This window comes from Protopterus annectens, chromosome 11.part0 (assembly GCF_019279795.1).
Source record: "Protopterus annectens isolate FY-2018-M chromosome 11.part0, PAN1.0, whole genome shotgun sequence".
Taxonomy (NCBI): domain Eukaryota; kingdom Metazoa; phylum Chordata; order Ceratodontiformes; family Protopteridae; genus Protopterus; species Protopterus annectens.
The window spans coordinates 1,219,420,040-1,219,564,218 of record NC_056745.1 but is presented as its reverse complement, the minus strand read 5'-3'; the positions used below and the strand labels follow the sequence as shown (position 1 = coordinate 1,219,564,218).

Below are 144,179 nucleotides of genomic sequence, written 5' to 3'. Positions count from 1 at the left end.
ATCTGCTACTGTCATTCACCTTAGAAGTACCATTGGACACCTATCACCCCTATAAGCTCTGTGCCACTGTGATAACTGTGTAACACTATAGTACAAATAACTAGGTATGTGTGTGTGTGTGTGTGTGTGTGTGTGTGTGTGTGTGTGTGTGTGTGTGTGTGTGTGTGTTTGTTAGGCCATTCCCACCCACGACACCTCCCAGTGCCCCACTTTAACAGTCCTGTTGATGTCATTCCCCTTATCAGCACCTTTGGCCAGTTGTCAGCCCAGCAAGCTCCATAGTGCATGCAATACCTGTGTAACACTATAGTACAACTTAGTAGATAGGCAGTGGTTCTACTCTCAGATCCAGCAAATGTGTGTGTGGGTGTATAATTGTGTGTGTGTGTGTATGCTTGTAAGAAAAAGTATTTTGATAAGTCTCCTACCCAGTGCCCTACTTTATCAGTCCTGCTGATGTCATTCCCATCATCAGCACCTTTGGCCAGTTTTAAGCTCCATAGCCCGTGTGATAACTGTGTAATACTATAGTACTAATCACTAGATAGGCAGGAGTTCTACTCTTAGATCCAGCAAATGTGTGTATGGATAAGTGTGTATGTTTGTAAGAAGTATTTTGATAAGTTTGCCACCCAGTGCCCTACTTTATCAGTCCTGCTGATGTCAGTCACCTTAGATTTACCTTGGAGCCAGGTGAATTCATATAAGCTCTGTGGTGCATCTGATAACTGTGTAACACTATAGTATAAATAACTAGATTGGTAGAGGTTCTAATCTCAATACTGGTAACTGTGTGTGTGTGTGTGTGTGTGTGTGTGTGTGTGTGTGTGTGTGTGTGTGTGTGTGTGTGTGTGTGTGTGTGTGTGTGTGTGTGTGTGTGTGTGTGTGTGTGTGTGTGTGTGTGTGTGTGTGTTTGGGTTGAGACTCATATCCTGTGTGGGTTATACAATTTTGAGTTGTGTACCACCCTGTACACTTCCCATCACCCAACTTTACAAGGCCTGCTGATGTCATCCACCTTAGAAGTACCTTGGGAGAAGGTGAATCCATAAAAGCTCTGTGGTGTGTCTGATAACTGCATAACACTATAATAGAAATAACTAGATCTAATCTCAATACTGGTAACTGTGTGTGTGTGTATGTTTGGGTTTAGACTCATATCCTGTCTGGGTTATACCATTTTGAGTTGTGTACCACCCTGTACACTTCCTATCACCCTACTTTACAAGGCCTGCTGGTGTCATTAACCTTAGAATACCTTGGGACAAGGTGAATTTGTATAAGCTCCATAGTGCATCTGATAACTGCGCAAAACTATAGTAGAAATAACTAGCTGGGTAGAGGTTCTAATCCCAATACTGGCAACTGTGTTTGTGAGAATCATATCTAGTGTGGGTTATACCAGTTTGATGTGTGTCCCATCCACGCCTGTTTACCACCTCTCAATGGCATTACTTTATATAGTGTGTTAATGACAACTGCCTCACATTCAGCATGTTAAACCATTGCATAGGCCATACCAATCATCTGTACAAATGTCTATGGAATATCAGGATCTTTGCAACCCATATGTGGTCTCTGGCCCCTAACAATGGCCATGTATGTGATATTGTTGTCAAATAGTTCACAGTGTACTGACACACATGCTAGCATCAGATATCATACCTGACTGAAACATCATGCTGATACAACATCTGTTACCCTATCACTTGTCCAGGCTTGTAGGAGCAACAGATGACTCCAGTTGCTAGTTCTGGTGGGTTATCTCATCATCCATGAAGGCATTCACAACATCACATCTAGTAAGAGGCAGTGGGTTATGTCCAATGCATATCATCTATGTGGGGCATGCCATGTGTATGTAGCAATATAAATGATGAAACACAAGCTAGAACCACCACAGCTCTGAAATCAAGGATAACATTTTTATTGATAAAAACAAACAGACAAGCGCTTTTGCATGAACACCTCACGCTTCATCAGATCTCACAGAAGAAAAAGCAGTTTAAATATCTGAACCACCCAATAATCAGGCACTTCAAATAAAATCATTAAATCACTTAACTATATAATTAACATTAAATTTACATTAAGAAAATACAAAGATACAAAAATACAAAGCAGTCATTTTAGGGATCGTGCCTCAAGTGCAGGTTTTATACTAATATGACTATTGAGTCCGGGGTGAATATGGGCACGTAGCCTCAAAATCCACTTCAATTCCACAGACTCCAAAGAATTATTATAATCACCCCCTCTCTCATTTCTACTCACAAGTTGTAACACCATAAAGCAAAAACTATGAGAATTAAAAACAGAAACATGCTTAGCCAAGGCATTTTGAAGATGCATATTTTTTATATCATAGAGGTGATTGTAAATCATATCTATCACAGGTGGTGGTGAACCTTGGAGAAAACTTAAAATCTAAAGCAGGGTGGTCTTGACTTGAGACACGATCCCTAAAATTACTGCTTTTTATTTTTGTATCTTTATATTTTCTTGATGTTAATTTAATGTTAATTATATAATTAAGTGATTTAATGATTTTATTTGAAGTGCCTGATTATTAAGTGGTTCAGATATTTAAACTGAGTGCTTTTTTTCTACTGTGAGATCTGATGAAGCGTGAGTTGTTCATGCAAAAACGCTTATCTGTTTGTTTTTATCAATAAAAATTTTATCCCGGATTTCAGAGCTGTGGTGGTTATAGCTTGTGTTTCATCATTTATCATTTCCAGCCTTCTTGGTGAGAACCTTTGGGCAGCAGTGTGCACATTGTTTTTTCCCTTCTATGTAGCACTATAGTACATTAAAGAGGATATGTATGTTTACAAATCTGTCTATTGTCAACTGTGTTTTTGTTACTGTATGCACATCCCCTGTGTCAAGCTTTACTGTGTGTATGCAAAGGATATATCATTTTCTCACCCTGTTCCACCCTGTGAACCCAGGAATACATACCACAAACCTGTTATACACAGTACCATGCATGCCCTCACTAACTGCATCAGGGTTGAGTATATGGGAAAGAAATGGCAGGGGCAACAGGTGATGACACTTGAATCTGTTCACGTCAATCTCATAGCTAGGCTTGTGAGGAAACTACTGACAGTAGTCCTGTAACCTGTTCCATATGTATGAGCCTGTGGTACTACACAACACTGAGGTCAAATGCTTGAAGGCTACCTGTCTGTGACAAGGGGTATGTACGCAAGGTCACACTGTCTGACAACAGTGTCCATCACACACTGTTGAATGCATACACACCTGGGAAACATACATATAAAGCTGTACCTTGGCTATGAAATGGTTGGTGTAGTTCCACTCTTCCATACTCCATGCTGGTAATGTCTGCAGGGCCACAGCCTGCAGACACACAGACACCTGGAACATAAACAGAATACAGCATGTCAGACTACAGTCAATCTATGCTAATAACAGCAATAATACATCATGGCTAAAAAGGTACATACACCTTTATGTGTACCCATAACAAATGCAAGCAGACAGCACCTTACACTGTATTACATAGCTACACTGTATTATATTCACCCTGTGCATCAGACCCATATTAACATTTCCCTGCATCGATAGTATGGATGACAGGGATATGGCACAGGTATCATCATATGCACAGGGTGTGTTGTGGGTTTCCCAGAGGCCTAGACTGGGCTATACGGTTGACATCCATATGCATGTGTTTGGAGGGGTATCCTATAGATGGGGTGTGCAGAGGTGCTGTGTGTGTCTGGAGGTGACCTGCTTGTGGCACAGATGTGTGTGTGTGTATATATGCACACAGTCACACCATGTGGCTACCCTACACAGTGGTATGTTGGACAGTTGTGGACCATACATGGCAGGGTGCCCAGTTTACCATCTCTGACCACGGACATGTGAACTGGTCCTACCAGAGGTCTCACTGTCACCACTAGCCCAATGCCAGATGCAGTACTGCTTCCTGATGGTGACTGCTGTCTGCTGGATCCGTATCCCTGATGGGACTGGAATAGAACCCTGTGCCCTTGGCCTGGTCTGTTGTGATATGGACAGTAACCCACTTTTGGTAGTGCTGGTGTCACTGCCAGTATGGGAGTGTGATGGTGCATGGCCCCGTAGACTCTCAGCTGATGTTGGTGCTGACCTACATCCATGTGGCTTATGCCCATCGCTCACCACATGCATTATCACAGACATGCCACGGTCGAGGAATGCCAAGGTCTCGCCCCACCATCTATTCATGACATCAGTATTTTGGTGTGTAGCCTCAACAAAGTCATGTATATTGCCATGTAAAGCAGGAACAGTTGCATCCACCAACCTGAGTATTTGTCTGGTGCATTCACTATGTGCCTGTGCATCCATGACAGCCTGAAACATGCCTCTGGTGACAACTGCTGTGGCACTTACAACAGCAGCTTAATGAGCAGCAGTCCTCCTGCGAGCACCCCTGTCCATCTGCCTATGTGGGACCTCACCTGCACTCTGGCTATGGACAGTGTTTGCACTCACACCTGCCATAGTCACCACACTAGCCTGTTCCATGCCACCACCTCCCAACTGTCCATCTGTGCCTGCTAGGGATGGGCCATGTGTGGGCATTGTGGCTGTGTGCGGGGACATTGTGGATGACTGTGGGATGCCAATTGATGGCACAGATTCAGCCCCTGACAAAACCACCTGTGCCTGAATATGACCATCATCATTTCCAGAGTCTGCATAGACAGTGACATCAGATACTGAGCAGGAGGGACCATGACCACCTGTGGGGGAAAGACAACATATGGAAATTAATACCTGCACTATACCATTTGCTGCTACACGTGCACACACATACAGGTGAGCTGGCAGACAGGCATTACCAGACCTCACAAAAGCCAGCTGGTGACATGCACAACACAGTCAGAACACTACATACACACCCTGGACAGGCCCTCAACATCATGCAGTGCAGTCCTTTTGACTTAATGGTACTACTTATATACACCTCTGTGATATGTGAGTAGTGTCTGTAGGTGATGGGCCTTCAAATAGCACACACTGCACCCATGTACACATAATTGCTGTTCACCTGTATAGCACAGCGGCAACTCCTACAAAACATACCTCTCAACTGTGCAGAGTGTTGCTGAACTATTTAATGACATATTTTGAGCCTCACACTTCAAAACCTGCAGTACAAGTATCTGAAAACAGAACCGGTTACACTAACAACCTCCTAAGCTTACAGCAGATCTTATGAGAGTAGACCCCCTTGTTAACATGCTAGGTTTGTCTGATATATAACATGAGACCACAGAAATCATGTGATAACATTTCCCACCTTTAATGTGATCTATAACCTGTGAAATCCAATTAAAGAACAAACACATTGGTTAGGGGTAACATGTAGAGGTTGAAATATGTACAATAGGCTGGTTGCATGATTGTGTACACCCATAAACTATTGCTTTGTTAAAGCACCTTTTAATTTCATAACAGCAGTCAGTCCTCTTGGGAAGGTGTGTATCAGCAGGGCACATCTTGACTTAGCAATATTTGTACACTCTCCCTTGCAGAAGCCCTCCAACTCTGTCAGATTGTTAAAGGCACCTCACAGATTCTCCATTGGATGTATGTGTGGACTGTGGCTGGGCCATTCCAAAGCATCAGCTGTCTTCTGGTGAATAGATTTTTTTATGGATTTTGATGTATGGTATGGGTCAGTGTTGTGTGGAGAGGTGTAAGTCCTCTCCATCCACAGCTTTCTAGCAGACACATGACGATTTTGGACCAAAAGGGACTGGTAATTTGAACTGTTTCTAATCCCCTCTATCTTGGCTACAGGCCCACTTCCAGCTTATGAACAGCAACCCCAACGCAGGACACTGCCACCACCATGTTTCACCATGGGGATGGTGTTCTTTTGGTGATGCACAATGTTGTCCTTGTGCCAAACAAACCCTTTGGTATTATGGCCAAAAGGTGCAACCTTGGTCTCATTACACCATAACACATTTCCCCACATGCTATTGGGGACCTGATGTATTTTTCTGGAGATATTCACCAGACCTAGATGCTGTTCCACCTTCCAAACCCACCCCATAGGCCAGACATGTGGAGAATACAGGAGATTGTTGTCACACGTAGTACACAAATGGTATTTGCCAGTGATTCCTGCAACCCCTGTAGTGTAGCTGTCACCTGGCAGTCTCTCTAACCTGTTTGGGTCTTGTCTTTTACACACATTTGGAAGGATGTCCAGTTCTTTGCAATGTCACTGTTGCCCCATATTTCCACCACCATTTCCACCACCATTTGATGACTATCTTCACTGTGTCCCATGGTATATGCAATACCATGGAAATGTGTGTGTACCCTTTTCTGGGCTGACATCTTTCACAAATCAGATCCCTTTGCTGCTTCATAAGCTGTATGTGAACTATGGCTGTTGCTGTAGCAGGCAACTGAGTAAATTTAGGATAATCCTGTAGGACAGCTGACCATTATTTGCAGTTAATAAAAGAGTCTCTGTAATTGATGGCAGGTGTGCACCCAAGAAGACGTAATGCTGTAATAATACAGAAAGCTGCTTCAACACAGTATTAGCTTCAGCCTATGCACATGTATGCATCTAGCATCTTGTAAGTTGTTTATGTGCCATAATTGTTCCCTAACAGATTTGTTTGTTTTACAATTGAATTGTACTGGTTATAGGTCACATAAAAGGTTGGAAGAGTTCAGAAATGTGTTATTGTGCTCTCATTTTTGTATTTCAGAAACACCTGGCATTCTAACAGGTGTGTGTACATCATTTATATGTATAACACTAATTTATAACACATGTCCCTAGTTTTGGGATTTTGTCCACCAATTTTGTCAGTCTTTATACAGATTTCTTGCAATGACAGGTTGTGGGGTATGCTATAGATATGTGACATCTCCTGCAAATAGGCCCCTGTGATGAGCACTGTGATGCAATGCAGTTAACCCCACCACAAGTGAACATGCAGATAATGCAAAATAGCTGAAAGTAATGGTTGTGGGCATGATCACATGCATGACCTTAACATGCCTGCAGTAGTGGTGAGCCACAACAGAAAAATCCCATACTCACCGGCTTCAGGCTACTGTCCCACATGCAGACCAGAGGGACCTACATAGTTGTGGGTGAGTGGTATTGTCAGCAGACTCACATTTGGCATTGGTACACGATGAATGCTATGTGTCTGCACAGGTACAGTACAAGCTATGATAGTACACAATTTGCTGTCCCTCACCAAAGATCTGCACCTGTGTGCAATACAAAACCCCACTCAGAAATGCAGTTTGAACTGACAAATGCATCTAGATACTCTATTGAAGACAGTATGACTGCTACATGATTAAATTTATGTGCATTGTGGCCTTACCTGGACACTCCTCGCCTGTTGCCTGGGTGCCACCCACCTCCACGACTGGTGTTTCATGTGTTGGCTGTTGTGTGGGGGCTGCCCCAAGGTTGGCAAGGAGCTCCTCTGTTGCTGTAAGTGGGGCCTGTGTGGCTGGACCCCCACCTGTATCAGTATGGTCCCTGGCCACGGCAATAGCCCTTTGCCATTCACAACATATCAGGTCAGTTGCCTGATGCCTGACCTGATCGTATGTGTGGCCATGGTGGCCCAAGGTGTTCACTCTGTGGACAAGGTCATCCCACAGGCAGTCCGCTCCTGCAGATTTTGGTTGCTCCAGCTGAACAGCACCACATGGTGCTGTATTATTGCTTCAGTAATAGCTGCAGTCTCTTCTGCAGTATATGTCGGCTGACACTGCATGGCACCTGGAAGACATAAACAGGGAAACACATCACAAGACCTCAGACATTGCCCAGAGTTATTTACAGAGCTATTTACAGAGCCAGCACATCAATATCGCCTATCATTAGCCACCACTTACAATCACATCATACCACTGTCCTCAATCTGCACAGTATGAACCTGCGTTGCACTCCTGGTCCTGATGTGTCATGTTTCCCCAATGAGGGCCAGTACATTGCATAAACCACCATTCATCATACTCTTTTGTGTAGGGGGATGACAGTGGCCATCTCCCTTGCAGATGGGATGTCAGAGGTGCTCAGGCTTTGCTCGTATACAGTGTGTAATGGAGTTGGAAGCATATGCCTGAGTTCATGTATAATGCAGACAGGAATGTTCTCATGTCCCATGGAGACTTGCTTTTGTTGACATTGATTAGGTAGTATGCACCTGCTCCCTGATGATGAAGGGAGGGGTGCAGGTGCTGTGCATATCCCCTACACTGATGGTGAGCTGGTGGGGGGTGATGTTTGCCCTAAACCTGTCTACAGCAGATTGGCTATAGCTATGGTGTGTGTGTATGTGGTGTGATTGACCACCATTACAGGGTGGGTTGGGTTGTTGCCTCTGAGATTGCAGACATATGTGAAGACAGCCTTGTGATTGCCCTTGGTGGATGTGTCCAATTTGTAGTCACAGTTAGCCTTACAGCAATCCACCTGTGACCTTATATGCTTGTTCAGATGTAGGTTGACTTGCTGCCAAGTTGGTGCCTGCTCCTACATTGGCCTGTATAGGCAATATAGTGACCAATAACATGGTTTGTGTATTGCTGCTGTGCAGCAAAGGGGATTACCCTACCTTGGTGGAGACATGTTTTGCAGGTAAGGTATTGCTGAGTCCATACAGATATGTCAGTGGTCATATAGCTGTTTGTAGTGGACATGGACACAAGATCATAACACAGTTGGACACCTCTCCAATTTCAACCTGATAATCATGCTTATTCTAGTACCCATGTGTGTGTCAGGGAAATGCAACAACCAGTAGCTGTAGAAATCTAACTCTGTTGGATGCACAGAAACTGAGATTGCACATGTGTACAACATGTACAGCTTATTTACTTGACATTTTGCATCCCATATATGTTGCTATGGGGCAGCCAGGTACAACTATTCATACATACATGTGCACAGGTAATACCTGATATACATTTCTGTTCTATGTCAGTATGACACACTGTATTTACACTCTCACTGCTCAGTCATTCCTGTCAACCTGTTAGAGCAGGACATCTGGAGGATGACACACATACATGGTGGGCGATGGGCCAAGACTAGTGACACTTTCTTAATATTGCTGTAACACACTTAAGCCATTTGATAGCACAGTAGCTTTTGCATTCACAGACATACCCTGGAGGATGTCTGATGCTGATATGGCAGGAAGAGAGGAGAAAGGATAGGAGTGTGGTAGTGAGGGTAGGAACTTTTCATGTTGGCAGTATGACTGGCATGGGGACAGAGCTAGCTGATATGATGGACAGAAGGAAGGTTGATATATTGTGTGTGCAAGACACCAGATGTAAGGGAGGTAAGGCTAGGTGTATTGGAATTGGGTCCAAATAGTTTTATCATGGTGTGGATGAGAGGGGAAATAGTGTAGGGATTATCCTGAAGGAACAGTATGCCAACAGTATTTTTGGAGGGGAAAAGAGTGTTGGATAGAGTGATGTTTATGAACTGATGGCATAATGATGACTGTTGTTAGTGCATATGCTCTGCTAGTTGTGTGTGCAATAGATGAGACAGACAACCTTGGAGTGAGTTGGATAACGTGGTGATGACTGTACCCAAGGGTGAGAGAGTGGTGATTGGAGCAGAATTCAATGGACATGTTGGTGAAGGGAAGAGAGGGAATGCAGAAGTGATGGGTAGGCATGGTGTTAAGCAATGGAATGCAGAAGGTGAGATGGTGGTGTAGTTTGCAAAAAGGATGGACATGGCTGTGGTGAATATGTATTCTACTGAGACAGAAGAGCATAGGGTGACATACAAGAGTGGAGGTAGATGCACACAGGTGGATTATCTCCATGCAGAAGGGCATGTTTGAAGAAGATTGGAGACTGTAAAGTGGTGACAGGGGAAAGTAGTTAGGCAGCATGGAATGTTGCTCTATGACATGATGTTGGTGATCAAGAATAGGAGGAGGAGTGTGATAGCAGCACCAAGGTTCAAATGGTGGAAACTGAAAAAGGGTGATTGTGAGGCTGAGTTCAGGGAAGAGTTAAGACAGGCAGTGGGTGGCAATGAAGAGTTACTAAATATCTGGATAACTATTGCAGTAGGAAGATGACTAGAAAGGTGCTTGGTATGACATCTGGACAGAGGAAGGAGGACAAGGAGACCTGGTGGTGGACTGAGGAAGTACAGGGGAGTATACAGAGAAAGAAGTTGGTGGAATTTGCTCAACATTTTCTGAAAGTCATAAATTCCAGTGCCTTGGATCAGCTTATCCACACCTCCACCAGGGGCAGCAATATCCTAGACCTGGTCATTACCAACATGGGCGACCAGTGTTCCACACCAGAGGTCAATTCCTCATTGGTCAGATCTGACCACATGCTAATCACCCTAGACATCCACATTACGCCACTACCCCCTTTAGGGAAACCACCATAAAAAAATTCTCCAAAGCCAACTTCACACTTCTTAAGACAGAAGTGGCAAACTTCAAGACACCCATGCAGATGGACAATAGAGGTATGACTGCTGAATCCTACACAAATGCAATTTATAAGCACTTACATGAGTGCATAGATCGTGCTATCCCTAAACAGAACCAAGATGCTATCCTCCAAAAAAAGGAAGCCAATCTGGTGGTCCCCTGCCATAAACAAACTCTACAACAGAAGAAAGAAACTGTTGCTAAAAAGATAAAATCCCATGATTGGAGGAACTCTCTGGTCAGCCTCAGTAAGAAGTTGAAATCCCTCATAAAATCCTCCAAAGCTAGTTACAAAAACAAAATCACCACTGATTCTAAAGGCAACCACAAAGCATTCTATAGCTATGTCAAGAATCTCAATGGCAACACTCAGATCTGCTCTGAGTTACAGCACCATGGCACTAAATATACAGAGCCAACTAATATTGCCAACATCCTGGCAGACAGGTTCAGTGCTAACTTTACCCTCCCTCTCACCACCTAAAGTGCCCATCTCTATACCGGAAGAATGCAAAGTTCCTGTAATCATGGCTGCCCAGATAAAAAAACACTCTCCAAAGCCAAGAACACAGCATCCATGGGACATGACAACATCCCAGGTTGCATTCTGCATGAACTACAAAATGAACTGGCACCCCACCTAAGTACCATGTTCAATCATAGCCTCACCTCAGGCTTTGTGCCGACTGAATGGTGCACAGTGACAGTTATCCCACTCCACAAAGGGGGAGCCTCCATGAACCCCGGGAACTATTGCCCCATTACCCTGATGAGCCTGGTCTGCAAGGCCATGGAATGTATCATCCTGGAACTTATAAACAAAGACATTGGCAATCCCCAAACTCTGGACCCCACCCAGTTTGGGTTTGCAAAAGGCAGATCATGTCTCCTAAACCTATAGACGTCTTTGAAGCAGTCACCATAGCCATAGATGAGGGCAAGGTGTTTCACACAGTCTATCTAGAGCTCGCCAAGGCTTTTGACACCATCCCCCACTCTGGAATTATAGATAAACTCACTAAACTAGGTATAAATCCCTATGTCACAAGATGGGTTGCCAACTGGCTCACTGACAGAACCCACACTGTGAAAGTAGCAGACTCCAAATCTGACTTCAGACCAGTGACAAGTGGAGTACTACAGGGTTCAGTCCTGGGCCCTCTCCTGTTTGGAATCTACTTTTCTGAAGTACAGGCTAACACAGAAGGTCTTTGGCTAACAAAGTTTGCAGATGACTGCAAACTAAGAGCTATAATCAAAACTCCTAATGAAGTGGACATCCTACAAAAAGGCCTCAATGAGACAGATGCCAGGTGTCAAAGCCATGGCCTCAAACTCAATGCCAAAAAGTGCATTGTCATCCCCTTTGGTAAAACCTCTGTACCCATGAGCTACCACATAGGTGGTAGTCTACTTAACACTGAAAGTGTGATAAGAAACCTTGGGACACAGGTGGACAGTAGTCTCTCCTTTGATAATCACATTGCCACAGTAGTCAGGAAATCCTTCTATGTGGCACACCTCATCACAAAAGGTTTCTCATCCAGGAAAAAAGAGGCCTTTGTTCCCCTCTGCTCATCGCTCATTAGACACATTATAGAGTACAATGACAATTTTTGGTATGTACCCCACAAGACATCTACAACAACTGGAAAGGCCGCAGAAATACTTCATAAAGAGGATTACTGGTCTCAAACGGATGCCCTACGCAGACTGTCTCAAAAACTTCTAGCTTTACTCCATTGCATATCACCTACTCAGAGGTGATCTCTGCCTAACATACAAAGATATGTCAAACCCAGAGCTGTTGGACATGCTCCACTTAAAGAAATCCAAATCCCTCTGAGCTACATGCTCTAGGGACCTAAACCTTGTCACCACAATAAACAGAACATGCTGGAAGGATAGATTCCTGTCCCAGAGACTCCCCATACTCTGGAACAAACTATCTATCTCTAGCAAACAAAGCTCCTCATTAGCACTCTTCAAGAAAAATCTTGATGATTGGATGGGAAATAGGAAATTCACCCTGGGGATCACCTCTGTGGCTCTGCTCGACAAGGGCACAAGAAAATAATTTTCTTGTGTAGTGAAAGCCAGGGTAACTTTTTGGATAGGCTTATATAGGCCCTGGGGCAAATAGCCTAGTACCTACCTATGAACCTAAGAAGAAGTGGGATTGTCAGAGAGATGAAGAAAGTAGGCAGGAGTATGAGGAGATGAGTTGCATGGCAAAGAGAGAGGTGGTGAAGGCTAAGGATGAGGTGTATGAATGGTTGTATGTAAGGTTGGACACTAAGGATGGAGAATAGGACGTGTACCAATTGGCTAGACAGAGGGACCAAGCTAGGAAGGATGTGCAGCAGATAAGGGTGATAAAGGATAATGAGGGAAACATACTCACAAGCGAGGAGAGTGTGTTGAGCAGAAGGAAAAAGTACTTTGAGGGGGTGTCGGATGAAGAGAATGAGAGAGAGAAGGTTGGATGATTTGGGTATGATGAATCAGGAAGTGCAATAGATTAGCAAGGAGGAAGTAAGGATAGGTATCAAGAGGATTAAGAATGGAAAGGCTGTTGGTCCAGATGACATACCTGTGGAAGCATGGAGGTGTTTAGGAGAAATGGCATTGGTCTTTTTAACCAGATTGCTTAATGTAATCTTGGAAACTGAGAGGATGCGTGAGGAGTGAAGAAAACATGTTTGGGTACCGATTATAAGACTAAGGGTGATGTGCAGAGCTGTAGTAACTACAGAGGGATCAGTCACAACATGGAGTTATGTAAAAGAGGAGTGGAAGCTAGGTTAAGAAGGGAGGTGAGGATTAGTGATCAGCTGTATGGTTTCATGGCAGGAAAGAGCTGTGATGTTTGCACTGAGAGTGTTGATGAGGAAGTATAGAGAAGGTCGGAAGTGGTTGCTTTGTGTCTTTGTGGACTTAGAGAAAGCATATGACAGGGCACCTAGAGAGGTGTTGTGGTATTGTATGAGGAAGTCAGGAGTGGCAGAGGAATCTGAAAGAGTGTTACAGGATGTGTACAAGGGTAATGTGACAGCAGTGAGTTCTGCAGTGGGAGTGACAGGTGTGTTTAAGGTGGAGGTGGGATTACATCAGGGATCAGCTCTGAGCCCTTTCTAATTTACAGTGGTGCTGGACAGGTTGACAGACAAGATTAGACAGGGGTCCCCATTGACTGTGATGTTTGCAGATGACATTATGATCTGTATTGAGAGCAGGAAACAGGTTGAGGAGACCCTAGAGAGGAATGATGGTCAGCAGGACTAAGACAGACTGTATATAAATGCATGGGAGGGAGGATAGAGGAATGGTGGGGATGAGTTTGCAAAGGTGGGTGAGTTTAAATACTTGGGATCAACAGCTCAGAGTAATGATGAGTATGAGGAAGAGGTGAAGAAGAGAGTAGAGGCAGGATGGGGAGGGTTTAGAAGAGTAGCACCTGGAGAACAGCAATCAATCCACGTTCTATTATGAAAGTAGAATGTCCACAAATTTGTAACAGTAAACCAGTCCACACTTTATTGTAAAAGTAGATAATCCACAAAGTTGTTGACCTAGGTTTTGTCCCCACAACGGGACTTCATCAGAACAGTTAAAAACTCACTTACATTCCTTTTTTATGTGTATCCACCCAGTACACCAATTAATTTCCCTCCAAATTATTTAAAGCAACATGACCATATTCTCTTAAAATGTACTAAAAATACATTCAACATATTATTTATATAAATAAAATTATTGATAAAATACTTTGAATATTTTGTTTTATATAAATATAAAATTCATAACACTATTATCATTTCATTTAACGCATGCATATGAAAATTGTAATTCTAAAGTAATAAATATGACAGCCCAAATAGAAATACTAACCTAAACTAATCCAGTATGTAAGGACAGGCTTGACAAGTTAACAAGCTTGACTATCAAAGACGCTTACAACAAAAGTTTGTATAACATGGTCATTAGTATGCCTTTGCGGCGGCCATATTAACTGACATCAACATTGGTTTGATTAGGACAAAAAATAAGTTTGACTGTAACTTTGAAACAATTAATCAGTGGGTTCTTAATGAGAATTCAGAACCTAATGTGTCGTAATGTTTGAGCGCTTAAATGTAATGAATTTATTAGTCATTGGAAGTAGTAGTAATTGTTTGTTAAATTATGATTCAAACAGTTCCATAATTTTAAATGAAAGTTTATTGGAGTTAAGTGTTTACTCAACATCTAAAATGTTTGAAGTGAGAAGTGAATAGTTGCGGAATGAAGTAATTTTGCCCAATATTGATTCAAGCAAAAATAGGGGTGGGGGTATTCAGTTAGATGAAGGAGTAGAGCCTTCATTATTCAACAGCACAATGTTTTTAACAACTACTGGGGTTGAAACAGAAAACAATTGTTTGGGTAATGATTCGATTTTGTCAAATATGGATCAAAACAGAAATGGGAGAGGGGCAGTCAATTTAACCACAAAGTAGAGTTTTTACAGGCACAAGATATGGTAGATCAGCCAAGTGGTTTACTTTTTGGGGGCACAAGCCCAGCATCTGAGAATATGATTAATATTGAAAGTGTGACATCAAATGAGATTTCTGAAGAAAATCAAGAAATGTTTAATTTTAATGTTTTGAAAAATCCAGAAATAATTACAAACACTTTCGGTGATTATAAAGTATACAATTATTCAAAGATGAAACTGAATACTGGGAATGCAAATTTGCTATCAAAAGGTTTCACATTTGTGCCATGTAGAAAGGGAACACTATCAACAATGCTAACTGATTTGAAACTATTTGCACGCAAAATGAATAATAGAATGTGGTTTCCAAACAAAGGGACCAATTATGAACAAAGTGTTTGGTCAGACCCAATAAATTTAATCCCCCAACCAATCAAATGGTTGGTCTATTTGAAAAAAACTTGTGAGTTAGATATAAGGGAATATTTTATCAAAAAATGATGGGTACACTAATTTGGCCTTGAATGAATACAAGTTATTAAGTGTGTTAGCTGACAACAAAGGGGGTGCATATAAGGAGACCTGATAAAGGTAATGGTGCTGTGGTGGCTGACAAAAATGATTATATGATACTATGATAAGTATGTTAATTGAAGACAATGATGAGGAAAGTAGCATTAAGAAAATTAATGTGACATATATGAAGGTTGATCTAATGATTGAAGATATGCTTTTTCAGGGCAAATAACTGAAATAGAATGTGATTTATTGAGGAATCCCAATCCAGTAGTAAGCAGGATATTTGGGATTCCCAAATTGCATAAAGGCATTGAAGATGTTAAATTCAGGCCTATAGTGGATGGCAAATGAAGCAAGACATGCTTCATGAGTTAGTATCTGGATTATTATATGCAAAAAGGTGTAGGTACCTTTGGATACATTACCAAGGATTCTTGGAATTTTTTAGGAAAATTAAATACAGTAACTATTACTGATAACTGATAACACCATGTTAGTTACAATTGACGTTTGTAATCTATTTTCAGTTATTCCACATGAAATTGGATTAAGTTGGTTAGAGTGTCAACTGATAAAGACGGGTCGGTATGATCAAGACCAAGTGAACGTATTTATAACCCTGATGGAAGCAGTATTATACAATAATTTCTTGTATTTCAAAGGGTATTTTTACAAACAAGTTACTGGTGTAGTGATGGGGGCTGCTTGTGCCCCATTTATGCCAATTACATAATGTCCTTTTGGGAAGAGGAATATGTATTTCAAAGTGCCCATAACAAGTACATTAAACAATACACACATTTCCTGGATGATATTTTTATCATCTGGGAAGGAAATTGTGAGCGGTTGAAGGCATTTTTGAACTACATTAATAGCACAGTGGACTTTTTAAATTTTACTTATCATTACAGTGCAGAAATAACATATTTAGATATCAAACTGACAATAGATAGGGAAATGAAATTTTGAAATCCAGCATCTATAGAAAAATCACCTTTTCCAATTCATATTTGGATTACAACAGCTGGAACCCTCACCATCAGAAAAGGTCCATTGTTAAGGGTCAGATGGTGAGGCAGCCAGGATGGTCAGTAATGACCAGGAGTTCTGTACAGAACTGGAATTTATGATCACTATGTTTAAAAGACGGGGCTATCCAGAGACCCTATGTATGGATGTTAGGGAATAAATCATTCGGAAAAGGAATAATGGTATGTATAAGGTGATCCTGGTAGAGGTTGTTGGGCAAGTTTCTAATCAATTGGCAGTCAATATTGATAAAGTAGAATTAAAAAATGAAGGTGAAGGTTTATTATTTATCACTATTTACAACCAGGATTCAGATTGGTTCAAGTGGATGGTAAAGAAAAACGGGGCCATCTTACAGTTAGACAAGAATGTAGAAAGTAAGATGGGTGGTGTCTCCAGGTTTGTGTTTCAGAAGGGCAAATCCTTCAAAGAGATCTTGGAGAAGGGGTCCCATCAACAGCCATCTAATGCTGGGATGATGATGTGTAACTTTAAATGTGGGAGATGCAGCACATGCAAACACATTATGGAGATGGGTAAAAACATCAAAGTGAATAATTATTTTATCTCCTTAATGGAGCATTATAACTGTTACACTCAAAATGTGGTGTATTTAACCAAATGTGAGGCATATCCTGCATTCTATGTGGGAAAAACTTCCAGACACTTTAGGGAAAGAATTAACGAACATGTCTTGGACATCAGGCATTTTAAATCCACCAATGCCCTTGCCAGACATATTGCTGAATATCCAGAGCATTATTTTAAATTTTGTGTAATTCAACAAATTAAAAATGATATTCAGGGTAAGGTATTAGATGTCCATCTAGATATATGCGAACTGAAATGGCAACTTAGGCTGGATGCCCAAAACTATCCAGGAATTAATGATAGTGTTAGCATTGCCCCTATACTGAAGTTAAAAAATATATTGGGAAGGTAGGTGGCTAAGCTAACACCAGATTAGTTTAGGTTAGTATGTCTATTTGGGCTGTCATATTTATTACTTTAGAATTATACTTTTCATATGCATGCGTTAAATTAAATGATAACAGTTATGAATTTTATATTTATATAAAAGCAAAATATTCAAAGTTTTTTATCAATAATTTTATTTATATAAATAATATGTTGAATGCATTTTTAGTAAGTTTAGAGAGAATATGGTCATGCTGTTTTAAAATAATTTGGAAGGAAATTAATTGGTGTAATGGGTGGATAGACATAAAAAAGGAATGTGAGTTTTAACTGTTCTGATGAAGTCCTGTTGTGGGGACGAAACCTAGGTCAACAACTTTGTGGATTATCAACTTTTACAATAAAGTGTGGACTGGTTTGCTGTTGCAAATTTGTGGACATTCTACTTTCATAATAGAACATGGATTGATTGCTGTTCTCCAGGTGCTTTTTTTCTCAGTATTTGTTGGTTTAGTTCCAGGGTGGAGAAGAGTGTCAGCAGTGAATTGTGACAGACAAGTACCATTAAGGGTGAGAGGCAAAGTCTACAATTGGTTAATGAGACTATGTTATATGGATTGGAGACAGTGGCACTGACAAAAAGGCATGAGTCAGAGCTGGATGCGACATAGTTACAGATGTTAGGATTTGCATTGGGTGTGATTAGGGTGGACAGGATTTGGAATATGTGTGTTAGAGGGTCAGCCCATGTTGGACGGTTTGGAGACAAAGCCAGAGAGTGGTGAGATTATGTTGGTTTGAACATGCACTGAGGAGGGATGCTGTGCATATTGTGAAAAGGATGGTAAGGATGAAACTGCCAGGTAAGAGGGAAAGAGGAAGGCCTACAATAATGTGTACAGATGTGTTGACAGAGGACATGCAGGTGGTGGATATGACAGAGCAAGATGCAGAGGACAGGAAGAAATGGAGACAGATGATGTAATTAGTGTTCCAGATACAGATTTGCTGTATCCAGGACTGTTAGTAAGCTTCTGAGCCCCCCAAGCCTTTCTGTGTTGGAGGGAAGCCTTCTAGCTTATCAGTGGGAGTGGTAAGCATTACGTAACCTGTCTACCACATAGGGAGTGGTTCTGGCCCAGAATTTATAGTTATTGGCCGTTTGGGCGGTCTTCCAACTCTCTCAACTTTCTAATTTCAAGGCCTGCATTTGCACTTGTTTCTGACCTGTAACTCCTGGGCCCATCTCATTTGCTCACTCAAAAAAAATAAATAAATAATAATTTTATCTGCTTCTACTGTATTTGTGTTTCTTCCTACTTTATTTTGTTTTTGCGTCATCTTAAAAGTACTCAATTGTATTTATTACTGCTTGGTATAACTCATTCTAAGCCTTTTAGTTTAAGCACTTGGGCTTCACAACAGTTGTTTTACATTAAGAAGGTTTGTGGTCTGCACTGTAGTGGCAGAACAGGTAGCTTACATCTTTCTAAGTTGGGAACTGCTGACTGAGGGCTCAGTGTCTGTTATTCTAAAAGTGCATTAATTCTGGTTTAAGCACTTGGGCTTCATGCCAGTTATTTTACATTAAGAAGGTTTGTGGTCTGCACTCTTGTGGGAGGAGAGGCTGGACTCTGCCCTTCTGAGCTGGGAATTTCTGGTTAAAGGCTTATAGTGCCTGCATATCTGAACTGCTTCTTACAGAAATTGGTACACCTTGTTTGCTGTAGCATAGACTAGATCCAGGCCTGCTGAATCTAGTTTTGTTTGTATAACTTGAGCACTAATCCAGGCATTCTTTAAAGTATTCAATTGTATTTATTACTGCTTGGTAGTAACTTGATTAAAGTGTAGCTATCATTCTAAATCTTTTGGATTAAGCACTTGGGCTTTAGACCAATTGTTTTACATTAGGAAGGTTTGTGGCCTGCACTGTGGTGGCAGGACAGATAGCTTACATCCTCCTAAGTTGGGAACTGCTGATTGAAAGCTCAGTGTCTGTTATTCTAAAAGTGTATTAGTTCTGGTTTAAGCACTTGGGCTTCAGGCCAGTTATTTTACATTAAGAAGGTTCGTGGTCTGCACTGTTGTGGGAGGAGAGGCTGGACACTGCCCTTCTGAGCTGGAAATTTCTGGTTAAAGGCTTATAGTGCCTGCATATTTGAACTGTTTCTTACTGAAATTGGTACACCTTGTTTGCTGTAGCATAGACTAGAACCAGGCCTGCTGAATCTAGCTTTGTTTGTATGCTTGTTGCTTGTTTGCTTGTTATTTCCCTGAAACGCTAATTCCACCTAAAACACAGCTTTTCAGCTCTTCTGTGGATCCCTAGTGATATCTGCATTGCCTACTGTACTTATTTCCTTGTTTCACTTGAAAGAAAGTTACTGTTTGTTGTTTTTGCATTTAAGTTACCTGTAACACATTGCATTTAATTTACCTTGCACTTGCTCACTAAAGCAATTATATAAGTCAGCACTAAAAAATTAAAAGCACTACACCCTCACAAACTCCCCTTGAGTACCTTGTTCCCCATTGGCCCTTTATTTTCAATTATAAAGGAATTCCCAATACTATTCTAGCATGTCCAAAGGTCAGTTGTCAGTCTCCTCTCTGGTCCAGCTGGTGAATCTGAGAATCTTGAGGCAATGTTACAACTGCCTCATGTACACAGACAACCCGCTCCTCCTCCCAACAAATTCCAACACATGTGAGAGATGCAACCATATAGCCAAACTGGAGGCCAGTGTGCGGAACAGTCACAGCCCTTAAGGCTAAACAACACACCTGATACACTTGTAATAGGTGACTCTATCGTCAGGCACACTGACGTCCCGCTCACCAGGCTGAACAAGGAGAAGGTCATGGTGAGCTGCCTGTTGGGCTCTAGGATCCGCCACATAACACAAGCACTCAGGTCACTCAAAGGCAAGTACAAATATGACTCAGTCATTGTCCATGCTGGTGTGAATGACCTGAGACGTACCTCCCTGGACTACATGAAAAGAGACATAGAGGAGCTCTCTGAGCATGTAGCCCAGGCCGGTATGACCCTGACCTTGAGTAGCATCTTACCCTCACCAAGAATGATGCCGCAATATGAAGACAAGATGATCAATTTCAACAATTGGCTTAAGTATTGGTGTCATTCAAAGGGGATCCAATGCCTGCCAGCCTGTGATGACATGCACGACAAGCCACGATGCTTCGCTAGGGACGGTTTGCACCTGTCACCCCTGGGCTTTCGGATATTGGCAAAGGCTCTTGCTACCCCCATAGTGCCTTTTTTAGGCAAGGCTCAAAAGACAAACCCACCTCCATAGGTATCACAAGGGATAAGAAACTAAGAGTAATGCTACTCAATGCCAGAAGTCTAAACCTCAAGATGCATGCACTAGAAACTCTACTTAGCATGGAGAACATCGATATCTGTGCAGTAACAGAAACAATGTTTAAGGCTTCCGAGAGCACCCCAGCACTACCAGGTTATACCTCATACCATGCTTTTTGGCCCCAAAAATTGGATCGAACCACAAAAGGAGGGGGAGTATCAATATTCGTCAAAGATACCCACACCTCCAGGTTGGTGGCACAGCACGAAGCATTAGAGACTATCCATGTGCAACTAACAGTGGGTAAAACTGCCTTCCAGTTTATAGCCTGCTACAGACCACCCTCCCAAACCCAGGGACCCCACTCAGCCTTCCTGAGAACACTGGAAAATATGAAGGTCTCTCCAAACACCATTATATTGGGCGACTTCAACTACCCAAACATAGACTGGGAGCATTACTCTAGCTCCAACACTCTAGCCCAAAGGTTCCTAGAATTTATAAACTCAAATGCTATGGAACAACTTGTTACCACTCCCACAAGAGGGGAAAACATACTGGACCTGATCATCACCAACATGCTCCAGACCAGACGTATATCCCTCACTGGTAAGATCAGACCATAAACTAATCTCACTGGATATTCACATCCCGACCCCACCCCCTGCCCAGAAAACTACAGTGAAAAACTTCTCTAAAGCAAATTTCACACTCCTCAAAACTGAGGTGGAATCCTTCAAAGCCCCTGGGCCTGTGGAAAATATGGCCCAGACCGCTGAATCCTTTATAAACGCATTCTATGAACATCTTCAGGAATGCATGGATCATGCAATCCCAAATAAAACCAAGACCCAATCCTCCAAAGGCAGATGTCCTGTCTGGTGGACCCCAGCCATAAACAAACTATACAACAGAAGGAGGAAGCTACTACATGATAGAGCAAAATCCCAAAAAGGGAAGGCATTTCTGATCAGTATTAGCAAAAAACTACGGGCACTCATAAAATCGTCTAAGGCCAGCTTTGAGAGAAATATTGCACAGGACACTAAGGATAATCACAAGGCTTTCTTTAGTTATGTTAGGAACCTGGGTGGGAATTCCCAGATATGCTCAGAATTAGTCCAAAATGACAAAAAATACACTGAATCCACAGACATTGCCAACATCCTAGCTGACAGGTTCAGCAAACTCTCCCCACCAAAAGGACAAATATCTATCCCAGCAGAGTGCTGCCCCCCCTGACATCTCAGATGCACAGGTAAGAGCCACTCTCTCCAAAGCAAAAAACACAGCATCAGTGGGACCAGACGGTGTCCCGGGCTGCGTCCTACATGAACTCCAAGAAGAGCTAAACCCAAACATAAAACTACTGTTCAATCTCAGCCTTACTACAGGATATGTACCAAAAGAGTGGCATACAGCAACAGTGGTACCTCTCCACAAAGGTGGTGCCTCAATGGATCCTGGAAACTAAGCCTGACTAGCTTGGTCTGCAAAGCTATGGAAAGGATCATCATGGACCTCATAAATAAAGATATTGGGGACCTACAGACACTGGATCCTACCCAGTTTGGCTTTGTTAAGGGCAGATCCTGCCTCTTAAACCTGGTCGATTTCTTTGAAACAGTCACCAACGCCATTGATGAGGGGAAGGCGGTCCACACAGCCTACCTGGACCTCGCAAAAGCCTTTGATACAATACCCCCCTCGGGCATTATAGATAAGCTCATCAGCTTAAATATAAACCCCTATGTCACTAGATGGGTTGCAAACTGGCTCAAGGACAGAACCAACATGGTTAGAATTGCTGGAGCCATGTCAGACTCCAAACCAGTTACAAGTGGCATCCCACAAGGCTCAGTCCTGGGACCTCTCATGTTCGGTATATATTTCTCGGAGGTACAGGCCAACACGGAAGGACTGTGGCTGACCAAGTTCGCAGATGACTGCAAACTGGGCGCAATAATCGACTCTCCAGCCGGCACAAGCATCCTCCAAAAGGGCCTCATAGAAACAGACAACTGGTGCCAGAGCCATGGTCTCAAGCTAAACGCCAAAAAGTGTATAGTCATCCCCTTTGGCAAAACAAATGCTCACAAATTACCACATAGGTGGTAATCCATTAAGTACAGAAGATGTAATTAGGGACCTGGGGACCCAAGTTGATAGCAATCTCTCATTTGACAACCACGTGGCCAAAGTGGTTAGAAAAACATTTTATATAGCCCACCTAATCATGAAGGGATTCACATCTAGATCAGGGGAGGTCATCTTGCCTCTTTACTCATCCCTCATCAGGCCCATAATTGAGTATAATGCTCCTTTTGGGATGTACCTTACCAGACACCTGCAGCAACTGGAAAGACCCCAAAAGTACCTCACAAAGAGGATCAAAGGGCTCAAACAGATGCCATATGCTGCCCGGTTAAAGAAACTCCAGCTCTACTCAGTGGCATACCACCTGCACAGAGGCGATCTGTGCCTGACGTGTAAAGCCATGTCCTGCCTGGAATTAATGGACATGCTGCACCTCAGAAAATCCAAATCCCATTGAGCTACGTGCTCAAGAGACTTGAACCTCAGCACTGAAATAAATAGGACATGCTGGAGGGACAGATTCATAACCCAGATGCTCTCTTCACTCTGGAATAAAATCCCAGTCCAGGTTAGGCAGAGTCCCTCACTGACTCTCTTCAAGAGGAATCTTGATGAGTGGATGGGAGATCATAGGTTTACCCCGGGTATCACTTCTGTGTCACTGTTAGACAGAGGCACAGTATACTAACATTGAAAAAGGGAATAGCAAAATTTATTTAAAATGGGTGGCGAAAGCCAACACACACTCTGGCTAGGCTTATAAATGCCCTAGGGCAGATAACCTAGTATGAACCTATGAACCTATGAACCTATGATTTGTTTTGGTGACCCCTAATGGGAACAGCCAAAAGAAAGAGAAGGGGATGTTGTAATGTCAGTCTACACATGTTGTCAATGATTTGTCAGACATAACACAACTCTATGAGTAAATGACTACAAATATGAGGCGCACATATGGTCAGTGTGCATAACACTGGACAGTTAAATGGTATGAGCTCAGTATATCACATGCAGTTCAACACACACATCTGCAACAGTAGTTTACTAAGCAAATACCCTGTATAGGTCTCTCACATTTCTGAGACAAACATGTATATTATAGTTGTATTCACAATTAACATATGGACAACTATGACATCCCAGTAGCTGGCCTAGCTGTGTCGCAGTTAGTATTGTTCAACACACACTCCAGTAGTAGTCATATGTGATCCATCCTTTCCTGAGGTGACTCAGGGGGATGATCTGTGATCTGTGTCACTGCAGACAGACCCAGATGCTATGGCCATAGGTTCTGATCAGCAATATATCAGTACAGCAAGTCTTGCTGAGACATATTTGTTGAACCTCCAATTTTCCATTATTACATACCCCCTACTGCATTCCACTACATGCATACTTATTTGACATACCTTTTTTTTCCAAGTATGGTTGGTTGGATTCTAATATGTGTAGTTTTGTGTGTTTCTCTGTCTGTTTGTCTGCCTTTCTCTCTCTCCCAGATGTAGGGTATAAATCTGTTTTGCATAGGCAGCAGCTTGCCTTTTATAGGTAATGCTCATGAGCGGCTGATGGCCTGTGCACCAATTAGTGTCCCCCACTTGCTAATTGCATGCAGAACAGCTGCGGAGTTATTTCTATAGCCAATGACATGGCAACACACTCCTATAATTGAGCACTTCATGTGGGTGTTGCCCCTTTTCCTTGCCTGTGAGGAGGACTTCATGGAGGTGTGTGAAGAACAGCATCACAGAGGGTAGTTGGAAATACCTCTTGCAACAAACACTGTGGAGACAGGCTAATAAACTGGAGGGGGATATTCCAGACATACTGAATGAATGTAAGTATTGTTGTTATAGAGTTGAATTAATGCTAGTTTAACAGGGTTTGTGTGGACATGCTTTTTTTGTGTGATTTTATATCTGACAGTTTTATGTGGTTGACATAACTCTCAACTGTAGGGCTATCCACAGAATGGCCAAATTTTGGACTCTTGTGTTTGTTGTGTTCCTCAGGCATATTTTGTCTTTGGAAAATCAGTACCATACTGTGGGGTTTGCAGACAGTAAATGGTATCATCCATTTCTGTTTCTGGCTTCATATCCCTCAGAATATATATGTTACAACAAACCCTGTTACACCAGAAACTGACTCAGTTTATAACAGCAATATTTCACATATGCCCCTGTTTTTGGGGCTCTAATCCCCAAGTATGTCAGGCTTTGTCCAGATGTCATGCAGTAAGAGGTTGATAGGTAGGGTATATCATTATTTAATGCCTTCATTCCTGATACCATCCCAGTGATGTATCAGAATGCCAGACATGTTATGTGTAGGAGGCCTTATATATGAGGACAAAGCCTGGACATTCTGTGGGACTCTGAACATTTTAGAGTTCTGTGTATTTCTGGAAATTGTTGACAGACTGTCAGGATTGTATAGCAGTGTAGTGTGTCAATGTTATTTGGCCTGTGTAAGGAGGGGGGTAGATGTTTGTGTAATAGCTCCTTTTCTATCGAACTTTGCATGCTGCTCCAGTTTCTGATGGTCTATTGGCTGTATATGTTTGTAGGGGCAGATTGAGACATGTCCCATACCACAGTCAGGCTTCATAGTATACTGTGAATTGGGCCAGTATATGTAGGGGTAGTGAGTGAGTGGCAAACATGATGAGATGTTTTGGTTCACACGGTCCTTATACTCTACTGTTAATTTAGCTTACCAGTATGTCAATGTGACTGTGGTGAAATTGGTTGTGGGTATGCACTTTCACACTGGTGTCTGTTTTTCAGTGCTGTTACATCCCTGTAGTGTCTGATATATTTGCAAATACATGTGTAATTCCCCATAGCGGATTTGCATTAGTGTTATGTCAGTCTGACTATTGTTTGGACGGTGTTTAATGACATGCTTACCGGGTGAGTGTAGTTTCCCTAATGTGATGTTATGTCCAGATATTTGTAGAATGTACTGTTGCCTGACCCAGATAAGTGTTGTATATTTCTGACACATCAGTGGGATGATGTGAGGATTTAAGTCACTAACTAGTGAGACGTAATTGAGTGTTGGACTTGTGCTATTTCAGTCAATATATGATAGGACAGATGGGAGGGTGTTACTGCAGCAACTGTGCCAGCTTATCTACTACAGTATTTCAGATATGCCCCTATTTTCATGTCTCTCTGCCCCGACTTTGTCAGGCTTGGTCCGGATTCTTTGCACTATGGGGTTCTGATCCTACCTCTCGACTGTCTGGATTGCTTCAGGATGTCTAGATTTATTGCTCATATTTCTGGTCTGTTCCACAGATTCATTAATTTTATTCCCCTGGAAAATCACTGTGATGATCTGCAGATTTCTGTCAGTAAATGATGACATACATTTCAGTCTCAGAACTCACATCCTTCAGAACATGTATGCTGAAACAAACCCTGTCACTCTGACAACATTCTACATTTATAAGAGCAATATTTAAAATATGTCCCTACCTTTGTCCCGTTGTCCCCCCATTTGGACGGCCATTTGGACTGATCTCCCGCACTAAGAGGTTGAGAGGTATGGTCCTGAGGTATGACTCTACTACATGTTATGAGCATATATATATATATATATATATATATATATATATATATATATATATATATATATATATGCATTCCTATTACAAGAACAAAAGTTCACGACTTCGAACTTGTAATAGGAAGCCTCACTTCTGCGAAAGTTCACTTTAATGAAAGTGAACTTTTGCATAAGTGCACTTCACCGAAAACACCATAGCACAGTGGAGGACATAAAAAACAAGCTATGTCCTCCACTATGGTGTGATAGTCACGGACCTTAGGGTTAGGGCACGGGTTAAGGTAAGGGGATAGTTAGTAAAGCTTTCCCCTTATCCTAACCCATACTCTAACCTTAAGGTTCGTGTCTATCGCACCATAGTGGAAGACATTGCTATGTCCTTCACTGCGCTGCAGTCATCACGGACCTTAGGGTTAGGGCACGGTTCATGGTAAGGGGATAGCCCGTAGGGCTATCCCCTTACTATGACCTGTGCCCTAACCTTAAGGTCTGTGAGTACTGCACAGAAGTTCAGTTCAACACCTGTTCATTGTACTGAACTTTGCGTAAGTGCACTTTCGATTAAGTGCACTTACGCTGCAGTGAGCATTCCATACACTATTTTGAATTAGTGAAAATTCGATCTAGTGTATGGAACCCATATATATATATATATATATATATATATATATATATATATATATATATATATATATAAAATATATATATATATATATATATATATATATATATATATATATATATATATATATATATATATATACACACACACACACACACACACACACACACACACATATATATATATATATATATATATATATATATATATATATACTTGTGTGTGTTTTATATGTATATCCCTATTTATATTATGTATATATGTTCCCATATATATGCCTCTCCATTACATATATACCTGACTAATTCTACAGAATCCTTTCTCTACTGTTGAATGACTCTACTGCATGATATGTTTGAAAAAGCATCAGCAATCCTTCCAGCTCAAATGGTGTAGTGGTACATTGCTCTGACTATGGTGTACAGTGCCCTGGGTTCAAGACTTGGCAGGGCTGGTTGCCTTGTTGCTAGGTAGAACAGTGGCTGATGGAAACAGCATGGTGTCCGTGGGTCTGCACAGTTTTGTGAGATGCTAAGCGATGCCAACACACGCTTAATCATATAGATGCTTAATCTGTGTTGGATTCACTTAGCATCACGCAAACATGCTTACTCCCACTTACGCTTACAACCACTTACTCATGCTTGCAGCCACACTAATTTATTTGAAGGAAAAGAAAAAGGGGTGATAGGAAAGTGGTGAAAAAGGGGCACGCAGAGAAAAGAACAACATGAAAGATAGCTAAGGATGTGCAGGATGGGTGTATGGAAGGTCCATAGCTGTCCATTTCTTATACAGCAACAGCTGTACATTTGTACAGAATTTGGACACTCAAACCCCAGAGACAGAGGTGAGGACAACAGAAATGTTTTGTGAAGCCAATTGGACCAGATTACATGTGTCCAGTGGGCATGTGTGCGACATGGACAGCTATGTGTGGGGCAATATTTTTTTTTTGGGACAGCTGCCCTTTTCTTTTTTTTAAGGTGAGAGTGGGATAATGGGAAGGATTGTAGGTGCATCTGGGGAGGTATGTTAAGTAGGGAGACAGACAAGACAGCAGACAGAGGTGGTATATGACATATTGGGGGGTAAACACATTTGACGGGGAGGCTGGTTGGGAATCCAAAGCCCATGGGCCCCCATATGATTACAGTGGGACTGAGATCCCTCCCCACCCATGGGCAGTCACCACTGCACCTTCATGGCCCCAAAGGTGGCTGTGCTGGTGGTGGGACAGGAGGGGAGGCATGACCCTCAAGTTGCACCAGACAGCCCTCAATCTGTCACAGCTGCTCTCCGAACTCAAATCCAAGAGTGCTGCACACCAAACCCTGGACCTGACTGTGGGTGACAGCCTCCTGTCTGCCCCCACTCCCAGGAGTTGGACGGGCCCCATCCCCTGTGGCAGCTCCACCCATAGGTGGTGCAGGAGCAGCAGATGAAGGAGATCTGGGTTGGGTCCCAGACATGCTGGGGCCCGGAGCCATGGCCAGATGAAGTGGGACAGGTGGATCTGCTGGGATCTGCCTCCCCAAACACGCTATGGTGTTGTGGTTTTAACAAATATGTTGGTTAGTCATAAACAACACATTTCAAGATTAGTTATAACAGCATGCATGGGTGTTCTCATTAACTCCATTAAACAGATTTGAAAAATCTGCATAGCAAACAGAACATATGCATAAATGGAACAACAGTATGCATTGTAACAGCATGCCAGGAACATTGATGGCAACAGGCCACCAACAATGGTATTTGAACAAGATATGTTAACATGCAAGCAATCAAACATATTAACAATAATAGAACACAAGTCCCAGCATTAGGGTGGGGCACAACATACATGTAGTATATGTGTAATAATTTTTGATGCAGATGGGGGGGAGAAAGAAAATCCATTACCAACTGTTTATGCTTCTATTTTCCACAACAGTACTGCTCAATACTCTATGGGTCTGCCCTCACTTTACATCTACCTATGGCTATAGCTTCTGTAGTACAAACATACCTATTAAACTGTCAGCCTGGAATGGTATGAGGCAAACTATGACAACTCTGGGTACATGTCTAGGGGGGAACTCGTACATGTCAGGGTTACATATCTGGCACAGGGGGGTACCTTGAACTGCTCTTATGTGAGTGTGCTACTGGTATACGTCAATTGGTTTCCTATCTGTATCCAGGATTATTTGCAGCAGTGACCGCTAGCCATGACAGCATGAAACATGAGAGACATGTATCAGAAATTTACCTCTTTACCTCTTGGAGTATGACATCTGAACAAAGTCATACATAGGAGTGGAATAAAGGCCCATAACTATGGACATGTTTGGATATTGCTCTTACAAACTTAGAAAGTTGATAAAATAACAGGTTTTGCATTTGCATGGCTTTTCTGATGGATATGACATCTGACACTTATGTCTATCATTATTTTATAACTTCAGTCTATAATGGTTAGCCACTGATTTACCATAACACCACTACTTTATGTAAAACGGACCAAAAATCTGGGACAAATATCTGGACATTCAGTGGATATCTGTACAGTTGAGAGGTATGATTCAGGAAGACTGCATATTGTATGTACCTACCCTGCTGTCATTTGCAGGCATGTGGTTGGACAATTGAACAGTTGTATGCAGTTTATTAGTATACCCTTAATACAGCTACTGGCAACATTTACTTACCTGTAAAACCTGTGGGGAAAATATCTATTAATACTACCTGACTGTATTTATATTTATTCCTGATTCCTTTTATGTAGATATGCACACATTAGTACCACTTTCTGGATTCGAACTATGTCTGGGTGTACAAAATTAACAACCAAACTATTTTTCATCACACTGAGCTACTAAGGAAATGCTGTTTTTTGTTTCAATGGTTTCTGCCTAATAGTCTCTTGGTTAGACAGTTTGAACTTGTACTTCTGTGATGCATGCATGACAGATAGTTATTGTACTGTGCATTACTCCCTTGGATTACTACAACCTGGAAAGCAAAGGTTAACACAAGGCAATGCTGCATGGTACACACATTAATGCTTATCATATTACTATTCAGGGTTCAGAGCTTAGTGCAGTATATATTTCACATTTAATTTATATATTGTTTTACAGCTACACCATCTACAGTTTCTCCTAACAGTTTGTTCACAGATGCACCTCAGATAATGTATGTTGTTACAGACATATTTGCTCTGAAGAACATGTATACATGCTATATATGTCTACAACAACATACCAGAATAAACACAACAGTTTTTTAAAGGTCTTTATTGTACTTCAATATTTGTCAGTCATACTTTTTTATTTATTCAGCTCACACAGTAGCAGTATACCTACTAGCAGTAAGCAATGTACTCCTTCTTAGCTATTTTAACAAAATACTACAAAATAGATTTGTACTCACCAGCCTGTCAGAGCAGCCTCAGCAGTCTGTCACCATGGGCTTCTACATTCACAGCTCTCTCTGCTACAGCTGTAGGGGAGGAAAGCACACATTACGCATATCTGTATATCACATTCTCAGGCTATTATTTGCTACAAACTACTTGATAGCGATACTTACACACTACTGGAGCATGCTGTGGCCATCCATCTTGGATCCACTCATCCAAGAGTGACCTCTTCCTATGCTTTAGGTCAACATAGTGGTGTTGTACCTGCTCACCAGTCTAGGGGATGCCAGTAGCACTGGTGAGGTCACGTGCAAGATGGTCCCAGGCCTCTGCTTTATATTGGGAGCCCTAGTACTGGCCCTGCAGTACTCTCTCCTCATGGTGTTTAACTAGGAGTCCAACCATGACCCTGGACTCTCAAATGTTCCAGCTTTGCACCCAAAAGTGCACTCCATCTCCTACACCAGCCATTGTGTCTGCACAGATGGACTATAACAGATTATGGCTGTATTCACACCTGCACCATTTAAATAATGTGATATTCCCACCCTTTGTTGTCATTGGACCATTTTGAAAAGGCTAAGCTCTGCTAAGCAGTGCATAAATCTGCTAAGCTCATTTTAACATTGCTTAAAGGTGAAGTTGTTGAGCACTGTTTAACAGTGGGGCAAATCCACTTAGCTGAGCTAACTGCTGATTAGCATTCACATCTTAGCAATTGTTACACTTGCTAAGCATAGCTGAGCATTGCTAACCATTGCTCACTTTTAATTTTTTAAATATATCAGAGGACTGACTTCATTTATTAAGTGTATATGATATACTTTACATGCCACCCCTCTATGTGCTTTCCTTACATTGGCAAGGGGTGTGACTATACTGTATGGGGCACTTGTGTGTACATGGGTGGTTTCACATGTTATATGCACTCACACTTACATTGTATACCAGCTTCACTACCCTGGTTGACAGAAAACAGTTGCTACATAATTTAATTTTACAAAAATAATATTTACAGTACTTTCCCATATGAAAACAAGTTGCCTGTCTTGGCACTCAAACCATGAGCACCTGCATTTAAAGCTGGGACTCTAACCACTACACTATCACAGCTTGCAAATTTTGCCTGTATATTTGTATTTATCTCCTGTGAGATGTTTAAGCTATGGTAAGTGGAGGGCCATAATACGCACACCCACTTAGCTACATTTAAACATTCCTTAGCCTTAAAAAATAATTATAATATTATTATTATATTATTATGTTATTTAATTGAGTATTGTGTTGTTCTGACAAGTCATTGAGGACTGCAACTGGGAAATAATGGCAGACATTTGTCTTTCAGGGGTTTACCAATAATTGTTAGAGAGTAGGTGGGGATCAGGAACACAGGGAGGGAAAAAATCCTTTGCAAAATTAAGAGTTTTTTTTCAAAATGTAAAAAATAAACACCAAACAGTTTATTGAAGTAAAGGAAAAAAGGAAAAAATGAAAAAATGTCTTTTCTGCTTTTCTTTCGATCGAAGGAAAGATAGTGCACATTGATGAGCATCATGGGGAAATCAAAACAGAAATTCCATTAGGGAGCTAAAAAAGAGGGGGGGTGAGCAGGAATATGTACAGTGGCCTTCTGTGGTCTTCTGTTATTAAAATTAATGAAATGAATGTTGTTGCTTGTTAAGCTAGTTACAAAGATTTGCTTGACTCCCTTGTGTGATCGAGGTGATCGCGTAGAATACATTTCTAGAAAAAAAAAATCCATTCAGGAAAACAGTTCAATTAATATTTATATTTATAGAAGAAATGAGAAAGAGTCTTTGGAGGTGCCCCAGTTTTAGCCCGGAAGAAAGAGCTACACTTAGTAGCAGTGGTGCTCACCTGGTGTAGTGCTTACTGCAAATGTCAAGTCAAGTGAAAACAGCAACAGTCAGGGGCTTGTACAGACTCACTTTTAAACTACAGGTCATCAGAGTTCTCCGCTAATATATCAATGACTTATCTCAATGTGCTCAGCTACTTCTTATCAAACACATACCTGTGTCTGGTCACCATATCTCCCCCATATATCTCTCTGCTAATATCTTAACTCATCACCATCTCAACTCTCATCTCTCTGTCCACGGTAATTCTTCTCTTCTTTATCCTATCCAAGGACCTCTTTGCATTACACATTATATCTCAAATTGCACTTTTGTTATGTATATATATATAAATATATATCTAGATAGATATCTCACTATTCTTGATATCTCTCCTATACTGTACTTCTATAAAAATTAAATATTAAAGTAAGTGAACACAGTTGTCTTAAAAAATGTATTGTTTAAATTTGTTTTGTAAATGTACATTTACTTATGCTACACTTTAACTAGTGCACACTCCAAAACTACATTTCCTTTACTGTTTCATGTATTTTTAGTACGGATTAACTAATTGCAATACTCTTGACATGCTATTGTTGTAACCTTTGAACCTTGTTGCTTAAATATTCTATTGCCATGTTAACTGCCCAAATATATGTCATTGTCTTTTGCAACTTTAACTCTTTAATTATCTCTCTGAATGCTTTTATTCTTTTATTTAATTTCCTTTTTAATTTTTTATTCCATTATTTAATTTTGATCTTTTAACTTCACATCTTGGTTGCAAATACACATCCTGGTTGCTTAATTATAGCTTGCTCATTATTAACTAGCTTTGCTCCTTTTATATTATGCAAATTAGAAAGTTGATTATTACCAGCAACATTTCCATTTTTATGCAGGTTCAAGTTGTCATTAATATTACATGTTTTCTTTTCCAGGATTTACATTTATTTTTCATTTTCAGCCAGTCTTAAATTGCTTTACCATTCAGCTGCCAGTCTTAAAAGCAGTTACACAGCAGTCTTAAAAGCAGTTACACTCTGCCTTCTTTTTACAGTTTCTGAATGAATATATTTATTTGCATCAGTAAAGTGAACTAGTTTTTTTTATTTGTCACTAAAATGCAGCAGCCATATTGCTGAACAAACACAGAAACTACAAAACACACACACACACACACACACACACACACACACACACACACACACACACACACACACACACACACACACACACACACACACACACACACACACACACACACACACACACACACACTGCCATGGCTAAAACTGGCCAGTTAAGTGAGAAACAAAACTAGTGAACTGACTCTCAACTCATTACTCAATTTAATACAACTAATACTCAAAAAAAAATAATTAAAAAAAAGAAAGAAAGAAAATCTAAAAATAAAATATTCAATACAAAACTTGTACAAAAAGATGCAGTTTACTGGGACAATAAAATAACTTTTAATTATACCAAGATTCATTGATATGATTCATTAAAAATTCTAACTTCTTGGGACAATAAAAATACTACTAACACCCAGCACAGCTATTAAAAAAGCTGACTCTAATATATTTCTTCTTCAAACTTCAGTTCTTCTTCTTCAGCTGCCTTCCACAGCACAGCTATTAATTAGCTTCAAGAAACATATTTGGCCAGTCAAAAAAAAAATAAAATCCAACAAAATGCAACTCAAATCATTCTCCTCTTTCCCCAGCACATAAAACACAAATTGCATTAACCCACAAGTTCCCATTAGAACTAAACTGGTGTAACTGCATTTGATTCACTCTTTCCTTCGAACCTAAAGCCTGGGAAGAGAGCCAACCACCAATCAGCAGCCATTTAGCCCAAGCACTTCATAATGCTGCAGCGCGAGCAGAAACAAATACTCTTCCAAATCCTTATTTGAGCCGCAAAAGCGGTGACTGCAGTTCGTACTGATGTACCTTCATTTGCTCACCGGCTCACAGCAGGCGGGAATAAAAAATAAAATCTTTCTTTGAAACCAGACGGTAAAAATCTGCTCGGCAAAAATGCATTTTTTCTTACAAGAAGGGTTGAGAACTTGCAGGACGCTGACTCGTGGAGTGAAGAGCTGACAGGCTCTATCCTTCAGAGATTCCTGCTACTACATATCCTGTTTTCTATCAACTTTCTAAGTGTGTGAAAGTAATTTTTCTGAGGTCTCCCTATTTTATTGCTTGTTCCCCCATAATTTGTGCCTTTGTCCATATGGACTTCTGTCAGGGAATATTGGCAGACATTTGCTTTCAGACCTCTATCCTTCAGTAATTTATGCTAATGCATGACTTGTTTTCTATCAATTTTCTATGTTTGTGAGGGCAATACTTGGGATTTGTCCCTTTTCAGGGTTTTATCCCCCATTATTTGTGCATTTAGTCACATTTCCTGCATTAGCAGGTTGCAGAGGTGTCATACGGCACCTTTACAATGCAGGGGGTGTATCACAGAACCTGTCACACACCCTCTGCATTGCCTTGGTGATGCTGTGTATATTTCAGTGTCCACAGACACTGAAATGATAATTTATTTTATTTCAGTGTCCGTTGACACTGAAATACTGGCATAATATTAGAGTACTTCTCTGATATTATGCCAGATCCTATTAGAAAGTGTCGTATGGCACTTTCTAAGTGCAGGGTGTGTGTTCAATGTCCATGCACTACTTGAACACGCCCCCCCCCCACAGTCATTTATGGTTCGTGTCCATGTAGGTTGAACAGCAGCGTGCCTTCATGAATATGCAAGGTGTGCTGCTGTAATATACAGACATGGACCACTTCGTGCAAGAATAGTGCTATTCTTGCAAGGAGTTTATTGAACCCAGGGGACTATCAGAATATCTGTAGTGTGTCAGAACTGCAAGAAGGAAAGTTTAAACTCTCCTTGTGGTCTGTGAGATCTTAGCCTCAGTGATACTTTTTCCCTGCCTATAAGTTAACTACCATGCTTTCTGTACAGTTGATTCAAGAATGGAGGGTCAAATACTTTTTCTGTTTGTTTTTATTAATTGCTCTGATGTAATAACTCGTTTCACATGGTCAGTTCTAATTTCTGATGACAAATGCATGATGTACATCCATTTTGTAACAGCTTAAAGTTTGAAGAATCCTGGAAGATGAGAACAGAATTCATTTTGTGAGAAATGTTTATTCATCTTTACTTTTACATCTCAGAGGTATTTTGATTTGAATTAGTTTCTGCATTTGACTATTATATCATCTACCTGGAATGAACCAGGAAGCAATATGATTTAATAAACTGTTGCCTTCTAAAATACAGAAGAACAATCCTCAAACTGGTTAGGTTGGTACCTTAAATCAAGTGTCTGTGCATTATCTCATTTTTGCATGTTTACTGCTTCTAGTATGTCATTTTAATAATGAGGGTGATTAAACTGGAGAAGTTGAGACTGTTTACTGTAAAATTCCACATTAGTTGTTCTGTTGACTATGAAGCCAGAAAATGCTATCAGCACAGTGTTAATGTTATTTGAATCATTCTCATAGGAGGAAGGAATACATGGTCTGGTTATAGATAAGAAAATTCCAAGCACTCCAAAAATAAATTTTCTGCCTGCATTTACTCTTTGAAAAGCACCAAATAGGGCAATGTTTTCATGGTACCTGACTTGAGCTGTGCTAAATCATAAGTTCACCGTAAAGTGCTGATAAATATGCCAAACTGTATTAACTTACTAAAACTTTATGCAGCTTTTCAATTTTTGCAGCATTATTTTACTTATTCTAAAATACATGTGTGTTCACACACACACACACACACACACACACACACACACACACACACACACACACACACACACACACACACACACATGTATATGTGCATGTTTGTGTGTGTATGTGTGTGTACGAGTGTGTGTGTTTGTGCCCTTGCATATATTCAAACTTGCTTTGAATTACATTAAAATGTTTAACAACAAAATAGCTTTTGGAAAATATTAGGCATTTGAAGCTATAAATTGTTCTATATCTAAAGCCAGACTGATATGTAATACATCTACTATAATTCTGGAATTAGTACCTTTAGAAAACCTGCTATAATGTGCAACACTGTGGTGGTGGTGCTGTGGTAGTGTTGTCACCTTACAATAAGACACTGTCAAGTTCGAATCTCAGCTAGAGCATCTTCTGTGTGGAGACATGTGTGAATGGGCATACCTTCATTGAAGGTCATGTGTCAGAGCTGGCAACTCGGTATGTAAAAATCAACTGCCAGTCATTAGTAGACTGGAGTTCTGCTGTGGCGACCCCTAACCGGGAAAAGCCAAAAGACACAACAAGATGATCAAATGTGCAGATGAAATTTGACTATTTCTGTTTGTATATTTTATATTCTTCAGCACTGTTGTTACATTGAGATTCTGTTGCTACAGATTTTACCATCCACTCCTATAAAAGCATAACCAAAACCATAATCCTATTTAAAATGTATTTATTTTATAAATCATGTTGGTATTCTAGTTACTATGCATTTATATGCCAGATTAAAATAGACTGGGTTAAGAATCGTGTAATTTCTAAAATAAAGGCCGTGTAGTGAATGTATGTTTTGCGTTATTTATTCCTCCTTAGAAAAAAATATTTACATCATTTGAAGTGCTTTTAGTATTGCAGTTAGATGACAAACTGCTCTTCTGCATGATTATCCTAATTTGTTCTTAGCTGCCTATGCTATTTTACACTGTTGCTCTAAAATCTCTTATATGGATTCAGTTTGTAGCTTTAGCAATCTCTCCTCTTCCATGGTTTCTCTTGAAGCACTGACTGTCCTCAATAACTTACCCTCAGATCCCTTCCTTCATCACTACTATGCATCAAGTTTAATTAATATCCTGACGTTTAAACAACTCTCTTAATACAGAAATTCATAACTTCTTGGAATGCACGTGCTGTTTCCAAAATATTTCCATGTTACTTATTTCCTGCCCTGATTACTTCCTTTCCCTTTATTTCAAAATCTACACCAGCTCTTTGCTCCTAGAATTACATTCCAAAAGTTTTTATCATCTCTTCAGAATCATAACTTATAGGGATGTGGTTCACCTGATGAACAACTATCTTACCAAAGCCTATTTATCAGGGCTGTCTGAGAAATTAAACTTTATAGACAAACTTAGCAAAATGTCTATTTATTCAGGTTCTCTTCAATCACTTTAATACATTATCTTGATGAAGAAAAAAAACACACTAAACACTTTATATTAAATAAAAATGTAAGCATATGGAGATGTCCTTGTCCTACAGCAACAGACTTTAGTGGTAACAGTTCACAGTGGGCAATGGGTAATATCACTCCTAAGCAATTCTAGATCAATCAGCCTAACCAGTATTTTATGTATACTCATATCATGGAAACATGTAGACAGTAATCATCATGGCGCTTATACAAAAGTATATAGAGAACTTGTTTCTGTTAGATGTGAAATTACAATACTTGGTTGAGGGAAAAGCTATCTGATTGGCTAGAGGGCTATTTGGTTTGCTTTGAGACTTCCTGTGTCTTTATAATTTTGGATCATTATCTCAGAGCTTCCATACACATGACAGCCATGCCATTGATTGCTGAGGTTTTCTGCTGAATCCTGATCTATCCACTGCTAAATAAATATTTTACAATGGTGAATTGCACTCTGTCTCAAAATATATAAAATCTGCTGTTATGTTTGTGCATTTTTGAGGAATTTGTGCATCTTAAACTGCATTTTAGTGCTGTTACTTAAACCACTGGATTTAGTTAATGAACTGAATCCAGACCCATACAGAGCTCAATATTTGCTCTGCATTGCTGTTTTGCACTTTATCCTGTAATATGCTAATGCTGCTTTTAAGTCTTTGTATTATTTGCAGTATTCTTGCACTCTGATCTATTTAGGTTAATAGATTCATAGGTGAATACTAATATAACTGCCCTGGCAGACCATTTTAAGCTTAGCCAATAACCCATGGTCAGTACATCCTAACCAAATATACCAACACACTTTTAAGGACTAGACTTACTCTTTCAGTACCTCTCACAGCATAGGCTCATAGGTGATCACTAGGCTAATGATCCTAAGGGGCCTTTTTTAAGCCTAGTCATGCTTCCTGAGATGAGAGTAAAACCCTGTACCTTGTGTCTGTAAGAGAAATGTCTTAACCATCATACCAACCTCCAACACATTTTTGCCTTTGGGTTTTGGCATATCTGTTCACTTTATTGTTTTAACATGTCAATTTACTGCACTCTGGGCGACCTCTTACATTGTGTTTACATAAGAAGGTTTTGATCTGCACTCTAGTGGCAGGAAAGAGGATCTAGGTGTCTTTTAAGCTGGGAATCACTGTTTGAAACTCCTAAGTATGTGTTCCTGAGTGGCCAGAAGGATAGTTTATTTGCTTTTTATTTACTTGTATAAAGTTGTCACACTTGAGGGATGCTTCTCATTATACAGCGAAGATTATCTGTGCCCTATATAGATGCAGCCATCTAGAATTGAAAATTTCCATATACAAACTACCACTGAAATTTCCTCAGTACTTAATTGCACAAACAATTTGTATATTGAGGAGTTCCCCCCATGAGTTTAGTCTTAGATAGTTTTGGTTTTAGTCAATACTCCAACAGCAACCAGGCTAACCAGCTTTAACCCCCTCTTGTACCATCCCCTTATAGATCATGTAATAAGGATTTGTTACAATGGATATGCACTGCCCTACAATCTCTATAGCCAGCTTGGTGGATATTGGTGTAAAAGGCAATGGACAATTGGCTCTTGTGCATTGACAACTGCCTAATTCTTAAACAAACTGATATGATACATGAAAGATGTAGTTACACAAAAGCAATGGAGGCAAGGTTCTTGCATACAAGCACATACAATACAAAGAGGTTATCAGAAACATGCATTCTACACCCACGACACATAGTATGAACCAGACACACAGACCCACATATGCTGTGGCTGATAAATGCAATCTTCCTAAGCCACAAAGCCCTCTCAGATGTTGCACTTACATTGTGCATCCTCAGCAACCTCAAAAACACTCTAACAAAACAACACCCACCAAGACACATACAGCCACATCTCATGGTGCAACAAATCTAAACCGATAAGGCATACCACCACACAACCTGACATTATAGTCATAGGAGACTTAATTGCGAGACATACAGATGTCCCACTCATCAGGCAGAGTAAACAGAGAGAGTCATGATCAGTTGCCTACCAGTAGCCAGAGGCTGCCAGGGCAAGAAAAAACTCAGGTTGTTTGACCAAAGTTCCAGTATGACACAGTAATAATCCACATTGGTGCAAAAGACCTGAGATATACCTCCCTTCACTACATGAAGACAAACACAATGGAGTTCTCATAATATGTGTTGAGATTAGCACTGAATAGTCCTCTACCTTTTCCAAGGTGATGCCACAAAATGAACAGAAAATACTTGACTTTAATAATAGGCTTAGATTTTGGTGCTATTTGAAGAGGTAAAATATTTTTCATCTTCCGAGGATATGGTTAGCAGACTACACTGCTCTGCCAGAAATGGTCTTCAGCTGTCCCCCTGGGCTTATGAATATTGGCTAAAACTTTATCCAACTCCACAGTGCCTTTTTAGGGTATTACCCAATTGTTAAACCTACATAGCAAAGACAACCCAATAAAATCTGAAGGTGTTACCTCTAAATGCCAGTAGTCAAACAGGAAGCCCCGCTCTCTGCAAACTGTCCTCAACCTGATAATGTAGATGTCTGTGCAGATACAGACAAATGGTTTAGGGATATCCCCATAGTGGGTGAGAGAAGCCTGGGGGACGACTCAGCAATGGAGGTATATTTATTTATATATACGTCTTGCCTCAATTTTCCAGCATCTCCAGCATAAGGTACTCACTTCCACCATTTCCTGTCTCACCATTCCAACACCTCCAGCATAAGCTAGTTGCTCCCACCATTCTCTGTCTCATCATCCCAACACTTCCAGAATACACTGCTCACTGCCATCATTCCCTGTCTCACTACACCAACAACGTCTCCAGAATAAGCTTACTCACTCCCAGCATTCTCTGTGTCACCATTCTTACACCTCCAGCATAAGCTACTCACTCCCACCATTCCGTATCTAACCATTCCAACATCTCCAAAATAAGCTACTTACTCCAACCATTCCCTGTCTCACTATTCCAACACCTCCAACATAAGCTACTTACTCCCACCATTCCATGTCTAACCATTCCAACACCTCCAACATAAGCTACTTACTCCCACCATTCCCTGTCTCACTATTCCAACACCTCCAGCATAAGCTACTCACTCCCACCATTCCATGTCTAACCATTCCAACACCTCCAAAATAAGCTACTTACTCCCACCATTCCCTGTCTCACTATTCCAACACCTCCAGCATAAGTTACTCACTCCCACTGTTCCATGTCTAACCATTCCAACACCTCCAACATAAGCTACTTACTCCCACCATTCCCTGTCTCACTATTCCAACACCTCCAACATAAGCTACTTACTCCCACCATTCCCTGTCTCACTATTCCAACACCTCCAAAATAAGCTACTTACTCCCACCATTCCCTGTCTCACTATTCCAACACCTCCAGCATAAGCTACTCACTCCCACCATTCCGTATCTCACTAATCCAACAACTCCAGCATAAGCTACTCACTCCCACCATTCTGTCTCACTATTCCAACACCTCCAGCATAAGCTACTCACTCCCACCATTCCATGTATAACCATTCCAACACCTCCAAAATAAGCTACTTACTCCCACCATTCCCTGTCTCACTATTCCAACACCTCCAGCATAAGTTACTCACTCCCACTGTTCCATGTCTAACCATTCCAACACCTCCAACATAAGCTACTTACTCCCACCATTCCCTGTCTTACTATTCCAACACCTCCAACATAAGCTACTTACTCCCACCATTCCCTGTCTCACTATTCCAACACCTCCAGCATAAGCTACTCACTCCCACCATTCCGTATCTCACTAATCCAACAACTCCAGCATAAGCTACTCACTCCCACCATTCCATGTCTAACCTATCCAACACCTCCAACATAACCTACTTACTCCCACCATTCCGTATCTCTCTAATCCAACAACTCCAGCATAAGCTACTCACTCCCACCATTCCATGTCTAACCTATCCAACACCTCCAACATAACCTACTTACTCCCACCATTCCGTATCTCTCTAATCCAACAACTCCAGCATAAGCTACTTACTCCCACCATTCCCTGTCTCACTATTCCAACACCTCCAGCATAAACTACTCACTCCCACCATTCCATGTCTAACCTATCCAACACCTAACATAAGCTACTTACTCCCACCATTCCCTGTCTCACTATTCCAACACCTCCAGCATAAGCTACTCACTCCCACCATTCCGTATCTCTCTAATCCAACAACTCCAGCATAAGCTACTCACTTCCACTATTCCTTGTCTCATCATTCCATCACCTCTAGCATAAGATACTCAGTCCCACAATTCCCTGTCTCACTGTTCCAACACCTAACATAAACTACTCACTCCCACCATTCCATGTCTAACCTATCCAACACCTCCAACATAAGCTACTTACTCCCACCATTCCCTGTCTCACTATTCCAACACCTCCAGCATAAGCTACTCACTCCCACCATTCCGTATCTCACTAATCCAACAACTCCAGCATAAGCTACTCACTTCCACTATTCCTTGTCTCACCATTCCATCACCTCTAGCGTAAGATACTCAGTCCCACAATTACTGGTCTCACTTTTCCAACACCTAACATAAACTACTCACTCCCACCTTTCCGTGTCTCACTAGTCCAACATCTCTAGCATAAGCTACTCACTTCCACCATTCCTTGTCTCACTATTCCAGAACCTGCAGCACAAGCTGCTCACTTCCACCATTCTGTGTCTCATTATTCCAGCACCTCCAGCATAAGCTAATCACTCCCACCATTCCGTGTCTCACTATCCCAACACCACCAGCATAACTGCTCACTCCCACCATTTAATGTCTCACTATTCCAATACCTCTGGCATAAACTATTTATTCCCAGCATTCCCTGTCTCAGTATTCCAACACCTAAGCTGCTATTTGAATGAAGGATGTATTGGTTTTAGTCAGAGATTTTTCATTCAACACGTCAGAGCCTGCTTAAAAGCAGGAAAAATTAACTTTAATTAGATATCTGGTTAAGTCACATAGCAATGTATTTATTTTTGATTATTTATGATTGCATATCTACTGATATATATTCCACTAATTATTAACATATCTTTATTTCCATGATGGAAGTGGAATTGTGTTTGCATTTATGGTATTCATGCTGGTACACCTTAAGCAGTTTATACTTTGTCTTCCTCTTGTGACCATGAATGCAATCATTTTTAGTGGGTCTTTTCATGTAATTTATTTATTAAATTACTTATAAGTTCATAGCTTCATAGGTTCAGAGGTGTTTACTAGCCTAGTGACCACAAGGTTCTTTTTAAGTCTAGCCATGCTTTGCAAATCTATGACAAGTTCTGGTTTCTTACTTACTTACAGTATATTTTCACCTGACTAGTTACTTTGAAAGAACTTATGTAATAATACAGCAAGGAACAACTAGTAAAAATACAGATGTAGACCTGTGGATACCCGTAGAAATCAATGCTCGTACTCGGGATGAAAGCAATAAACCTTTATTCCACAAAGAAGAATCCCATAAAATGCTGGTTAAGCGCTTTCAACTGGAAACCCAGTCTTCTTCAGAACAATTAACAAAAGCACTCTTGCAAGTCTATATGGTTTGCAGAAACAATTCAATTAGAAAAAAACGCCAAAATTATAAAAGGTATACTACCTATTTTTTCAGCTTAAAATCTTCACCTTAAGGAATGATGATATTTATAAAAATACATAAAATATATACAATGTATTGCTTGTTTTAAAAAGACAAAAGGAAGAAATCTAATAATTGCTGTAAATGTCTAAAAATTATAGACACTACCAATATGTATAAAAACTATACTACCTAATGCTACTTGTGAATGTGCATAAGTATTCTACCTCATCATCCACTACTAAATATAAACTCCTGTAGAATATACTGCTCTACAGATGCTGCAACTATGATAACATTTCCAATGTGTGTTGTAGTATAAAAGATATCTAATTTCTGGATGTTATGTAATGACCACTGTATAAAAAATAACTCTATAATGTGTATATACTGAAAAATACTAAGAAATACTGAAAAAACTAGCCAAAATCTATAAATCAAAAATCCAGATGTAGCTATGGTGGCAAAAGTACTTGTCAAAGAAATCATTCCTAGATTTGGCATCCCGGAAAGGATCTACAGTGACAATGGTACACACTTTGTAAATCAAACCATACAACAGTTAAGTAAGCATTTTGGTATTTCTTTAAAAAATCATTGTGCATACCATCCACAATCTGCAGGGCTAGTTGAAAGGCATAATGGTATATTAAAAAACAAATTGAGAAAATTGATAGCTGAGACAGGAAAAAACTGGTTATACTGTTTACCCCTGGCACTGTTGAGCATGAGAAATGTCCCTACAGCAAAAGGATTGACTCCTTTTGAAAAGTTATTTGGAAGGGCTTATTATACACCCCAGTGGAAACTTATCATGTCATCAGACCAGGAAGCTGATTTCACACTAGCTGAATACATGAGGAAATTAATGAATTCTAAACATCTGTTGCAGTTAAATTCTGTTTCATATAGAAAACAAACTGAGACATCAGAAGTGGCAGTGACACCTGGAAACTGGGTGTGGATAAAAGTTATAAAGAAGAAGAATTGGTCGTCGCCGAGGTGGGAAGGTCCCTACCAGGTGCTTCTTTCGATACCCACTGCAGTCAAGATAGCAGAGTGAGCTTCGTGGATCCACCTGACGCACTGCAAACTAGTTAAGAACTTTGAACTGGACAAAAATCTTACCTCTCCATCGGGGCCCTCAGCACAAAGTCTGGCTACAAAGGGGGATCAGATCAATAGGACTGATCTGTCTCAACCTCATTGAAGAAACCAAGTAAACCAAACCAACACCGGATGGAGATGGAATGCCAATAAATATCCAAAGTGCAGGAATACACGTAAAACACAGGTTTATTGATTCAAGTTAACGCAAGTAAAACACAATGACACCCGTTTTCGTTACCAAAGTAACTTCATCAGACAACATAGCCAGCTGAATTTCCTCATTATATATGGATGTCAATTGAAAGACTTGTTAAATAATTAAAACTTAAAAAAGACATAAAATCTATTTCAAGATAGGAAAACATGCATATACTAAAAAACTATGTATGGTGTTAAATATTCAAATCCAGAAATATACATGAATATGCAAAAAGTTTTATGTATATTAGAAATATAAAAATACAATTTTCTCTTAAAAAATTCCCGGATATAAAAATGTTAAAATACATCCTTCACAGCCTATATTTTAATGGCTTTCAGTTTTAATATTGGCTTGATGGAATATAGTCATTGAGTCCAGGTTCCTTGTTAGCCTCCAGCATGATTTGCCAAGTTGTCTCCCTCTGTTATAGTATAGTCTGCCACGGCCCACCCCTAGGATCCAGTTGAACACTATCCAAAACAAAAAATAGAAATTTTGCTTTAGGACATGTGTATGTATGTTTAAACAAGGCATTGGTAGTGTTCCCTTTTTGTAAATCATAGATATGTTCATATATTCTACGTTTCAGGGAGCGCTCGGTCTTACCCACATAGTATGCCGGGCATAAAGTGCACATAGCTAAATACACCACCCTTTGGCTGTTGCAATTATAAAATGCTTTAGCTCTAATAGTTCTATTTTTAGCTGCTAGAAACACTTCCTCAGAGTGCGCAATGTGTAAACATTGTGCACAAGACCCACATTTGAAAGTACCCTTTCGTGGTCTAGAGGAATACTGCCAAAAGGGCCCCTTTTCTAAAATATTTTTAATACTATTTCCCTTACGGAAGACCGACTTCATTTCCTTGCCTTGCAAATTGCCCAAGTCAGTGACCTCAGAAAAAGTTTCCCATTCTCTGCTAATAATATCTCTGATTTTACAAGAATTAGAACTGTATTGTGTTATAAAAGCCTTAATGTATTCTGACTGAGGTGTTTGCTGAGTCAGAATGTTGTCACTATGTTTTAATCCCAAAATAGGTCGAAATCTACCTTCTCTTTCTTTTTTGACTTGTTCACAAATGTTACATACAAAGTCCCTAGGATAGCCTCTATCTTGGAATAAAAGACTTAGATTCTCACACTCATCCAGAAACTCCTGTTCATTGGATGTCATTCTGGAGATTCTGACGAACTGGCCCTTGACGATCCCCCTCTTTTGTTGAATCGGATATAAACTATCATAATGTATGTAACTATTGGAGAACGTCGGCTTTCTATATACTGAAGATTTAAATTGATGGTCACAATCAGTACTAAGCATAACATCCAGATATTCCACCCTATCCACAGTCACTTTGTATGTGAATGTAAGAAAATTGGTAGTATTAGTCAGGTATTCCATAACATCTATAATGAGACTATCTGGTCCTATCCAAAAAATACAGATGTTGTCAAGGAACCTATAATATGCAACCCAGTGTTTACTAAAAGGACTGTTAAACACATACTTATTTTCCCAAATGGACAATATTATGTCCGCATAAGTCGGAGCACAGTTTGCTCCCATGGCCACTCCGGAAACCTGTTTGTAAAATTCCCCTGAAAAATAAATAAAATTGTTGTACAAAACCAGTTCCATGAGCTGCAAAATGACAAAATTGTCATTATTATTGGATGCAGGATTAGATATAAGAGCCTCTTCTAACCATGATAACCCTGTTACATGAGGTATAACAGAAAAAAGATCCACAATGTCTATAGTCAAGAACTTTAAGGTAGGACTCCAAAGTTCAGGAGTAGTCTGTCTGAGAAATTCCCATGAATCTTTCAGCATGTGAGTTGCTTTGGGCCATAACCTTTTGAGTTTGTAATCCAAATATTTGGAAAGCGGGGAAATTTTTGACCCATGTGCTGCCACTATTGGCCTCATAGGTGGATCTTGTGCATTCTTATGTACCTTGGGTACATCGAATATAGGAAGCACCTTAGGTTGGGGTTTGTCCAAAAAGATGTAAGTACCATAATCAATGGCTTCCTGGTCCAGTAAGTCTTTGATAGCCAGATCTATCCTCTGATAGGCTATATTGATTTCGTTGAGGGAAACCGGGCAATACCTGGCCTCATTCTTTAAAATGGTGTTCATCTTACCCTCATAAATAACCTGGTCCATGATCACTGTTCCTCCCCCTTTATCAGGTTCCATGACCCTGATGTTGGCATTTTGTTGTAAAGCATACAACAAATTGTGTTCAGAAACAGTGAGATTGGGAATGTGCCTAACCCGTTCACAATGACGCCTGACTTGTTGTTCCATCCTGTACTCAAGGTTTTTAAGTTGGGGATGCAAGGGGGGGTTGTATGAACTACTCCTATGTGGTTCAACACTCAAAGTAAATTCCCCGTTACCCATGAGGTGCTCAAGATTCAGTTTCCTGATAAAAAGTTTAATATCAATAATAACTTGAGTCATACAGCTACTCCTATTAGGTACATACTTAAAGCCTTTTGTAAAAAGTGCAAAATAAGTATCATTTATATTTAAAGAACTGTAGTTGTAAATGGTGTATCCTCCCTTCTGACATATAGGGTCTACATAGCTGTTGTCATTGGAAATAAGGCTAAGCTCAGTGTTGTCTATTCCCAAAACTGGACCTGTGTGGGGTGGTGATTCCCATTGTTCCTCTCCTTCTCTCTGTAATGGTGGCCCTGAGGGGAAAAAGACTGTTCATTATGTGTTTTACGCTGATTTCTAATTCTTTCTGATCTCCTGGGGAGCGGGTCTAGTCCCTGCATCTGACATATCTCCTGTTCATTGTTATAGGAAGTGTCCTCTGCATGATGCACTGGCTGTGATTTAATATGTCTTCTATCGGTACTGGAGTAAGGTATAGGATAAGGGCACCCTTCCCCATATTCCCTAATATCCCTTTGTAACTTCTTGTATTTTCTCTGTAAAATAACAGCACATTTATTGTCAACTTCCTTCCTAATTTGGTAATACTTTTTGTTTTCAAGTTCAACTTGAAACAACAGGTCAGAAATAACAATATCATTGTGCTTGATGATATCTTGATCTAAAATCGCTATTTCCGATTCATTTCTCTTGACTATGGCTCGTACAATATCTAAACCACACTTGTCAAAAGCTAAAATTAAGTCAGAGTGAAAGTCGCTACCAGCGACAACATTACTAGGATATTTACAGACCCGTAGGCCTTTAGGTAGAATGTTTTTGTTGAGACATTCATTGAGGTACATATTGTCCAGTTTCAAACTGCGGTACCTGTACAATGAAGTCTCAAGTGCAGCCATCGACTCCCGAAAGCATAAGCTGTTGTCAGTCCTGGTATTGGCCTGTCCTGGATGTTGAAAAGTGGGAATATCCTGATACCATTCCTGGAACGAAGAAGGTGGCGTGTTAGTTCGCCCAGCTGGTTCATCAGGACTCTCACTGCGGTCCTGTAGGATATGTGGAGTGTTGAAAAAATCAGTTGCCGTAGGAGGGCGACCTCTACCGTTGGAAAAAGGCATAACTGGACCCAAATTGTTGTTAGAATTGCTGGTGGAATGTCTGGTTTCATTGTTAAAAGCCTGGCAAGGTTTAGAAAGTAACTGTTGAATGCCTTGCCCTAAAGGCAAGAGAATGTCTAAAAGTTGGCTGAGTTGACCAGTCAACTTACGAATTTCCCCAACTTCAGACCGTAGACTGGGTTCCTGGATATCGGCAATTGCATTCTCCCCCGAAGCTTCCATATCAAAACCAACAACACAAATAGAAGCAAATGTTGGTAAAACAAAACTAAGTAAACCAAACCAACACCGGATGGAGATGGAATGCCAATAAATATCCAAAGTGCAGGAATACACGTAAAACACAGGTTTATTGATTCAAGTTAATGCAAGTAAAACACAATGACACCCATTTTCGTTACCAAAGTAACTTCATCAGACAACATAGCCAGCTGAATTTCCTCATTATATATGGATGTCAATTGAAAGACTTGTTAAATAATTAAAACTTAAAAAAGACATAGCTGGAAAATCTATTTCAAGATAGGAAAACATGCATATACTAAAAAACTATGTATGGTGTTAAATATTCAAATCCAGAAATATACATGAATATGCAAAAAGTTTTATGTATATTAGAAATATAAAAATACAATTTTCTCTTAAAAAATTCCCGGATATAAAAATGTTAAAATACATCCTTCACAGCCTATATTTTAATGGCTTTCAGTTTTAATATTGGCTTGATGGAAATATAGTCATTGAGTCCAGGTTCCTTGTTAGCCTCCAGCATAATTTGCCAAGTTGTCTCCCTCTGTTCTAGTATAGTCTGCCACGGCCCACCCCTAGGATCCAGTTGAACACTATCCAAAACAAAAAATAGAAATTTTGCTTTAGGACATGTGTATGTATGTTTAAACAATTCTCATTGAAGAAACCATCAGTGCTGAAGGTCCTATTAGGGCAGAGAGTAAGAACACGTGTCTGAAATAAAGATGACAGAATCCAGTAAGATCCAAATGCACCTATTCGGAAGAGTCGGAGAAAACATAAATGCAGAACAACCGTTTCCTCAGAAGTATTGCATAACCATCCTATTGACTGTACTAGTGACAATAATCTTTTTGTTGAGGCCATTCCTTTTCTTAGCCACACAAACTGGACTAAACAAGCGCGCAGAGTGGCACCCAAACTTCAACACTTACCAGGCAATCAAATATGTGTATGCTGAGACCTTTAATGTTTCGAATTGCTGGATTTGCACAGCTTTGCCAACAGCATATAGGGAGTTATTGTTAACTTCAGTCCCCCTAGGAGCCAACAAGACATGGGCAAACTTAGTCTATGATACATCAGATATCACATCACAAGATAAAGTAGCATTGCACTTGTCTGTTTGACAGAAGGGGACTGTGTGTTTTTACAAAAATTATACAGTTCAGGTGGGTTGGAGCAATTGCAATGTGACTGTTCCCTATAGATGCTACAATAAAACTGATAACACAGGATCCTATTGCAACACGAGCTATGATTCATTTGTTGAACTGATGCATAGGACAACTGATGAAGTAAAACATAATGCTGACCTTTATAAACAACTGTCTATGATAGACAAAAAAATGTTTCACCCAGAGCCAGGACATAGTAAAGTTACTACCAAAGCAGAAGACTGTTACTTTGTATGTGGTAGGAAAGCATATAAGTGGTGACCTGAGAATTGGTCCGGCAGTTGCTATTTGAGGTACCTGGTTCCGGCCATATGACACACAGCAGTTTTACCTCAAGGGAAAATTCAGAATGTTCAAAGAGAAATCAAGAAGCCTGTCAATCCAGTGGGGCAAATCAATGCGGGCTGGAAAAACCATCATGCTGTGGGCTTAGGGAAAAATGGACTGTCACATATGGACTTGAGTGATACCATCATCTCGTGGGCAGCAGTACTGCCAGCATATGGAGCAATGAAGTCAATCTGGGAACTGAGAAAATTGTCTAAACTTCTCGAAATAATAAGCAATGCAACCTTTTCTGCCCTAGAATTGGTGACTGATGAACTGACTGCCATGAGAACTGTAGTGCTTCAAAACCACATGGCTCTCAACTTCACCCTAGCGGCGAGAGGAGGTACATGCACTTTAATCCAGGAGAAGTGCTGTTTGTATATTCCTGACCACAAACACGAGATAGACAATCATCTTGAGGTAATTCATCAGGCGTCAGTACCAAATCCATTGACAGACTTTTTCCAGAGATTGTTTGGGGGCTGGGGCAGTATCTTGATGAACATCCTGATTGCCATATGTGTAGGAATGATCCTACTGGTGGTATGTGTGTGATGCTGCATCCCCTGTATGAAAAGACTGATTAAAAACTTTATAGACATGTCAGTTTCAGAAACCTTATACCAAGGTGCTGAACTCGAAGAATTGCTGAAAAATTAAAAATGCTTTCATAAGTTTAAACTGAATGACTCTCTAAACTGCAAATCCTGAGTAGGAAGAGGTTAGGGGAAGAAAAAACTGTTTATGCTTATCTTGAAAGTAGAATAAAAGTATTAAAAGGGGGGAAATGTTAGAAAAATATGTAATAGTAATATGCATGCTTAGTGCATTCGAGATTTAAAAGGGTTAATACATTTATTCTGTTCACACTGCATGAATCTGCACAGCTATTAGAAACTTAACAAGAAGCATTCTATTTCTGCTAATATCATGAAAATAATAAGACGCATTCTATTTCTGCTAATGTCATGAAAATAACAAGAGACAATTCATTTCTGCTAATGTCATGAAACTTAACAAAGGGATATTAATTTCTGCTTATGCCATGAAAAAACATGCAGCTGCTAGAAGCTATTGATAAAGAAAACAATAGATGCTTGAAAGTTTAAACCATAGTCAGCATTACCTGTACTAAAGCTAGAAATGTACCTTGAATCTAGACAAAATGTAACACATGTATTAGAACAGTACAATAGAAGAATTGAAAAGTTGAAATGGACTGAAATAAGCCCAAGGCCAGGTTGTTTTTCTCAAAATGTTTTGCAGAACAGCAGATAATTTAACTTGGTCAGCAATAAGTCTAGCAACATTTTCTGTAGAATATACAGAAAGCTGTATCTAACTATGTCAGCAATAGAATGGTAACATTTTCTGTGTGACAGGAAGAGAACTGTATAAGAATAACATACTAATCACCAATGATTCAGACAAATCTTGTGCCTGCATGCTTTGTCTCCTTGCTGCAAGTAATAAAGGGTGCCTTGCTTGAACCTAACGTGAATTGGTCTTTGAAGTTTTTTCCTTTGACACCAAAGTAATGGGGTAATAGGGTTACCAGCCAGAGGCAGCGGCGGGCAAATGGAACTGACCACCATCTTGGAACTCACTTGTCAACAAAGCTGTGCATCCTTATGCAACAACAAATTGCTGATGGTAATTGTAATTTCTTTTGTAGTCCTTCCTATACTTGTCAGAACATGTCTCACTTAAGCACATATACAGCTTTTTAGGATGATGCTGTTTGCTGTGATAAAATATGAAGGAACAGAAGTGACTAGCCAGTTTTAAGGGTGATAAAGAAGGACAGAGCGAAAATTTAAGCAAAATCGGGGATGGTTGAGCAGTATGATACCACCACACGTTCCGTTATTTGACATGACCCTGTATGACTGTGAGTCAATTTACCTGGCTGTGACAGCTGTCCTAATCGATCCTCCTGGGTCTAGGTCTGAGACTGGGAACTGAATTGCATTCTGAATCCTGGCTGGGAAACTTATTACAACTTCAAGTCAAGTTAGGCTACTTGGCAGCTTCCTTAACTTAAATGTTAATTTATTAAAACCTTTGACTGCTGCTACTGCTGCTGTCCATCCTGGCCTGTTAAAAAATTCCAAGTGGTAGTCCAGTCCCTCTCTAAACTGGTCTGGAAGGAAAAGGAAGTTTAGCTGCTGCTGCAGTGTGATATGCACACATGTTGCCGACCATAAAAACATAAACAAAGTACAGTAAAGTACAGTCAGTCAGTAGTTACATCCCTCGAGCCATCAGCTGAATTCAGACAGGCTGGCAGGCTGCTCACAAAGCTAACATCACCACACATGCCTCTGTGTGTGATGACATCAGCAAAAAAAATCACTGAAAAAAAAGAGAAAAAAAAAAGCCAGGAAATTCGGGAATAAAGGTGGCCACTCAAGAATTCTTGGCACCCAATTATTTGGACCTCAAATCCATTAAGTGCCAAGGAATTTGGATGGATGAGTGATATGGAAGGAACCAATCAATGAAAACTTCCTAATTTAGCAAGAAAAATTATTCAAGCAGTCTCAGTTCACTCTGTATATTAATCAATTATATTAAAGTTCACTTAGCTTGGTGTATAGCTTAAGGGGAGATACCTTTGCAAAATGATGCTTATTGACAACAGCCAGTAAACAAAGAGAGGGAGGGAATTGTGTTGCAAAATTAACATAAAACAACTGACACACTGGGTTTAAGAACACAACTAGAAGGGGGTGCATGGGAGAGAAAAACATTAAGCTCTTAGTTCTATAGCTGACAGACCTGGAACTGCCTTAATGCAAACACAAGTTCTGAACTAATCTGACACACACACATTCACCACATAAGAAACAAACTAGGATGAAATCTCAACAGTGACTCCACTTAAATGCAAAATGCAGTGCAACTATTTACTATAATTACTAAAAAGGCCTTAAATATCTTATTTACAACAACACAGACTGTTAAAATTAATGTAAAAATCTTCATTAATCTTGTTGCTTAATATATAGAGACTATCACAAACTAGGGGTTCTGGAGCAGGAGTAGACACCATCAGTCATGATCTAGAGAAGCAATGGGAATGGGGAAACCTTAACCGGGTTTGTGGAATGCTGTGAAGGTTGGTTAGAGGTGGAGAACACAGAAAATAGGGTCAGACTGGATAAGAGGGAAAAAGCTGCGTTATGTAGGAAACAATTTCAACTCAAGAGATTCAAGGATATTTATAGATTAAGAACTTACAGGACCACCACAATGTGATTATTTAATGGATATTAGAATTTATTCCAGGGAATGTAGTAAAAAAAAAAGAAAGAAAAAAGCAGGAGAGGAAAAGATATTAATGTCAGAAATAAAAAGAAAAGTCAGGAAAGTAACAGAATGGATTCATAGGTAGGTAATGGGTTAGCTGCTCTCTTGGCTCATTTTAATCTTAGCTAATTTCTCTTGATGAGAATCAAACCCTGGACCTCTTGTCTGGGAGGTATACACTTTAACCATTATCTCAACCCCTAACCCATTCATTTTTCCATGTGTGTGAGAGTCAGGGTTAGGGTCAGGGATATGTTAGGGGGATAGGTTTTGTGTATTTGTTTCCGTGTTTATTTATTTTAGGATTAGGATCAGGGTTAAGTAAGGGGAGAGATACAGGTGTTTGCACATGTTTGTGTGCCTGAGTGAGTAGTGGCAGTTTTATGGAAAGGTATTTATTAAGATAAGGAGTAGGTTTAGGGTCAGAGGAAAGGGCAGTGTTAGGGTTAGCACCCATTACTACGGTAGTGCAGTGGGCAGAGCTTATATATATATATATATATATATATATATATATATATATATATATATATATATATATATATGTGTGTGTGTGTGTGTGTGTGTGTGTGTGTGTGTGTGTGTGTGTGTGGATTCACTTCATAACACTGAAAGCTCAAAACACTGAAACTCAAACTACTGAAACCAAAACACTGAAACTTCAAAATTTTGAAAACTCAAAACACTGCAAACACATATCATACATATACTGAGTTTAAACAACATAAATCATAGCACTTTCCACCAAGTGTAAGCAGGTGGGCAAGCCTCCCTGCACCCCCATGGGGTCTATATTAGAACATAGAAGTGTCAGAACTTCGAATGCTCTAATATCGAACCCAATTCACCGAACGCTGACAACATCGAACATTCAGAACAGCAAATTTTTTCCTAGGGAAAAAATTTGCTGTTCTGAAGCACATGCACACAACACAAGCACACCAAACAAACAGCAATCCACACACATACACCTAAAATCTTATCTCTAACCCTACACTAAACTGTACATATACAACTAACTATCCACTTACCTTAACCCAAACCCTAACCCTAAGGTCTGTCACTATCGCACACTCACCTCACCCGTGCCCTAACCCTAACTCACCTACCCCGCCCTAACCATCACGTCCACACAATCGCACACTTACCTGAACCTGACCCGTAACATTCCACTACAGTGTTGAAAATAACGAAGCAACAGAACTGGACAACCAAATTCTTTCCCTGGGAAAAAATTTGGTTTTCCGCAGCTTCGCTATTTTCAGCGTTCGCTGAATAGGGTTCGATATTAGAACATTCGATATCCTGATACATCGATGTTCTAATATAGACTCCCACAGCCCACCACACCCCCTGCTACTTATATATATATCAATTCCAAGACTGCACTTCACCACACTTGGTGGAAAGTGCTATGATTTATGTTGTTTAAACTCAATATATGTACGATATGTGTTTTCAGTGTTTTGAGTTTTCAATGTTTTGAAGTTTCAGTGTTTTGGTCTTCTATATTATGAAGTTTTCTCATTTTCAGTGTTTGAGTTTTCAGTGTTATGAAGTGAATCATATAATATATATATATATATATATATATATATATATATATATATATATATATATTTATATATATATATATATATATGTATATATATATATATAGGTCCACTTCTAAATCTTGAAAGCTCATCATCTTGAAATTCAAAATACTGAGTCCAAAATCTTGAAAGTTCAAATTACTGAAAAATCTAAATATTGAATACTGGGGTGTGGGGGGCTGAGCAGCTTTAAGGTAAGTTTGTTTTTGTTTTTTGTGTTTTACTGGTATGGTCGACATTTCAAATGTCGATCATATGGTCTTGGCCATACGAATGTAGACATTTTGAAATTCAGACAGAAAAGGAACTGCTAGCCTCAGTGTATGGCAAGTATATTCACAGGAAAACAATGCCAGTGGAAAGTGACCACAAGTCAATATTGAGTGCATTTAAGAAGTTGTTGCACTAGATTTTGCCAAAGCTGCAAAACATGCTTTAATTACTAAACTATGATATACTTGCAAATGTAAGCTAGGAAGAGACATGCATGCAGGAAATATTCTGAGGTGTTTATGTTTTCCAAAGTAACAACATTTGGTCACTGATGACCTAGATGTGAATTGCATAATTCCACACTTTCCTGTAACTGAGAGGAACCTTAAAGCAGTTCATTAATGCACAGTCAAGAGATTCAGAAATAAAAATGCTTCATGAAGTAACTATGATACATCAGTGAAAACAGTTAATTACTGTTCAAAGTTTACAGAGATCATGAAACTAGCAGATATTGTGAAAAGATGTATTACCAGTGCACTGAAAGCTGTATTTTTAAGGTAAGGAATTCAAGACATGGCAATGTCATATAATGGTCCACAACATACATATATGGAGTTCAAATATTGTTTTGAGCAGCTGAAGTTTCGTTGTGTTACCACTATACTTAACCATGAGCAATCTGATTGTCTAGTGAAAGCACAAGGAAAATTAAGAAACTCTTAAGGATTTACAAGGATTCATACTTAGCATTGCTGTAACAGGAAACACTCTGCTATGAGGTATTGTTCTATCACCTGCTCAGTTAACTGATGACACATAGACTACTTTGCAGAATTCCTACATCTCCATTCTTACTCACTTCAAATATTCAAATTCAGGTAAACCTAAAACTGAAAAAAGAATCAGTAAGAGCAAAGGTTATTAGCACTGCTTGGCAGCGCATGTTATCTTTGAAAGATGGAGTCAGAGTGTCAGTTCAGCAGGGTTTCAGTCAGAGGTGATCAGAAAGTATTCTTATAGGTTCATAGGTTCATAAATACCAAAAAGGAGTGATCCAAGGACTGATTCCTGAGGGACTGCACTTGTTCATAGGTTCATACTAGGCTATCTGCCCTAGGGCATTTATAAGCCTAGCCAGAGTGTGTTTGGCTTTTGCCACCCATTTTAAATGAATTTTGCTATGCCCTTTTTCGAGGTTAGTATACTGTGCCACTGTCTAACAGTGACACAGAAGTGATACCCGGGGTAAACCTACGATCTCCCATCCACTCATCAAGATTCCTCTTGAAGAGAGTCAATGAGGGACTCTGCCTAATCTGGACTGGGATTTTATTCCAGAGTGAAGGGAGCCTCTGGGTTATGAATCTGTCCCTCCAGCATGTCCTCTTTATTTTAGTGCTGAGGTTCAAGTCTCTCGAGCACGTAGCTCGATGGGATTTGGATTTTCTGAGGTGCAGCATGTCCATTAATTCCGGGTTGGACATGGCTTTATACGTCAGGCACAGATTGCCTCTGAACAGGCGGTATGCCACTGAGTAGAGCTGGAGTTTCTTTAACCGGGCAGCAAATGGCATCTGTTTGAGCCCTTTGATCCTCTTGGTGAGGTACTTTTGGGGTCTTTTCAGTTGCTGCAAGTGTTTGATAAGGTACATCTCAAAAGGGGCATTGTACTCAATTATGGGCCTGATGAGGGATGAGTAAAGAGGCACGATGACCTCCCCTGATCTAGATGTGAATCCCTTCATGATTAGGTGGGCTATATAAAATGTTTTTCTAACCACTTTGGCCACGTGGTTGTCAAATGAGAGATTGCTATCAACTTGGGTCCCCAGGTCCCTAATTACTTCTTCCGTACTTAATGGATTACCACCTATGCGGTAATTTGTGGGCACTTTGTTTTTGCCAAAGGGGATGACTATACACCTTTTGGCATTTAGCTTGAGGCCATGGCTCTGGCACCAGTTGTCTGTTTCTATGAGGCCCTTTTGGAAGATGCTTGTGTCGGCTGGAAAGTCAATTATAGCGCCCAGTTTGCAGTCATCTGCGAACTTGGTCAGCCACAGTCCTTCCGTGTTGGTCTGTACCTCCGAGAAATATATACCGAACAGGAGAGGTCCCAGGACTGAGCCTTGTGGGATCTTTTGAAAGAATTTGTGCAGCTAATGTAATATTAATATTTGTTCTGAAGATGGCCAGCTGTTTAAAAGAAGCAGGTGCCAGAGGTTCAAACAAGTATGTTTCATAGTTTCTGTTTGGAATATAAAGGCCTTTTTAAACAGAGTTATTCAGGAAAGTACACAAACACACACACACGTGCACACACACACACACACACACACACACACACACACACACACACACACACACACACACACACAAATGCACACACAGGTCTATATTATTTCGGTGTAATGCGATTCCACTGAACACGTAATCATCGATCCTGTCCAGTGAAAATCACTTCTGTGATTCACTGAATTTACCAAGGGTAACTAAATACTTGCCATGCAGAACAACAGGAACCCACATCCCCCAACTATATATGCAAACTCCAAGATCGCACTACAGTGGAGAAAAGGGCAAAGTTGTGTAGTTGGCCAACTACTTCTTTGCCATTTGTTCAGTTCAGTGAATATAGACACACACACACACACACACACACACACACACACACACACACACACACACACTCACATATACCTCTATATACACACACACACACACACAAGCACCACATACTATAATATCAAATATATAGGACATAATACATATCTATTTCTAAAAACTTGCTCATGAAAAAAAGAAAGATGTATGTATATATCTTGAAATTCAAAACACTTTTAACCTCATTCTTTGTGTGATGTGTGCATCAGGTTTTCTTGTCTCCTATACAGTATTGCTCAGTTTCTAATAAGGATGATAAGCCTGAGAGGACTCACTTTCATCTCTCATCTTATTATTCATATTTCCTAATGCCAGATGTTACAGTCAGATTGATGGAATGGTCCTAAAGGTACATCAAATCTTTCCATAAGCAACTGAAATTAGTAATGCAATGAATATTATGCTGGCAGCCACAAATAAAGGTACAGATTAAGGAGTTTTTCCAAGAAACTTTGCAGGTCTGAAAAGTTAAAGAAAGTCAGAGGAAAATGCTACTTTTTCAAAACTTGAAAATTAAAAAACAAACAACTAATAAAAAACAGCCTCCAAAAGGTGAAACAAAATAAACAACACTGTTAAAATCACCAAAAAGAAGTACCACCAGGAATAATGTAGAAAAAGACTTAATCACCACAGGTTTAGTGCTTTTGACCTTACTAGTAATGTCAAAATTGCTAAACCTGTAATGATTAAAGTCTTTTTCTACATCATTCCTGGAGGTACATCTTTTTGGTGATTTTTAACAGTAAAACTTGAAAATTAGTTTAATTACTAGCCTCAAAAGCTATAAAGAACTATTATTAGAACAATCTCTGTGCTGCAAATGGGAATAGAACTTCTATGTATATACCTCCAAGTGAGAGAGTGCACATTTTCCCATTTCCTTATGAGTACCAGAAAATATAATATGTAATACTAAAGTGTTTCCAAACTCATAAGCACTTTTTGGAACTCTAATTTTACATGAATGTTTATATTTTTATTTGAATACTATGGATATTTCATACAGCTACTTATTGTTTTATTTATTATAACTATATGCCCGAGTTTCTCTTAGGTTCATAGGTTCATAGGTTCATACTAGGCTATCTGCCCAAGGGCATTTATAAGCCTAGCCCATAGTAATGTGGCTTTCGCCACCCCTTTAGTTTGAGTAAAAACTATGAGTAATGTGGCTTTCGCCACCCCTTTAGTTTGAGTAAAAACTATGCCTATAATTTTGCTGTGCCTCTGTCAAGCAGTGACACTGAAGTAATCCCTGGGGTATATCTGCGATCTCCCATCCATTGGTCAAGATTCCTCTTGAACAAGGCCAGCAAGGTGCTATGCCTCACATGTATCGGGATTTTGTTCCACAGCATAGGGAGTCTCTGGGTGATGAATCTGTCCCTCCAGCACGTTCTATTTATAACTGTGTCAAGGTTTAAGTCTCCCGCCCTTGTGGTTCTGAGGGATCTAGATTTTTTGAGGTGAAGCATATTCATCAAATCTGGGTTTGACATGGCCTTAGATGTCAGGCACAGGTCACCTCTGAGCAAGCGGTATGAGACTGAATAGAGCTGGAGTTCTTTCATTCGGGCAGCATAAGACATATTTTTGAGACCCTTTATCCTTTTGGTGAGGAACTTTTGGGGCCTTTCAAGCTGCAGCAGGTGTCGGGTCAGATACATTCCGAACGGGGCATTGTACTCAATCATAGGTCTAATGAGTGATGAGTACAGGGGGACGATGACCTCCCTTGATCTGGATGTGAATCCCTTCATGATCAGGTGGGCAATATAGGTTATCCTAACTATTTTAGCAACATGAGTGTCAAACGAATGGCTACTGTCAACCTGGGTCCCCAGATCCCTGATGACTTCTTCTGTGCTCAGTGGATTGCCACCTATATGGTAGCTAGGGGTAACCTTGTTTTTCCCGAAGGGTATGACTATGCATTTCTTGGCGTTTAACTTTAGGCCATGGCTCTGGCACCAGTTATCCGTTTCTGTGAAGCCCTTCTGAAGGATATCTGTGTCAGATGTGTTTTCGACTATGGCTCCCAGTTTGCAGTCATCTGCAAACTTTGTCAGCCATAACCCTCCTGTGTTTGCTTGTACTTCAGAAAAGTAGATGCCTAACAAGAGTGGACCTAGGACTGAGCCCTGTGGGACACCACTTGTGACAGGCTTTGAGTCTGACATGGCTCCAGCAACTCTGACCCTGTGGGTTCTGTCACTTAGCCAGTTTGCTACCCATCTTGTGATGTATGGGTTTACTTTCAAGCTGATGAGTTTTTCGATGATACCTGAGTGGGGTATTGTGTCGAAGGCCTTTGCCAGGTCGAGGTAGGCTGCATGGACTGCCTTTCCCTCATCAATGGCCTTGGTGACTGTCTCGAAAAAGTCAACCAAGTTTAAGAGGCAGGATCTGCCTTTGACAAAGCCAAACTGGGTTGGATCCAAAGTCTGCAAGTTCCCTATGTCTTTATTTATGAGTTCCATTATGATCCTCTCCATGGCTTTGCAGATAAGGCTTGTCAAGCTAATGGGGCGGTAATTTCCAGGGTCGGTGGAGGCACCGCCCTTATGAAGTTGGACCACAGTTGCTGTGCGCCACTCCTTGGGTACGTATCCTGAGGTGAGGCTAAGATTGAACAGCTGTCCTAACTGTGGGTTTAATTCCTCGTTGAGTTCATGAAGCACACAGCCGGGGACACCATCCAGTCCCATGGATGCTGTGTTTTTTGCCTTAGTGAGAGCAGTTCTCACCTGGGCGTTGGAGATGTTTGGGAGGCTACAATCCTCTGGTATAGATATCTCTCCTTTTGGGGGGGGGGAGAAGTTTGCACTGAACCTGTCAGCCAGTATGTTGGCAATGTGTGTAGGTTCAGTAATTTTCACATCATTTTGAACTAATTCTGAGCATATCTGGGAGTTTCCTCCTAGGTTTCTAACATAGCTAAAGAAGGCCTTATGATTGTCTTTTGAGTCCTTGGCGATTTTTCTCTCAAAATTTGCCTTGGATGATTTTATGAGGGCTCTTAGTTTTTTACTTATGATGATCAAAGGTGACTTACCCTTCAAGGATTTTGCTCTATCTTGTAGTAGCTTCCTCCTTTTGTTGTAGAGCTTGTTTATGGCTGGGGTCCACCAGACTGGACGCTTGCCTTTGGTACAGAGAGTCTTAGTTTTGTTTGGGATTGCCTGATCCATGTAGTCCTGTAGGTGCTGGTAGAAGGCATTTGTAAGTGATTCAGCGGTTTGAGTAATGTTTACCACTGGCTCAGGGGCCTTAAAGGAGACCACACTAGTTTTAGAAGTGTGAAGTCGGCTTTTGAGAAGTTTTTCACTGTGGTCTTTTTGTTTCAGGTGGGGGCGGATGAGGACCTCCAGCGAGATTAGTTTATGATCTGATCTCACCAGTGAGGGGTATACTTCCGGTGTTAAACATTTTGATCCCATGTTCGTGATGATGAGATCAAGTATGTTTTCTCCTCTTGTGGGGATGGTGACTAGTTGTTCCATGGCATTTGAGTTTATGAACTCTAGGAATCTTTGGGTTAGAGTGTTTGGGCTTGAGTAGTGTTCCCAGTCTATATTAGGGTAGTTGAAGTCACCTAGTATGATGGTGTTTGGAGATGCATTTATTACCTCCAATGTTTTCAGGAAGGCCATATGAGGTTCCTGAGTTTGAGAGGGTGGCCTGTAACATGCTACAAATTGCAGAGCAGTCTTGCCTATGGTTAATTGCACCTGGATGGTCTCCGATGCATCGTGCATTGCCACCAACCTTGAGGTGTGGGTGTCTTTTATGAATATGGACACCCCCCCTCCTTTCTTGGTGTTGTCCAGATTTTGGGGCCGGAACGCATGATATGAGGTGAAACCTGTTAGTGCTGGGGTGCTCTCAGGAGCCTTGAACCAGGTTTCTGTCACAGCACAGACATCGATGTTCTCCATATTGAGAAGGGCCTCGAGTGGGTGCATCTTGAGATTGAGACTTCTGGCATTGAGCAGCATTACCCTTAGTTTTTTTCCTTTTTGGTGTTCTAGGGTGGTAGGTTTAGAATTTGAGCCTTGCCTAAAAAAGGCACTATGGGGGTGGCAAGAGCCTTTGCCAATATCCGGAAGCCCAGGGGAGACAGGTGCAAGCCGTCCCTTGCGAAGCAGCGTGGCTTGTCCAGCATGTCATCCCAGGCAGACAGACATTGGATCCCCTTTGAATGACACCAGAATTTAAGCCAATTATTAAAGCTGATCATCTTATCACTGTATTGTGGCATCATTCTAGGTGAAGGTAGGATACTGCTCAAGGTCAGGGTCATACCTGCCTGGGCTACATAATCAGAGTGCTCCTCGATGTCCCTTTTCATGTAGTCCAAGGAGGTACGTCTCAGGTCGTTTACACCAGTGTGGACAATGACTGAGTCGTACTTGTACCTGCTGTTGAGAGACCTGAGTGCTTGCGTTATGTGGCGGATTCTAGCGCCTGACAGGCAGCTTACTGTGACCTTCTCCTTACTCAGTCTGGTGAGCGGAACGTCAGTGTGTCTGACTATGGAGTCACCAATGACAAGTGTGTCTGGCATTGTGTTTGGCCTTAAGGGCTGTGGCTGTTTGACACTCTGACTGTGTGGTCTATGTGTAACACAATTCTAGAGTTGTCTATTTTCATTTATACACATATGCTAATAGCACCTCCATGTTATTTCATTACTCTTTAAGATTTCTGTCTGCTATCAAGGTGGGAGATGTCATGGCAAATCTTTAATACTGGAGTATTCCAACATGTCAGGGTCATGCATATTGTTATCCAGGGAGCTCCAGTCATCTATTAGACATACAATTGTGTGGTACTTCAATGGAATGGAATGTAGATAGTCCTGCTAGTGTCCTGTCTGTATGTAGAAGAGCATTTCCACCAGCAACAAAAGGCATTAATCCTAAGGATACTTATAATGAAAGTGACACATTTCTACCTGGAAGAAAAATGCATTATAAATTCAGTCCTATGGATGCTTATAATGAAAGTGAAGGTCAAAGTTGGCATTATTTATTTTCTGACATTACAGAGTCTCGGAATCATTGGGGTATTTTGAAAAATGGGTGGTAGCACACTACTGTAAAAGGAAGGCAACCTTTTCAGCCTGTCTTCTGTCTTTTAGTATACCTATGTTTCCCCAGTTCTAATTAAGTCAGAAGCTGTAAGGCTTTGCTACATGAACCACCTGACCTGTGTAAGCAGCTCATGGAAGGCTAAAAAGCAGTTTGATAGTGCTCAATTTCAAACACACATGCACACGCGCACACGTGTGCACACACACGCACACATGTGTGTGCACACACACACACACACACACACACACACGCACAAACAAAGGCAGTATAAATGAGGTAAGATAGCTAGAAAATATCAAAAGCTTAATTTTAATCATTTTACATTGACAGAATTCCTTTTATACAAATATCACTGCAATTGCACAGTGCTAGAGTTCAGAAAACTGACTGTAGTCTAATCCAAGGAAGAAGGATATCTCAATGTCCACTATAAGAGGAGGTATTAAGACTCTTTATTAAGGACTGTTTACCTAACTGGACAAACAGATGAAAGGAAATATATAATTGCTTTGACACTTCATGACCTTAATAATAGTTATTTTAACCAAAGTTTTCTTATGTGTGGGGGTAGGGGTTGAGGTAATATTCACTGCAGGAAAAAAAAAAGATTTTGTACAGTTGCTCATTCAGTTCATAGGTTCATAGGTGTTTTCTAGGCTAATAATCACAAGTACCTTTTTAAGCCTGGCCATGCATTCAAAATCTCATACAAGTTCTGACACCCTTGATAAGTGTAAGCATGGGCCTGGAAGATTTTACAGTTTATCTGTGCCCATTAGAGACATAGATGATGAACCAGGAATGAAATTCCGGTTTCCCATCCAATTGCACTTTAATTGGGTTAAGAAGGAACTCTGCTTCACCTGGATGGGGAGCCTCTTCCATAGATGGGGTAGTCTCTGGTATACATGCCTATCTCTCCAGCAGGTCCTATTTATATCACAGGTAAGGTTTAAGTCTTTAGAATGGATAATTATGGTGCTGTTTGTTTTGTGGATTTGCAGGAGGTCCCTTAGAGTGGACTCTGACAATGCCCTGTATGCCCTGCGTAGATCTCCACTCAAAAGCCTGTCAGAGACAGAATACAGAGATAGGGCCTTGAAGCTGTCTGTATAGGACATTTTACTTATGCTCTGTATTCTTTTAGTGAGTAACTTCTGTGGACATTCCAGTTGTTGGATATGCCTGGTTAGGTACATACCAAAGGGGGCATTGTACTCAATGATAGGTCTGATGAATGCCAAATACAGTGTAACAATGACTTCCTTGGAATTAGATGCCATACCTTTGTTTATATGTTGTGCAGCATAGAATGATTTCCTCACCACTGTAGATACATGACGATCAAAGGCTAGAGTGCTATCTATGTCTGTCCCTAAGTCCCTGACTACTGGGTCAATTCTAAAGGATGTGTTGTCAATATGATAGTTGCCAGGGATGGATGACTTCCCAAAGGATGCTATTATGCATTTCTTGGCATTTAGTTTTAGTCCATGGCTCTGACACCAGTTGTTTGTCTGTGTTAGATCCTCCTGGAGAACATTTGTGTCAGTGTGAGATTCAATGACAGCTCCTAATTTGCAATCATCTGCAAATTTAGTCAGCCAGAGACCACTGACATTGGTTTTGACTTCTGAGAAGTAAATACCAAAAAGGAGTGATCCAAAGACTGATTCCTGAGGGACTGCACTTGTTCATAGGTTCATAGGTTCATACTAGGCTATCTGCCCTAGGGCATTTATAAGCCTAGCCAGAGTGTGTTTGGCTTTCGCCACCCATTGTAAATGAATTTCGCTATGCCCTTTTTCGAGGTAAGTATAATGTGACTCTGTCTAACAGTGACACAGAAGTGATACCCGGGGTAAACCTATGATCTCCCATCCACTCATTAAGATTCCTCTTGAAGAGAGTCAATGAGGGACTCTGCCTAACCTGGACTGGGATTTTATTCCCGAGTGAAGGGAGCCTCTGGGTTATGAATCTGTCCCTCCAGCATGTCCTATTTATTTCAGTGCTGAGGTTCAAGTCTCTTGCGCGCGTAGCTCGATGGGATTAGGATTTTCTGAGATGCAGCATGTCCATTAATTCTGGGTTGGACATGGCTTTATACATCAGACACAGATCACCTCTGAGCAGGCGGTATGCCACTGAGTAGAGCTGGAGTTTCTTTAACCGGGCAGCATATGTCATCTGTTTGGCATCTACCTCTTTGTAGAGAAGCACTCCCCAGTTATAACCTTTTGGGTCCTGTCTGTGAGCCAGTTGTCTATCCACCAGGTGACATGTGAGTTTGTACCTAACCCCTTGAGTTTGCAAACAATTTCTAAGTGGGGTCAAAGTTGGAGAGGAATTTGTCATCCAGGAGGTTTGCCATATCTTCTGGCTTTTTTAATTTCTTCAAATCTTTTATGTTTCTAATACCATGACAGGAATTACCCCATTCCTAAGTCAAAGTACGATTAAAGTTCATGAAATTAGTATTGTTTCAATCTTTGATGTCAGCCAAAAGTGCTCTTTGCAGTACCCACAATGTGCCCAGTAATGACTCTTTCTACAATTCGTATGGAGTTACATGTATTGGCAACATATCTAAATACGATTATAGATTCTTTTTTTATAAGACCCATTGCTCTTACTACTATTGGAATTGTCTGTGTACCTTTCTTCTACATTGCTCTCATTTCTGCCTGTAGATCCTGATATGTTATGGCTTTGTGTGTCTCTCTCTGTACGCACAACACTGTAGTCACTAGGTGTGGTGATTTCAATAATCAATGCTACTTTTGTCTTCTTTTCATGGACCACTATATCCAGTTTTCTAGCATCTATCTTTTGAACTGTTGGTAATGGGTGATCACGTGTGATGTAAACTTCATCATTTTCTATGATGCTTTGTGGCTCATGTTTCCAGTGTTTTTCAGGTAATTCAATAAAATAATGTTTGCACAATTCCCAAAGTAATAATCTTGCCACATTATTATGCCTTTCAGTATACAGTCCTTCTGCCATTAGTATGTCACATCCAGCAACAAGGTGTGCAACTGTTTCCATTTCAGTTTTACAAAACCTACCTTTGTCTTTTTCTCTGACATATTCAATGGACTTAGTAAACAAGCGTGTATGCAGCCCACTGTGTTGGGATGCCAATATTAACCTTTCATCTCTTGGTTTGAATTTGTCTCTCCTTACCCATTCCTACATTCTTTCCTGATCAACAAGAGGTTCTTCCAGAAGTTTTCTATACTTACAACTATATTTATGCATTTTCCACATTTCTTGCCTTATCACCTGGTCCTTCACCTTATATTCTTTCTTTTGTTTTTTGGCACATTCAGTTGCTGCCTGATTTTTATCTACTTCTAGTTTGATTTCCATTCCTGATTGACACTGATATGCTTCTGCTAGTTTAAGCAGAGAAGTCATCTTAGATTTATTCTCCTCATATTTCAAAACTTTCACTACGTTTGGGTCTTGTGAGGTGAGCAGATATGTGTGGAGTCCCGTGATTGCAGATCTATACATGTAATCAATTTTAAGGAGGCCCATCCCTCCTTTGGAATGGAGAATGTATAATCTTGGTATGCACTGATTTTTATAAATCATTTGGTGAGCATGAAGCATCCTTCTTGTTTTCCTAGCTAATCTATTCATCACGTTTTGGGGCCAGCCAATCACTTCAAAACTGTAAGTTAGGACAGGAAGAGCAAATTGGTTTATAGCTTGGATTTTGTTCCTAGATGTCAGTGCTGTTTTCATGATTAATTTGTCTTCTAAAGTATTCCTTACTAAGTTTTGTTCACATTTGTTCATGCTTTATTGTTGATCCTTCATCAGTTCCCAAATATTTATACACTCCCTCTTGCTCAAGTTCTTTTATATCATATTCTTGTCCCAAACTGATGTTTTCCTGGTGCTGCAGTGTTCCTGCTTTAAAGGTTGCTTTTGCACATTTATCAAGACCAAATGACATTCTTATATCATCTGAAAATTTTCGATAACTTGCAGTTGTGCTTTCAGTTCCTCATCTGATGAGCTATATAGTTTTAAATCACCAACAAAGAGAAGATGGGAAGTATTTGCACTTTGTTGTTTTCTAGAAGCCAAATTATAGCCATGGCCTGAGCTGTTAAGTAGACAGCTTAATGGGTTAAGGGCAAGGCAGAATAGCAGTGATGCGAGAGCATCACCCTGGAATACCCCCCTTTGAATTTTTATCCCTGGGATAATAATTTACCCTGTGTCATGGCTTAATTGCAATGTAGTCTGCCACTGTTACATGGTGACTGTAATGCAGTCGATCAGTCTAGGGTGTATCTTATAAATTTTTAAGCAACTTTTTATCCATGAATGTGGGATACTGTCAATTTTTTTTTGTAGTCAATCCACACCATACTTAGATTCTTCTCCTTTTTACAGCCCTCCACTTTTGCTTTATTTAACAACAAATTATCCTTTCTTCTATATGACTTTCTTTTATTGCCCTTTTGTTCTGCTGCCATAATTCACTTTTCTTCTAAATAACTATAAACTCTGTCGGAATCAATTCCTGTGTATAGTTTATACAGTGTTGGAGGGCAAGTTATTGGTGTATAATTTTTAGGGTAGCTTGCAGGTCCAGTCTTAAGTAGGAGCATTGTTTTTCCTGTTGTTAGCCAGGTTGGTGTCAGTTTGGGGTGCGCATACAAATAGTTCTTACTCATGGCTAAATCTTTGTGCAAATATGTTAATGCTTTTAACCAAAAGTTAGGTACTGCATCTGGGCCTGGGGTTTTCCAATTAGAGGCTTTTCTTAACTTTATTTCAATCTCTTTGGCTATTTCTTAATCCAATTTCATATGCTGTACCTCTAAACTTCTTATTCTTTCTTTTACTTCTTCTATCCATTTAGCATCCTTGTTATGTTCCACAACATGTTTATAGATACTTCTCAAAATGTATCTATTTCTTCTTTTTTTGGTAGTCTTTCAATTCCTTTTACCTTGTTTCCCAATTCTCTATAAAATTTTTTTGGGTCACCAATAAATTGCGTATTTTGCACTTTTCTTTTATATTTATCTGCGTATCTTAAACGATTTTCCACCTGTGCTGAAATATTTAATTTATTTGAGATAGTGCATGATAGATCCTGATCTGTTCTAATACTGCACATTGCTTTTATCATATCTATCTTTCTTAGTATTTTTGTTGATCTGTTCCCTCTTCTATATCTTCTAACAGGGACACTTCATGTCTTAATGGCTTCATAGTTTTCTCTATTCGAAACTTCCATGATGGTATTCGATCTCTCCCCTTCCTTTCCCTCATTACCCTGTGTGTTCGAACTTTATCAGTTATTAATTTAGCTGCACAGTAATATATCCTGTTGACTTCTGTTATATCACATAGATCTCTATGGACAGTCCTAATTACTGCATTCATTTGTTTTATCAAACTTCTGACTTTTTGGGTTTTATTGACCTTCTGCAGTCTATTTCTTTCATTGATCTTAATATGTCTGTCTATGTGTATTTAAAACAAACAACTCTTCTCTTAGCTCATTTTTGTTTTTCATTCCCTGCTGACATTCTATAGAAAGTTCTATAGCATCTTCCTGAGGCACATTTTCTTCAATTTCATCCTGTGTCATCCATTGCTCTGTCATATGGGAACTCACTGGCCTGCACTCCACAACATTGACTGCATAAGAGTTTCCTGTTCCTTCCTTTCCTGTCGAGTTTCAAGTGAACATTTATACTGGTTTCCTGTGAAAGGCTTCAAAATATCTTCATATGGCCCCTATCCAATTGGTTCTTGTTTCACTGGTTTCCCCTTAATTTGGATATCCATTGCTCTATCCTGTTGTGATGCTTTCTGAATTAGATTTTCTACACTGAATCCTTTACTTCACAGGTACTCTGTAACCTCAGTTTCTATTTCTTTAAATTCTCCATTAATAATCTAATTTTCTCCTCTTCCTCTTTGTCTTCTTATTTTTTGTACTGTAAAGTTTTCTGTATCCATATTCCTTTGCCTGTATTTCTCTTCATATATCTTTGGTGCTGCTCTTTTTGTATTAGTTTTGCTTTCTCCTTTGCATAAATATTACACCATATTAAATCTCTTTTTTTTCCCATCTCTATATTTCTTCTTCAGATGTCTCCTGATCTTCCTGCTTTTCCTTACTTTGGGGGACTCACTCCATCATGCTGTGACATAACCTGTGTTAGACCTTCTACACCAAATTCTTCACTTTGCAGGCACTCCATAACTTCAACTTCTATTTTTTTAACTTCTTCGTCTTCTTCTGGCTTTTTCCTGGTTAGGGGTCTCCACAGCAGTTCACCTATCTGCTCATGATTGGCAGTAGAGTTTTTATGGTGTCGAGTTGACAGCCCGGTGCCCAACTTTCCACAGAAGGCACACACACACGCACTTATGCCTAGGATCAATCCACCTACAGCATGTCTTTGGGATGTGGGAGGAAACTGTAGCAGGCAGAGGAAACCCACACAACCACAGGGAGGACATGCAGACTCTGCACAGAAGGCACTCCAGCTGAGGATTGAACCAGAGAGCCTCTTGCTGTGAGGTGACAATGCTAACCGCTGCACCACTGCGGCCACCCTATTCTTTTAACTTCTACTTTACTAATCTTCTTTTCTTCATTCCCTCTTTGTGATATTATTTTTTTATTGTGAAATTTTGCATATCCAGATGTCTTTACCTGTATTTCTGTTAGGGCTGCCTTCTTTATATTGATCAATTTGGCTTTCTCCTTTGCATAAATATTGCACCATTTCAAATCTCTCTTTCTTTCGCATGTCAATATTTCATTTTTTTATACTTTTAAAAAATCTCAAGGTTTTGTTGTTTATATTTTTGCACTTCCTCATATGTTTCTTTTTCAAACAGATCAAAGTTTCTTGAGCTATATACTGTTTTTCACAAATCTGTTGTATTAATGAATACAATTTTTTATTTTAAGCTTCTGGCAGTTTTTCTTGTGAAAGTATTTTTCTTTCCTCTAATTTCTCTCTTAATTGTTTTATATACCTTGTGTTTGGAAATTCTGGGCTTTTTGCATAAAAGTTACAATACATAATTTATTTCTTATTCCCAATAGTCCTTTTTATGGTCATTGTGGCTCTTCTTTGGCCTATCATTTTTTGTGATTTTTGTGGCCTACTACTTCCTTCTACAACAGAGGGGGCCATCCTCCCCCTGGGCCTGGCCTGACCCCATTGTAGGAATGTTTTTGTATTTTGAGGCTTCTACACTGTCATCTTTTCCAGTCCTGGCACCAGTGTGCCTATCAAGACTGTGCACTTTTTTAACCTGGGTCTTGTGTTCCCAGCTCTCTTTTTCAATTTTTAACCTACTTCTGTCCATGATATATACTATATAAATGTAGTGTATATATCAGTGTCATTTTTATGAGATTTTATGAAAATCAGGGCCCACCTAGTGAAGGTACTCACCAGAGGCCCTGATAGGTTATGTTTCATGCTATTTAGAATGCATCCTAGGATATTGTCTGGGCTCATTGATGCTGTGTTCTTGGTCTTAGAGACAGTAATAAGGACCTGTTCCCTAGTGATAGTAGGGGGAGTTATATTTGATGATATTTCCTGAGGGAAGATTGAGGGGGAGAGATGGGTAAAGTTGAAGCTGAATTTGTCAGCCAGGAGGTTTGCTATATCTTCTGGGTCAGTATAGGTAGCTCCATTTACAATGAGCTCTGCACACAATTGTGTGTTGCCTTTGAGGTTGCGCACATAGCTAAAGAATACTTTGTGGTTGTCCTTAGCCTTGGAAGCCAAACTTACTACAAATCTGGCTTTGGTAGACTTTATTTGTCCTCTGAGTTGTATGTTTAGTTTGGTGAGAGTGTTTTTATCCTGCTAGGTGCTGCACCTCCTAATTTTTGTCATGATTTTCTTTCTCCTGTTATACAGCTTATTGATGTTGTGATTCCACCAGTGTGTCTTGTTTTTAGAGTTAGTTATGTACTTCTTCCTGATGGGTACAGCTGCCTCAGTACAGCTATTAACATATTTGTATAGGGTTTCTGTGGACAGGTCTGGATAGGCAGCAGTGTTCACAGGGTTCATGGGGGCTTGAAAGTTAGTCAGATATGATAAAATCGACTCTGAACTTTTGTTGTAATTAATGCTACTTGTTTAGATTTCATCAGAGTATCTTGACACTGTGCCATGCGATGTGTTAGTACACTGATTAGACAGACTTAAAATAAATCAGAAACTGTTAATATGAGTGAAGCAATTACTATCCAGGTTAGAAGACAACACTTATTTGAAACAGTGTTGATAGATTTGCTACCTTTTTTGTCTTTTCAATTCCTTTATAGGTGACAAGGAAGACAGACTGTAAATAAGTGCTTGTTAATTTACTAAAGATACATAAATATGCAGCAAAACTTAAACATAAAAAATTAAATGAATTAATAGAAGATAATCAATAAGACTGGGAGAATGTTGTTCAGCTTAAATTCAGCACAGAAAATGCAGAATAATGTACATGGTAAACAAATACCCATGAAACGGACTCATATCTAGAAAAGAAGGAATAGCAAAAATAAAGGAAAAGAAGACAGGGGTGATCACATCTGATGATTCATTGTCAAGCAACTTACAAGAAAGGGCAAAAATGAAGGCTGGTGGAATGCTGGAATGTATGAGTACAGCCATTACTAGAAGAACACGAATGAATGAGAAAAGGCATAACCAGGAGGTTGCAGATGCATGTGAAAAGGTACCACTCTTAGAACACTTGCAAAGAGGGATTACAAAGACAACACAAGATTATGAAAAGAGACATTAACAGAAGATCACACATGTTAGAGAGAAGAGGCACAACCAGTAGAAGAGGTTTTTGAAGAGGCCTCATGACTTGAACTCAAATGTTTTAGAAGAGGGGTCATATGTACCTCACAAATGCATGTGAGGAGGCATCACCAGTAGAATACAGAACGGTGTTATTCCTCTCTATCTAATAGCGTGACTAGCCAGTCTGAAGTGCTGTGTGCAATTTTGGAGACCGCATAATCAGAAGGAACCAAGGATATTGTGGCAGATCAGTGAAAGGCAACAAAAAATTTGTATAACATGCACCTGAAATCATAAAAGTCATCTGACTACAAGAGACTAATAAATAAAGTCTTTAAGCAAAAAGAAAGAAAGAAAGAAAGAAAGAAAGAAAGAAAGAAAGAAAGAAAGAAAGAAAGAAAGAAAGAAATAGGACTTTATTAAATGATTTCAACTGTTTCAGGTGTATCATTATGGTCCAAGTGGAACTAAATGTATGTATTAGAACATACGGGCACAATTTTAAGATATATGAAGACAGAAGGACAGAATCTAAAAATACAGTGTGGACAATTCCAGGGAGAAATGTGAATGTATTATTTCACATAAGGTATGATGAACAGGATAGCCTTCAGGGAGAAGTAATATACTCAAAAGCAGCAAGATAATTTTAGAATTCACAAAAGAAACATAAGATACTTCTTATTACAGATACCTTGAGAAAACATTGCTTTTAGTTGACACCAGACCACAGCAGATATTATCAAATAAAACTCCAAAGTTTAACCACAGTACAAAAATGGTGAGCGCTTTCATAGCCAGAGCACTCACCATTTTTGTACTGTGGATTAAACTTTGGAGTTGTATTTGATACTATCTGCTGTGGTCTGGTGTTTCCTATATTTTTCTGCATATACTAGTTGTTTGGGAACCCAGTCTGCTCATACCATCTTGTATTTTTTATTTATTGCTTTTAGTTAACTAACAACTCTATCTTATCCACTAAATAAGAAAATCTGCACACTAGGCAGCTAATGCAGGCACAAATCAGTGCCCCATTGAGCTACCAGTGTTAACAGTTTAAATTTGTGGTACTGTACAAAAGCTGGTAACAAACACAGCCACGACAAATAAAGTGGCTGTAATCTACTGACACTGTCACATCCATATTATAATAACCATTATTTATGACAGTGGTGACTAGAAAAGTCATTGCAACAGAAATGTCATCATGTAATCAAAAGAAATATATATTTATAACATTTTTTGTTTGGGCTTCAGTATCTACTCTTCTAACCAAATGTGTTTAACATAATATAATTTGCAGTAGGAACAAGTCAAAACACAATCATAGTCATCGCAAGTAGATTACATTTTTCAGCTATGGGTCTAAAATTAAGATCTTTTGTTTACAAAGTAATTTGAAAAATACAGCAGCACCATGTTCAAATGCATTTATTAAACAGCATGCTAAATCATTTCAATCAGAAAAAAAGAGAAGCATAACTCATATGACAAAGTAACACTTTTTCAAGGCTTGTATTTGCAGACAAAGTGACATTGATGATCACAGTTAACATCATTCCATTTCTTGAAGCCTAGAAAGACAAATAAAATGTGTTAGCATATATAAACTTTAGATGCGAACACTGCAGGTATGGCATAAATCATATATGCTGACAGAAATAATTAAAGAGCATGGGTACTATTCAATATAAGAACATAGCTGGTAAGATTAATCAGTTATGTGCCATAGTCTAATAATGAACAAATTACTTTTTTCAACATAAGTCTTAATGTAAGATGCTGTGAGATGTCACTGTCACTTTCTGAACTGTAGATATTACAACATAATTCTCAAAGTATTATGCAATAAGTAATCTATAATTATACCTTATTTTTGATAAGAAGAAATATAGCAAAAAAGAATGCAAATAAACATTCCAATAAGTGACATACACACACTGAAAGATAGAAAGACCAGGAACTATGAGGCCCGGCATTACCCCACAGGTCCATGAAGGGCAGCATACCACATTAGTTAAAGTACGGGAGCAGCCCCTCTGCTGTGATGCACATCAGGCAGAGATCAGTCCTTAACTTAAACCTCATAGTGACAGACAGCTTCTAGTTGCTTTCTCAGGAACCCTCTCCTCCAAACTCTGCTACATATAATAAGGCTATACTGCACTGCTCAGGGTGTATGGTGTTCTGGTCAGTAATGATGTACAGATGACATCTGCAATTATAAATGTTCTGGAACACATTTTGAAGTATTGAGTTATACTAGTAATAAGTCAGGGCTTCATCTGTATGACAGTAGGGGAAATGTAACATAAGGACTGCTATTTCATACCACTATCCTATGTGTGTCGGGTAGGATTTTTGTTAAAATATGCTTGAAGCAATATATCTTACCAGGTATAGTGTGTCAGTAGCATTTAGTACGCACTCATCTACATGGCTGACAATTCTATGTAAAACTCTCTTACTGTCATCAATGTGTGCAATGTAATAACAGGATAACTAATTACTGAATCTTATGGAGCTCATACTTTGGAAAGGATAATGTTTGATGTTTCTTTCCTTGAAATCCTTACCTTAAGGGGAAGTTTAATATTTCCACAGTGTTTCTGGTTGTGGTTTAAGCAGTGTTTAATTTTAGTTATCACGGCAAGCAGCTACTATTATTCAAAAATGGAAAAAAGAGAGACAGATACATTAACCCTTTTTCTTAGAGAGGGTTTTTGAGTGATTGAGTTCTACACCAGCCCAATTAATGAAGCAAGAGAAGAGCTGGGGAACTGAAGAGAGTCTGGGTTAGCTTGAAGAGAGGTCAGAAAAGAGTAGCTGTGGGACAAATGTGTGCCTAAGGACAAAAATCTGAGAATGGTCAGAAGGCCAGTCAGTATTCTAGTAGCAGATGTTATGTTCCCATGGTTGAATTGCTTGTGTCTACTTTACAACACTTGTCATTCAGACATGTCTCTCACTAATGCCTTCCTTTCAGCTTTAATTCACAAGTTTTTGTGAAGCATATGTCTTTACTGGACACTAAATGATTCATACATTACAGCATAAGAATTTATCACACTGCTAATCACATTAATTTAATAACTATGAGGACAAAAGTCTTCTAAACACAGAAAAACACAGCTTATTGGTTATCTGAACTTTTTTCAGGTAAAAATCTTTAAACTATAGATCACCAACACAGTTAACAATTGTGTACTGATGTGAAATGTACTGAAAGTGGACCAAGCAAGATATGAAGGAATAATGCACTTTCTTTGGACACATCATAGTAGAGTATAGCGTACTGATGTTTTAAAACATTTTACTTACTCTCCTGTGGTCGGATTTCTACACAGTGTTCATTGCCTTTTAGGTTATCAGGCTGACCAGTACCCCAGACCCTGTAGTTGTACATGGATCCATCAATCCATTTCCAGCGGCCGTTCTGCCAAACAATAAAAGATTTTCAATATATACTTTTAGCAGTTTTATTGGAACATAGTTTAATTTACTGCAGATTCACAGATAAAACAACAATGGCACTGGTATAATGCAGCCAACTTGAATAGCTCATTTATGGGTCTACTGCCTAAAATGCCCATTTACATTTTCCAGTTTGTCTACAGATGGAAGAGGGCTTATTTATATGGTTTATACTGCTACTGTGGCTAAACTATTCATATTTACATGCAATATGCTAAATAAACAGAATAGCCACTTTATGTATTACAAACGCTTTAAAAGTGGCAGTAAAATAATTTCTCAATTACAGTCATTTTGGTCTTGCTGTATAAGTGTAGGTCACAATGATTTACAGTTAAGAAAATGGCTTCCTGTCAGAAGCAGCACAAATAAAATGCTGACAATAACCAGAGTAAAGTAAGACCTGAATAAATGCATACAAAAAAAAAGTTTAATCACTACAAACTCCTTTAATTAAACTTATATGCAGTAGCTAAAATCTTTCATTATTTTAGTTTTGGCAAACAATTTCAAACTTAGCATTTTCTGCATAACACAAAATTCTTATATTTGTAGGATACCTCCCAACTCTTCAGATTTGGAGATACCACTTGCTTGTTCTCAGACTTGTGCTTAGTCCCTCCTAAAACTGCATAGAATTGTAAGAATTTGTATGTTGTATTTAAAAAAAATCCTAATTGTTGGCCTTTCCCATTTTTTTCTTGCTTTATCTGTAACCCTGAATGAAACGTTGAGAGGCAAAAATAATGTATTCACTGTTTCAGTGAAAACTGTTTTAAACTTGGAAGTGTAGACATATTACAATTTAAACTAGGGAAATGGATGGTGATTAACTTTGACTGCCAACATTATTAATTTTTTTACAATAATATATCCTTATGACCATCTTTGGCAGCTAACATCAGAGTATCTCAACATAAAGGTAAGTTTACTAAATCCTTTACAAACAACATCATGCTTAACAGTGCCTTCTCATGCACTGTTCTCTTAATAATGATAATGTGTGTGTGTGTGTGTGTGTGTGTGTGTGTGTGTGTGTGTGTGTGTGTGTGTGTGTGTGTGTTTGTGTGTGTGTCTTCTCATGCTCTGTTCTCTTAGTAATGATAAAAATGTGTGTGCGTGTGTGTGTGTGTGTGTGTGTGTGTGTGTGTGTGTGTGTGTGTGTGTGCCTTCTCATGCACTGTTCTCTTAGTAATGATAACAATGTGTGTGTGCATGTGTGTGTCTGTGTGTGTGTGCCTTCTCAAGCTCTGTTCTCTTAGTAATGATAAAAATGTGTGTGTGTGTGTGTATGTGTGTGTGTGTGTGTGTGTTTGTCTTCTCATGTTCTGTTCTCTTAGTAATGATAAAAATGAGTGTGTGTGTGTGTGTGTGTGTGTGTGTGTGTGTGTGTGTGTGTGTGTGTGTGTGTGTGTGTGTGTACCTTCTCATGCCCTGTTCTCTTAGTAATGATAAAAATGTGTGTGTTTGTGTGTGGATGCACACATGCATGCATGTGTATATTCATATAGTCATAAATAGATTTGTTAAATGTTCTCTATTTTGTTTGCATGAAAGCAAGTGCAATACAAAATTACTGATACTGCAGTTAAATTATAAAGTATTTGACCCAAGTGACATGATGTTCAAAATAGCTTGTGATAGACGAAGATATAGACAGAACCATGCCAGGAATTGGTTGGGTCAAAACAGAAGCTACATAATTATCTTGTGACATCCACAGACTCTATTTACCTGCAGATCCCCACACTCTTCTCCTGTAGCAAACTATTAAACGCACAATAACACCAGAGAAAAACCTTAGAATGAAATTTCCATTCAAAACAAACTACTGACTATGGAGTAATAATGACAGAAATACTGCTAGACAAACCATTAACTGGAACACTTGTGAAGGAAAGTAATCTATAACTTTAGTTAATATTCATAAAGAAAACAGTAAGATATTATATTATCTCACTACACTTTATCAGGATTTGAAGTTAGTAATAATCAATTATGGAAATGTTTGCAATTAGGCATTGTAGTCTTTAAACTGCGAAGTGCAAAGCACACTTTCATAAGGCCATTCCAGAATAATAAATTTGGAATCAATTGATTTGTAGTCCACTGCCTGTACAAGCCAAACTATGTCAGTCTTTAAGCTATATGATGTAATAAATGAAAACAGCTTAAAGAGGACTAAAGAGTCTGGAAAATGCCACTGCACAGAAATAATTGTTAATTCCAGGTGGATATGTGTCATGGCATCAAAACTCACACCAACAATTACCCTAAATTTATAAAGACAGCAGAACAACACACAATATACTAAAATGCAATTTCAATGAAAAATAAACAAAAATGTACAGAAACCTTTTTTTGGTGAGGGCAAATATTCATCCAAATGTTTTCTGAAACATACTAAATCCAAGGTTGCACAACTGCAAAAAAGGGCAAAGGATGCCTACATTAAAACTCTATTCCACACCTCCCTGTACTACTACAAACAGTAAATCACTAAAACAAAATTATAGATGAATTTCAAACAAATCCAAAACATTAAAAAACATCCAAAGTAAACTTTCACAAAGTACAACATAAGTTGAATGAAAAATTTCATGAAAACTGTGATGCCCTCACCAATCGACCCGTAATCAACCCTCAACACTGGCACCAGTAGGGGATGTACACTGGGAGGATGACAAGGTTCACATACACACACACACACACACACACACACACACACACACACACACACACACACACACACACACACACACACACACACACACACACACACACACACACACACACAGTATTTCCAGATGCAGCTCTCTGCATCAAGTGCAATTTCCCCTAAGACCACACAGAAACCAGAATCAGTCTGGGGCTGGTTTTTCCCTCTTTCTCCAGATCCCCAGTAAGACTCCCCCACTGGCATAGCTATAAAGTTGAGATCTCAGCTGAGTGGCCAAGCCAAACCCTCCAGCATCTTCTCTGTCCAACCAGTGGCTTTTGTCCCTGCCCAAGTAGCTGACACACACACACACACACACACACAGACACACACACACACGCACACACACACACACACACACACACACACACACACACACACACACACACACACACACACACACACGTGGGAAAAGCTGGCACAGGATTATTAGCTATGCTCCCCTTTTGTCCAGACTATAAGGTAATTATCACTGCCACCAGCCAACACCTCATCAGCTACTCTAAGGACCTCATCAAAGGGTGTCCAATCTTACTGTGCAATATTAATATCAATACAAATGGTAGTTTGACCAAGAGCAAGGCTATTAGGAGTGGCCTACACAGTGTTACCAAATAATTATGCAAGTACTCTCAGAACATAAATATCTCTACACAGATCAGCCAAAATGAAAGGTTTAACTATATTTAATAATGAATAATAAAATAACAAGACAATACTGAATATATATTCACAGTTACATCAGAGTTCAAAACCACAGGAAATATTTAAAAGAACATTGCAGGAAAGTCTCAAATAAATAAAGAAAAATATCTAAACCTAAGCTTCACTATATTCCTGACTGAATCTAAAAGAATTACTATATCCTAGTTAACTTACTTAAGAACAAGGCCAGATGTGTGTAAATCGATCTTGTTGTTGCCAGGTCCAAGACAGAATACAGAATGCTGTCTCTCTAAGAGACATCTTAAATTAATATTTCAAATATTACTGTTGGGATAACCATTTCAATCTTGTCTCTATGGCTTTGTCTCCAAACCGTCCAACTTGAGCTGACCCTCTAATAACATCGATATCTGTGCAGCAACTGAGACCTGTTTCAAGGCTCCAGAGAACACCTCTGCAATACCAGGCTACAACTCTTGCCACACTTTTCAGCCACCAAACCAGGACCGAAACACTAAAGGTGAAGGAGTGTCCATATTCACCAAGGATATTCACATCTTCAGGCTAGTTGCCCAACACAGTGCATCTGAAAATCTACAGGTGCAACTAACACTAGGTAAGACTGAAATCCAAATTGTAGCTTGCTACAGATCCCCCACCATGCCCCAAGATTCTCACTACACCTTTCTAAATATACTGGAAAATATTAAGATACATCCAAACACCCTAATACTGGGTGATTTCAACTACCCTGCCATTAATTGGGAAAACTACTCAGGTACCAACACCTTTGCCCAACGGTTCTTGGAATTCAAAAATTCCAACACCCTGGATCAACTAATCCATAGTCCCACCAGGGGCTCAAATATCCTATACCTGGTCTTTACCAACATGGGAGATTGATGCTCCACACTAGTGGTCACCACCTCGTTGGTCAGGTCTGACCATAAGCTATTCACCCGTGACGTCCACATCCCACCCCCACCCCAGTAGGGAAACCTTCATAAAAAACTTCTCCAAAGCCAACTTCATGCTACTAAAGTCAGAAGTGACAAACTTCATGACACCCATGCAAATGTGAACTGAAAGTTTGACTCCTGAATCGTACACTAAGGCACTTTATGAGCACTTCCACTTGTGCATGAATCATGCCATTCCAAATAGAACCAAAATGCTCTCCTCCAAAAAAGGAAGCCAATCTAGTGGTCACCTGCCATAAACAAACTATACAACAGAAGGATGAAACTGTTGCAGAAAAGAGAAAAATCCCAGGATGCAAAAAACTCCCTTACCAGCCTCAGTAAGAAGCTGAGATCTCTCCCAAAATCCTTCAAAGCTAGTTACAAAAATAAAATTGCCAAAGATTCCAAGGACAACAATAAGGCATTCTATAATTATGTCAATAATCTAAATGGCAATGCTCAGATCTGCTCTGAGCTACAACAGAATGGCATTAAATATACTGATCCCAAGGATATTGCCAATATCCTGGCAGACCGATTCAGTGCCACCTTCACCCCACTCTCACCCCCTAAAGGGCCCATCTCAATACCAAAAGATTGCCAAATTCCAGTAATCATGCCCACACAGGTAAAAATGCACTCTCCAAAGCTAAGAATACAGCATCCATGGGACCAGGCGACGTCCCGGGCTGTGTACTACATGAACTGCAAAATGAACTGGCACCTCACCTAAGCATCATGATTAATCATAGCCTCACCTCAGGCTTCATGTCCAATGAGTGGGGCACAGCTACAGTTATCCCACTCCACAAGGGGCGATCCACCTTGGATCCCGGGAACTATCATCCCATCAGTCTGACGAGCCTGATCTGCAAAGCCATGGAACGCATTATCATGGAATTTATAAACAAGGACATTGGCAATCTTCAAACACTGGACCCCACCCAGTTTGGTTTGGTGAAGGGCCGATCTTGTCTCCTCAACCTGATTGATTTCTTCGAATCAGTCTCCAGAGCCATGGATGATGGTAAGGCAGTCCACACAGCCTATCTTGACCTTGCCTTCAACACCATCCCCCACTCTGGAATCATAGATAAACTTATTAAGCTGGGCATTAATCCCTACATCACTCAATGGGTTGCCAACTGGCTTACTGACAGAACCCACACTGTTAAAGTAGCTGATTCTAAATCCAGCTCCAGACAAGTGACAAGTGGAGTACCTCAGTGTTCAGTCCTGGGACCGCTCTTGTTTGGCATTTACTTCTCTGAAGTACAGGGCAGCACTAAGGGACTCTGGCTAACAAAGTTCGCAGATGACTGCAAACTGGGAACCATTACTGAATCCCCAAATTATGTGGATATTCTACAAAAGGGCCTTACAGAAAAAGATGCTTGGTGCCAGAGCCATGGGCTCAAGCTCAATGCCAAGAAATGTATAGTTATCCCCTTTGGGAAAAAACATGTACCCATGAATTACCACATAAGTGGCAGTACACTAAACACCAAAAGTGTTATAAGGGACTTAGGGACATAGGTGGACAGTGGTCTCACCTTCGATAACCACATCACCACAACAGTCAGGAAATCTTTCTATGTGGCACACCTCATCGCTAAGGGCTTTTCATCCAGAAAAAAAAGGAGGTCATTGCCCTACTGTACTCATCCCTCATTAGGCCCATTATTGAGTACAAAGCCCCATTTGGTATGTACCTCACAGGTCACTTGCAACAGCTGAAAAGGCCACAGAAATACCTCACTAAAAGAATCACAGGCCTAAAGCCCTATGCTGACCATCTAAAAAAACTCCAGCTATACTCTGTCGCATATCGCCTACTCAGAGGCGATCTCTGCTTAACATACAAGGCCATGTCAAACCCAGAGCTGTTGGACATTCTACACTTAAAGAAATCCCAATCCCTCATAGCCACATGCTCCAGGGATCTAAACCTGGTCATCACAATGAACAAAACATGCTGGAGGGATAGGTTCCTGACCTAGAGACTCCCCGTACTCTGGAATAGACATACATACATGTCAAGCAGAGCACCTATTTGGCTCTCTTCAAAAGGAACCTTGACGATTGGATGGGAGATAGGAAATTCACCCCAGGGATCACGTCAGTCACCCTGCTAGATGGGACCAGGGAAGTAAATATTCTGGGAAGAAATAGCCAGGGAATTGTTATGGCTAGGCTTGTATAGGCAAACAAACCTATGAACCTATGAACCTATATACACTGATTACTAATCCTGTCCATCCTCATCACACCGAATGCAAATCTTAACATCTTTAACTCTGCCACCTCCAGCTCTGACTCCTGTCTTTTTGTCAGTGCCTCTATCTCCAACACATATAACATAGCTGGTCTCACTACCCTCTTGTAGACCTTCCCTTTCATTCTTACTGGTACCCGTCTGTCACAAATCATTCCTGACATTGTTCTCCACCCAATCCACCCTATCTGTACTCTCTTCTTCACCTCTCTTCCACACTTACCATTATTCCGAACTGTTGATCCCAAGTATTTAAATGCATCCACCTTTGTTAACTCTACTCCCTACATCCTAACCATTCCTCTATCCTCCCTCTCATTCACACACATGTATTCTGTCTTAGTCCTGGTGGCCTTCATTCATCTCCTCTCTAGAGCATATCTCCACCTCTCCATGGTCTCCTCAACCTGTTCCCTACTCTTACTACAGATCACAATGTCATCCACAAACATCATAGCTCATGGGGACTCCTGTCTGATCTCGTCTGTCAACCTGTCCATTACAACTGGAAATAAGAGAGGGCTCAGAGCTGATCCTTGATGTAATCCCACCTCCACCTTAAGTGGATCCGTCACTCCTACCGCAGACATCACCACTGTCACACTACCCTCATGCATATCCTGTACCACTCTTACTTCTCTGCCACTCCCAACTTCCTCATATAATACCATAACTCCTCTCTAGGCACCCTGTCATATGCTTTCTCTAAGTCCACAAAGCCACAAAGCAACTCTTTCTGACCTTCTCTATACTTCTCCATCAACACTCTCAGAGCAAACATTGCATCTGTAGTGCTCTTTCCTGGCATGAAACCATACTGCCACTCACTAATCATCACCTTCCCTCTTAACCTAGCTTCCACTATTCTTTCCCATAAATTCATGCTGTGACTGATCAATTTTATCCATCTGTAGTTACTACAGCTCTACACATCACCCTTATTCTTAAAAATCGGTACCAAAATACTTCTCCACTCCTCAGGCATCCTGTCAGTTTCCAAGATTTCATTAAACAATCTGGTTAAAAACTCCACTGCCATCTCTCCTAAACACCTACATGCTTCCACAGGTATGTCATGTGGACCAACAGCCTTTCCATTCTTCATCTTCTTCATAGCTGTCCTTACTTCCTCCTTGCTAATCCATTGCACTTCCTGATTCACTATCCCCACATCATCTAACCTTCTTTCTCTCTCATTCTCTTCATTTATCAGCCCCTCAAAGTAGCTGTCATAAAGTAATTTGATTTCAGCTATTTTCTGAAGTTAGCCTCCTGTATTCCAGTTTCCACTGTTAAGATATATACATTTAAACAGTTAAAATAGTGCATGGATATTTTTGTTCTCCTCCAGCAGGGCACAATGTGGCTACATTACAAACACAACACTTTACAAAATATCTTCTCAACACAAATGTCTGTACAAACCTAATTTGATATGGGTCTATATTATAACATCAAAATCTACAAAGACCGAATGTTATAATATCGACCCCTTGATGTCGAACGCTGAAAACAGCGAAGGTGCAGGACACCAAATTCTTTCCCAGGGAAAGAATTCGGTGGGCCATTGCTGCGGCTTCGCTGTTTTCAGCGTTCGATATGTTGGAACACACGGTCGGGTTCAGGTAAGTGTGCGATTGTGTAGGTTAGGGTTAGGGAGCGGGTTAGGTGAGTTAGGGTTAGGGAGCGGGCCAGGTAAGTGTGCGGTTGTGTGGATGTTAGGGTTAGGGCATGGGTCAGGTAAGCATGCGATTGTGTGTAGATTAGGGTTAGGGGGCAGGTTAGGTGAGTTAGGGTTAGGGTGCGGGTCAAGTAAGTGTGCGGTTGTGTGTAGGTTAGGGTTAATGGTGGGTTAGGTGAGTTAGGGTTAAGGTGCAGGTGAGGTGAGTGTCTGATAGTGATGGACCTTAGGGTTAGGGTTGGGTTAAGGTAAGTGGATAGCTAGTAGTGTATGTAAAGTTTAGTTTGGGTTTCGGTGTAGGATTTTAAGTGTATGTGTGTGGATTGCTGTTTTTTGTGTGTGTTTGTGTTGTGTGTATGTTTCTCGGAATAGCAAATTTTTTCCCTGAGAAAAAATTCTCTATTCTGACTGTTTGATGTTTTCGGATTTCAGTGTTTAGGGTTCGATATTATAACATTCGATCTTTATAGATTTCGATGTTATAATATAGACCCATTTGATATACATATGATATTCAGTATGAATACATTTGTGACACAAGAATCTTAGATAAATCATTCTGATATACACCAATGACATATAATTATTTACAAAGTTCCAGATAGATGTGCTAGCAGTATCCCCCTTTGTCACAAAAATCAAATAAAAAAAAAAAAATCATTGAAACTGTCATTTAATGTATTTACCACAGCAAAAGTTTCATGTCATATTTCCAAGCAGAATATATATATATATCTATATATAAATATATATATATATATATATATATATATATATATATATATATATATATATATATATATATATATATATATATATATATATATATATATATATATATATATATCTATAGAGAGAGAGAGATGGTCAATTGATGGAGTGCAACATAAACATAAGCCTGGAAAAAAAGGAAACTATGCCTGTTAATGATTACAAAAATACCGAACCTAAACAATGGTGAAACAACCTAATTGTATAGTGTTAGGACTAAACATAGGGTTACCGTTACCTTTATGGTTAGGTTGAACTTAGCATGAGTTTTAACATACGTAAGTAAGGTTGGCGAGGGATCTTTGCCTTTGTTTCCCTTAACACTTAGTTTCCACACTTTGTGTATCTTAGTAAATTATCATGAACCTTCCTGCATAATTTATGAAGCTAAATTACCATTACTGTTATAGACACAGAAATTCCAATTACCTGTTCTGGGTCATGAAGACCAATCCATGCTGTGTCTTTTTTTTGATAGGCTGAGATGTGTGATGCGATAACAGAGAGTTCTGATTCATCAAGGATAGATGCCAAGTGAGCTCCATGTCCATAAGACTGACATTCAAACTATGAAAACAGAAAATCATGAATGAATACATGGACCAAAAGATGAAATATTACTTCTTACTGCAACAATTATGTTTGTACAGCTGTAACAGAAAGCAAAATGATGACTAATTCATTTGAAAAGATTAAGTGAACATTATTTGTCCTGTATACTGCATTGCATGTATTACAGCAACCGTTTGTTAAGAGAAGTAGTAATCACATACATTTTGACTAACAGACAGTGATCTGTATGTTCTGACCTAGTTTTTGTAAAATCTAATGCTCATAACTGATTAATTAGTATCCAGTTATGCCTACATATTATAAATGCAATGAAGTGCTTATCTTCATGTGGTCTGTATACATCTAAAACTAACATGTTGCTGTGTCTTTCGGCTTTTCCCAGTTAGGGGTCACCACAGCGGAACTCCAGTCCTCTAATGATTGGCAGTTGATTTTTACATGCTGAGTTGCCAGCCCTAATGCACAACCTTCAACGAAGGTATGCCCATTCACGCATGTCTCCACGCAGAAGACGCTCTAGCTGAGAGTCGAACCGGTCAGCGTCTTACTGGGAGGCGACAACGCTACTGCACCATCTCAATTCTATACAGAACCTTAGACTATTATCTTTAAGGCCACTGAGTTGTGTTGTTTAGGTGTCATCAAATGAATTTCAGAAATCCATATGAATCATTAATATCAAATCATGAGCTCAGTCTCCTGTCATTTTAGATCACTCACAGAAGATAAATATAGGTTGCAACCATATAGCATTAAATAATGAAAATAATTTTATTTGCACTCCATCAGAATGATTTTCACTGAATCAGTCTAATCATTGCAGCTAGCAGTTATAAATTCCTGTTGTACTGTTACTAAACCCAACGTGATTTAACAAAGCAATGCTTTCTACCTGTATGTAGCCCAAGAATGTAAGCATTGACAACTATCGACAAATCCGAAAACCTAGCCATATATTTTCTGATCACTTCTTATAATTAGTAATTAGCTTCAATAGACTCACTACAGGTGATCAAGCAAAGGTTTCTAAACATATATGGCAACTTCTTACAATAACATTGCCAGATTTGCCACTGATGCCCCATTTCTTACCCACCACTGCAAAAATCTCAAACTTCTTGGATGGTTTGAACTGCAACGCCAGTTTCTTTTTCAGCAACTCCTATTCATTCACAAAATCCTGCATCATCCCTCAAATACTCCTATACTCGGAAACTTTATTAGCCCCTATCAAAATCTTTCAACCTTACGATCTGCCAACAGACTACCTGTCTCTTCCCAAAAATCCAACAACAAATCTGGGGACTGCCTGTTTACTAACTCAATTGGAAACACTTGGAACAAGCTTCCTAGGGAACTAACATCCCTGTCATCCACTCCACTTTGTAAAAAACAACTGAAAATCTTCCTAAAATCACAATGGCTTTGTCCATGCTCTAATCCTGACTGACTCCAGTCTCCTTTGGCTTAACACGTTTTAGCCTGTTTTACTGAATTCTTCTTGTGTGGTTCTTTTTTTCTCTCTTGAACTATTTTCTTAACAATTTTGTTAACCCAGGAAACAACTCCCTACCTGTGTTTATATTCTGCATCATTACTGTACTGACAAAGAATATGTTTATTAAATATGTTTATATTCAGCATTATGACTGTACTGGCAAATAATTTGTTTTTTAAGTGTGTTTATAGTGTAGCTAAGCATTATTACTTTAATATTCTTTTTAATCTTTTGTACGATTTTGTTTGCAAAAGTTTTTTATTGTAATTGGAGCTTTTTATAAAATTTCTTTATTGTAATTGGAGCTTTTCTCCCTCGGCCTCCACTGAAAATGGACATATATACAGTTGGACTTTCCCGGTCAGCAAATGTAAAATAAAATAATAAATAAAACAAAATATAGCCACTGTATTAACTCAGGCAAAGAAATCTGGATATCTTATCTGGACTAAGGCCTATCTTATATCCCTTTCTCATCTCAATTGTCCATCAGTGTATCTTCTTCTGTTCTATCTGTATTTGAGCATATATTCACTAAGCTTCAGTCTTCCCTTCTCCACATATTAGTAAAGATTGTAACTGGATTACTAGATTTGCAACAGGCACCATACTAAAACACAACAAGGTGCCTGACTTGAATATATCCAGCACCAGTGCTTCAATTCAGCTAGAGTCTGAAATACCATTTCACACTGAGCTAATCAAAGGAAGGACACTGAGGAAACTCGGAGCTATAATATATAACATTAAGTATCCTGTTTTTTGTTTATTTTGTTCATTTCTTTGTTATTTATAGCACTTTGTGCACTGTGTATTTTTCTAGCTAGTTTCACTGTGTGTGAGGTATTAACTGGAAATTGTCCACTTTTATTAAGCATCTGTTGGGTTGTTTGTTTCTGATAACTTGTTGCAGTTAAACTCTTTTTTCTAGAGGCTCCTTTAGCTGTTTAAAACTTTCATTTAAAGGCTCACTGCTTTTAAGAATAAAAACTTTTGCGTTAAAGAAGTTACTTTGAATTCTCAATTCCTTTGGTTAGAGTTGGCTTTCCGGCTACAAGGTTGCTGTTTTCCAGTTTTTTGCACTGTACTGACAAAGAATATGTTTATATTCAGCATTATGACTGTACTGGCAAATAATTTGTTTTTTAAGTGTGTTTATAGTGTAGCTAAGCATTATTACTTTAATATTCTTTTTAATCTTTTGTACGATTTTGTTTGCAAAAGTTTTTTATTGTAATTGGAGCTTTTTATAAAATTTCTTTATTGTAATTGGAGCTTTTCTCCCTTGGCCTCCACTGAAAATGGACATATATACAGTTGGACTTTCCCGGTCAGCAAATGTAAAATAAAATAATAAATTAAACAAAATATAGCCACTGTATTAACTCAGGCAAAGAAATCTGGATATCTTATCTGGACTAAGGCCTATCTTATATCCCTTTCTCATCTCAATTGTCCATCAGTGTATCTTCTTCTGTTCTATCTGTATTTGAGCATATATTCACTAAGCTTCAGTCTTCCCTTTTACACATATTAGTAAAGATTGTAACTGGATTACTAGATTTGCAACAGGCACCATACTAAAACACAACAAGGTGCCTGACTTGAATATATCCAGCACCAGTGCTTCAATTCAGCTAGAGTCTGAAATACCATTTCACACTGAGCTAATCAAAGGAAGGACACTGAGGAAACTCAGAGCTATAATATATAACATTAAGTATCCTGTTTTTTGTTTATTTTGTTCATTTCTTTGTTATTTATAGCACTTTGTGCACTGTGTATTTTTCTAGCTAGTTTCACTGTGTGTGAGGTATTAACTGGAAATTGTCCACTTTTATTAAGCATCTGTTGGGTTGTTTGTTTCTGATAACTTGTTGCAGTTAAACTCTTTTTTCTAGAGGCTCCTTTAGCTGTTTAAAACTTTCATTTAAAGGCTCACTGCTGCTTTTCAGCTATGAGAAACATTTCTGCAGTTTGTTCTAAGTAGTGGAGATATTTGTAGCATTTCCATATTCAGGCTTGTATTTGGGCCTAGTGTTTGTGGAGGCTGTGTGTCTGAGCACATATTCAGGGAAATCTTGGTTTAGCCAAAGCCATCAGGCATTTCAGTGAGACAGAATTGTTTGAGGTCATTGGCTGACTGAGGTCACCTGGACTACAGCTTAGACTAAGCACCTCATTGGTTCTTTTGAGATTTCTTTCTTAAAAGCTGTCTCAGGTTTCATCCTTCTGTTACCTAAGTAGTTCAGTTGTGAAAAAAAAAAAAAATTATCTGCTTTTACTGTATTTGTGTTTCTTCCTACTTTATTTTGATTTTGCATCATCTTAAAAGTACTCAGTTGTATTTATTACTGCTTGGTGTAACTCATTCTAAGCCTTTTAGTTTAAGCACTTGGGCTTCAGACCAGTTATTTTACATTAAGAAGGTTTGTGGTCTGCACTGTAGTGGCAGAACAGGTAGCTTACATCCTTCTAAGTTGGGAACTGCTGATTGAGGGCTCAGTGTCTGTTATTCTAAAAGTGTATTAATTCTGGTTTTAGCACTTGAGCTTCAGGCCAGTTATTTTACATTAAGAGGGTTCGTGGTCTGCACTCTTGTGGGAGGAGAGGCTGGACTCTTCCCTTCTGAGCTGGGAATTTCTGGTTAAAGGCTTATAGTGCCTGCATATTTGAACTGCTTCTTACTGAAATTGGTACAGCTTGTTTGCTGTAGCATAGACTAGATCCAGGCCTGCTGAATCTAGCTTTGTTTGTATGCTTGTTGTTTGTTTGCGTGTTATTTCCCTGAAACGTTAATTCCACCTAAAACGCGGCTTTTCAGTGCTTCTGTGGATCCCTAGTGATATCTGCATTGCTTACTGTACTTATTTCCTTGATTCACTTGAAAGAAAGTTACTGTTTGTCGTTTTTGCATTTAAGTTACCTGTAACACATTGCATTTAAGTTACCTGGCACTTGCTCACTAAAGCAATTATATAAGTCAGCACTAAAAAATTAAAAGCACTACACCCTCACAAACTCCCCTTGAGTACCTTGTTCCCCATTGGCCTATTTTTCAATTATAAAGGAATTCCCAATACTATTCTAGCATGTTCAAAGGTCAGTTGTCAAGCTCCTCTCCAGTCCAGCTGGTGAATCTGGGAATCTTGAGGCAATGTTACAACTGCCTCATGTACACAGACAACCCTCTTCTCCTCCCAACAAATTCCAACACATGTGAGAGATGCAACCATATAGCCAAACTGGAGGCTAAGTTCTCTCAACTCAGTACTGGCATAACCAGTCAGGAGGAGAAGGAAACCACACTCACTACAATTCCAGTCTCACATAGACCTACCACGACAGCAAACCAAACACATAAACACACAAAAACATACTCGGAGGCTCTAAATAAAAATCTGCCTAAGCAGCAGAGACCTCCAAAGCAGACACCCAAGCAACCGCTACCCCAAAACAAAACACATGCAACACATAGCTCACAAAGCCAGTGTGCCGAACAGTCACAGCCCTTAAGGCTAAACAACACACCTGATACACTTGTAATAGGTGACTCTATCATCAGGCACACTGATGTCCCGCTCACCAGGCTGTACAAGGAGAAGGTCACGGTGAGCTGCCTGTCGGGTGCTAGGATCTGCCACATAACACAACCACTCAGGTCACTCCAAGGCAAGTACAAATATGACTCAGTCATTGTCCATGCTGGTGTGAATGACCTGAGATGTACTTCCCTAGACTACATGAAAAGAGACATAGAGGAGCTCTCTGAGCATGTAGCCCAGGCCGGTATGACCCTGACCTTGAGTAGCATCTTACCCTCACCAAGAATGATGCCACAATATGAAGACAAGATGATCAATTTCAACAATTGGCTTAAGTATTGGTGTCATTCAAAGGGGATCCAATGCCTGTCAGCCTGGGATGACATGCTCGACAAGCCACGATGCTTCGCTAGGGACGGCTTGCACCTGTCACCCCTGGGCTTTCAGATATTGGCAAAGGCTCTTGCTACCCCCATAGTGCCTTTTTTAGGCAAGGCTCAAAAGACAAACCAACCTCCATAGGTATCACAAGGGATAAGAAACTAAGAGTAATGCTACTCAATGCCAGACGTCTAAACCTCAAGATGCATGCGCTTGAAACTCTCCTTAGCATGGAGAACATCGATATCTGTGCAGTAACAGAAACCTGGTTCAAGGCTCTCGAGAGCACCCCAGCACTACCAGATTATACCTAATACCATGCTTTTCAGCCCCAAAACTTGCACCGAACCACAAAAGGAGGGGGAGTATCAATATTCGTCAAAGATACCCACACCTCCAGGTTGGTGGCACAGCACGAAGCATCAGAGACTATCCATGTGCAACTAACAGTGGGTAAAACTGCCTTCCAGTTTATAGCCTGCTACAGACTACTCTCCCAAACTCAGGAACCTCACTCGGCCTTCCTGAGAACACTGGAAAATATGAAGGTCTCTCCAAACACCATTATATTGGGCGACTTCAACTACCCAAACATAGACTGGGAGCATTACTCTAGCTCCAACACCCTAGCCCAAAGGTTCCTAGAATTTATAAACTCAGATGCTATGGAACAACTTGTTACCACTCCCACAAGAAGGGAAAACATACTAGACCTGATCATCACCAACATGGGGACTCTATGCTCCAGACCAGAAGTGTAGCCCTCACTGGTAAGATCAGACCATAAACTAATCTCACTGGATATTCACATCCCAACCCCTGCCCAGAAAACCACAGTGAAAAACTTCTCTAAAGCAAATTTCACACTCCTCAAAACTGAGGTGGAATCCTTCAAAGCCCCCGGGCCTGTGGAAAATATGGCCCAGACTGCAGAATCCTTTATAAACACATTCTATGAACACCTTCAGGAATACATGGATCATGCAATCCCAAATAAAACCAAGACCCAATCCTCCAAAGGCAGACATCCTGTCTGGTGGACCCCAGCCATAAACAAACTATACAATAGAAGGAGGAAGCTACTACATGATAGAGCAAAATCCCAAAAAGGGAAGGCATCTCTGATCAGTATTAGCAAAAAACTACGGGCACTCATAAAATCATCTAAGGCCAGCTTTGAGAGAAAAATTGCAGAGGACACTAAGGATAATCACAAGGCTTTCTTTAGTTATGTTAGGAACCTGGGTGGGAATTCCCAGATATGCTCAGAATTGATCCAAAATGACAAAAAATACACCGAACCCACAGACATTGCTAACATCCTAGCTGACAGGTTCAGCGCAAACCCCCCCCACCACCACCAAAAGGGCAAATATCTATCCCAGCAGAGTGCTGCCCCCCTGACATCTCAGATGCTCAGGTAAAAGCCGCCCTCTCCAAAGCAAAAAACACAGCATCAATGGGACCAGATGGTGTCCCAGGCTGCGTCCTACATGAACTCCAAGAAGAGCTAATCCCAAACATAAAACTACTGTTCAATCTCAGCCTTACTACAGGGTATGTACCCAAAGAGTGACGTACAGCAACAGTGGTCCCTCTCCACAAAGGTGGTGCCTCAACGGATCCTGGAAACTATCGCCCCATAAGCCTGACTAGCTTGGTCTGCAAAGCTATGGAAAGGATCATCATGGACCTCATAAATAAAGATATTGGGGACCTACAGACACTGGACCCTACCCAGTTTGGCTTTGTTAAGGGCAGATCCTACTTCTTAAACCTGGACGATTTCTTTGAAACAGTGACCAAGGCCATTGACGAGGGGAAGGTGGTCCACACAGCCTACCTGGACCTCGCAAAAGCCTTCGATACAATACCCCACTCGGGCATTATAGATAAGCTCACCAGCGTAAATATAAACCCCTATGTCACTAGATGGGTTGCAAATTGGCTCAAGGACAGAACCCACATGGTTAGAATTGCTGGAGCCATGTCAGACTCCAAACCAGTTACAAGTGGCATCCCACAAGGCTCAGTCCTGGGACCTCTCTTGTTCGGTATATATTTCTCGGAGGTACAGGCCAACACGGAAGGACTGTGGCTGACCAAGTCCGCAGATGACTGCAAACTGGGCACCATAATTGACTCTCCAGCCGACACAAGCATCCTCCAAAAGGGCCTCATAGAAACAGACAACTGGTGCCAGAGCCATGGCCTCAAGCTAAATGCCAAAAAGTGTATAGTCATCCCCTTTGGCAAAAACAAAGTGCCCACAAATTACCACATAGGTGGTAATCCATTAAGTACAGAAGAAGTAATTAGGGACCTGGGGACCCAAGTTGATAGCAATCTCTCATTTGACAACCACGTGGCCAAAGTGGTTAGAAAAACATTTTATATAGCCCACCTAATCATGAAGGGATTCACATCTAGATCAGGGGAGGTCATCGTGCCTCTTTACTCATCCCTCATCAGGCCCATAATTGAGTACAATGCCCCTTTTGGGATGTACCTTATCAGACACCTGCAGCAACTGGAAAGACCCCAAATGTACCTCACCAAGAGGATCAAAGGGCTCAAACAGATGCCATATGTTGCCCGGTTAAAGAAACTCCAGCTCTACTAAGTGGCATACCACCTGCTCAGAGGCAATCTGTGCCTGACGTATAAAGCCATGTCCAACCCGGAATTACTGGACATGCTGCACCTCAGAAAATCCAAATCCCATCGAGCTACGCACTCGAGATACTTGAACCTCAGCAGTGAAATAAATAGGACATGCTGGAGGGACAGATTCATAACCCAGAGGCTCCCTTCACTCTGGAATAAAATCTGAGTCCAGGTTAGGCAGAGTCCCTCATTGACTCTCTTCAAGAGGTATCTTGATGAGTGGATGGGAGATCGTAGGTTTACCCCGGGTATCACTTCTGTGTCACTGTTAGACAGAGGCACAGTATACTAACCTCGAAAAAGGGCATAGCAAAATTCATTTAAAATGGGTGGCGAAAGCCAAACACACTCTGGCTAGGCTTATAAATGTCCTAGGGCAGATAGCCTAGTATGAACCTATGAACCTATGAACTATACTACTCTAACTGTCCCACACCTGCTTATATCCTGGAATAACACAAACCACATCATGAATATATGTAGGCTCATAGGCTTCTTATATCCATACCTAAATCCAACTTCCTTTTGAAAAGCTTTGCAAAAGGCTTTGTGTGCAGTGTGGCAAATTTCTTACAATAACATATTCAAAAATGGTGGAGAAAGAGAGGAAAAAATAAGTGATGTTTTCTAGTACCACATGAGTGTCATCACTAAGATGAATATTATCAAGGAAGTGGGATGGCCACCATACTGCCCACATGCCCATCTCATTGTACATCTCCATGCTCCATGCATATTTGTATAAACCATTATATCGGGGATACAGAAGGCATAACTGCAATCCAGCTAAAATGCTAACAGGTAGCCACAGTAAGCTGGCTAGCGAAGCCCACCAACCTAGCATCTCTTCTCCCTGTTTACAGGAAAAAGCTAAGCCTGACAGCATCAAGGTTGTACTTAACTGATGAGAGAAGACCCACCGAAATTTTTGGATGTTAATTAATAATGGTGGAAAAACAGAATTGAGAATTTGGATGCAATATCTGTGGTTGTTGGCCTTACTGCAATAGTCTGACACAACAAGTGACTACTAAAAAAAAAAAAAACTATTTTCATACAACTCAACAAGAAAATGTTATCTTATTTAATGGGCTATTTATAATTTAAAACCATTTGCTTAGAATACTTCTTTTTTACCTGTAAATAAGACTAATCTCAGTCCTTAGTCTCAAAGGATCATAGGTTCATAGGTAAGTAATAGGCTAACTGCACTTGTGGGCTATTTTAAGCCTAGCTAGTTTCCCTTTTTTGTGCTTGAAATGATCTATCCCATTTGGTTATAGATTTTCTAACCCATTTCATGTCTGATAATTATATATATTACCTCTAATGAGAATAACTGGGAAGGTAGGTGTGTATGTGTGTGTCTGCGTGTATGTGTATGAGCAGAGAGAAGGTGCGTCTATGTGTGTGTGTGTGTGTGTGTGTGTGTGTGTGTGTGTGTGTGTGTGTGTGTGTGTGTGTGTGTGTGTGCATGTGTGTATGTGTGTATAAGTGCAGAAAGAAGGTAGGTGTGTGTGTGTGTGTGTGTGTGTGTGTGTGTGTGTGTGTGTGTGTGTGTGTGTGTGTGTGTGTGTGTGTGTGTGTGTGTGTGTGTGTGTGTGTGTGTGTGTGTGTTTAACTTACCTCTGAACTGTTCAAATTTAGCCTCATAATTCTGGTCTGTTTCTTATAAAAGTTGTGATTTTCTGGCAAATCACAGGGGGTTAAACTCATTAAATGAGGGCATATATATGAGTTTCAGACTTTACATCCTTCAGAAAATGCATGCTAACACATATCTTGTTATTCTAGCAACATTCAAAGTTAAAAAGACGATATTTAAAATATATCCATATTTTTGGACCATTGTATCCCCAATTTTTCAGGCTTTGTTCAGATTTCTTCCACTAAGAGGTTGAGAGGTATGCATACCTCTCAACTTTCCAGATTTTTGCAGAATGTCCATATTTTTGCCTCATATTTTGGCCTGTTTCTCATAAAGTGTGTGGTTTTCTGGCAAATCACTGAGGATTGAAATAACTAAATAATGCCTTACATTTCAGTTACAGGCTCCATTTCTTTCAGAAAATGCATGCTAAGACAAATGTTATTGTAGCAACTTTCTAAGTCTATAAAAGCAACATTTATAATCTGTCCTTATTTTTTGGGCCTTTGTCACCCCCCCCCATTATTTTAGGCTTTGTGGTATGTAATGACCTAGTTTGGGGGGGGGGCAGGTTAGTCTCTTAACTTGATCAGGTTTGACCCTGTAACTTGGTTACAGGAGGCGTGAGCCTGAATCATCTATACCAACTACCAGACTGCTGAACAAATTGTGAGCTTCTGTGGAGACAAGAGCTGAATCCTCTACACCAACTAGCAGACTGCTAACAGAATTGTAAGTTTGAGTTTCAGTATATTTTCAGGGAATTATGAGTTTCACTGCACTTTCAGGGGATTATCAGTTTCAGTGCATTTTCATAGAATTGTGAGTTTCAAGCGAAGAGAGGTTTACTGTTGCTTGTGCTAAGCCTATTTTCAATGTGCAACTAATGGTTTTGTTTAGCAAATGGTAGTTACTATCTGTGCTGTATAATTTGAAAGCAGTGTTAGTTGTATAATTGCCTTTGGTGCAGAAGGCTGTGGATTCTACTCCCACACCATGTAGATGGAGTGCTGATATTGCATTGTCATTTTGATTGCGGATTATTTGGTGCATTTTAAAGGGAATAGGGGTTATGCATTCCTAAATGTGTCCGCCTTTGTAAGAAATGCCTAGTAACTATGAACTTGTCAGTTTGTCAGTTATTCCCTACTGTAATATTAATGGCTTACCGATGTTTTTAATATAACATACGCAATTAATTTCTCAAGGGCAGCAGGTGCTGAATTTGTAGATGAAACACTGAAATCTAAAGTTGTTTTCCAGTAGCAACCTCTTCATTGGTTACAGATCTCTTTAATGTGGAATTACTCAGATGACTTTTACTTCTGCAGAAATTGTGCTTATTGACTGATACTGGTGGGTCGTACTGACAAAAGTTTGACTGGCCTTTTATGGTTAAAATATTCTGAAATGGGCAGTTTTGTCATTATTGGGTCATACAGTTTGTTTTATTGCTTACTGGAAAAATGTTGAAAACTGCAAATGTAAAACACACTCTAACAGGTGGTGCTGTATTATTCAAGGAATATAATGTATGCAATCAGGAAGGTGAATTAAAGAACATGTACATGTGTGCATGGCCCTAAAATGTGTGCAAGGAGCTTATGGATTGAAAACAACCCAAAGGTAAACTTAATTCTCCACTGGTCAGATGCATTTTATTTGAATGTGGGTTTTAATGCCATTATAATGAATGTGAGTTTCAAGGGCAGAAAAGTTTACTGCTGATGCTAAATCTGTTTTCATTGTGAGACTGTATTGCTTGTTTAGTAAGTGACTATCAGTGCTTATGCTATTTTGTTTCAATATCTGTAATCACAGGAGAAGAAAACGGGGATTAACATGGCTAGGCTTGTAAAGGCTCTAGGGCTGTGAGCCTAGTAACCTCCTATGAACCCATGAACCTATAAATAAGAAAACAGTATGCAGACTGATAGGTTTGAACAGTGTTCATGGTAACTGAGAGAAATAGCCAAGTAATGGAACACTGGAATGGCTGGGGAGAGGGGCTGCAGGAGGGGCTGCTGTGGGGGGGGGGGTCATTTATTACCTTGCCTACAGTCCCATTTGACTATGATCTGGCTCTGCTAGGAATCAGGATTAGTAGCTGTTTGCAGTATCTATTCCAAAAATCCTCCCTTGTTTTTGGTCTAGATCTGTTGACTTACTCTTCATTAGATCAACATGTTAAATCTTCATTCTGATTCTGTCTTTACCTTAAAAATTCTACTTCTTTTATGGACATTTATTTCTTTGAAAGCTGTAAAATAGGCCCCCTGATGTGTGTGTGTGCGCACGCGTGAGTGTGTGTGTGTGTGTGTGTGTGTGTGTGTGTGTGTGTGTGTGTGTGTGTGTGTGTGTGTGTGTGTGTGTGTGTAGTAAATGTACTCTGATATATGTGATGTTGGAGTGTGCAATACAAATTCATTTTCAGCATCTCTGCTGAAAAATAATTACACCTACATTACATCTGTACAGTTTTAGTGTTTAGCTGATAGTACAAGTCATGTATTAGAACTTAGACTCAATTGTAGTAACGTTGGTCATTACTAACATGGGTGACCATTGCTCTACACCATTAGTCAACTCCTCCCTGGTTAGATCCGACCACAAACTAATCACCTTGGAAATCCACATCCTTCCCACCCCTCGTGCAAAGGTAACCACCATGAAAAACTTCTGCAAAGCTAACTTTGGTCTCCTAAAAACAGAGGTGGCTAACTTCTCGGCACCCATGAAAATGGAGAATAGTTGCATGAAAACCAAATCATACACCAATGTACTGTACGAACACGTACACAAATGCATGGATCTCGCCATACCCAATAGAACCAAGATGCTCGCCTCCAAAAAAGGAAGCCAATCTGGTAGTCCCCTGCCATAAACAAACTCTACAACAGAAGAAGGAAACTGATGTGGAATAAGGTGAAGTCCCAAGACTGGAAAACCTCCCTTATCAGCCTCAACAAAAAGTTGAGATCTCTCATCAAATCCTCTAAAGCTAGTTATGAAAACAGAATTGCAGCAGATGGTAAAGACAACACAAGGCCTTCTATAGTTATGTAAAGTATCTCCACGGCAATACCCAGATTTACTCTGAGCTACTGCACAATGGTACCTCCTATATCGAGCCAACAGATATTGCCAATATACTGTCCGACAGAGTCAGTGCCAACTTTACCCCACTCCCCCCAAAGGACCAATCACAATACTAGTAGATTGCCAGGCACCCAGTATTACTGCTGCATAGGTTAAAACAGCATTGTCCAAGGCCAAGAATACAGCTTCTATTGACAATATCCCTGGCTGTGTTCTATATGAACTACAGATTAAACTGGCACCTCACCTGTGTGCCCTGTTCAGTCATAGCCTCACCTCAGGCTTTGTCCCTATCGTATGGCACACTGCTACAGTCATCCCTCTCCACAAAGAAGGAGTGACTACAGACCCTGGGAACTATTGCCCCATTAGCCTGACGAGTCTGATATGCAAAGCTATGGAATGCATCCTCATGGACCTAATAAACAAGGATATAGGGAATATCCAAACTCTGGATCCTACACAGTTTGGTTTTGTGAAGGGTAGACCATGCCTGCTCAACTTGGTCAACTTCTTTGAGTCATTCACCAGAGCTGTGGATGAAGGCAAAGTGGTTCATACAGCCTACCTTGATCTGGCCAGGGCCTTTGATACCATTCTCCACTCAGAAATTATAAAAAAAACTCACTAAGCTAGGCATCAACCCCTGTATCACTAGGTGAGTTGCAAACTGGCTCACAGATAGACCCCACAGTGTGAAAGTAGCTGAATCCAAGTGAGACTGCTGGCCAGTCATGAGTGGAGTCACACAGGGTTTGGTCCTGAGTCCTCTACTGTTTGGTATCTACTTTCCTAAAGTCCAGGCCAACATGAAGGGACTCTGGCTGACAAAGTTTGCAGACGATTGCAATTTAGGAGCTATTATTAACTCCCGAAGTGATGTTGACATCCTGCAGAAAGGCCTCACTGAGACCAATGACTGGTGTCAGAACTATAGCCTTAAGCTCAATGCCAAAAAATGTGTCGTCATCCCCTTGGGAAAAAAACCCGGTTCCCTTGAATTACCACATTGATGGTAGTCCACTGAACACAGAAGGTGTTACAAGAGATCTGGGAACACAGGTTGACAGCAACCTCGCTTTTGACCACCACATTGTCACTGTGGTCAGAAAGACCTTCTATGTGGCACATCTCATTACTAAGGGTTTTGCATCCAGGAAGAAAGCGGTCATTGTCTTCCTCTACTCTTCCCTCATTAGGCCAATCATTGAGTACAATGCCCCATTTGGCATGTACCTCACTAGACACCTGCAACAACTGGAGAGGCCACAAAAGTACCTCACAAAGAGGATCCTAGGCCTTAAACACTTGTCCTATATGGATAGACTCAGAAACATCCAACTATTCTCTGTTTCATATCACCTATTTAGAGGCGACCTCTGCTTGACTTAGAAAACCATGTCTGACCCAGCTCTGTTAGAAATGCTACATCTAAAGAAATCTCAATCCCTCCACACCACGTGCTCTAGAGACCTCAACCTCATTACCACAATCAACAGAACATGCTGGAGGGACAGGTTCATAACCCAGAGACTGCCCTTGCTATGGAATAGCACCTCACTGGCCCTCTTCAAGATAAATCTTGATAAGTGAATGGGAAATAGAAAATTAACCATGGGGATTATTCCAGTGACTCTACTCGACAGAGGCACTGTGAACTAAGGTTGGATGGCACGATGCCAGGGTAATCCTAGGCTAGGCTTGTAAAGGCTCCAGGGCCATTAGCCTGTTACACACCTATGAACCTATGTATTTTAATGCATCTATACTTTTTTGATAATGATTTAATTATTGGTCTTGTTAATGAGGAGATAGATAGCATCTCAGATTTTTAAATACTTTTAAATAATTTGAATATTTCAGTATATTTTTGTGGTTATGTACTTTGGTGGAATGTGTTTCTTAGTGTGTTTATTTATACAGTATACACACATAACTTGTTTTTTATTTTATTTTTACATTTATTTTGTTATAAAATATACACACATTCTATAGAAAAATTCAAGAAGAACTTTTAAATTTTTAAGTTTTTAAATTTTCATGAGGTGCACTGAATTATTTCCTAATGCCAAATAGAAGGCAGTCTTTTTATCTAATTATCCTTATGATTTTCTGGGATTGGACAATTAAATCAGGTGATGAGAAGTTCAAAAATGTAAAACAATGGTGACTCATTTTTCATTGTTCTGATGAAGCCCCGATTACTATAGGAATGAAAGTGCAACATATTTTTTATTAGTGTGCTTAACTTTTACTGCAATTACTAAATTGTGAGCAGTCTACTTGGACTTGTATGTTTTAACAAGTGGTTGAGTGCATCCCTTTGGATCCCTTACTTTTGGTTCTTTGGTTGGAGGTACAATTCCCAGAAACGCTGCTTGCATTAGCAGTTATCACATAGATGAAGAACAGTATTAGGGAAATGAAAATACTGGGGGCTGTGGCAGTGGACAGGTGCTACTGAAGGCAAAGAATGGAGAAATTCTGTCTGAGACCTAAGTTCTATTAAAAATATCAGTCTCCTGTACTGTAAAAGTACAGAAATTCTCAGCACTGGACTGAAAATATATATCTCAGTGATAATACCTTAAGGCTACCATGAAAGTAGGGATGGGGTGTCCCAAAAGCTGAAGGAGGAGAAAGACAGTAAGCAGTAAACAGAAGAAAAACATGTATTCACAACATAGCAGAAGAGCAAACAAGTGTATCTCAAATGGTAGCTTGGCAATGTTACTATGAAGGGTAAGGAGTCTGTGTAGGAAGATAAGTAGAGAGCAAGCAGTAATACACGATGGGAGGGTGGACATTTGCTGACATCACAAAAACGTAGCAGTGATAATATGGTAGTGGGACTTGGAAATGACTGGATATAGGTTGCTCAAAAAGAGGAAACTAGGGGAATAGAGTGAGTTGATATAGTAATTCAGTGTCAGTGGTGCAACAGGTAGCAAACTCACCTGTGGGACAGAAGGCTGTGGGCTCTATTCCCACAGCAGTTAGATAGATTGCTGACACTGCAGTGCAGCATAAGGTAGGTGCTGTTCTCCTGAGTGTGCCATCCTTTGGATAAAACATTAAACGAGTTCATGGTAACTCAGTTGGGTGTAAAAGATGCTATGGCACCTATCAAAAAGAGTGGGGAAGGTCACCGATGCTCTAGACAAAATTTTCCCTACTAGTATAAATACAACCTCCGATCTCTCCTGAAAAAAGGCTACTAGCATAACCAAGTCAACAAAGGATAAACAAAATAAATAAAATAATCCACAAAAAGGACTGTATCAATTGTTAAGTCACAAGAGGGAGAGGAATGCTAGTCAATGAAGGGGGGGTGGATGGGTTAACAACCTAAACACCCTGCAAATTAAGAATGTAGGAAGGTAATGATGATGAAATGACACAGCGTATCATCCCCCAAGCACATAAATGGAGAAGGAGGATATACAAAATCTCACCCACAAACACAATGAGGATAAAACAATGGGGAAACAATAAAAAGTGGAGTCAGAAAAAGAGGTTATACACATAGAGGATGTAAGTCTGCTAAGGTTAGAATGGGAGATTCTGTGCTTCAGGGAAGACAGACAGTGAGATCTGAATGAAGTTTTGGAAAACAAGAAGTTTGGCCAACTTGTTTTAGACTGTTCCTGAAGGAACAGAATTATGGACATGGTAGGGTAAAAATTCAAAGATGCTGGTGTGAGATCTTTATGGGACAGGATGATGCTGAGCTGGGGGTGGGTTAAATAAATGTTAAGGGTCTGTGGTAAACTGAATGAGGAAACAAACTGTGGGAATTATTTGTGGGTATAATTCTAACGACTATAAACAAAGGTTTGAAGAAGAAGTGAAAGGGGTCAAAGAGAAGGCAATTGTGGTTACTTAAGTATGTAAGGCTATTATACCTGCCAAACTAGGGATATGAGAGGTGGAATGGAGAATGTTGGAAAGTGGTCAAGGCACAGTATAAGGAAGCAAGCAAAGAAGGTGACAGCAGAGAAGGCACAAGTTGAAAGGGAGATGGAAGAAGGCAGTAAGAAGAATGAAAGGCATTTTAGCTATAAATCATCATGAAGAAAAGGAATACCAGCATGTGATGCTAGAAAAGAGGTAGGGTAGAATGGATGAGAAAAAACAATAGCACTTTCCTCACCAAAGGCATGAGAAAAGATGCAACAGTAAATGGGGTAGGGGTGGGGTCCATTAAAGGATATGAGAAGGCTGAGAAAGTGAGCAGAAAGATAGAAGCTAAGGTTCAGTACAGAAAGATGCACTTTACTGCACTGCAACTGAGCCAACAATAAACCCAGGGTTAAGTATTACATTGGGGGAGAAAAACTGACAGCAACAGACCAGAAAGGATCTGAGCGTATTAAGTACTCCTAATCTGATTAAAAGTAGCAGCATGAGAGGTGTGGCAGCAGGAAGCAGAATGCTGATGTCTATGCTGAGAAGGACAGACTGCAGAAATAAACATGTAATTCTCTTCTTAAGATGACTATTATTATACCATAGCTTGCATGCAGTGTGCACTTCTAAAGATGATACAAGAAGAGACGCAGAGAAAAGGCAGCAGAATGCTATATAGGAGAGAAAGAAAGGATATGAGTGGAAAGTCAAGGATCTTGAGGTATTCTTATCTTCTAATTAAAGTCCAGAGAAGATAGTGGTGATATGGGTACAGAATGACATGTAGGAAAGATGGAAATTAGTCAAATTGGTCCCAATGCAGGAAAAATTCCACCATGAACCATGGATTAAATAAAATTGAATTTATTCACCATAGAACAGCAACAAGATTCATGGAAATTAGTCTCCCTGGACAGTATGAACAGACTGAAAGGAACGGGCACAGCCAACAGACTGTAAGAACCAATCACTCCATGAATCAGTGAAAGTACTTTTTCACAGAGAGGGATAAGAACCTATGGAATTCACTACTGCAAAAGGCAATGATGATAGGAATTTAGAGCAGGACTGAAGAAGGCATAGGCAAGGAGGAGAAATGGTAAGAGAAAAGGGATAGACAGCTGGATGTAGAACATTAAATGTTCTTGGAAAGCAAACTACAAAGAAAGAAATTTGTGCATAAAAGTCTTAAATTTTCTGAGTAACAAGAAGTCTCCAAAGCAATTTTGAAATGCACCATTTGATGCCATGTTCTTCCACTGTTAACAGTACTGAAGAATATTTCAGATTCCAAAAGGATCCATCAGTGTAGCAGAATGAGTATAGCTCCAGGCTGAATTGTAAGCAGAGTCAGTACTAAGTATAATGAAATAGGTGGGAAGGAGATGCGGCTCTACATTGTAGATTACAACCACCTCTGCTGCCTCTAAGTACCTCCAACATAGTACATGGAGACCAGTACATGGCACCTGCACAGGTACAGACAGTAAGGTCAGTACCAAGAATAATGAAGGAGGTGGGAAGGAGATGCAGCTCTGCATTATAGATTACAGCCACCTCTGCTGCCTCTAAGTACCTCCAACATAGCACATGGGAAATGAGTGCAAGGCACCTGCACAGGTACACAGTAAGGTCAGTATCAAGTATAATGAAGAAGATGGGAAGGGAACACAGTTTTACACTGTAGATTACAGTCACCTCTGCTGCCTCTAAATACCTCCAGCATAGCACATGGGAAATGAGTGCATGGCACCTACACAGGTGCAGAGAGTAAGGTCAGTGCCAAGTATAATAAAGGAGGTAGGAAGGAGATGTGGCTATTTATTGTAGATTACAGCCACCTCTGCTGCCTCTAAATACCTCCAACATAGCACATGGGAAATGAGTGCATGGCACCTACACAGGTGCAGAGAGTATGGTCAGTGCCAAGTATCAAGTATAATAAAGGAGGTAGGAAGGAGACGTGGCTATTTATTGTAGATTACAGCCACCTCTGCTGCCTCTAAATACCTCCAGCATAGTACATGGGAGACCAGGCATGGCACCTGCACAGGTGCAGAGAGTAAGGTCAGTACCAAGAATAATGAAGTTGGTGGGAAGGTGACACAGCTCTTTATTGTAGATTATTTATTTTCAGTAAGTACTACTTTATTTCTTCCTTACTTCAGAATATCTGCCTAAATATTTCATCTTTAAATTTTCAGGGTCTACATATTAGTTTCCCCTCAAGTGTTTGGCAGTGCTCTGTACAGACCCAGGCACTTTGAGTGACATTTTTCCTGTAAAAGGCTTCAGTACTTAATATATTGAGCTCATATCCAGGCATGTCTAAAGGTCAGTTCCCTGTGCTTTCTCCTGTCAACCTGGTGAACTTGTACATCCTGAAGCAGTGTAACAACTGCCTCCTGTACACCGACATCCCTCTCCTCTTACCTCCCAACACTATGACTTGTAAGAGATGCACATATATAGCCAAATTAGAAGTCAAGCACTCTCCAGCTAAGACTGGATTAGCCAGTTAAGAGGAGAAGGTTAACACCTGCACCACACCACATTCAACACATAACCCTCCAGAACATACATCACTACAACCCTCGCATAGTAACACAAAACACACACCTACTTTTGTGGAGGCTCTCAATAAAAATCTGTCCAAAAAACAGAGACCTCTGAGGCAGAAATGCAAACAACCACCACATCCCTGCACAAACCATGAGATGCATAGCTCACATTAACAGTGTGCCACTCAACCAAAGCCCATAAGGCAAAACAACTTACCCAATACACTAGTCATAGGTGACTCAATAGTAAGGCACATTGCTGTCCCACTCACTAGGTTGAATAAGGAGAAAGTTACGGTCAGTTGCCTGTCAGGTGCCAGGATCCGCCATATAACGCATGCACTTAGGTCACTCCACAACAGGTACAAATATGACTTTGTCATTGTCTATCTTGGTGTGAATGACCTGAGATGCACCTCCCTGGACAACATAAAAAGAGACATAGAGGAACTCTCGGATCTTGTAGCCCAGGTAGGTATGACCCTAGCTCTGAGTAGCATCCTACCGTCATCCAGAATGATACCACAGTACAAGCAGAAAATTATTGACTTCAACAATTGGCTATGTTTCTGGTGTCATTCTAAGGGGTTCCAGTATCTGTCTGCCTGGGATAACATGACTGACAGACCTCGATGCTTCACTAGAGATGGCCTGCACCTGTCATCCCAGGGATTCCGGATACTGGCCAAGGCTCTTGCCACCCCTATAGTGCCTTTGTCAGGCAATGTCCTGAAGACAAAATTACCACCATAACAGCTACAAGCAAACAAAATTTGAGGGTAAATCTACTCAATGCTAGAAGTCTAAATCTCAAAATGCACTCGCTCGAAGCACTCCTTAAAATGGAGAACATCAACATCTGTGCAGTGACTGAGACCTGGTTCAAGGCTCCAGAGAGCACCCTAGCACTACCAGGCTATAATTCATAACACACCTTTTGGCCCCTACACCTGGACTGAAGCACTAAAGGTGGTGATGTCTCCATATTCATAAAGGATATGCACACCTCCAGACTAGTAACCCAGCATAATGCATCAGAGATACTTCAGGTACAACTAACACTGGGTCTGGGTAAAACTGCAATCCAGGTTGTAGCCTGCTATAAATCTCTCACCATGTCCCAAGACTCACACTCCACATTTCTAAGCACACTGGAAAATATTAGGGTACAAACTAATACCCTTATAGTGGGAGACTTTAACTACCCCTCCATTAACTGGGAAAATTACTCATGTACCAACACACTTGCTCAACGTTTTCTGGAATTCATTAATTCCAAACCCCTGGATCAACTCATTCTTACCCCCACCAGGGGTAGAAACATCTTTGACCTGGTCATTACTAACATGGGTGACCGGTGCTCTACACCAGTAATCAATTCCTCCCTGGTCAGATCTAACCACAAGCTAATCACCATGGATATCCACATCCCACTCTCACTCCCCCTAAAGACACCACTGTAAAAACCTTCTCCAAAGCCAATTTTGGACTTCTGAAAACAGAGGTGGCTAACACCCATGCAAATGGAAAATAGGTGCATGACTGAATCATACACCAATGCACTGTATGAGCACATACACAAGTGCATGGAATGGGCCATACCAAACAGAACCAAGACGCTCTCCTCCAAAAAAAGGAAGCCAATCTGGTGGTCCCCCACCATAAACAAACTCTACAACAGAAGGAAAAAACTTTTGCAGAAAAGGGTTAAGCCCCAAGAGTGGAAAAACTCCCTCGTCAGCCTCAGCAAAAAACTGAGATCCATCATCATATCCTCTAAAGCTAGCTACGAAAACAAAATTGCTGCAGATTCTAAAGACAACCACAAGGCATTCTATAATTATGTCAAGAATATACATGGCAATACTCAGATCTGCTCTGAGTTACAGAACAATGGCAATACATATACAGAACCAAGTGATATTGCCAACATATTGGCCGACAGGTTCAGTGTGAACTTTACCTCCCTTTCACCCCCTTAAGGGCCTATAACAAGTCCCTATTATCATGGCTACACAGGTAAAAAACGCAATGTCCAAAGCCAAAAATACTGCTTACATGGGACCTGATAGTATCCCTGTCTGTGTTCTACATGAATTACAAAGTGAACTGGCACCACACCTAAGTACCCTGTTCAATCACAGCCTCATTTCAGGCTTTGTTCCTACCGAATGGTGCACTGCTATGGTCATTTCACTCCACAAAGGGGGAGCAACTACAGACCCTGGGAACTACTGCCCCATTAGCCTGACGAGTCTGATATGTAAGGCTATGGAGCATATCATCATGGACCTTAATAAATAAGGACATAGGGAACCTCCAAACTCTGGACCCCATCGCAGTTTGGGTTTGTGAAAGGTAGATCATGCCTGATCAACCTGATAGACTTCTTCGAGTCTGTCACCAGAGCTGTGGATGAGGGTAAGGTAGTTCACACAGCCTACCTAGATCTTGCCAAGGCCTTTGACACCATCCCTCACTCAGGAATCATAGATAGACTCACTAAACTAGGCATAAATCCCTATGTCATAAGATGGGTTGCCAAATGGCTCACTGATAGAACCCACACTGTGAAAGTAGTGGACTCCAAATCTGACTACCAACCAATTACAAATGGTGTCCCACAGGGATCGGTCTTAGGTCTTCTCCTGTTTGGCATCTACTTCTCTAAAGTTCAAGCCAACACAAAGGGACTCTGGGTGACCAAGTTCACAGATGATTGCAAACTGGGAGCCATTATTGATTCTCCAACTGATGTAGACATTCTACAAAAAAGCCTCACTGACACCAATGACTGGTGCTAGAACCGTGGCCTTAAGCTCTATGCCAAAAAGTGCACTGTCATTCCCTTTGAGAAAAATTCTGTGCTCATGAACTACCACATAGGTGGTAGTCCACTAAACACAGAAGGTGTGATAAGAGACCTGGGGGCACAGGTTGACAGCAGCCTCTCCTTTGATAACCACATCGCCACCTTCTATGTGGCACATCTCATTACAAAAGGTTTCTCATCCAGGAAGAAAGAAGGCATTATCCCTCTCTACTCGTCTCTTATTAGATCTATTATAGAATACAATGACCCATTTGGTATGTACCTCACTAGACACCTACAACAACTGGAAAGGCCACAAAAATACCTCACTAAGATGATCTTAGGCCTTAGACACATGTCCTATATGGACAGACTCAAAAAACTCCAGCTGTACTCTGTCTCTTATTGCCTACTTAGAGGCGATCTCTGCTTGACCTACAAAGCCATGTCTGACCCAGAGCTGGTAGGTATGCTACACCTAAAGAAATCAAAAATCCCTCTGTGCCACATGCTCCAGGGACCTAAACCTCATTACCACAATAAACAGAACATGCTGGAAGGACAGGTTTCTAACCCAGAGACTTCCCATACTCTGGAACAAACTTCCCATTCACATCAAGCAGAGCACTTCACTGGCCCTCTTTAAGAGAAATCTTGATGAGTGGATGGGCAATAGGAAGGTCATCCCGGGGATCACTTCAGTGGCCTTGCTTGACAGGGGCACTGGGAACTAACTTTGGGTGGCATGATGCCAGGGAATCTTCTTGGGCTAGGCTTATATAGGCTCCAGGGCCATTAGCCTAGTACACACCTATGAACCTATTACAGCCACCTCTGCTGCCTCTAAATACCTCCAACATAGTACATGGGAGACCAGTGCATGACACCTGCACAGGTACGGAGAGTACGGTCAGTATCAAGTATAATGAAGGAGGTGTGAAGGAGACACTGCAATATATTGTAGATTACAACCACCCCTGCTGAATCTAAGCACCTCCAACATAGTACATGAGAGAACAGGTATGGCACCTACACAGGTACAGGGAGTAAGGGAACACTCAGCTCTTGGGTATTCAATGTATGAGAATAAGTGAAAGAGTTAGGGGTGTATGCTGTACCTGTGCAAAGTATAAGTGAGATATACAGCAGTGAACAACTGCAATAAACTGGACAGTGGATGTGTTATTACTGGTACACTGTTAAAGGACAGCTGTGAGGAGTGGTGCAGTGACATCTGTGTAAAGAAAGGTTTGTTTACTGATGAATGCAAGGGACATTGGCATATAGAACACTGTGATCAATGACATCTACATCTGTCATACTTGTACTCCGCACACAATATGCAGTGAATGGAAGGCTAGAATACTGTTATGGTGTACAACACATCAGTGATGTGAAAAGCATTCACACACACACACACACACACACACACACACACACACACACACACACACACACACACACACACATGCAGACACACACACACACACACACACACACACACACACACACACACACACACACACACACACACAATCACACATGCACTCAGTCAGAGTAGAGTACTGTTATTTACTGATGTGGATTACAAGATTTTTTTCACTCTGTAGTGTGTATAAGTCACATGGCTACTGCCTGTGCATATTTTATGTAAATGCAAAGACACAGATCAGTGTAGTTACATTTGTGAACATATTGTTCCTTAAGCTACCCATGTGACCATTATAATATGTATGAGGTGGATCTGGTAAAACAGTGTCTTGTACAGTGACACCAGTGGAATAGACGATACAATACCAAGGAATCCAATGGAACATTGTACTGGAATCTCATAATCTTAAAGGACTGAGAACTACATAAAATGGAAATACCAAGGAATCCAATGGAAAATTGTACTGGAATCTCACAATCTTAAAGGATTGAGAAATACATAACATGGCACGGTGAACACTGTAAAACAAATAAGAAACCAGTCCTGTCTTTCTATTTTAATACTTCATGTTTTCAAACTGTTACTTATTTTACATATGTTCATAGTACACAAACATATCCCACATAAATAAGAAGGCAATGTAGTATTGCTTTCCACCAGTACAATTTGGAGAGGCAATTTACATACTTACACAATTCTTTAATATTGTGGGGCCTATTCCTTGGGTAGGTCCACAAGAGATGCCTGATTCTTTTAGGCTTACTTCATCAGTTTAGACTTGCTCCAGAGTCTGGGCCAGTTCCTACACCAAATTTTTGGAATCAGCAGTAGGACAGGGGTTTACTCTTGAAGCATTGTGCACATCCTCCTTTACATATTTCATGTGGCTTTCTATCTGAATTCTGGACATCTCTCTTCTCTAAGCCTAAGTTGCTTTTGAATATTTTCTTATGTCCTGAGACTTAATTTGCATAATATCTATTGCTTGTGAATTACTTAAATTATAAATTGTACTGAGTTATAGCTTGCAAACTTTGACACTTTTTCTCTGAGAATTGCATTTTTAAAATTAAGGAGTGATGACCTTACAATAATCTGATACTGTAAATAGCTATATAATAAACAAATCTTTAGGTTCAAGAAGAGCGACATTATCCATGAAATGAATGAAAAAGTACAAAACTAATGATTGACGTACCTCAGCATCTGACCATGAAAGAGAAAACCTGAAGTAGCCGTAGCAATTAGATTTGTAATAAAACCAACCTGGAGGACAACTGGATCGTACTTTCATAATTACAGAAAGAAAAGAAAAGAACAAAAATGATAAACTGTATTTGTCAGCAATTACTTTTCTAACTTATAAAACACAACTGCAATATTTATCCCATAAAAAGCAGTGTTCTTGAATATTTCCTTCAACACTGCAGTCCAATGTACTGTCTCTGCATGATCATCACTGGGGAGCATTTCATTAGGGAAACAGCTCTAATTAACAAACACCCATAAGGTGTAAATCCATACAGCTAGCTAGTGAAAATAGTGTTATATCTGTATGATATGAGCACGACATGATCTTCATTCAAGCAGGAACTTTTTAAATATACATTAGAGAGCAAATAAACCAACAAGAAATACATATATTATTAAAAGAAATTATGAAAATGCAACTGTTTTCATGAAACCAGAACACGTTCTTCTAAAATCATTTTTTTTATATCCATTAATTAAGCAATGAGAAACAATGAGGAGGGGCTTATTGCAATTTCTTACACGTTTATAGAGTTCTGTGATTAAATAAAAGCAAGTGCCAAGATAATCAGAAAGTTAGTGATCAATGAAGAATTTGACTATGAGTGATTTTGTCATGAATAAAATTGACTTTTACAATAGAAATTTGGGATAAATATGAATTACTGAAGACATATATAAATGTTATAAATGTTATATGGACCAATCTTACCTCACTGTTTATGTTGTCTCCTTCAGACAGAATAAAGCATGTTTGCTATCTAAAGTTAAAATATGCTTTGGTTTCACATAACTGTAGATGATATTAAGAAAGGCTAATTCCTTAATGCTAACAGTATTGTGCTATTGTGCTCTAGTAAAATTTAGATAAATGCAAATCCACATGGAGCAAAAGCACACTGACAACTCCCTTGCACGTTTTTGAATCAAGCACCCAGTGGAATCAAAACAAGGACACTACTTTTTCTCTGCCACCTCATGTAATACTATTGCATAGGCTCCCCAGAGACAGACACACACAAACAACACAGACAAACGCACACACACGCACACACACACACACACACACACACACACACACACACACACACACACACACACACACACACACTACCTTGCTGCAACATTGACTGCTCTACTGCTGCCATAGACAACAACTGAGTGAATGCTGAAAAATAACATATTTGATTCAAGTGTTCTGCTAAAAAAAGGAACAGCTTGTCTTTGAATTGTTTTATCTTGCTATGTTGTTCCTGAAGAGTAGATGACTAGTTAACATTAACCATGGCCCCAGACTGCAATGTTAGATTGTGATGTTACCCAGCAGAACACTGTAGCACTGCATGCCTGCAGCTATATGCATTACATTTGGCAATAGATTTTTCATTCCACTATATGGGATCATTTTAATCAGGGTCTTCAGAATAATAATTCATGGAAAAGACTTTGGACATATTCATGGACTTTTAGCCTCCTTTATTATATGTTTTTACACTAAATTTATAATTTATGATTAGACATGTAAATCTTTCTAAAAAGTTGATTCATATTATTGAATCTTACCAATTTGCAGGTTTTGTGGAACAGTGGAAGTAGGTATTTTACATTATATTTTGTACTGTTCCTGTGTACAGATCATTTGTAATATTATTACCAATACATTGAAGCAGATTTGTGTAATGAAATAGAACTTAACTTGGTAATTGCCTTCTTTGCTTTTGCTAAATACTGAATTACTACTCATTTAAGATTATATTATAACAATTAAAAATGTTTATTCTGATATGATTAAATGTCTAAGGGCATATACATTCACAAACAAATTCAAGAATCATGTTTTCAATGGACAATTTTATGTGGAAGTCATTATCCTACATTATACAATGACTTCTCATTACTATTAAAAAATGTACATGCTGATTGGTCAGCCCAACCAGTGTACCCATTGTAAATCGAGCATATACCAACAGAAAAAAGACTGACAACTGAAGTGCCATTCAGTGGCCAGACTTTTCAATTGATATATACTACTGAGGGCAGACCAAATGCAAGAAAAATCAGGTACATTCTATAAAACCAAAGAAACATAAATGTACCTGATTTTACTTATATTTTGTGCTGTCTTGCAGACTTTTGTACCTCTGAACCATCCTGATGTTCAGAGAATATTCACATTTTTGCCTCATTAAACAAAAACAAACAAAAAAAAAAAACAGAGATTCTTTTTTCTTGGTTACTTCTGTTGAACAGCACTGATGTACTATGCAAGTTTGGGGATGTGAGTCCTATACACATGTGCAGTACCTCGGAAAACGTAGAAGAATGGGGAAACAACACAGAAGTACACTACGGTACTGTTATACAAAGACATTTAAGAAAGGCAAGCCATTTCTTTCTTAAATAATGTCATTGTATAATAGCAATAACCCACTCTGGGTAATGCTGGATTTACCCATAGCTGCCTTTGCTTGATCACTCTGACTTGCCCTCATCATTAAACCACACCAACAGTGGGTGAATCCAGCATTACCCACACTCAGCTGAGGGTTATTGCTTAATAATATGTAAATAGTAAGTACAATACTCTTGTAGTAGTTCATTTAACATTCCTTTGGAAAAATAATTTCACAATTCTTTTAAGTATACTTTTGATGTGATACTTTTAACTATACCTTTTTAATATCTGTATTTTAGTAACTTATATGACTGTTTAATATATTAGGATTTACATCTCACATCCCCAGTAAAATATTACAGTTCATGGCAGATATAGTTATAAAAATGTTGAGTTGTTGCTTTCTACACTGTTGATATTCATCACTCATTATGTTGCCTTTTCAAAATGAATAATAACAACTTCTTTGACACAGACACTGATATGTGTAGACACAAACACATACACACACCAAGTTTTAATCTCAAAACAATACCAGTGTTATACCAATACAGTGGTTTGATTTGTAAAATATTTAATGCAGATACAGTTAATCTGTGGTAGGGTTATTTTAGCATTTTTCTACCATTTTAACATGATTTGACTGCTGGGAGTACAGGATTTCAAAATGTTTGTTTTACAGTCCCTTATGGGTATAGTGTATATGACATATTTAGACCTACTGGCAATTGTGGGAGAGTAGAAAAGAAACAAAACAAATGAAATTAACAAACATGGCAGTGGTAATCTCCTAAAAAACAAGTTTATGTTAGCATTTTCATTCACATCCAATAGATGAACTTCTTTAGACAAATTTATTAAGCAAAATGTCCACTTAAACAGTAAAATAACTATGACATCATACAGCAATTTAACTTTTAAAGTGACATACTTCCAACACATCACACCCCATTGCATCAACAAATTATAATAAATCAAAAACTTTCCTTAAAAATACATTACTCCTAAATAATCATAATAAAAATCAATGTCTCATTTAAAATTGATCACAAAAAATTATTTTACGGGTTATCTTTCTAAAGCCATCAATTTTAAAACACATTTCAATAAACATTGATCATTAAGTCCTGGGTAGGCATATACATTCAATTTAAGTTGCCAATAAAGTTCTCGTTCTTCTAAATGGAGTTGCCAAGGGCCACCCCTTGCTTTTCTTGTCACTTGTTCAATAATTAGATAAGAGAACCGGTGCCCACAATTTTCCAAAATGTGACTTGCCAACGCATTTGTATCATTTTGCCTACCAATATTGTACTGATGCTCATAAACTCTCTGTTTAAAATGTCTTCCACTTTTACCAATATAGAACCCAGTACAATTTTGGCACTTTGCAAGGTAGGCAACCGCAGAACTATCACAATTAAACTTAACATTTATAAAATAAGTACAATTACTAATACAAAATGTATGCGTTACTTCAATGCATTGGCAAGAATTATATCTACCACATTTTGACATCCCTGTTCTAATAGTAGTAAAATTTCCTTTCCTCTCCAGAATATTCTTAATATTACACCCACATCTAAAAATTGCACCAGGTGAGTCAATGATTCTCTGCCTAATCAAAGGATATTCTAAAAGAACCACTCAATTTTTTGTCAAAATATTCTCAAGGACCTTAGCATCAAATGAAAAGGGAGTAATAAATTTCAAAGCATAATCACTTTTTATAGTAGGTAGTTGGAATGACCTTTCATCTAACACAACAGTTTCACTTGGGTCAACACTTCAGCCCTTATCTTTAAGAATCAGTCTAAACCAACCTCTATTCCTTTTCATCACCACTTCATTTATGATTTGTTTCAGTACATCCATGGGATAAGACCTCACCAGAAACATATTTTTCAAATGTTCACATTCTAATAAAAAATCACTGTTTAAAGTTATTATCCTGGAAGCCCTCCAGATGAATCCACTGCACTCATGCAGATGAATGAAGAGAATGAGAGGGAGAAAAGGTTGGATGATGTGCAGATAGCGAATCATGAAGTGCAGTGGATCAGCAAGGAAGAAGTAAGGATAGCTATGAAGAGGATGAAGAATGGAAAGGCTGTTGGTCCAGATGACATACTTGTGGAAGCATGGAGGTGTTTAGGTACAATGGCAGTGGAGATTTTAACTAGATTGTTTAATAAAATCTTGAAAAGTGAGGGGATGCCTGAGGAATGGAGAAAAAGTGTTTTGGTACCGATTTTTAAGAATAAGGGTGATGTGCAGAGCTGTAGTAACTACAGTGGGATTAAATTGATCAGTCACAACATGAAGTTATGGGAAAGAGTAGTGGAAGCTAGGTTAAGAAGGGAGGTGATGATTAGTGATCAGCAGCATGGTTTCATGCCAGGAAAGAGCACTACAGATGCAATGTTTGCTCTAAGAGTGTTGATGGAGAAGTACAGAGAAGGTCAGAAGAAGTTGCATTGTGTCTTTTTGGACTTAGAGAAAGCATATGACAGGGTGCCTAGAGAGGAGTTGTGGTATTGTATGAGGGAGTCGGGAGTGTCAGAGAAGTATGTAAGAGTGGTACAGGATATGTCTGAGGGTAGTGTGACAGTGGTGAGGTCTGCAGTGGGAGTGACGGATGCGTTTAAGGTGGAGGTGAGATTACATCAAGGATCAACCCTCTAAGCCCTTTCTTATTTGCAATGGTGATGGACAGGTTGACAGACGAGATCAGACAGGAGTCCCCATGGACTATGATGTTTGCAGATGACATTGTGATCTGTAGTGAGAGTAGGGAACAGGTGGAGGAGACCCTGGAGAGGTGGAGGTATGCTCTAGAGAGAAGAGGAATGAAGGTCAGCAGGACTAAGACAGAATATATGTGTGTAAATGAGAGGGAGGATAGAGGAATGGTGAGGATGCAGGGAGTAGAGGTGGCAAAGGTGGATGAGTTTAAATACTTGGGATCAACAGTTCAGAGTAATGGTGAGTGTGGAAGAGAGGTGAAGAAGAGAGTACATGCAGGATGGAGTGGGTGGAGAAGAGTGCCAGGAGTGATTTGTGACAGATGAGTACCAGTAAGAGTGAAAGGGAAAATCTACAAGAGGGTAGTGAGACCAGCTATGTTATATGGGTTGGAGACAGTGACATTAACAAAAAGGCAGGAGTCAGAGCTAGATGTGGCAGAGTTAAAGATGTTAAGATTTGCACTGGGTGTGACGAGGGTGGACAGGATTAGGAATAAGTATATTAGAGGGTCAGCCCAGGTTGGAAGGTTTGGAGACAAAGCCAGAGAGGCAAGATTACATTGGTTTGGACATGTGCTGAGGAGGGATGCAGAGTATATTGGGTAAAAGATGCTAAGGATGAAGCTACCAGGTAACAGGAAAAGAGGAAGGCATAAGATATGATTTGTGGATGTGGTGAGAGAGGACATACAGGTGGTTGGTGTGACAGAGCAAGATGCAGAGGACAGGAAGAAATGGAAACAGATGATCCACTGTGGCAACCCCTAACGGGAGCAGCGAAAAGAAGAAGATCTTGGCAGTCCTCACAAGCTGCCCTTTTATCCTGGCTTTCTTTTGGTAAAGTGGATTGGAGCTCTCATAATGGAGGAAGGTGTTCAAATACGTGGCCTTCCTATATATCTGGGCCACATATCTTTCATTCAGCCTATCTTTGGTGAGCCACATGTCCAAATAGGATATATTCTCAGACCCCAATTCAAAAGTAAATTGGAGAAAATTGGTAAACCCAGAAATATAGTCAACAAAAATAGAAGCCTCACTATAATCTTCCTTAAAGATGATTAAAATATCATCCAAAAATCCGGTGTACCAATATACTCCCTCCTTATACCAATTACATTTGAATAGAAATTCCTCCTCTCACTGAGTCATAACACAGTTAGCAAAGCTCTCGCCACAGGGAGACTCCATTGCTACCCCAGTTTTTTGTAAATAATATTTACCATTAAAGAGAATAAAGTTGTTGTTTTTCTTTCGGCTTTTCCCGGTTAGGGGTCGCCACAGCGGAACTCAGGTCCGCTAATGATTGGCAGTTGATTTTTATGGTGCCGAGGGGCCAGCCCGATGTCCAACCTTCAATGAAGGCACACCCATTCATGTATGTCTTTCGAACGCCACTCGACCACGGGGAGGACATGCAGACTCCACACAGAAGGTGCTCCAGCCGAGAATCAAACGGGAGAACCTACTGTTCTGAGGCAACAATGCTACCGCTGCACCACCGCGGTTTCAAAGAGAATAAAGTTGTTAGATAGTATAATATCAAGCAAATACTTGATTACGTCTGTTTCATCCTCTGGTGTGCACCTTTTTTAAGCAAAAAATCTCTAATCTACTCAATACCCGTGACCCGTGGGATGACCGAATATAGATCCCTAACACCAATTGTTAGAAAATTATAACTGGCATCAAAAGTTAGGGAATCTAAACCAGTTAGGAAATCCCATGAATCATGACAAATTTGGGGCACTTCCTTTAAATAAATTTTTAATAAAAAATCCACATATTTAGCACATCCATATGTAATACATTCCCTCCCATCCACAATAGGCTGGAATGATGGGTTTTTCAAATTCTTGTGGATTTTGGGCAGCCTGAATATGACAGGGGTTAGAGGTGCAACAATGTTAAGGTAGTTAAACACTTCAACATCTATTCTTGACTCAATAAATAGGTCATTGATATAGAACTTGATTTGCTGACAAGCTACGTTAAATTCATTTAAAGAGACCGGCATATAAACATCAGTTCTCAGAATATTTAACATTCTATTATTATAATCAGCTTCATCTATAAAAATAAGGCCTCCACCTTTATCAGGTTTTAAAACTTTCACCCTATACATTTTTAACACATTTAAGGCATTTAGTTCTTCAATAGAAATGGGGTGGCCATGGTGGTGCAGCAGTTAGCATTGTCACCTCATAGCAAGAGGTTCTCCAGTTCGATTCTTGGCTGGGGTGCCTTCTGTGTGGAGTCTGCATGTCCTCTCTGTGGTCACGTGGGTTTCCTCCGGGTGCTCCAGTTTTCTCCCACATCCCAAAGACATGCAGTAGGTGGATTGAACACTCAAAATTGGCCCTAGGTGTGAGTGTGTGCATGTGTGTGCCTTCTGTGGAAGGTTGGGCACCGGGCTGGCAACTCGACACTGTAAAAAACTCCACTGTCAATCATGAGCGGACAGATGATCTGCTGTGGCGACCCCTAACTGGGAAAAGCCGAAAGAAGAAGTTCTTCAATAAAAATATTATATCTATTCCTGTGTTCAAGTGAATTATTTAAAACAGTTCTTATGTCTAATTCACACAGTTTTTCAAAAACAGCAACAATATTATATAAAAGTGGATTGAATACATTAGAGACCCTAAAATCATGGTTTAAATTTGACTGATTACCAAATAAAACATTCAAATTCAGCTTACGGGTAAATACCTTAAGGTCCAATAAAGTAGTAGCTAAATCTGCTCATCTAGCCGGAACAAAGGAGAAACCCTTAGATAATAATTCCACTAGTTCCAGAGATACTTCAAACTCAGAATAGTTATATATCCTGAAGTAACCTGCTGAGTTGGTTAAAACCTGTAAGTTTAGGTCTATAGGTTTATCTCCATTTGGGAAATCTTGTAAGCATTCAACAGCATTCATCTCCTCCATTTGTTGGTTTCCTTCTGCCATCAGTTGTTGGAGAACCCGCCCCTCGATTTGGGTTGGTTCACTTGCTTGCCATCTCAAAAATCCTGATCCCTGGGTTGATTATTGGTTATTGGTGCCTGCAAGTTCCTTCAGATGCTCACTATGTCTAACAGTGGTACTCGTATCCTCATGTTTATTCATGACTGCTTCTGAGTCGGAAGAAACCAAACTACATTCTTGTCCATTCACAAAATTATCAGGCACGTTATTTCTATCTGTGGCTAGTTTAAATGGACCAGCTGGAAGGGGATAAGCAGTACTATTTTGATATTCCATTCAGTCTCTTTCCAGTTTTTTAATTTAGTCTCTCTTAATTTATTCAAAGAACTATTAATACTACTGTAAATACGGTTGTAGTCAAATTTATAACATGGAAAATCCACATCGTCAGTTAACATTGATTTTTAATTATGATTATTTCGGAAAAATTTATTTTTAAGGAAAGTTTTTGATTTATTATAATTTGTTGATGTATTGGGCTGTGATGTGTTGGAAGAATGCCACTTTAAAAGTTAAATTGCTGCATGATGTCATATTTATTTTACTATTTAAGTGGACATTTTGCTTAATACGTTTGTCTGAAGTAGTTCATGTATTGGATGTGAACGAAAGCGCTAACATAAACTTGTATTATTTAGGAGATTACCACTGCCTTGTTTGTTTATTTCTTCAGTTGTGGGAGAGTATCAATATCTGTCAAGGATGTTGTTACCTCATGACAGATTATTTGAACTCCTAGATATCCAAGTCACTCAAACAAGACTAATTACCACATCGTAACTAGATGCAGAATGCCTTCTATGTCTCTTTCTCAGCATGATAACTGTCCTAACACATTAGCTGGTATCCCCATTAAACCTGACACCTTTCTACTGTGGGACTTCAACTATCCATCAACAAACAGGCTTATCTGTATTGCCAATGGTTGACATGCCCAGTACTTCCTTAACAATGCAAATGCTAACTCCCTTTTACAAATAATTTACCATCCCCAATATCCTTGATCTAGTCCTCACAGATATGACCACTTTTTGCACATCCCCATATGTATCACTTCACCTTATTAAATCAGATTGTAAATTAGTGACCTTTTCCTTTTAAAACTTCTGAAACTTCCTCTGTAAATTCCTCTGCGTTTAGGACTTCTAAAAGGCAAACCCTCTTTATGTACTTGATTACCTAAATAAATAACTCTGTAATCCTTCTTTGCTAGATCAACTTGCTAAAGCTGCTCCCTATTCCTCTAATTTCCACTCCAACTTAAGTAGTTGGGTTGATAAGGCAGTCCCTATCTGTATCAAATATAATTAGAAATTAAAAAAAAACAAATCGCTGTGGTGGAATACCTACATAAATAAATTATATAACAACAGAAAAAAACTGCTTAATGCTTATTAGAAGTCTAATTCTACCTACTTTAAGAGTACTCTTAAACGAACTAGTTTTTTTTGTGTCTTTCGGCTTTAGGGGTCGCCACAGCGGAACTCCGGTCTGCTAATGATTGGCAGTAGATTTTAAAGTGCCAATTTGCCAGCTCTGACGCACAACCTTCAATGAAGGTACGCCCATTCACGCATGTCTCCACACAGAAGACGCTTTAGCTGAGAATCGAACAGGACAACATCTTACTGTAAGGCGACAACACTACCGCAGCACCACCACCGCAGTCACTCTTAAACTAACTAGTTAATTTTGCTAAAAGGAACCATTAGGAAGCTTAAAGCTGAGTATGACCTTCAAAGACAAACATTGCTACAAATCTTTATTAGACTATGTCAGAAAATGAAGAACCAATATCCAACAGTGTTTGCAGGTAGGCCACATTAATACTGCTCACTCTGGCTCAAAGGAAATAGCAAACATCTTATTTTAGTGCAAATTTCCTTCCTCTGCAATTATAGGTATCTCACAGATTTTACAAACTCAAACCACCCTCATTATTTACTATGGAATGAGTTCACTCAAACCTGTCAAAAGCTAAGAAGATCTCATCCATGGGTCCCGACATTATACCAGGTTGCCTGATTATCAGTGCCAATTATGGCCTGTCTGAAGCCCTACTTAACCTCTTTAATCTGAGCCTCTCCACTGGTAACATTCCTGAAACCTGGAAAACAAATATTGCAATGTCATTACACAAAGATGGCATATCCATGGACCCTGGTGACTACAGACCTATTAGTCTCACTAGACTCATATGCAAAGCTATGGAGTGTATCATCTCATGCATTATTAGTCTGGATATTATAAAACTCCTAACCCTGGAAGCTCTCCAGTTTGCTATTTTCAAAGAAAGATTCTGCCTGTTTAACCTCACTAATTCTTTGAAAAACTAACAAAAGCAGTGGATAGTTGTTATGCAGCATGTACAGCATATCTGGACCTGGCAAATTCCTTTCGCACTAGTCTCCATGCAGTCATTACTGAAAGAGGTCTCAATCTGAATATAAATCTTTATGTTGTGTGATGGAATGATAAATGGTTGTCTGACAGAATCTAGGCAGTTAGAGTCAAAGATGCCACTTCAAAAAGCTAAGAAGTTGCTAATGGTGTACCCTAGGATTCAGTGTTGGACCCTCTCCTATTTGACATCTATTTCTCAGAACTTCAGGCCAACACTCCTGGTGTATGGTTATCTAGGTTTTTACACAACTGTAGATTGGGTGTTGTTATTTTATCTTCTACTGAGTCACAATTTCTCCAATCTGGGTTAGGTCACATTAACAACTTGTGTGAGGCTAAGGGCCAACAATTAAATGTGAAAAAAGTAGTATTGCTCATTTTGGTAAACAAATAATTTTCTCATACCATGTAGGTGACACATGTCTCCAATCAGGCACTATCATAAGGGATCTAAGCACTGTTGTTGATAATACCTTATCATTTGACCATCATGTTTCCACAGTAATTCAGAAAGCCTTTTATCTGGCTCATCTACTTTCCAAAGGCACCTCTACTAGAGACAAAGACGTTTGAATTCCCTAGAACTCTTATCTCATCTGACCCATCATTGAATATAATGCTGCGCCTTTTGCCATGTATTTGTCTAAACATATCACTTAACATGACAGACTTCAGGGATTCATAATAAAAAGATCACTGGCATCAAAAATCTTAGTTATCAAGACTGGCAGCTCACTTTTTCTCTCTCTTTACTTAGTCTTATATAGACTCCTCTTTGGAGATCTGTGCTAACCTTTTGAGCCACAAAAGATTCCATCCTCTTCGATCTCATTTTCCTTCACAGAACGAATGGTACCTCAAATATCTGGTTAATGGCCTAAGGCTTCGTCAACAGATAAATAAGACATGCTGACTTGATAGGTTCATATCTCAATATATTCTGCATCTAAAGAAGAAACTTCCACTGCATGTCAGAGAAGCACCCTTGCCACCTTCAAGGTAAGCTAGATAATTGGACGGGCAGCTTCAGATTCTGCAATGGTCTATCTTACCTTGTCCTCCTATACAGGGAGGGAGGTTTTGAATAGTTTTTTTTTTTTTGGCTTGGATTGTGATAATCTGCAGACCGAATACCAAGTACTTATATATGAAACTATGAACCTATTATGCCGTTATGCCTCTCATACTGTAAAAGAACTAATCAGTGTAGTGGAGTCTTACATTGCACATTTTAAGATGTAATGGCCAGTGTGAAAAAAACCTTAACAAGTCATACTGGTTTCTACATTCCTGAATTACTCTGATGTGTGTTGGTCTTGTACTGGGATATACTGGTTTCACCATTTCTGGATTACTCTGATGTGTGTTGGTCTTGTACCAGGATATACTGATTTCTACATTCCTGGATTACTCTGATGTGTGTTGGTCTTGTACCAGGATATACTGGTTTCCACAATCCTGATTACTCTGATATGTGTTGGTCTTGTAACAAGTTATACTGTTTTTTTTACATTTCTGGATTACTCTAATGTGCATGTTGCTCTTGTATGAAGTAATACTGGTTTCCACATTCCTGGATTACTCTGATTTGTGTTGGTCTGTGTCTGTTCACAGTTAAAATACAGTACAATTTGCCTGACTGTAATGGTATCATTCCCTCTGTCAGGTATGAGGTGAGTCCACACAGTTATGACAAAGTACTTGTTAGACAGGCTTTCAAGCTAAACATAGACTGTGTAATTTGGAGAACAGGTGCAGGAATGTGACACTGCTTGTGCAATCATTAAAACAATACAAATGGGCGATGGTGGTGCTATCCATTTTGCAGTATTGCATCTGTTTTAAATTCATGTCATTATTAGTGTGCAGTTCTATTTAATCTTAGTCAAAAGAGGCAAACTGCACTGCCAGAGAATGTACATTTCATTCATGTGTGACATAAATTATAAATTCACTTACAGCAGTACCTAAATATTATCTGACAAATGTAATAATGGATTTCTTGTCATGGAGTGGAAGAAAGGTTTAGACTGACCATGCAAAAGACTCATTATTACTTTAGAAATCATATGTAGATTGCTCTGCTAGACACACACTTATTTATATGCACATTAGTACAGATAACTGTGTGCCATACTAATACAGATATTTCTCTATATATTAACTGTGCTACTCATAAAATAAATCACAAAATCCAGTTTCCTGAATGATACATTTTATTCAGTACTAAATCAGGTCATTGTTTTTATTCATATTTCTGTTATTAATTCCCTATAAAGATCGCTGTTTGTGTGCTTTCTACTTTCTTTGAAATGTGGATCTGCCTTTTAAAAGATGATGTGTTTTAACTTCCCACTAGAAACAGGCAAATAAATGAACAATAAAAAGCATGCATGATAAACTATTGTTGTTATGTTGTTGTACCTTGTGAAGCTCTAAAGGAATGTAAGCATAATGTATAAAGATGATTGAACTGTTTCCTAATACTTTTGTATCAGATTACCAATATAATCAATTGAAACATACACGATGAATAAAGCAAGTGATTGCATTAATATCTTACATGAACACTGATTTCACATAATGCATTCCACTGACTGCATAAGTGTACCTTAAGACTTATATCTGGCATATTTTAAATTGCTATGGCTATTAATATAAAAGGTCAACAATACACACATACCACCTGCCAGCTTACTAAAGGGCTTCCTTTATGTGAGAATGTACTGAATAAACAACTAGTCTGAGATGCATATAATGGGGAATCTTAACTTTTGTTGGAACAATGATAGCTGGAGCACTGACATTGTCATTTACTAACTATAGAATAAACAGTCTAACAAGTGCCTAAAATACTTAATTTGTTCATTTGCTGACTTAATCCATTTTAGGCTGGTGTGGGAATTCGAGCCTATTCCAGCACTCAAAGGGTTCAAGGTAGACAAACTTCTTCTGAAAGGGACTCCAATACACCACAAATGGACACACCCATTCCCTTACACAATGCATATACCAACAAGCAACTTGGAGGAATGCAATTCCCTATGGCATGCCTGCAAATGTAGCTCCCAAGTGTACTTCAAGACAAAGAATGTTCCTCATTCTGAGTCTTAAAAAATCCATGTTCCTTATAGTTCCACATTAAAAGGGTGTGTCACGCATTGCGTGTTAAGAACTTTTGACTGAAATCCATGATAAATGATACTGAATCTTAGTAATTTATTTAAAGAACATTTTATAAATGCAAAGTAACATATTTTAATCATTCTGTGAGCTCCCTGTATGAGGCTGTTAGCAGGCTGTTAGTAAGTGTTCCATATTTTACCTACGTGTTCCACATTATGAAAGGTAGAGTTCAAAATTTTGGAGATGGAAGTTTAAGAACTATGCCTGTGATTTGACAACAAAATACAACACTCAAGTAAAAGCCCACACAGACACTGGATAGATGTACAAGTTCTGTATAAGAGGCACCTCAGCCAAGAATTGAATTAGACAACCAGTCACTCTGAAACACCAGTGCTAACCAATGTGTTATTGTGCCACACAACTAAATATGGAAAAAAAATGTATTGTTGTGTGGGGATATATAGTGATGAATTTGTTCACAGAAGGGGTGGTGGAAAATTGGAGTACTTTCATAAAAGAAAGTGGTGTCAAAAAATTATAACATTTGTGAATGTATATATGACGTGCCCCTCTTTAACCCAAGCTAGTAATCAAGGAGTCTCAGTCCTCACTACTGATGCCAGTGAGAGCCAGTTACTAAAAACAAGAATGGATTTACACAGTATTTCAAATGCAGCTCTCTGCATCAAACTAAATTTCCCCCAAGAGCACACGGAACACGTTCCATTGGGACTGGACTCTCTGTCTCTCCAGATCCCAAATAAGACTCACCTTAGAGTGCTGTGTCCCCCATTTCCAAGTATCTGACACACACACACACAGACACACACACAGACACACACACACACACACACACACACACACACACACACACACACACACACACACACACACACACACACACACACACACACACACACACCTGGGAAAGGCTGACAGAGATTCACCAGCTGTGTCCCCTCTCTCCAGACTACACAGTAGATTACTGCCACCAGCCAGACACTCAGTCTAAGGCTTTTTTAAATGGTAACCGATTATATTGTGTCAAATTAATACTGATATAAATGGTAGGGTGTGATCAAAGTAGTAAGGCTTATCAGAGAGACCACAATGTCACTAGAATAAGCACACATACTCTCAGAATGTTAAAAGTATTCTCAGAAAGACCAGCCACAATGAAAAGGTAGAAAAATATTTAATAATGGAGAACAGGAGAATACTTAATATTTGGTTACAATGAACAACAGAGTTTCGACCATGGGAAATATAAAAATAACACAGTTGGATAGAATCTCCCAGATGCAGAAAAAGAAATAATACTAAACTAATCTCACGGTACTTTTCCTAACTGAACTAAAGAGAAACTGTCCTAGTTAACTCACTTAATATCGAAAGGCAAGATGTACTGTTGAGATGCTCACTTCCACAAGGAAAGATGAGATACTACACACTAACTGAACTGTACAAATAACAGCTGAACAACTAACAACTGAACTGTGATAACTGGCATAGATCTTTTATATCTGGTTCCAAAGAAAAGCAAAAAACAAACTGCTGCTACCAGAGTTCCGTCCTTCAGCTGGTTATAGAGTGACATCACATCTAGTCACCTGACTGTGGCACAGTACACATTCAGAACTCTGTTAAGATTCTGTTGCAGCATTTTTAACACAAGCAAATTTTCAAAATACATTTTTAATATAAGCATCTGTACAAACTAATGTGACAGTCAAATGACATATGATTATTTACAAAACTTTAGCCAGCTATGCTGGCAAATGCCACTCATAGGTTCATAGGTTCATAGGTTCTTACTAGGCTATCTGCCCTAGGGCATTTATAAGCCTAGCCAGAGTGTGTTTGGCTTTCGCCACCCATTTTAAATTAATTTTACTATGCCCTTTTTCGGGGTTAGTATACTGTGCCTCTGTCTAACAGTGACACAGAAGTGATACCCGGGGTAAACCTACGATCGCCCATCCACTCATCAAGATTCCTCTTGAAGAGAGTCAATGAGGGACTCTGCCTAACCTGGACTGGGATTTTATTCCAGAGTGAAGGGAGCCTCTAGGTTATGAATCTGTCCCTCCAGCATGTCCTATTTATTTCAGTGCTGAGGTTCAAGTCTCCCGAGTGTGTAGCTCGATGGGATTTGGATTTTCTGAGGTGCAGCATGTCCATTAATTCCGGGTTGGACATGGCTTTATACGTCAGGCACAGATGGCCTCTGAGCAGGTGGTATGCTACTGAGTAGAGATGGAGTTTCTTTAACCAGGAAGCATACGGCATCTGTTTGAGCCCTTTGATCCTCTTGGTGAGGTACTTTTGGGGTCTTTCCAGTTGCTGCAGGTGTCTGGTAAGGTACATCCCAAAAGGGGCATTGTACTCAATTATGGGCCTGATGAGGGATGAGTAAAGAGGCACGATGACCTCCCCTGATCTAGATGTGAATCCCTTCATGATTAGATGGGCTATATAAAATGTTCTTCTAACCACTTTGGCCACGTGGTTGTCAAATGAGAGATTGCTATCAACTTGGGTCCCCAGGTCCCTAATTACTTCTTCTGTACTTACTGGATTACCACCTATGTGGTAACTTGTGGGCACTTTGTTTTTGCCAAAGGGGATGACTATACACTTTTTGGCGTTTAGCTTGAGGCCATGGCTCTGGCACCAGTTGTCTGTTTCTATGAGGCCCTTTTGGAGGATGCTTGTGTTGGCTGGAGAGTCTATTATGGCACCCAGTTTGCAGTCATCTGCGAACTTGGTCAGCCACAGTCCTTCCGTGTTGGCCTGTACCTCCGAGAAATATATACTGAACAAGAGAGGTCCCAGGACTGAGCCTTGTGGGATGCCACTTGTAACTGGTTTGGAGTCTGACATGGCTCCAGCAATTCTAACCATGTGGGTTCTGTCCTTGAGCCAGTTTGCAAACCATCTAGTGACATAGGGGTTTATATTTAAGCTGGTGAGCTTATCTATAATGCCCGAGTGGGGTATTGTATCGAAGGCTTTTGCGAGGTCCAGGTAGGCTATGTGGACCACCTTTCCCTCGTCAATGGCTTTGGTGACTGTTTCAAAGAAAGCGACCAGGTTTAAGAGGCAGGATCTGCCCTTAACAAAGGCGAACTGTGTAGGATCCAATGTCTGTAGGTCCCCAATATCTTTATTTATGAGGCCCATAATGATCCTTTCCATAGCTTTGCAGACCAAGCCATTCAGGCTTATGGGGCAATAGTTTCCAAGATCCATTGAGTTACCACCTTTGTGGAGATGGACCACTGTTGCTGTACGCCACTCTTTGGGTACATATCCTGTAGTAAGGCTGAGATTGAACAGTAGTTTTATGTTTGGGTTTAGCTGTTCTTGGAGTTCATGTAGGACGCAGCCTGGGACACTGTCTGGTCCCATTGATGCTGTGTTTTTTGCTTTGGAGAGGGCGGCTCTTACCTGAGCATCTGAGATGTCAGGGGGGTAGCACTCTGCTGGGATAGATATTTGCCCTTTTGTTGGGGGGGGGTTTGCACTGAATCTGTCAGCTAGGATGTTGGCAATGTCTGTGGGTTCGGTGTATTTTTTGTCATTTTGGATTAATTCTGAGCATATCTGGGAATTCCCACCCAGGTTCCTAACATAACTAAAGAAAGCCTTGTGATTATCCTTAGTGTCCTGTGCAATTTTTCTCTCAAAGCTGGCCTTAGACGATTTTATGAGTGCCCGTAGTTTTTTGCTAATACTGATCAGAGATGCCTTCCCTTTTTGGGATTTTGCTCTATCATGTAGTAGCTTCCTCCTTCTATTGTATAGTTTGTTTATGGCTGGGGTTCACCGACAGGACGTCTGCCTTTGGAGGATTGGGTCTTGGTTTTATTTGGGATTGCATGATCTATGCATTCCTGAAGGTGTTCATAGAATGCATTTATAAAGGATTCTGTGGTCTGGGCTGTATTTTCCACAGGCCCGGGGGCTTTGAAGGATTCCACCTCAGTTTTGAGGAGTGTGAAATTTGCTTTAGAGAAGTTTTTCACTGTGGTTTTCTGGGCAGGGGGTGGGTCGGGATGTGAATATCCAGTGAGATTAGTTTATGGTCTGATCTTACCAGTGAGGGATACACTTCTGGTCTGGAGCATAGAGTCCCCATGTTGGTGATGATCAGGTCCAGTATGTTTTCCCCTCTTGTGGGAGTGGTAACAAGTTGTTCCATAGCATTTGAGTTTATAAATTCTAGGAACCTTTTTAGCTAGGGTGTTGGAGCTAGAGTAATGCTCCCAGTCTATGTTTGGGTAGATGAAGTTGCCCAATATAATGGTGTTTGGAGAGACCTTCATATTTTCCAGTGTTCTCAGGAAGGCCGAGTGGAGTTCCTGGGTTTGGGAGGGTGGTCTGTAGCAGGCTATAAACTGGAAGGCAGTTTTACCCACTATTAGTTGCACATGGATAGTCTCTGATGCTTCGTGCTGTTCCATCAACCTGGAGGTGTGGGTATCTTTGACGAATATTGATACTCCCCCTCCTTTTGTGGTTCGGTCCATGTTTTGGGGTCGAAAAGCATGGTATGAGATATAACCTGGTATTCCTGGGGTGCTCTCTTGGAGCCTTGAACCAGGTCTCTTTTACTGCACAGATATCGATGTTCTCCATGCTAAGGAGAGTTTCGAGTGTGTGCATCTTGAGGTTTAGACTTCTGGCGTTGAGTAGCATTACTCTTAGTTTCTTATCCCTTGTGATACCTATGGAGGTGGGTTTGTCTTTTGAGCCTTGCCTAAAAAAGGCACTATGGGGGTAGCAAGAGTGTTTGCCCATATCCGAAAGCCCAGGGGTGACAGGTGCAAGCCGTCCCTAGCGAAGCATCGTGGCTTGTCGAGCATATTATCCCAGGCTGACAGGCATTGGACCCCCTTTGAATGACACCAATACTTAAGCCAATTGTTGAAATTGATCATCTTGTCTTCATATTGTGGCATCATTCTTGGTGAGGGTAAGATGCTACTCAAGGTCAGGGTCATACCGGCCTGGGCTACATGCTCAGAAAGCTCCTCTATGTCTCTTTTCATGTAGTCCAGGGAGGTACGTCTCAGGTCATTCACACCAGCATGGACAATGACTGAGTCATATTTGTACTTGCCTTGGAGTGACCTGAGTGCTTGTGTTATGTGGCGGATCCTAGCGCCCGACAGGCAGCTCACCGTGACCTTCTCCTTGTTCAGCCTGGTGAGCGGGACGTCAGTGTGCCTGACGATAGAGTCACCTATTACAAGTGTATCAGGTGTGTTGTTTAGCCTTAAGTGACTGTCCGGCACACTGGCTTTGTGAGCTATGTGTTGCACATGTTTTGTTTTGGGGTAGCGGTTGCTTGGGTGTCTGCTTTGGCGGTCTCTGCTGCTTAGGCAGATTTTTATTTGGAGCCTCCGAGTATGTTTTTTGTGTGTTTATGTGTTTGGTTTGCTGTCGTGGTAGGTCTATGTGAGACTGGAAATGTAGTGAGTGTGGTTTTCTTCTCCTCCTGACTGGTTACGCCAGTACTGAGTTGAGAGAGGTTAGCCTCCAGTTTGGCTATATGGTTGCATCTCTCACATGTGTTGGAATTTGTTGGGAGGAGGAGAGGGTTGTCTGTGTACATGAGGCAGTTGTAACATTGCCTCAAGATTCCCAGATTCACTAGCTGGACCGGAGAGGAGATTGACAACTTACCTTTGGACATGCTAGAATAGTATTGGGAATTCCTTTATAATTGAAAAAAGGGCCAATGGGGAACAAGGTACTCAAGGGTAGTTTGTGAGGGTGTAGTGCTTTTAATTTTTTAGTGCTGACTTAGTGAGCAAGTGCCAGGTAACTTAAATGCAATGTGTTACAGGTAACTTAAATGCAAAAACGACAAACAGTAACTTTCTTTCAAGTGAAACAAGGAAATAAGTACAGTAAGCAATGCAGATATCACTAGGGATCCACAGAAGCACTGAAAAGCCGCGTTTTAGGTGAAATTAGCGTTTCAGGGAAATAACAAGCAAACAAACAACAAGCATACAAACAAAGCTAGATTCAGCAGGCCTGGATCTATTCTATGCTACAGCAAACAAGGTGTACCAATTTCAGTAAGAAACAGTTCAAATATGCAGGTACTATAAGCCTTTAAACAGAAATTCCCAGCTCAGAAGGGCAGAGTCCAGCCTCTCCTCCCACAAGAGTGCAGACCACAAACCTTCTTAATGCAAAATAACTGGCCTGAAGCCCAAGTGCTTAAACCAGAACTAATACACTTTTAGAATAACAGACACTGAGCCCTCAATCAGAAGTTCCCAACTTAGAAGGATGTAAGCTACCTGTCCTGCCACCACAGTGCAGGCCACAAACCTTCCTAATGTAAAACAACTGGTCTGAAGCCCAAGTGCTTAATCCAAAAGACTTAGAATGATAGCTACACTTTAATCTAGTTACTACCAAGCAGTAATAAATACAATTGAATACTTGCCTGGAGTAGTGCTCAAGTTATACAAACAAAGCTAGATTCAGCAGGCCTGGATCAGGTCTATGCTACAGCAAACAAGGTGTACCAATTTCAGTAAGACGCAGTTCAAATATGCAGGCACTATAAGCCTTTAACCAGAAATTCCCAGCTCAGAAGGGCAGAGTCCAGCCTCTCCTCCCACAAGAGTGCAGACCATGAACCCTCTTAATGTAAAATAACTGGCCTGAAGCCCAAGTGCTTAAACCAGAATTAATACACTTTTAGAATAACAGACACTGAGCCCTCCATCAGCAGTTCCCAACTTAGAAGGATGTAAGCTACCTGTTCTGCCACTACAGTGCAGACCACAAACCTTCTTAATGTAAAACAACTGGTCTGAAGCCCAAGTGCTTAAACTAAAAGGCTTAGAATGAGTTACACCAAGCATTAATAAATACAATTGAGTAATTTTAAGATGACGCAAAAGCAAAATAAAGTAGGAAGAAACACAAATACAGTAAAAACAGATACATTTTTTTTTTTGTTAAGTGGAAAGAGAGAAAGGAGTAGCAGAAACTAAGTTGATTGGCCTTCTCAAATGTTCTCCCTGTACTGGTAGAATGAGGCAATGACACTAGACTGGGAGGAGGGTCCCAGATCAAATTTACACTAGGGGCGGGCAACTGCAAAGTCACGAACTATAAAAACACTATACCAACAAGGAGGGAGGGTGGGAAACAAACTGCAGAAATGTTTTCCACAGCTGAAAAGCAGCAGTGAGCCTTTAAATGAAAGTTTTAAACAGTTAAAGGAGCCTCTAGAAAAAAGAGTTTAACTGCAACAAGTTATTAGAAACAAACAACCCAACAGATGCTTAATAAAAGTGGACAATTTCCAGTTAATACCTCACACACAGTGAAACTAGCTAGAAAAATGCACATTACACAAAGTGCTATAAATAACAAAGAAATAAAGAGCAAAATAAACAAAAAACAGGATACTTAATGTTATATATTATAGCTCCAAGTTTCCTCAGTGTCCTTCCTTCGATCAAGCTCAGTATGAAATGGCAGAACACTCACAAATGAACTTTTTAGGTAACAGAAAGTTGAAACCTGAGACAATTTTTAAGAAAGAAATCTCAAAAGAACCAATGAGGTGCTTAGTCTAACCTGTAGTCCAGGTGATCTCAGTCAGCCAATGACCTCAAACAATTCTCTCTCACTGAAATGCCTGATGGCTTTGGCTAAACCAAGATGTCCCTGAATATGTGCTCAGACACACAGCCTCCACAAACACTAGGCCCAAATACAAGCCTGAATATGGAAATGCTACAAATATCCCCACTACTTAGAACAAGCTGCAGAAATGTTTCTCACAGCTGAAAAGCAGCAATGATCCTTTAAATGAAAGTTTTAAACAGCTAAAGGAGCCTCTAGAAAAAAGAGTTTCACTGCAACAAGTTATTAGAAACAAACAACCCAACAGATGCTTAATAAAAGTGGACAATTTCCAGTTAATACCTCATACACAGTGAAACTAGCTAGAAAAATACACAGTACACAAAGTGCTATAAATAACAAAGAAATAAAGAACAAAATAAACAAAAAACAGGATACTTAATGTTATATATTATAGCTCCGAGTTTCCTCAGTGTCCTTCCTTCGATCAAGCTCAGTGTGAAATGGCAGAACACTCACAAATGAACTTCTTAGGTAACAGAAAGTTGTAACCCGAGACAGTTTTTAAGAAAGAAATCTCAAAAGAACCAATGAGGTGCTTAGTCTAAGCTGTAGTCCAGGTGACCTCAGTCATCCAATGACCTCAAACAATTCTCTCTCACTGAAATGCCTGATGGCTTTGGCTAAACCAAGATGTCCCTGAATATGTGCTCAGACACACAGCCTCCACAAACACTAGTCCCAAATACAAGCCTGAATATGGAAATGCTACAAATATCCCCACTACTTAGAAGAAACTGCAGAAATGTTTCTCACAGCTGAAAAGCAGCAGTGAGCCTTTAAATGAAAGTTTTAAACAGCTAAAGGAGCCTCTAGAAAAAAGAGTTTCACTGCAACAAGTTATTAGAAACAAACAACCCAACAGATGCTTAATAAAAGTGGACAATTTCCAGTTAATACCTCACACCCAGTGAAACTAGCTAGAAAAATACACAGTACACAAAGTGCTATAAATAACAAAGAAATAAAGAACAAAATAAACAAAAAATAGGATACTTAATGTTATATATTATAGCTCCGAGTTTCCTCAGTGTCCTTCCTTCAATCAAGCTCAGTGTGAAATGGCAGAACACTCACAAATGAACTTTTTAGGTAACAGAAAGTTGAAACCTGAGACAGTTTTTAAGAAAGAAATCTCAAAAGAACCAATGAGGTGCTTAGTCTAAGCTGTAGCCCAGGTGACCTCAGTCAGCCAATGACCTGAAACAATTCTCTCTCACTGAAATGCCTCATGGCTTTGGCTAAACCAAGATGTCCCTGAACATGTGCTTAGACAAACAGCCTCCACGAGCACTAGGCCCAAATACAAGCCTGAATATGGAAATGCTACAAATATCCCCACTACTTAGAACAAACTGCAGAAATGTTTCTCACAGCTGAAAAGCAGCAGTGAGCCTTTAAATGAAAGTTTTAAACAGCTAAAGGAGCCTCTAGAAAAAAGAGTTTAACTGCAACAAGTTATTAGAAACAAACAACCCAACAGATGCTTAATAAAAGTGGACAATTTCCAGTTAATACCTCACACACAGTGAAACTAGCTAGAAAAATACACAGTACACAAAGTGCTATAAATAACAAAGAAATAAAGAACAAAATAAGCAAAAAACAGGATACTTAATGTTATATATTATAGCGCCAAGTTTCCTCAGTGTCCTTCCTTCAATCAAGCTCAGTGTGAAATGGCAGAACCCTCACAAATGAACTTCTTAGGCAACAGAAAGTTGAAACCAGAGGCAGTTCTTAAGAAAGAAATTTCAAAAGAACCAATGAGGTGCTTAGTGTAAGCTGTAGTCCAGGTGACCTCAGCCAGCCAATGACCTCAAACAATTCTCTCTCACTGAAATGCCTGATGGCTTTGGCTAAACCAAGATGTCCCTGAATATGTGCTCAGACACACAGCCTCCACAAACACTAGGCCCAAATACAAGCCTGAATATGGAAATGCTACAAATATCCCCACTACTTAGAACAAACTGCAGAAATGTTTCTCACAGCTGAAAAGCAGCAGTGAGCCTTTAAATGAAAGTTTAAACAGCTAAAGGAGCCTCTAGAAAAAAAGAGTTTAACTGCAACAAGTTATTAGAAACAAACAATCCAATAGATGCTTAATAAAAGTGGACAATTTCCAGTTAATACCTCACACACAATGAAACTAGCTAGAAAAATACACAGTACACAAAGTGCTATAAATAAAGAAATAAAGAACAAAATAAACAAAAAACAGGATACTTAATGTTATATATTATAGCTCCAAGTTTCCTCAGTGTCCTTCCTTCGATCAAGCTCAGTGTGAAATGGCAGAACACTCACAAATGAACTTCTTATGTAACAGAAAGTTGAAACCTGAGACAGTTTTTAAGAAAGAAATCTTGAAGAACCAATGAGGTGCTTAGTCTAAGCTGTAGTCCAGGTGACCTCAGTCAGCCAATGACCTCAAACAATTCTCTCTCACTGAAATGCCTAATGGCTTTGGCTAAACCAAGATGTCCCTGAATATGTGCTCAGACACACAGCCTCCACAAACACTAGGCCCAAATACAAGCCTGAATATGGAAATGCTACAAATATCCCCACTACTTAGAACAAACTGCAGAAATGTTTCTCACAGCTGAAAAGCAGCAGTGAGCCTTTAAATGAAAGTTTTAAACAGCTAAAGGAGCCTCTAGAAAAAGAGTTTAACTGCAACAAGTTATTAGAAACAAACAACCCAACAGATGCTTAATAAAAGTGGACAATTTCCAGTTAATACCTCACACACAGTGAAACTAGCTAGAAAAATACACAGTACACAAAGTGCTATAAATAACAAAGAAATAAAGAACAAAATAAACAAAAAACAGGATACTTAATGTTATATATTATAGCTCCATGTTTCCTCAGTGTCCTTCCTTCGATCAAGCTCAGTGTGAAATGGCAGAACACTCACAAATGAACTTCTTAGGTAGCAAAAAGTTGAAACCTGAGACAGTTTTTTTTAGAAAGAAATCTCAAAAGAACCAATGAGGTGCTTAGTCTAAGCTGTAGTCCAGGTGACCTCAGTCAGCCAATGACCTCAAACAATTCTCTCTCACTGAAATGCCTGATGGCTTTGGCTTAACCAAGATGTCCCTGAATATGTGCTCAGACACACAGCCTCCACAAACACTAGGCCCAAATACAAGCCTGAATATGGAAATGCTCCAAATATCCCCACTACTTAGAACAAACTGCAGAAATGTTTCTCACAGCTGAAAAGCAGCAGTGAGCCTTTAAATGAAAGTTTTAAACAGCTAAAGGAGCCTCTAGAAAAAAGAGTTTCACTGCAACAAGTTATTAGAAACAAACAACCCAACAGATGCTTAATAAAAGTGGACAATTTCCAGTTAATGCCTCACACACAGTGAAACTAGCTAGAAAAATACACAGTACACAAAGTGCTATAAATAACAAAGAAATAAAGAACAAAATAAACAAAAAACAGGATACTTAATGTTATATATTATAGCTCCAAGTTTCCTCAGTGTCCTTCCTTCGATCAAGCTCAGTGTGAAATGGCAGAACACTCACAAATGATCTTCTTAGGTAACAGAAAGTTGAAACCTGAGACAGTTTTTAAGAAAGAAATCTCAAAAGAACCAATGAGGTGCTTAGTCTATGCTGTAGTCCAGGTGACCTCAGTCAGCCAATGACCTCAAACAATTCTCTCTCACTGAAATGCCTGATGGCTTTGGCTAAACCAAGATGTCCCTGAATATGTGCTCAGACACACAGCCTCCACAAACACTAGGCCCAAATACAAGCCTGAATATGGAAATGCTACAAATATCCCCACTACTTAGAACAAACTGCAGAAATGTTTCTCAAAGCTGAAAAGCAGCAGTGAGCCTTTAAATGAAAGTTTTAAACAGCTAAAGGAGCCTCTAGAAAAAAGAGTTTAACTGCAACAAGTTATTAGAAACAAACAATCCAATAGATGCTTAATAAAAGTGGACAATTTCCAGTTAATACCTCAAACACAGTGAAACTAGCTAGAAAAATACACAGTACACAAAGTGCTATAAATAACAAAGAAATAAAGAACAAAATAAACAAAAAACAGGATACTTAATGTTATATATTATAGCTCCAAGTTTCCTCAGTGTCCTTCCTTTGATCAAGCTCAGTGTGAAATGGCAGAACACTCACAAATGAACTTCTTAGGTAACAGAAAGTTGAAACCTGAGACAGTTTTTAAGAAAAAAATCTCAAAAGAACCAATGAGGTGCTTAGTCTAAGCTGTAGTCCAGGTGACCTCAGTCAGCCAATGACCTCAAACAATTCTCTCTCACTGAAATGCCTGATGGCTTTGGCTAAACCAAGATGTCCCTGAATATGTGCTCAGACATACAGCCTCCACAAACACTAGGCCCAAATACAAGCCTGAATATGGAAATGCTGCAAATATCCCCACTACTTAGAACAAACTGCAGAAATGTTTCTCACAGCTGAAAAGCAGCAGTGAGCCTTTAAATGAAAGTTTTAAACAGCTAAAGGAGCCTCTAGAAAAAAGAGTTTCACTGCAACAAGTTATTAGAAACAAACAACCCAACAGATGCTTAATAAAAGTTGACAATTTCCAGTTAATACCTCACATGCAGTGAAACTAGCTAGAAAAATACACAGTACACAAAGTGCTATAAATAACAAAGAAATAAAGAACAAAATAACAAAAAACAGGATATGCTCACTTCTCCTGGAACAGCTGGCAATACCTCACAACATCACAGTATGTAACAGAGATAAGGCATTTTCAGTGAGAAGTGGGAAAATGTAGGATTAGCAGCTTATCTGCTATGCATTGAAAGAGGCAGACTGTATAAAAAAGTGGCCCTTATCATTTAAAAACAACTATGCGCCTTTTATGTTTTCAATAGAAAATGAAATACTTGCATCTTTTTAAACACAGTATTGACTGTGCACTTTCTCAGGCTACATTTCATGAAATATTATACTGGAACTTTGTGGGACTGTCTTGATGAATGACAAAAAATTAGTAATCTTCCATGTAGGAGATGAACATTAATATCAAAGTATTTCAATTAGAAGGAAAAAGAGTTGATCTTGATGTCAGTTCAGAGGAGGAATATTGAAACCACTAATTTAATTAAACTGCAAATCATTTAAAATATTCTGTAATCTAGTTTTTTTTTAATTCACCATTTGTTCCCAAAATGCTTTCTGCAGGGCTTTCTTATGAACATCTTTTATGAATTAAAAAGATGAAAAATTATAATTCACATCAGTACAGATTTTTCACAGCCTATAAAAATCTTTTTTATTTAATTGGCAGTGTTTTATCCTTCTTAGATGTGGGGACTTCATCCTGCTCAGCAGAGGCATTCTAATAATCCCAGCTTCAGTTAAACCATTCCTATTGCCTTCTCTCTATATGTGACCTGTCTGTTCTGTCTCAAATAACCTAGCATGTTACTGGGGAGCCTTGAGTATCATCTTCCTATTTAAGTGCAGAAACCTCCATTCTAGAGGAATTAATATTTTCAGTCCTGGAAATATGGGGATGACCTAAAGGTGGTCTGTTTTTCTGGTCATGGACAAGATGCCATTTACCATACTTGGATCTACCTAAGCCAAGTTGGTAAAGGCAGTTCCATTTTTCTTTTTTTTCTCCACAGTCTTGTAAAAAGACTGCATATATGAAAACATGCATGTACTCGGCCACACACATGCACTCACATACGTGTGTGTGTGTGTGTGTGTGTATGTCTATAATTTATAATACACACACATATATATATATATATATATATATATATATATATATATATATAAAGACAAGTACACACACCACACACACACACACACACACACACACACACACACACACACACACACACACACACACACATATCTTGTGATGACATTCTCTAGATCATTGAGTATATTTATTATTAAATAAGCCATATGAAAGTAATACATCTCCTCTGAATATGATACATTTAAATTTACTCTGACTGATATAGTTTACCTTTGAGCATTTTGCTTTTGGGCAAATCACACAGTTACAAGAAATTTGATATTCTCCACAAACGGACATGATTTCTTCTGTAAAAAACACTCATAATAGTCATCTGACCTGAGAGATGTCTGATTTGGCATTGTTATGGGTCATATGCTACAAGTGTACAAGAAATATCTCCTACTGAGTAACATATTGTTTAAATCGATAATGAATTTATGTTATTAACAATAAGCAGTATTTGTATGACTGTATATTCCTATTTATTAGTATTGCTTTTATATCTGTATTTTGTTGTATTTATCCCAATGTCTGCCTTAAGAGCTGTGTGTTTATTGTGTCTCCATATTGTTGCTTTAGGTTTGGGTCATGAATGAAAATAGCACTTGAAGCAGCCCACCTACCCTTTTAACAAAGTGAAAAAATAAATACATTGAATAAACAGCCTGCCAAAAATGCTAAAGTTAACTGTTTACCCTTATGCATTCTGGGCATTATTTTTTGACAGTTACAATGTTCAGCATCATGAAGATCAATGATTCACAGTAGAACCATAAACCACACACATGGATGTAGATAGCAATTTGGATATAGATATAAACATAGAAATAGATATAATCATTGATTTATGAAAGAATTCTGGACAAAGCCAAAAATAATGGGGGGGGGGGGCAAAGATTCAAAATCAGGGACATATTTTAACTATCACTCTTATAAAATTGAAAACTTGATGGAATAACAAGTTTTGGATTAGTATGTATTTTCCGAAGGATATGATGTCTGAAACTCAAATGAGTGTCATTATTTAGCAACTTCAATCTTCAATGAGTTGACAACAAAACACACATTTTATAAGGAATGACTGAAAATATAAGGCAAAATTCTCAGCATTCTGCAAAGTTATGGATAGTTGAGCAGTATGTGAGTAAGAAAGGTAGTTTCTTGTTTTTGAAGGAAAAAAAAAACGACTAAAAACAAGCCTAAAGTGCTTTGATTAATAACAAAAGTCTTCCAGAAAAGTGTAATAATATTTTCAGAACTGACAATTTGGAATGAAATTTGAAATGCATAATCAGAACCAAAAATACAGAAAAAACAGCCACGAAAAAATTAGTTTTAAATGCAAAATTTAATGAAGAACATACTTCTGTGGAGGATTTTTATCTAATTCTTTTTATAACTGAAATGTTCAATAGTCATAGAAATGTGTTGTGCCCATGGAAGCAGCCCAATTAAGAAAAACTTACAAAGGTTTCACAGATCTCTGCAGCTGTGAAATAACTTAAGATACAAAGTGAAGAGGAGTACAGCAGGTGCAAATCTAAAGATCACACATTTTCAACAGCAATGGATGTTATTTAGAGCTGAAGAATCGCCCTCATAAGGATATTGTAATTAGGAAACATCGCTGTAAATGATTAATGGAGGATAAATATCAGGCAGTAAGTCAAAACAATGGAATGTAGGAACATAGCAGTGAACTAAATGTAATGTCTAATAGTCTGGGTATTAAAAGTCTAATGTTTGAGGAGTGGATGCCAAACAGTAACTCAGAACAATGGAATGCAGGAACATAGCAGTCAACTAAATGCAATGTTTAATAGTCTGGGGTTTAAAAGCCTAATGTTTGAGGAGTGGAGGAGGCAGAGCAGTAGGAAGTAGGAAGACACATGAAACTGGTAGAAAACTTGGGGAAACAACTTTTTAATAAATAATGAATTCAAAGAAATGGTGCAATTTGCATGTTTTAAATAATGCAGTATTGTCTGTGCAAACATTAGAGTGAGAGACATTTATCCAGATGTTACTGAAACAGGCATTCAACAAAAAGTGGCAACCCCTCACACACAAAAAAACATAAGCACACACGCACATACACACACACACACACACACACACACACACACATACACACACACACACACACACACACACACACACACACACACACACACACACACACACACACACACACACACACACACACACACACACACACACACACTCACAGATATATATATATATATATATATATGTGTGTGTGTGTAGTTTACTGCTGAAAGTTCGAATCAGCTTCGGCTGACCAATAACAAAGGTCGACTCAAAATGCTGAATGTGAAATTTCAGATGTAAACCCAAAGTGAAACTGAATACATTGACCACCATGGTTCAATGTATTCGACAAAGTAGGAGGTGACATCACTCACTTCCTGCTATGCACATTAACATACTGTTGAACTTTACAGTTAATGGTACATTACTTCTAGTATTTTGCAGGGGGGCTATGCCCCCCTGCACCACCATGTGGGGGCTCTGCCCCTCACACCCCCTGTACGTTAAATATACCAACTCTGAGATCACACTATAGTGAGGAAATAGGCTAATTCCCTGTTCCTCACTGAAGCATGACCTCCCTGCACAATGTCGTACCAAAATGATTGACCTGCACTACGGGTTCGCTGTAGTGTAACTTGATCGATTTTGGGTCGACATTCTACCTACCTGGAAAACTGCCTTTCGACCATGTGCCAGTCGAATAAGGCAGTTTCAACATTGCCATAGTCAACCTATATATATATATATATATATATATATATATATATATATATACACACACACACACACACACACACACACACACACACACACACATAGATGATTTACAATCCTAAGATCAATGAGAGCTCCATCAAAACTGGAGATGTTCAGATGAGAGCATATAACTCAACACATACCAAAACCCACAATATCAAATCCTTGACTTGCACCACACTGGACTTGCTTGTTTCTGTGTTTGCAGCTGTGGGTTTTTTCTGATTTGAAATATTTTTGGGGTTCTTTCACTATGTTGTTGTGGTTTTAGATGCTGTTGTCATGGCATCCCATATTTAGAAGGCACTCATATGAATCTTTTAATAGTAAAAATGTATATGTGTGTGGATATATATATATATATATATATATATATATATATATATATATATATATATATATCCATATCTATTTATATATAAATAAATAGGTTTACTATTACAGGGTTGTATATCTTCATATTTTTATTTAAATTTGTATGTTATATCATTTTTAAATACAAAAACAATCCAGTAATGCAGTATTATATATCAAGACCTAAGGGGTTGAAGTTTGAGTAACACCATGCATTCTTTTTTTTATTTTATTTTTTATTTTATATCTTATGTTTTCATTTATTATTATTATTATTATTGAAGATTACAGAGATATCAACTATTTAAAACTATTCACAGTTATATTTAAATAATAATGTTTCTGAATACTATAAATAGATTGCAAGCAGTATGTCTTACCACAACACACTAATTACTTACATCACTGCATTACTGTGCAATTGTCATATTCATGTACTTTTATGCCATCAGTGTTTCTGCCAGCACTAGTTAGGATTGTTTTGTCATTAAGAACTCAGATTTTCAAAACATAACATGCTTCAAAACATTCTCTGTATTGCTGCTTTTGATGAATCATGTTAACACACTGTATTGTGCTGGACCACAGATATATTTCCTTTCTCCAACAAATGCCTTATCAGAGTAAAGATGTATGAAATAAAAAAAGGTTATGGAGGAATAAGGAAGAATCACTTTGCATGACAGAGAGAGAGAAAATAAATCATATTCTTAGAATAAAGGCTACTTAAGTGCAAAAGAGTGCAGCAATTGCAACAGGAAGATGTGGTCTAGGGATTCTTAACAGCATGCTGAAATAATAATTCTTGAATTCAATACTGCAGGAATCTTCTTGCAAAACTGCAAAAACTGCACTTCTGTCTCATTAAATCTTTTGTGATATGTTTCAGTAATACTTTAAGTTTTGTAGATTTCTGTAACTGTGGCTTTTTTTCACTGAGAATATTTTAGTAACTTGGTATTTGGAAATAATTACTTTGAAAGACTATTATTATCCTGGAATTCAGTAGTAAGTTATCTTTATGAAAGAAATATAAACTTGCAAACACTCCCTGTCTAAACAAAATACAAGCTTTACTCCAGTATTTAATTGTGGTGGATTTCTTGCAGTGGCTTTGGTGAGAAGCAATGATTGAATTGATGTATGATATAACATGCAAACTTGCAATATACAGCATTTTCCAGTGTTGTATTAATTTCTATTTAAGGTGTGGGCCAAGTAGTTCTAACATAATATGCATACTGGTAGATGAATGGTACATATAAATACATTGTAACCTGAATTACATCCAGACCAATAATGATAAGATATAGGGCTGAAAATGTAGGCTAGGAAACTACAACCATGTATCCTCACCACAGCTGCCAGTCCCTCTCAGAAGCAATACCTCATGTATGAAATAATCAAGAAATAGATAACAAAGCATCATTTGACAACTTAGTGCTTCCATTTATATCCACTCTTCATAGTCACTCGCAGCATACCTATTAACCTGCAGACATTTAAAATGGCTACAAAAGCTCTTGAAATGCTTGTTCACCCAGAGAAAAATCTGTACATCTAATTTGCATAAAATGTTAAGAATACCAATGCACATAACTCTTCCCACTTTCATAAGAAATGTGGGATACTACTCAGAAACAAATTAAAAAAAACAGAGAATGACAAAATGATGGAAAATACAATCACATTATCAAACAGACAGTTTAAATCTATAGTCTCTAATGAACTGTATTGCAAAACCTTACTACACAAGGTCAATTATTTTTGATTCTGAGAAAGAGAAATATAAGATATGTGTCCTCTTTCTTTAAATTATTGGTGCCACTGGTATGCTGGTGATGTAGTGAAGTTTTCTGTGTACTACACTGATTCAAATATCAGTTATTATTGGGGGTCAAAAATTGTGTCAAGGACTAAATCAAGCCTCAAAATAGGGATACACTTCCAAAAATAGGTACAGTATCTGCAGGTCTAAATAAGGGCTGAAAATAGGTGAATTTCTCCATAATAGGGACAGTTGAGAGGTCTACTCAGATGTCATTTAATATCCCACCCATCGATACTTGAACCTTCAGAAAAAAAAAATCATGACAAGATGTAGGTTGGGGAAGGTAGATGTTTTTCATATTCTCTATCTTTATCCAGCTACTTGATTATGGGGAGAACTATGAAGCTTAACTAGAAATGAAACATGTAAATGAATATTAGCTTGAATCTTGATGCATTCTGGGAGAAAGGGAAGGTCAAGGCTGAATTTAATTGAAACACAGTATAGCTATATCTATATCTATATCTATATCTATATCTATATCTATATCTATATCTATATCTATATCTATATCTAGGAACACTTTATAATCCTGAAATTCTGAAATATCGAATTCCAGAATCCCGAGATTATAAAGCCGAAAGCTCAAAATTCCGAAACCTCAGAAGTGCGAATTTCAAAATCCCGAAGTTAGGAGATGTTGAAATAGCGCTTCTGGTGTTGCAGTTTGTGAATGGATAGCTGGAAGTTCAGGTAACTATTTATGTGTAAGGGTTTTGGTTAGGGGCTTTAGTGTGTGTGTGTGTTTTGTTACTGTGATGTGTGTGTTCGAGGGGAATGTATCTTGTATGGTGCTGTTTTCGTGTGTTTATCTGTGTAGTGTGACCTTAGAGTTAGTATATTTAAATAGGGGAGTGTAGGGGGTGCAGCCCCCCACATGGGGGGTGCAGGAGGCTTTCCCCCTTGCTTGTATGTAGTGTAGGTTTGTGTGTTTCTGTGTAGGGGAAAGGTGTGTGTATGTATATGTGTGTGGTGTATGGTTGGTGTAGGATTTGCGATTTTGAAATTTGCATTTCTGGGGTTTCGGGATTTTAATTTTTCGGCTTTATGATCTTGAGATTCTGAAATTTGTTATTTCAGGATTTCAGGATTATAAAGTGAATCCATTTATCTATATCCGTATCTATAGCTATATCTATATCTGTATCTATTTATAGTTATAATATATATAGTATGTAGTGTAGGTTTGTGTGTTTGTGTGTAGGGGGAAGGTGTGTGTATGTATATGTGTGTGGTGTATGGTTGGTGTAGGATTTGCGATTTTGAAATTTGCATTTCTGGGGTTTCGGGATTTTAATTTTTCGGCTTTATGATCTTGAGATTCTGAAATTTGTTATTTCAGGATTTCAGGATTATAAAGTGAATCCATATATCTATATCCGTATCTATAGCTATATCTATATCTGTATCTATTTATAGTTATAAGTAATATTTTTCTAGCCTGCTTTCCTGCATTCTCATATTAAAAAAAACATTTCTACCTATGTTGTATTGGGCATTAGTGTGCTTAATAAATCAGATATTTGAATCAGTGCCAACAACAACTGCTTTTCAATGTGGTTTGGCCTACAATAAGGTGGGCATTTGTCAGAATGAATCATTCTAGGAAACAACCAGACATTAAAATAAAACAAAATGCCTGCTTGCTGTTGAATAATTACTGCTAAGTCAGGATTCTGCTCAGTTTTGGACTTTCCATTTGATTACCTATGTAATTCATTAGTAGAAAATGCTACCATTTCAGTCATGCTGGTACTAATAAGCACTGGTTCTGTTCAGTGTAAGAGTTTTGTTCATGTTCTGCAGAAAATTCCAGGAAAATATATAATTTCTACAGAAAACAAAATTTATTTGTGGCATTACCATATTTTGCATGCCATTAGAATGATATAACTATGAACTAATCTGCAGACTTGAATGAAGAAAAAACAAGTATCTCAATATAGTACAATATGAATTTGCCTTTAACATTCTAGAGAGGGTTGAAGAAGAACTGAAATTTATTTACATTGGTTTGTCTGTGTGCAGCTAGTTTCTATAACTTTATTTTCAATGATATTCAAGCAGAATCTTGGAAGCTATAAGACTATATTTTGTTATTATTGGTAATTATCAAGGTACATTTAACACATTATTACGAGAGGAACACTTACGTTGTGCAGCTGCTGTTAGGAGGAAACAGCCTGCCAGCAGAAGAAGGGACAATCCAGAAAACATTATGGTAGCCTATCTGTAGATTTAAACACAAAGCAGAGTATAAGGTTAAGAATGACATATTACTAATTAAACAATACTGTTGTTCTTTGTTAAAAGATCCCATGATTTATTAATATAATAAACAAAGTTAGGAAACTAATACATTAAACAATTATTATACTTAAATCATTACTGATATAGAAGAGTGCACAATAATAATTTACGGACAGTTTATTGTAGTACAGTACTAAGCTGGTGTTACTGCAATCATGAAAACCTGAAGCATAACCATAAGTAAACAGTATGCATGTCTCAACTAGGAATATTAGCAAACTAAAATACAGTGGCTATATTACAATATCACATCCATATATACCTGCTTTTTCACAGTAAGTGTCCAAATG

General features: G+C 39.4%; 1 protein-coding gene across 1 annotated transcript; it reads right to left on the bottom strand.

The window, feature by feature from the left end:
• Nucleotides 1–73,056: 73,056 nt before the first annotated feature.
• LOC122814861 (regenerating islet-derived protein 4-like) lies at nucleotides 73,057–114,607 on the bottom strand (the record flags this gene model as incomplete). Its single annotated transcript, XM_044087140.1, has 5 exons — nucleotides 73,057–73,124; nucleotides 74,872–74,986; nucleotides 84,528–84,665; nucleotides 109,422–109,510; nucleotides 114,592–114,607. Coding segments are annotated over 5 exons (426 nt in total), but the record flags the coding sequence as incomplete, so codon positions are not given.
• Nucleotides 114,608–144,179: the final 29,572 nt, after the last annotated feature.